This window comes from Felis catus, chromosome E3 (genome assembly GCF_018350175.1).
Source record: "Felis catus isolate Fca126 chromosome E3, F.catus_Fca126_mat1.0, whole genome shotgun sequence".
Classification (NCBI taxonomy): Eukaryota; Metazoa; Chordata; class Mammalia; order Carnivora; family Felidae; genus Felis; species Felis catus.
Genome location: NC_058383.1, coordinates 23,955,995 through 24,089,710, shown reverse-complemented (window position 1 = coordinate 24,089,710; position 133,716 = coordinate 23,955,995). Strand labels below are relative to the sequence as shown.

Here is a 133,716-nt window from a genome sequence, read left to right as displayed (position 1 = left end):
GCTGCGCGCTGCTTATTGAGCGCAGCCGGAGAGCCCTGGGAGCGAGGTGTCTTGGGTGAGTATCCCCATTGGCTGGGGCGCTGCTGTCCGGGAGTGTCCTGCGCCGCTCTGGGGTGGTGACGGTTGTGGGACGGAGGGAGGCGCGAGCCGCTCGCCAAGTTCCGTGGGTGAGGCAGCTGTGGTGCCAGCCGCCACGGAGACTCGGAGCCGTCCCGCGAGCGCCCGCAAGCTCCTTGCATGCAGCTCCTTCCCACCCGTCAAATCTGGTGCACACGGGGCCCCCGACCCCACCTTGCTGAAGGCCTGACGTCCAAAGTGATGGATAAAAGTGTGCCCTGGCTTTGTAAAGTTCTGGAAAACTTAGGTTGATTCCGGAAATTCTGAGAAAAATTTGAAATGACTTTCTTCTCTTTACCCAGTACAGGACTGAAGTCACTGTGAATCATCTAATTTGATTTCTACTTGAAAATGACCTGTGTATGTGTTGTTTCAGTGTTAAAATATAGTTTGTGTGTAATTTTATTTCAAACAGCTTATATTTAAAATGGAATTTTAGGGGCTCCTGGGTGGCGCAGTCGGTTAAGCGTCCGACTTCAGCCAGGTCACGATCTCGCGGTCTGTGAGTTCGAGCCCCGCGTCAGGCTCTGGGCTGATGGCTCAGAGCCTGGAGCCTGTTTCCGATTCTGTGTGTGTGTCTCTCTCTCTCGGCCCCTCCCCCGTTCATGCTCTGTCTCTCTCTGTCCCAAAAATAAATAAAAAACGTTGAAAAAAAATTTTTAAAAAATGGAATTTTAAAAAATGTTAATGGGGGGGAAGGGACAGAGAGAGAGAGGGAGACAGAATCCCACACAGGCTCCACACTCAGCATGGAGCCCATTGTGGGGCCCCATCCCATGACCTGGAGATCATGACCTGAGCTGAAATCAAGAGTGGGATGCTTAACTGACTGAGCCACTCAGCTGCCCCTAAAATGGAATTTTAAAATGGTTTAAGACTTTAAGGAATCTGGCAGCCTTTGGTTTTTTTAAATGCTTTTTGAAAACCAACAGTTTTAACAGAGGTCATAATTTTTGGTTTCGGAACATAAAATTTTAATAGTTTCGGAACTAATCATCTTCTTAAGTATCAAATAGAGAATAAAACATCTATTTGAGAGACCTTATTGTCTTCGTACTTATAGAACCTAGCATGTGTCTGGCACACTATAGACATTTGACAAATGTTTGCATTGAATGCAGAATGGAAGAATGCCATTTTTTAAATGGACAGACCTGTTACATGAAAGCATTTAAACCCATTATGCCCACTCTATTATCTTCACACATCTTTAGAACCTTTAGTTGACAGACTTGCCTAGAGCATTATCTTTTAATAAACCTAACCAAATCCCACCCCAGGAGCTTATCCTTCATGAGATCAGCAGTGGGATCTCAGAAACTGTATTAGCCAGGTGGTCTTTATGCACAGCCAAAATAAAGAATCCAGATCTCAAAGGATGTACCACCAGAATTGTACAACCAATCTTTAAGAACTAGGGTGGCAGTGAGGGTTTTGTGCACTAAAAGCATGGCCAGCCTTTCTCAAGGGCTCTCTGCATGTCAATTTAACGTTTTCTGCTACGTTAGTCTTTTCTCCCACAATGGGATGTTGCCGCTGCTGGCTTACAGACTTACCTCATTACATTTTATCATCAAAGAGAACTTTACCTCACTCAAATTAGAAAATGCCTTGAAGGATTCAAACTGATTTGCCAAGATCTTGTATGTCTATCATTTTGATGCACAAAAAAAAAAGATCTCAACTTCCATTTATTTTTTTTTTATGTTTCTTTATTTTGAGAGATGGGGTCAGGGGGTAAGGGAGCAGAAAGAGAGGGGGAGAGAGAGAAGCCCAAGCAGGTTCCATGCTGTCAGTTCAGAGCCCAACTTGGGGCTCAATCTGAGGAACCATGAGATCATGACCTGAACCAAAATCAAGAGTTGAGCACTTAACTGATTGAGCCACCCAGGTGCCCCTCAACTTCCATTTAGATCTCATGTCTAGGGGTGCCTGGGTGGCTGTCAGTTAAGCATCTGACTCTGGCTCAGGTCATGATTTCATGGTCCATGAGTTTGGGCCCCATGTCAGGCTCTGTGCTGGAGCTCAGAGCCTAGAGCCTGCTTCAGATTCTGTGTCTTCCTCTCTCTGCCCTACCCCCACTCGTGCTCTCTCTCTCTCTCTCTCTCAAAAATAAATAACATTAAAAAAATAGAAACAAAAAAGGATCCCATGTCTAGGGTGAGAAAAGATCAGTTCTCCAAGGGCTACCACATACAGTTTTATAAATTGTGGCATGGAGTGTCTTTTTTCTAATTTGCATATGTCATATAAGCCAGCAGAACCATAATTCCCTAATAATACTTGTTAATTTTGAGCACTTAAAATGTAAGTACTTTATTAAGTACTATCTGAGTTACAAACTCAACCAATAACAACTAGTTAAATAGGTATTGTTTTTATTCCCACTTTACAGATGAGAAAACAGAGGCAAAGATAGGTTAGGTAACTTATCCACAATAACACAGATTTTTTAAAATGGTATACTTGGATTTGAACTCAGCTTATCTGGCTTCAGAGCTAGTCTCTTAAATTCTTGTAGGGGTTAAGAACATACTGCCTCTCAAAAGAAAGGAACTGCTGTTCCCATAAGGCTGTGGTTCTCAACCAGGTCCGATTTTGTCCTGGAAGGATATTTGGCAATATCTAGAGACATTTTTGGTTGTCACAGCTGAGAATGTGGGTGCTAATGGCATCTGAAGAATAGAAGCCAGGGATGCTGCTGAACATTCTACAATATACATATAGCCCACCACTGAGAAATCCAGCCATTAGGCAAAAGGGCTTTGAGCTGACAGGTCAACTTTGTTGTTGTTGTTGTTGTTAACATTCCAGATGTTGCTCTTCATTATCTGGTGTATATTTTAATTTCCTGGGGAATGTTCCAAAGTTACACAAGCCTTCACTGAAATGGTTACCCTTTTTTTTCCACCCCAACATTTTTCAAATGCATGATACACTTCAGAATTGCACTACTAAAGTGATTCTCAGGAAGGTCAGATGATGTGCAAGGGTGGGGAGGACGTGGTATATTAAAATAGACATATTTTAATCTGTAGGAGAATTTCAAATTAAAACAAAAATAATTGGTTCTTCCAACCTCCCTCCTATTTAAAACCAGTATTCTGTTGACACAGTTTGTCCATTAGTTTTCTGGCTTCCGTCTGCCTTCCTCCCAAGTTGGTTAAATAAGCACAGGTGACTTACATCCACCCTATGGACAAACCAGATTGATCCTCTACCTACTGACTCTTTCCTTTAGAGACCCCACAGCAACTACGTAGACAGGTTAAAGGCATGTAAACACTGGCACTGTTTTGAGAAGATGCCCAGGATACTGCCCAAATTATAGTTCTTCAGTACTATAATTGGGTAGCTTTTTATTAGTCTCTAAGGTTATTTTTTGGTGTTTTTACTTTACTAGAGATTCATTTAAATTACAGACACCTTTAAAAAAGTTTTTAATGTTTATTTATTTTTGAGAGAGAGAGGCAGAGAGCGAGAGAGACACAGAATCCAAAGCAGGCTTCAGGCTCGGAGCTGTCTGCACAGAGCCTAACGCAAGGCTCAAATTTAGGGGACTTCAAGATCATGACCTGAGCCAACTGCATCACCCAGGTGCCCCTGGGCACCTTTTTTTTGAAACACAAATTTGGAAAGCTTAAGCCATTCATAAGTCAATTCAGTCAGGCCATTGTTATCCCAACCCTGACCTGAGATTTAACTCCCTCACCAGAAGAGAAACTTTGCTAGGGTTTTGTTTTGTTTTTGAGACTTTTTTTTGTAATGTTTATTTATTATTTTTTGAGAGAGCGAGAGAGAGCAGGGGAGCCATGCTGACAGCAGAGAGCCCCACTTGGGGCTTGAACTCACAAACCGTGAGATCATGACCTGAGCCAAAGTCAGACACTTAATCAACTGAGCCACCCAAACACCCCTTGATTTTTGTTTTTGTAGATAGGTAGTGGTGGAACATTAAAGAGTAGAGAGAAGGTAAAGCATGTCTGGATGAAGAGCCAAGAAGGGGAATGAAAAAATAGGATTTTACACAACTCACAGTACTCAGAGCCTTTCACTAAAAAATTAAAAGAAAAATACAAAATGGTGGTCTGTGGTATCAAAAAACAAAGCAAAAAAAAAACCCCCACGTTTGAAAAAGTTTCCCAGGGAAAAATGATGAATTTCAAGAATAAATATATTTTGGAAGACTGTACCTAGCCCAGCCTATTATGTAACCTTTGCTATAATTGTACATGTATTTTCACAATATTGTTATCATATATGAAGGTGAAGTTGTAGTAATGGAGAAGGTAGCATAAATACAAGAAACCATTTTTAAAGAAAGGAGTGGCAAAACTTGATGGCAGTCTATGGGGAGTAAATGATAGAAGAACAGCTACATGGATCTGAACTTGGGGAACCATTAAGAGAGTTAAGGAGGTTGGGAAGGTGAATTTGGAAAGATTTTGTCAGCAAAATCTTGTGCCTTAATGGCTTTCTCATGGCCCATGGTTTTGTTAGTAAGCCTCAAAATGTCACTCCAACTACACTGTTAAATGTCAGAACGAGAGCTAGAGAGACCAGGGCTATCCCAGGGAATCCAGGATACAGTGGTCACTGTAGCTATAAAAGGTTCTGCCCTTCCACCACCACCACCAATACTACATTGAATGGTAGGTATATGCAAATCTTTACCTTAGCCAACCCAACAAAATCTTATTGAGTAAGTACTCTCTTTGGACACTTCGCTGATTCTAGAGATACTGAGATTTAAAAAGAGAGAGAGAGATCCTCCTGCCTAGAGTTTAGTCTTTGAGAAAAAGTACAAATAGATATAAAAGATACAAAAGTTGCATATCTCATAGCAGAAAAAAAAAATGATGGTAGAGTGTGTGTTAGGAAGAAATTCATTCAGTCATTTTTTTCAAAATATTGAACACAAACTCTATGTGCCAGGCACTGCTAAACACTGAACACAGAGTAAAGAACTCCACAGAAGAGGTGTCCCTTCCTGGTTTATGTTTTAGTAACAAAGATAATAAACAAACAAGATACTTACAGATTGATAAATGCCATAAGGGAAATAAGATGGTAAGAGAGAGTAACTAAGCGTAGGCCAGTCTTGGAAATCTAACGTACCCAAGTTTGTAGAGGTAAATAGCTCCTACTCACTAGTTGATGTGATTAACTAGAGTTATAACTCAAGCCCATGGAATCACTGGAAATTTTGCAATTTCACTTTACTGCATACCCAGTTAATTTCCTGCAACATGTGGAAAGATGACATTTCTTCTGATGCTACCTTTCATGAGAATACATCAGACTTTGTTGTACAGGTTTTGTAAGAAAGGTACCCCAAAGTATGAATATAAAAATAGTATTTGGCTGTTTTTGTTTTGTTTTTTTAGGTTACTGTCCAAGGTTTATTGAAAGTATTACAGCACAGCAAAGATTCAAATGGCTCCACGTGGTGTTTTGAAATTCATGCCAACTGTAGGCTAGGTGACCTGCAGGTTGGACAGACTGCCAAAGTCCAAAAGTTTCAACATTTCCTTAGTGTCTGGATCTACTTCAATGATCTCCTGATCCAGAGGGCTGAGACCTCGGGTACATAACTATCCCTCCTTTCTCTCTCATCCTCCTGCAGCTTGATGGAGATGCCCCTCACCGGGCTTCTCTGGATCCGCTTCATCAGATGTGTAACATAGCCTGCAATCTTGTTACGGAGCTTCTTGATGGGAATAATGGCGATCTCCTCACACACGTGCTTCTTGGTGTGGAAATCATTGCCCAGGTGCATGTAGTACTTCTCGATGACCCGGGCCACCTTCTTCACGGTCTTGGTGCAGACGTGGCCCACGTTGGCGGGTATAGTAAAACAGCTGTGTTTTTTTTTTCTTTTTTAGGCAGGAGGGTTATTCATTCAATAAACTGTGTGTTAGATATTTTTCTACTCTTCGAGATGGGAAAGCTATTTTTTTAAGTTATATTCTTGTTACCTGTGTATGGAATAATACGTGTATGAAAGAGTGATATAAAAATAGGAGAATGGCATTTCTGATATTTGACCCCAGTGAACATGTTGTTAGGTTTTCTACATTTCTCCTCTTTAGTCTTTACCAGTGGTGAATTGCCCCTTTAAATAGAAGAATGGCAGTGGTGTGTGAGAAGATTACACTTCTTCTTTGGGAGAATTTTGCTTTAAAAGTAAATATATTCGGGGCACCTGGGTGGCGCAGTCGGTTAAGCGTCCGACTTCAGCCAGGTCACGATCTCGCGGTCTGTGAGTTTGAGCCCCGCGTCGGGCTCTGGGCTGACGGCTCAGAGCCTGGAGCCTGTTTCCGATTCTGTGTCTCCCTCTCTCTCTGCCCCTCCCCCGTTCATGCTCTGTCTCTCTCTGTCCCAAAAATAAAATAAAACAAACAAACAAAAAAAAAAAAACAAAAAAAAAAAAGTAAATATATTCAGGGGTGCCTGTCTGGCTCAATTAACATCCAACTCTTGCTTTCAGTCAGTTCAACATCCAACTCTTGATTTTGGCTCAGGTCATGATCTCACCGTTTGTGGGATCAAGTTCTGCTTAGGGCTCTGCACTGACAGCATGGAACCTGCTTGGAATTCTCTCTCTCTCTCTCTCTCTCTCTCTCTCTCTCTCTCTCTCTCTCTCTCTCTCTCAATAAATAAGTAAACTTAAAGAAAAATTGAGTATACTCATCTGAAAAAATAAGCGGCAGGGCGGGGAACCTAATACCTGATGAGGACCTATGTTATGGTAACTGATACTCTCTATTCCAGGATCATAGATTCAAAATGAGCATTTGGATCATCAAAAATCAATCACATACTAGAGTTAGGGAGTTATTAGTATTTTCCTTAAGAAGGTGGGTGATTGGCATATATATTTGTAAGTCCAGAAACCCACATTGGTTAAAGGTCAGAAAAGGAAGACCACCACTAATAAGAGGAAGTCAAGGCAAACATTCGATCAGATGTGACAGGTTTCAGGAAGACACAAATACTGAATAATGCAATATTCACATAGACACAAATACTGATAATGAAAACCAAAAAGAAGTCTGATGAGACAGGATCCAGCTTTCACAGAAATTGGACTAGTTGGGAAAAATGGGCTGGAGAATGGATACAACATACCAACCCCAAAAAGTTTGATAATTAAGTCTTTTGCCAAAGTAGTTTCTAAATACTTCCCCATTGGTCAGCAGAAAGCATGTTAGGGGGAATAGCTGATTGGAGTGTGGAGTGACTAAATAAGAAAGAGACAACTTTTGACTAGAAGATACTGATACTTTTTAGTACATGGAGCACTGGGTATTAAGGAGTGAGAGAGGAAGGAATAAAACCTTGATGTGACATTAAACACTATGTTCTTGTGTCTTTCGTTTTGTTTCAGAAGCAACAATGGATTCTTCTAATCATGGAATTCATACTCGAACAGCTGTTTACTGTCATTCTCTTGGTATTTTGAAATTCTTGTTCTATAAAGCATATAGATGTTCTCACAATTGCAAGTCAGTCCCTTCGGAGTCCACCTTCTTACTTCCTTAATACCAGTATCCAAAGAAACTGGGAATTGGTTTATATCCTTTCCAACAATGAAGTAGTAAAAAAATCTTACTAAAATGCCACAACAGATTTTATTAAATAGTATTAAAAGTAAGAAATTATTAACAGTTACATTCTATATGGCAATTAGTTTAAGTAATTTCCAGTGTAATTTACACTTGGCCCTCATAATTTTAAGCAACCCAAGAGGAAATTAGTTACCGCATGAGTAAAAAAATTATGAATTAGGATATGACCCATAAAATGAGGAATTTTAATTAAATTATTGGTACAGATCCTTACTTAGATTTTACATCTTCTTGTCTATGGTAGTGGGGCCAACAGGGGATGATGCTTAACTGTAGACTACAGTTGAAATTCTCCAAGTGAAAGTTGACTCTACAAGTGAGGAATTTTACAGAGAATCAGGAAACTGAAGTTTTGCCATCCTTGGCAGGCTTAACAAATTTGTCTGTTGTCTGATATGTCTCATTCCCTCAGATAGAGCATCAGATATTATTGCCTTTATGTTGAAAGCTTACTGCTTAGATTTTCTCCCTTCATAGTTCATGGCTTTACTTCAGAGGAAATTTTTTTTAATTTTTTTTTTCAACGTTTATTTATTTTTGGGACAGAGAGAGACAGAGCATGAATGGGGGACGGGCAGAGAGAGAGGGAGACACAGAATCTGAAACAGGCTCCAGGCTCTGAGCCATCAGCCCAGAGCCCGACGCGGGGCTCGAACTCACGGACCGCGAGATCGTGACCTGGCTGAAGTAGGACGCTTAACCGACTGTGCCACCCAGGCGCCCCAAGAGGAAATTTTTTTTAATACGTTAAATATTATAAGGATTTTGATTGTGTAATGGCCGCTGTTATATTTGACCAGGACTTTGAACATAGCAATGATTCGTTGCCACTTCAGGTGAGGGAACTTAATTTAAAATGTTCCCAAGGTTATAATAAGAATTTAATTATCAGATCTGGAATTGCTCATTGGAATTTAACTGCTTCATGAATCAACATACTTACTCTCACAGTATCTCTGCCAAGACCAGAATTGACAAGTTTGGTGTGATTTAGTTACGAGCCCACGTGATTTTTGGTAGGTTAGGTCAGAGAACCAATATTTTTTCTGAGGAGGGACTGCTTTGAATCTGCCTGAAATTTTGTGATTGCTAGGTTAAATGAGTGAACATGGCACCAAAGTTATAGCAGTGGGATCATCTGTGAATTTCATGAAACTCCAGACAAGTGGTTGGAAGATGTGACATTAACAGCTGTCTAGGTCAGCTATTGAAAAATGTTCAACGCTCCTGAGCAGTTACTGCCAACTTATTAAGGAGGATGAGTTTGGTACTTCATCTGCCTAAATGGAGGTCTAGCAGAAATAGCTACCTTCTCAAGATTCCAACGTCCTTATTCTTTTCTTCTCATAGTCTGGTTTACAATAATACATTCAGTGGCTTGAATTAATTTCATTCATTCCACATACTGGTTGAGTATCTGCTATGTTCCAGGAGACACAGTAGGTATTCAGGGATGAATGTCCTCATTCAGTGATGAACAAAACAAGCATATCTCACGGCTATCATTCTAGTGAAGACAGAAGTGGATACACAAGCTATTATTACTAGTACCTTCTAGTAACTAATACTAGCAATTGTGATTACTAATTATTCTGTGTTAATAGTTGAGATAAGTGCTATGAACAGGGAGAAACCATTGTGCTGTGAGGAAGACTATCAAAAAATGACTCTGGAAAAGTGACATTTAAACTGAGAGGTAAAAGGTAAGAAGATACCAGCCAGCTAGCAGAGGTCAGGCTCAGGAGTACCTTCCAGCTGGAGAGAATAACACTTGTTCAGCCCCCGAGGCTGGAAAGAAAGATTGGTGTGATTAGATCATCTGACATCTAGGGCTGAAGCAAAAGGAACATTGGAAAGGTGTGCAGAGGCATTTTAGGCCTTGATAAGAGTTTGGATTTTATTCCAAGTACAATCAAAAGTCATTAGAAGAGACTTACCAGAAGAGCATTTATTTTTTTAACACCAAGCATATAATACCTACAGCAAACATTTAATGGGAATTTGTTGTTAGTTGTGCCAAATTTAATTTGGTAGTCTCATGTTAGACTATCAGTTGGTCCTTACTAATATCTCAGAGGACGTTTAATACACTGGCAGGGATAAGAGCCACATTTTGCAGAATTAAATAATAGATAAGGATACAAATAAAAGAGTAAGTGTAGTCATTTTACTCAACTAGCTTTTAAAAAAAGGAATATGTCTTTTAAAAGCATTTTTATTGCTATCCTTATTCACTTTATATTTTCCTTTTTGTTTTAATTCACATTATATTTTGAAGTATGAACTACTTCCTCTAATGTAGTGCCCTGGGGTCACATACTTTCTGTTTGTGCTAGCCAATCTTACTTCATGTGTACTTAATGCTCTAGTCTGATTTTTTTCTTTGATGGTATAGATCCCTGGCTTTATTTTTTTTTCCAATATATGAAATTTATTGTCAAATTGGTTTCCATACAACACCCAGTGCTCATCCCAAAAGGTGCCCTCCTCAATACCCATCACCCACCCTACCCTCCCTCCCACCCCCCATCAACCCTCAGTTTGTTCTCAGTTTTTAACAGTCTCTTATACTTTGGCTCTCTCCCACTCTAACCTCTTTTTTTTTTTTTTCCTTCCCCTCCCCCATGGGTCTCTGTTAAGTTTCTCAGGATCCACATAACAGTGAAAACATATGGTATCTGTCTTTCTCTGTATGGCTTATTTCACTTAGCATCACACTCTCCAGTTGCTACAAAGGGCCATATTTCGTTCTTTCTCATAGATCCCTGGCTTTAAAGTGATGACAAAATATCCAGGTGGATTTAAGTGGCAAATATTAAAACTGTAAAGTTAAATTTCTCTTCTCTTGAACCTTCTAATTCTCTTGGTTATTTCTGTCTGTCCCACTAAAATATAAAGTCTTAATCATCTTTCCACACTTCACATTATATAGTATACTGCTTCAAGCATGGTTGGTATACCATTAATGGATATTTTTTAAGCAAAATTAATTTTTCTGCTACTGATACTTTTTCCAGGTTATTTTATGATGGCAAGATACACATATCATAAAATGTACTGTCTTAACCATTTTAAGTGTACAATTCAGTAGTATCAATACATTCATAATGTGTGTACAATTCATACACTTGTAATGTGTATCACACATAACTATCCATCTCCAAACTATTTTCAACTTAGAAAATATTTATTTCTGGGCATCTGGGTGGCTCAGTTGGTTGAGCATCCGACTTCGGCTCAGGTCATGGTCTCACAGTTCGTGAGTTTGAGCCCCACATCAGGCTCTATGCTGACAATGCAGAGCCTGCTTGGGATTCTCTCTCTCTCTCCCTCTCTTTCTGCCCCTCCCGACTCTCTCTCTTTCTCTCTCTCAAAATACATAAACTTTAAAAATGTTTAAAAATATATTAATTTCCAATAGTTAACATTTGCTTAATAATTTCAATACAATTATATTTCTTTAAGTTGTTCTCTAAATTCTAATTTCAACACCCACTTGGGAATCATTCTCAACCCCCTTTGGCTGCTCTTAACCACTCTTGCTCTGTATCAGAGTAATATTTCTCTTTGATTAGCTCTAAAATCTTCTGGCAAACGAATACCCCACCTGTGCCTTCACTCTTTCACACTTAGGGTCACTCTCTTAGGCTGTTTCTCCACTTAAAGGGATCAAGTGCTTTTGTTTAAATATTTTAAAAATGGGGCACCTGGGGAGCTCAGTCAGTTAAACGTCCAACTCTTGATTTTGGCTCAGGTCATGATCTCATGGTTCATGGTTCGTGAGTTTGAGCTCTGCATTAGGTTCTGCACTGAAATTGTGGAGCCTGCTTGGGATTCTCTTTCTCTCTCTCTCTCTCTCTCTCTCAAAAATAAATGTTAAAAGCAAATAAATATTTTAAAATACAACTAATCAAAAAATAATATTTAAATGAACATAAAGTGGTTTCTCACCTCATCCTTGTGAATCAAAAATATGAGTTCTGTGCATATTTTCAGTAAGAAGTTAATTCTGATTTTTTTCAAGGATTGTTCCTTCTAGAATGCAAGGATCCCAGGGTTTTTTTTTTTTAACTTAGCTTTGACGTGCATATGGTAAAAACACTGTGCTAGAAAAGAATTGTGTTATCTTATCCTCATTGTGGTAAAAGAAAAAACACGTAACATAAATATACCATCTTAACCATTCCTAAGTGTAGAATTCAGTAGTGTTAAGTGTATTCATATTGTTGTGCAACCAATCTGCAGCCACCCTGGTGGCTCGAGTCGGTTGAGGGTCTGACTTCGGCTCAGGTCATGATCTCAGGGTTCATGAGGTCAAGCCTGCATCGGGGTGTGTGCTGACAGCTCAGAGCCTGGAGCCTGCTTCACATTCTGTGTCTCCCTCTCTCTCTGCCCCTCCCCCGCTCACGTTGTCTCTCTCTCTCTCTCTCTCTCTCTCTCTCAAAAATAAATAAGCATTGAAAAAAGTTCTTAGGGGCGCCTGGGTGGCTCAGTCGGTTGAGCGTCTGACTTTGGCTCAGGTCATGATCTTGCGGTCCGTGAGTTCGAGCCCCGCGTCAGGCTCTGTGCTCAGAGCCTGGAGCCTGTTTCAGATTCTGTGTCTCCCTCTCTCTCTGACCCTCCCCTGTTCATGCTCTGTCTCCCTCTGTCTCAAAAATAAATAAATGTTAAAAAAAATTTTTTTTAAAAGAAAGAAAAAAGTTCTTAAAAAGTGTTCCTTGGACATTAAATAATCACTTTTAAAGAAGCTCCCTAATGAGTTATCTTCTAAAGCAAGGACAGCAGTGTACAAATAGCCCTTCAGATGTATGGGAGACTTAACAGGACAAACACATGTTTTGAGCTTAGATCATTGAGCAACATCTCTATAATTTTTATCCCAGCTCATACAACAGGGAGAAAAAAAAGAAACCTCTGACTTCTGAGGGACAAATACATCAGCAAAGTCTCTATCATGTGGGACAGCATTTGGAAGTTTACTACAAGATAAAAACAAGGACATTGCTGGCTGCAGAGAGCACCAGTTACTAAATTCATTAAAACAGCACATAATGGACCCCACTCCCAAAGATTCCAATTCAGTAAAACCGCACTGGGACCAGGCCTCTGTGCTTCTCAAAGCACCTGGGGTGATTATGATGCAGATGATACGAATCACATGTTGAGAAATATTCCATGGTATGCGTCAGGCTGTATCTAGGGATCTTATTAAACATGCAGGTGCCCTGGCATTCTCAAACCCAACGAATAAGCATCTAGAGGAATGGGACCAAGGCATCTTTTTAACAGGTTTTCTGGGAGATTGTGATGAACCATTGTCTTATTGTTAAGGTGACTATCTGCCCACTTTTTAGTTGTAATTCACATATCCTATAATTCACTTCTTTTAAGTGTACTAATTAATGATTCTTAGTCAATTCAGCCATCACTACAATCCAGTTTTAGAACACTTTGCTGTTCTCCTCACACTAATAAGATCTCACTGATAAGATCCCTGTTCCCACCCCCAGTCCTAGGCAACCCCTAGGACTTTCTGTCTCTATAGATTTCTCTTCTCTGGACATTTCATATAAATATCCTGTATGCCAGATTTATTTCATTTAGTATGGCTTTTTAAAATGTTTATCTATTTAATTTATTTAGAGAGAATGCACAAGCAGGGAAGGGGCAAAGAGAGAGGGACAGAAAGAATTCCAAGCAGGCTCCGCACTATCAGCATAGAGCTGGACACAGGGCTGGATCTCACAAACCGTGAGATCATGACCTGAGCTGAAATCAAGAGGCAGACGCTTAACCAACTGAGCCACCCAGACACCCCTCATTTAGTATGTTTTTGAGGTTTATACTAGTTTCTAATTGCTGCAAATTGCCACACACTTAGTGGCTTAAAACAGTGCAAATTATCTTAAAGTACTAGAGGCCAAAAGTCCAAAATGAGTCTTAGTGGGGCTAAAATCCAAGTATCAGCAAAGCTGTGTTCCTTCTGGACACTCTGGGGGTGAAACCATTCCTTGTGTGTCCAGCTTGTAGAGGCCACCTGCATTCCTTGGTTCTTAGCATCACTCTCACTCTGACCTTTGCTTCCATTGCCCTGTTATAAGTACCCATGTGATTGCATTGGGTCCACTATGATAAGCTCATCTCAAGATCCCTAAGTTAATCACATCTGTAAAATCACTTTTGCCATGTAATGTATTCAGATTCCAGAAACTAGTGTTCTACCTACACAAGGTTCATCCATGTTGTATACATGTAGTATCAGTATTTTGTTATTTTTTTTATTGCTCTAGTGTATGGATATACCCTGTATTTATTCATTCACCAGTTAAAGGATATTTGAGTTGTTTTCACTTTTTGGCTATTATGACTAATGCTGCTGTGGACATTCACACACAAGTCTGTCTGTGGACATGTTTTCATTTGTCTTCAGTGTATGTCTAAGAGTGAAATTGCTGGTCATATGGTCCCAGATTTATTTTGTCCTGGTTTACTTACTAATAGTTCTCCCTGGGGCAGCTGGGTGGCTCAGTCAGTAAGCGTCTGATTCTTGATTTGGGCACAGTTCATGATCTCAGTCCGTGGGTTCAAGCCCTGTGTCGGGCTCTGTACTGACAGTGCTGAGCCTGCTTGGGATTCTCTCTCTCCCAGTCTCTCTGCCCCTCCCCTGCTCACGTGCTCACTCTCTCTCTCAAAATTATATAAACATTTATAGTTCTCCCTTTTACTCTCAAAATTATCTCGGTTTGTGTAGTAACCCTAATTATAGTAGCTTATAGACCAGAATGTATTGCAATCAATGTAGTCCTGCCTCCTGGCCCAGAATGTTTTACAGGTGGAAAGAGTAACATTAATTATAAACTTGATATAGAAACATAGGTAGTAACTCTAGTTCTTACCTCAGAGCTTTCTAAATGTGAAGATATTTTGAAACTAAATGAAAATCAAACAAACACAAAAACCAGAAATGTTGAAGGATGGAGGGCAGGAAAGGAAGGGAAAGTAACCAGGGGTCTAAGTTTGGTACTTGAATCCCCAGACATCTGTGAAATCTCCACATCAAGAGATAGAAGGACAGCAATGGGTAGGGAAGAACAGATAAATACAATTAAACAAGGAGAATCTAACAATCTAGGAATTCAGGAAAAGCAAAAGGATTGTAATTTCTGAGTTTAAAATGACCTCAAGGGGCGTGTGGGTGGCTCAGTTGATTGAGCGTCCAACTCTTGATTTCAGCTCAGATCATGATCCCAGGTCATGGGATCAAGCCCCACGAGCCCCACAGTGGGCTGTGCTGAGCATGGAGCCTGCTTGAGATTCTCTCTTTCTCTCCCTCTGCCCTTCTCCACTGTTTGTGCCCTCTCTCTCTTTAAAGTAAAAAATAATAATAAATTTTTTAAGTGACAGCAAGTTTTCTCTCCTTGTGTTTTGTGTGTAAACAGTAAAAATTTAAAGGCATATACTCCTGGAGCACCTGGGTAAGTCAGTCAGTTAAGCAACTGACTTTGGCTCAGGTCATGATCTCACAGTGCATGGGTTCAAGCCCCGCAATGGGCTCTGTGCTGACAGCTCAGAGCCTGGAGCCTGCTTCAGATTCTGTGTCTCCCTCTCTCTCTGCCCCTCACCTGCTCACACTCTGTCTTTCTCTCTTTCAAAAATAAACAAACATTAAAGGCATGCACTCCTGCTATATGCTAATTACTACACAGGGGCAGAGAGGCTAAGCCAGCTGTTCCCAGACTTTATGACTAGGCACTAGATTCACCTGGGGGCTTTTCTTTAAAATGAAGATTCCTTGGGGCCCCTGGATGGCTCAGTCGTTTAAACGTCTGACTTCAGCTCAGGTCATGATCTCACACTTCGTGAGTTTGAGCCCCACATTGGGCTCTGTGCTGACAGCTCAGAGCCTGGAGCCAGCTTCAGATTCTGTGTCTCCCCCTCACTGCCCCTCCCCTGCTAATGCTCTGTCTCTCTCTGTCTCAAAAATTAAAAAAAACATTTTTAAAAAAATTTTAAATGAAAACTCCTAGATTCCAAACCCTGTAGAGTCTGATTCAGTCAGAGTGGTGGAGAACCCAGGAATCTGCATTTTAACTAGTACTCCACCTAATTCTGATATGTATTTGGCTCTGGGGCAAAAATGGGCAGGCTTCCAGGGGATTCACAAGTTAAGGCTTGCAATTTTAACACCTAAGAAGTCATTTTTATTCTTGGGAATTAGTAGCAGGTAACAACATATCTTTAGTGATGTCACCACTCAAATAAGACTTCCACTAAAGCCATACCGAAGAGATGACAAACACATTCTCCTTTCCCAAACTTACCAGTGTCAAGGCCTCCTTGCTAAAGTAGTTTTGGCTACCTGAGTCATAAAATAATTTCAGAGAAGATAGATCAGCCTACTTTGCTTGCAGAATTTCACGTTTTTTGATATCATGAGGTCGAAACTGGACATCATAAGAATACAGCACTGGCATCTAGGCTGACTCCAGAATATTCTTTCTCAGTAAGGTGTGAATCCTGAGGTTCCTTCCTTCCTTGTCTTTGCAATCTTATGACACAAGTGGTCTCCCTTGGATTCTCCCTTTCACATCTGACATCAACCAAGAAGGCGCGTAGCACTTACGTGGATCCCACATACAACTAAGAGAAATGTGAAAAGCAGAGTTTTTAAGACAAAAGGGCTGTATGTTTCTGTTTAATAAAATGCATGGATCCAAGAGAAAGTGGGAGAATTAAACATTACCTAGAGCAGCTTTGACTTCAGATCTTGACCACTAAAGTGAGGTGTCAAAAATAACCATGCCCTTGGCCCCTGCTCAGGGATGATATACAAATTAGTGAAGCATTCCATATTTAAAATTTTTTTACAGGGGCGCCTGGGTGGCGCAGTCGGTTAAGTGTCCGACTTCAGCCAGGTCACGATCTCACGGTCCGTGAGTTCGAGCCCCGCGTCGGGCTCTGGGCTGATGGCTCAGAGCCTGGAGCCTGTTTCCGATTCTGTGTCTCCCTCTCTCTCTGCCCCTCCCCCGTTCATGCTCTGTCTCTCTCTGTTCCAAAAATAAATAAAAACGTTGAAAAAAAATTAAAAAAAAAATAATAAAATTTTTTTACATAACCATCCCCCTCCCCAATTATGATTGGTAGCTACCTTAAACATTTATGAGTCATAGTTCTCTCCATTAAGGAGCTTAAAATCAAAGAAAGGTAAAATGTTGATTCTGGTTGAAACTGGGCAATAGGTAAATGGGAGTTCATTGTGCTATCCCTTTAACTTCTATTTGTCTGAAAATGCCAATAATGTTTTTTCTTTAATCTAGTTAAGGAAAATGAAACATGAATAAACAACCAATTATTAATACAAGGCAGTAAAGTTCCCAGAAGGGAGAATAAACTCCAGGCTATAGTGCTATTTGCTTGGGTAGGATTCTGAGAGGAACAGGGAAGGAAATGCCAACAATCAAAATTATGGATTAGGAGGAGCCATGATTAATGCCTCAGGCTCTAATATGGCAAGATGATGTTCCCAAGTACAAGATCAAACCACGTTCCTAGAGTCTATTTTGCCTCCCCATAGCCTCCTTCCTTATAATGTTCCTCCCCACCCGCCCAACTCCAGCTCAAGGCAGGAAGTTGGGCTCCACGGGTCAGATTTGACTCCATATTAAGAAAACTAACAAAGCTTTCCAGCAATGTACTCCTCTGGTTTTCCATCTTCTTATTCCTTTCCTCTCCCAGGGCTTGCAGTGTCTCCTATGCAGAAACAATTTCAAGGACCTCATTTTCTTCTGCAGTAAAATTCGAGAGTTGTGGCAGAAATCTGACATGAGCTGGTAAGGCAACCTGGAGAAATTTCAAGGTCTTCTGTCACCTACACCCTTGTTTTTATGCTAGTCTGGGCCATGGGCATTATAAAAGAGGAAAAGAGGTTTTAAAAATAGATTTAAAAAGTAATGAGTAAGGAGATGTAGGCAATCTGGAGCCTCATCTAGATAAAGAACACTCTTCTTCCCTCCCTTTTTTCTCCTTTATTTCTTATCCTCTTGGTCACCCGCTTTCTCTTTCTGTGTCTTCGATTCTCAACTCTTTTACTACTTCCCTCCATTTGGGGGGCTTACTCCTCCAAGCATTAATTATTCAAAAGGTATAGGGAGTGACAACGCAAAATGAGAATTGGAGCTCAAGGATCCAGCCTCCCCCAGCACTATAATTATGTAATTAGCTATACAACTGGTTGGGAGCTGAAGAAAAGCATGAGGTGGAAAATGTACACTACCTACCAAGACCACACATGTTAACAATGGCATCCCATCTCAGTTACACACACCCTTCCTCCCCTCATAAGCAACAGTCAATGAATTAGGTAGGACACTGATATGATGTGGAAGTGGTAGATCTGTCCACAAGATGGCAGTCCTACTTTGTAGTGTATAACAATAGGAAATTTGCGGTGGTACAAAACATGAATAAACTTAGAATTATATTATTTATGTAAGTGATATCATGAATTATATTTCAATTCCTACCACATATTAACAATTTTTTGTTTGGGTCACAGTTAAATTTTGAGGTGTGGGTGATATTTATTACAAGGGAACATTCTAAATAGGTGTGTGTATGCGTGTGTGTGTGTATCCCACCTAACCTGAACTGTTGAATGAAATTCCAATGACTGGACTCTCAGGGGTGCAGCTAATTTGGGGGGTAATGCTTAAAAAGCACTGGAAATAGAGGTTTATATTCCATGTTAATGAATTTGAACTTTATCTTGAAAAACATGGGGAATCATTGAAAAATTTTAAGCAGGTGGGTGACTTGATCAGAGCAATGTTTCCCCAATTTCACTCATTGGTATAGCACCTTCATGATTTTTGCCATAACTGTTACCAGTAGTTAATTTACTCAGTGTTGTTTAAACCTACTTTTACTCTCTTATAATGTATTTAAAGAGGAAACTCATTACTAGTATTGCTTGCCATAATCAATTTCCAAAATAAATGTACAACTGTTGAAATGGAACAATATTCATTTATAAACTTAAAATTATCTCATGCACCGCTATAGTGTTAAGTCTCCCACACTTTGGGTCACTCTCCTGTGTGGTATGGACTGAGTTAGGGGTGCCCCCTGAAAGCACAGAAATTGGGTTTGCATCAGATACTTTTTTTTTCCATGTCCCCAAGTAAATTTTATTGCCACTGCACATAGAAGAAATTAGAATGTTTGACATAAATATTCCAAAAATAATTTTCCACTTTTTGAAAAATTTCAAATGTAAAGAAAAGCTGAGGGAATAGTACAATAGATGCCCATTTACCCTTGACTTAGATTAATTTTTTGAAAGTTGAAAATTTTTATTTATAAAGAAAATGATTGTATGCTAATTTGAACAGCTACATTGTACAAAAAATGACTTGAAAATTCCCTTTTGATATCCTTAAAGAGCTGGATGCCAGTATATATGCTTTTCGCTCTCTTCGGACCTCTTAATGTTAAACTGGAGTTGAGCAGAAATATAACCTAGGTTCTCTCAAATCATTCTTGGGCTCCAGACAAGGAACTGGACCTCTGAACAAATAAACGGGTTACTAATAACTGTAACCAGGGAAAGACAAAGCTATGAGTGATGAAAGTTCCTTCCACATGGCATCCCTCCACTCCTGCATCAGATTCTTAATGACCAGGTGTCACCTGAAATCCTGTTAGACAGTTGTAGGCGTGAAGCCAGTTAGCTACAGACCAAAGAGTTAGACATAAGTTCGTCTATGCCTTGTAAATGTCTAAAGCACCACCAGCCCTTCTGAAATTTCAATGTGCAATTCTTGTAAAATGCAGATTCTGATTCAGTATGTAGATTCTGCATTTCTAACTCTAAATGGTGTTAATGTTGTTTTCCCCCAACCGTGCTACGATAGCACAGTACGAGACTGTAAGTTCCTGAAGGACAGGGGACCACGTCTCAATCTTTAGCACAGCCATGGAAGGTGACTTCATGAGTCATGAGTTAATACTCATTGAAGAGGGGTGAACTTTCTTCCCCTGGATAGTCACAGGACTCCTAGTATGCAGGTTTCAGCTCAGAAGTACCCCCAACACACAGACCTGATATTCAAAACATTTTAATTTTTCGCATACGAAAAGTGTAGTTAAATTTTTGTTTTCTACGTAGCCTCGGCCTAGAATATAAATTTCATGAAAGCAGAGACCTTAATTGTAAGGACTGCCTCGGTTTCAGGACTCAGCCCATTTGTATCCCCCGCCTGTTCTGGGAGTTAGAGCAGCAAGTTCATTGGACAAGACCTCTATTCTCAGAAAGCTAATGATCTAATGAGGACTTTCCCAAGCAAGAGACAGTCACGTCCGGACTCGAAGCCCGTCTCTGCAAAAAAGCAAATAGATAACGAAAGTCTCTCCGAAAGCGCCGGCCGAAAGAGAGCAGAAAAGTGCGGGAGCGCAAGAGCAAGGGTAAATCCAGTGACCGCGGGTGGGATCCCGGGAAAGGGGGCTCTCTCATTGGACAATCCGGATCGGGAGAATCCAAAGTGCGGGGGCGGGGGGTTGTAATGGGATGTCGTAGAAGTAGAGCAGGATTACAGAGTGGATATCCGGGCCAGGACCAGAACCCAAAAAGTGGTAACATAAGTAATCTTCTGATTATTTACTTACAAAATTATGCGTCTGCCTATCCTGCGTCTTAGAGTAATTGGACTGGCCCAACCTCCTCCGGGGAGCAGTAGAGTGCTGTCCGCATAGAGAGTCCTCTTACGTAGAAAGCGTGGGAAAAGAGTGTCGCGGGGGAAGCTGGGAAACTCCGTCGTCAGCCACCATCTTGCTTTCCTTTAACCGGCTGTGACCGTGGATTAGAGCAATCTTGAGCCATGAAGCTGCTAAGCAGAGCCGGGTCTTTTTCGGTGAGCACAGCCGGTGGGCTTGGGGAAAGGTTGGGGAGCAGTTTGTCAGCATGTCAGGTGATACGGGCCGGTGGTGCTTGGTTTGGAGTTTCGGGGCCTTGGGCTTCCGTCTGCCCTTCAGCCGAATTCTGCGGGCCAAGTGGGCTGCAAGCTGAGTGGGTCGCGCATTGGAGGCCCAGCTCGTGCTACGAGCAGAAGAGACCTACCGCCGGAAAACCTGAAAAGGAGAGGGAAAGAGCTTGAGAGTGGAGGTGAAGTGACTCGGTGGAGAGACCTCTGAAGGTCACTGCTGCACTTGGCGTACAGGAGGAGACAGCGAGTCCTAGGGGGCAAGGAAGCCGGCGAGTACCTAGCCCTCCACCCTTACCCTGTCAGCCCCGGCCCCTGCTTCTTAGTGTATCACGGAGCATCAGTTTCCCCAACGGTTAAGTTGAGCTTATGAGTAAAATGTTATGGAGAAAATAAGCAAATTTGCCGTACAGTGCTTATCACTGTGCCTGAAACTTATTACGGTGCCCCAGCAGTATAACGTATTTTTCTTGATGTTAGAGAATTCTAGGAGGGGCTCAGGGTCAGCCCTCGGGAGCCGCTTAAGACTTCTCATTCAACCCAGACAAAACAGCCGTCACTTGGGGAAGACTCCTCAAATGTCAGCGTGCTATCACTGTGGAGTGGAGGTTATCATCAGGGGAAGTGAGGAACACTTTTAAAAATCTCAGGGGCGCCTGGGTGGCTCAGTCGGTTAAGCCGCCGACTTCAGCTCAGGTCACGATCTCGCGGTCCGTGAGTTCGAGCCCCGCGTCGGGCTCTGGGCTGATGGCTCAGAGCCTGGAGCCTGCTTCCAATTCTGTGTCTCCCTCTCTCTCTGCCCCTCCCCCGTTCATGCTCTGTCTCAAAAATAAATAAACGTTAAAAAAAATTTAAAAAAAAGAAAAAGAAAAAAAAAATCTCAGGTGGGCGGGGCCCCTGGGTGGCTCAGTCGGGTAAGCACCGAGTTTGGCTCAGGTCATGATCTCTCGGTCCGTGAGTTGGAGCCCCGCGTAGGGCTCTGTGCTGACGGCTCAGAGCCTGGAGCCTGCTTCAGATTCTGTGTGTCTCCATCTCTCGGCCCCTCCCCTGCTAATGCTCTGTGTCTCTCGGTCTCTCAATAATAAATAAACGTTAAAAAAAAAAAAAAAAAACTCAGGCGGGCAAGGTTTGCTGCCAGGGAATACTTGGTAGTATCTGCATACATTTTTGGTTATAATACCCTTTGGGGGAACGTACCTGGCATCTAGAGGCCAGAAGTGCTGCTAAATTCCTACAGTGTGCAAACACATTCCCCCATAACAAAAAATTAGCCCAAGATGCCGGTAGAATCTGGTTACTAGATAACCTAGTAACCTGCTAGAGAGTGGTGAAGAAGAACAGGGAATGGAGTTTCCCTGTGCCTAATGTTTAAATAGATACACTGTGGATATATAAAGGGCTGCCATTTAGACTACAGTATCACCTAAATTACCCTTCCTAGCACACCTAGACAAACCAGTAATTAACAACTCTGAGAGCAGCCTAGTTAAACTAGCAAAACACCCCAAAATCTCCATTCCATCCATCCCCACTTTCCAGTAGATGAAAGTACTCAAAGGTAACAGAACTGGAGAGGACTAATGTAAACAAATTGTAGTAAACTTGAAAACAATTAATGTTCCCAATTATATCACTTACTTTACAGAAGAATAAGTTTATACATATTTGGGTATTAACGTAATCTAGTAATTGCATGACAATTACGAGGATAATTCTTTGCAACTGATTTGAATGGGACCAATTAAGGACGGTACATAATCAACAAAGCTGTTTCTTGAGGGAAAAGCACCTAAATCTCCCTTAACAGTGGAACTATAGATTATTCATACTTGAACAGCTATGAAAATCGAAAACCAAAATCACAAGTAGAATTAAACGTACCACACCCAGCAAACGAAATTGATAGTAAAACAAAGCTCATTGTAATTTATAATTAAAAAGTACTAATAACAAGTGAAAACTAGGAACCAACTCAGTACAGCACTGATGTTGAATATATAACAGCCCTTCAGGACATCATAGAGGAGGGGCATTGCAGCCTCTGATGGGAGTCCTCAGGAAACTCCAGCAGTATGTGCATTTGGTTTTGGGATAACATCTCTGCTGATAACCTCAGGAACCTAAGGATGAATATTATAGCAGTGTATATCATTTGACAAAAAACAAACAAACAAACAATAAAGTTATGCATTTTGGATCCGTTATCCAGCATTTAAGAGGACCCTTTTACCTTTCCAGTGGCTGCATATAATAAACTGACAATCTGCTGTAGCTGAAGCTATTGTTAATAGCAGGATGATCAAAATTTATATTAGGCGAAGAAATAAAACCCTTGGTTGTGTGGTCCTACTGTAGCACGCAAGACAGTAAAGATACTGTGGAAAATATTGGAGGCTTGGAGGAATTTTCCTTGGTATACTCTCTTTTTTAAAGGTTACTAAAATGATCATGGAGATGAAGTCACTTCCCTTGGGAAGTAGGCTAAAATGAGATTCTCTGAGCAGATAAGGAAAACAGTAATGCTGACATCAATAAAATGGATGTGGCAGTCCCACACCTTTTCAAAAAAATTCCAAAGCATTAGAACCAGGAAGAACCACCTGAAGCTTTAATAGGATGGTTATAAGAAAAAAGATGGCTAAAAGGGAAAAGAAAATACAGTAGTTCTTTACATTTTAAAAAATGAGCATTGGGGTGCCTGGGTAGCTCATTCAGTTAAGCATCCAACTTCGGCTCCGGTCATGATCTCACAGCTAGTGGGTTCGAGCCCCGCATCAGGCTCTGTGCTGACAGTGCAGAGCCTGGAGCCTGCTTTGGATTCTGTGTCTCCCTCTATCTCTGCCCCTCCCCTGCTTATGCTCTGTCGCTCTCAAAAATAAATAAATGTGAAAAAAATTATTAAAAAAAAATGAGCACGTAGGATTAGGTATTCCTTCAGGCTCTACACAAATAGAGATTTAAGAGACAGTAATACTAAGTTAATCAGCCAAATCTTCCCGTGAAGTTATTTTATCACTGGACACCTGTTCCTTGGGCACACCAGAATATAAGACATTGTTCTTGAAAGAAATCTGGGTAACCTGTCTTTTTTGTGTTTAGAGGTTTTATTCCCTGAAAGTTGCTCCCAAAGTGAAGACCACAGCTGCCCCTGCAGGAGTGCCTCCGCTTCCTCAGGACCTTGAGGTTAGTCCCACTGAGTTGCTCACTGAAACCCATACATGCCTTACTGTCTTTGGTAATATGAAAACATTGATCACATCTTACTTTATTTTAAATACAGTTTACCAAGTTACCAAATGGCTTAGTGATTGCTTCTCTGGAAAACTATGCTCCTGCATCAAGAATTGGTTTGTTCATTAAAGCAGGCAGTAGATATGAGGACTCCAACAACTTAGGAACCTCTCATTTGCTTCGTCTTGCATCCAGTTTGGTAAGCGTCTTTACTGCCTCACTTTGTTCAGAAATGCTATAGTATCATGGTCTTACAGAAAAGAAGTATAGTAGTAGCACCTGGGTGGCTCAGTTGATTAAGCATCCAACCCTTGATCTCAGCTCAGGTCTTCATCTCAGTTGTGAGTTCAAGCCCCACCTTGGGCTCTGTGCTAGGTGTGAAGCCTACTTAAAAAAATACATAAGTAAAACAAACAAAAAAGAAAAGAAACACTATAGCGTACTTTTGGCAAACTTTAAAAGGATCTGCTATTTAGGTAAAGTTCTTTTTGAGTCTAATGACAATCAGACATTAGATTGTGATACAGTGTGATGTTTGGCAGTAAAAAATTACTAAATACGGTTGTTGTTTCTTTTTCGAGACTACAAAAGGAGCTTCATCTTTCAAGATAACCCGTGGAATTGAAGCAGTTGGTGGTAAATTAAGGTATGTTAAAAATAAGTAATAAGAGGGGCGCCTGGTGGCTTGGTCGGTTAAGCGTCCGACTTCAGCTCAGGTCATGACTCACGGTCCATGAGTTTGAGCCCCACGTCAGGCTTTGTGCTGACAGCTCAGAGCCTGGAGCCTGTTTCAGATTCTGTGTCTCCCTCTCTCTCTGCCCCTCCCCTGTTCATGCTCTGTCTCTCTCTGTCTCAAAAATAAATAAATGTTAAAAAAAAAATTTTTTTTTTAAATAAGTAGTAAGAAATGATGAGACCACCAGAAAATACTCAACTGTAAGAGAACTTTTCTATCTTATCAAGGTGATTAAGGATTTGTGAAGACACAAGAAGGCTAATCAATTTGACAACATCAAAATGTAAAACATCTTTATGACTTAAAGTAAAAATTCAAGTAACTGGCAGTAAATATTTGCAACATAAACACGGAAATGATTATTTGGAAAAATAAAGAACTACAAATTAGGAGAGGACAAGCAAAATAGGAAATGGACGGACAAAGGATGGGAACAGTCTATTCCCAGAGTAGGAAGCCAGAAACACTGATCTTTACTTATAATCGACAGTGTCATGCCGTTACCTGTCAGATTTATAAAAGGTGTTGGCAGTGTTAAGAGGGAGAATCTCTTCTACAGTTAGTGGAATAAACTGATACAAGTACTTAGGAAAGAATCAACAAATATCTAGTAATACTGAAAATGAGATACCTTACAGTCTAAGTTTTTAATCCACATGCACAAAGACTGGAAACAATCTAAATGCCATCTTCAGGGAAATGGATAAATAAAGTATAGTCTAGTGATATGGGACTAGTATACAGCAGTTAAGGAATGAACTAGATTATTCTAGTTAAATGTTTTGTGGAGAAACAACAGATATTTAAGGTATCATTTTAAAAACAATACATAGTGCTTACCATTGTGTTTGTCTCTAGAGTGGGAAAGAGGGAGTGAAAGAGTTAGCCAGAGAAGGGTACAAAGAGATCTTCAACTTTAATTGCCATTTTTTTTTAGTTAGGGTAAAATATACATAAAATTTACTGCTTTAAGTGTACAGGTCTTTGGCATGAAGTGGCTTTAGGAAACCATCACTACTATACATCTCCAGGATGTTTTTTTTGTTCCCCAACTGAAACGCTCTAGCTATTAAACACTAACTCTCCTTCTGTCTTTGGCCACCCCTTACAGTGGCCATTCTATGTTGTATGGTTTAGAGTTCTCTAGGTTCCTCCTGAAAGCAGAATCATGATATTCTTTCTGATTTCTGATTTCACGTAGTTTAGTGTCTTCAAGGTGCATCCATGTGTAACATGTCAAGATTTCCTCCCTTTAAAGACTTTTTAAAATATTTCAAGCTTTAGTTGACGAATATGTGTGCTTTTACACTTCAGAATAAGTTTTCCAGAGGAATTTGTTGATTTAACAAAGATATAAGGAAGGCTTATTTTTCTGATTTAGATAATTCATTGTAATTTATTTCTGATTCAGTGTGACTTCAACCAGGGAAAACATGGCCTACACCGTGGAATGTCTGCGAGATGATGTGTAAGTATCTGCATGTGCTGAGGCCATCTGCTTTTAAAGAAATCCTAAGCTGCTCAGTTCTTGTCCTTTTTAATGTGGCGTTATGACCTCTGATTTTGGTCACGAACTATAGAACGCTATGCTTACCACAAGGCCTAAAACTTAATATAGAGAGCATTACATTTATGTAGAATGGACTTTGGTTTTAAATTTTTGACCTGAAACTCTTACCTTGATGTCTTCTATAGTGATATTCTAATGGAGTTCCTGCTCAATGTCACCACAGCCCCAGAATTTCGTCGTTGGGAAGTAGCTGACCTTCAGTCTCAGCTAAGGATTGACAAAGCTGTGGCTTTTCAGAATCCACAGGCTCGTAAGTATATTTTCAGATCACATTCAGTTGCTTCTAAGATACTGGGTTTTTGAGGAAAAAAATTGCTGTTGAAATTTTCTTCTGCTTGAGTTTATAAATAACTTTTCCAAAATTTGTCTAGTTTCTTAACTGTGTTCTTTTGTTTCTAAACATTTATGTTGTTGATTATTTTTCATCTTTGATGGTAGGTAAATTAATTATAGAATCCCTGTTTTAGTATTTAGAATCCAGTGTTTTTTCAGTAGTTTGCTTACACCAAACCGAGCAACAGTTCATAATTGGTGCTGCTATTATTGCTGAGGCAACTCACCTTTACTAGATGTTTCCAAAGGAAGCAACTTACTTTTTTTTTTTTTAGCTTTTTTGGTGTTCGTATTTTGTGTTTATATGATAACTGTCGACAAGTGTGACTAGCAAAACAAATACGTAAACAAGCAGCACCGACTCTTGGAAGTCACACAGGTTCGGCAGGAGCAGAAGCGTGCAGGTGGACCACTCGGGTCTAAGCAGGTGACCAGCTGCAGGGGCTCAGCATGGGATGCGCTTCACTCAGAACGCAGGCCTGTCAGTGTCTGGAACGTATGAGAGCTTGATTTATGTTAGCTAATATTATGTTAGTGATACTGTTTTACAAAGGAGTATGGTCTTCATTACTCTGGACCTCCACCAAAGAAATAGATGGCCTGTAAGTCATCTTTTCTACAATTCTCTATTTCTTCCCTGCTGTTAGCAGTGAGGTTCCAGCCTTCATCCTTTCTATCTGAACAGTTATTGCTGTCTCCTGGCTGGTGTCTGCCCCCAGGTCTACATCTTCGTCCATCTCCCACATTGCCATCAAGCGATCCTTCATGAAAACCGTTTAAAGGCTTCTCAGTCTCTGTTGCATAAAGTTCAAACTCTTCAACTTAGCATGTGTGATAACTTTCACCATCTGACCCCTGCCTACCTCCTTCGCTTTTTGTTCTATCTTCTTCCCCTCCCAACTGCATTTCCCCTTTTGAATCTGTTATCCTACTGGATGCTTTTGTCTGTTTTCTCTGCCTGAAATGCCACTCCCTAATCATTCTCCTGGGAAACACCTACTCCTTATGTAAGACTCATCCTGGATTTTACTTCTGGTGCTCCTTCCTGATTCCCACTGCCCTTCCCTTGTGCCCCTGCTGCTTTTTTCACATCCTGCTGACATCAGCTTCATCATGCTTTCACAGTTTTTCCTCTCAACATTTTGAGGGCAGGCATTGTGTCTTACTCATGTCTCTATTTCCAGCACCTAACACAGTGCCTGGCATAGAGAAATTGCCCAAATAATGAGCAAATGAAAGGGACATACCTCAAAGACACTGACTGAAGCAGGAAAGCAAGAACAGTGCCAATCACCAGTGAGGAGTGCAGTTTGACCTCCGAGAGCTAGTAAGATGACTTAACACTGGCACTTTCATACCTCTTTTTAACCTGACAACTCCTCATTACTTAGAGAGCCTCGGAGTAAAATTCAGGTAAATGACTTATCCAAGATCACATGGCATGTTGGTAGCAGAGCTATAACTCAGTTCAGACTTGCTGAAACCCAGACCATTATAGTTTCCAGACGATACCAGGTAGCTGAGAGAAGTGATCAGGTGGACCCCGTGATGTAGAAGCTGCTTTCACATAATTTCTTGCTTTTCTCAGCACATTCAACTGGCAGAATTTTAAAATTCAAGCCTTAATCTTAACACTTGAATGCCATAAGGTGACCAAAAGTGTAGTCTCATTGCTTTCCAGGTTCTGAAAATGTTGACTTTATTTGAATTGTATTTCCACAAGTGCTTCTTTACTTATTTTACAGGTGTCATTGAAAATTTGCATGCTGCAGCTTACCGAAATGCCTTGGCTAATTCCCTGTATTGCCCTGATTATAGGATTGGAAAAGTGACACCAGATGAGGTACTGATAAAACACATTACCTTTTACAGTGTGCTGCTTTTCACTGCCATTTCAGGTTTGTTAATTTTTCTTTTCATCTTCAAATTTAAAAAATTCACCTCCTGGCTTTTTTTTTTTTTTTCCATCAGCTTGGCTTTTTAACTAAAATTCTATCTGAACAATTTTTACAGCTTTTAACTTAAAGTTTTGAATCACAAAAGGAATATATGAATTTCAGAAAAATCCAGAACAAGTAAAAAAGAAAACATTTCACATACCTAAAGTCACTGAATGTTACTGCCTAGATATATTTTCCTCTAGACCTTTCTCTGTTTATATGTGTCTTTTTAAAGCAGTATTTAAATGTTAAATTTAGTAATCTTGTGACCAAAAGTCTTCTTTAACTCCTCTGAATAGGCAGATAGGAATGAACCCGTTATCACTTCCCATCCCTCGTTAGCCTGCTTACTAGCTCGTTCGCCTCCTCCAGCACACTGGCCTCACTTTGCTGGCAGTACAGACTTGCCACATGTCACAGCCGTATGTATAACCTAAAACTTCACTTCTAAAATGTGAAACTGAAACCTTGAGTATCAAACCTGCAAGTGTAGATATGCATATGTAATCTTAATTTCCTATTCCATCCCCCCCCAAAATTTTTTTTATCAAAAAATATTAAGAGAAAAATTTGCAAAAGAAAGAGAAGAATTGGGAACTATTAATACTCGCAAAGTATATATAACTTGGAAATTAAGGTTTTATTCTTTCATTTCTGGTTAGCCACTAGAGCAAACTGAATTGTATATTCTATCCCTTTACTCTTTTATTTCCTGGTTAGAAAACCGTCCGCGTATCAATCAACAGTTTAATGCCTCCCATTCATATGGCACTTTAAAAAAAAATTATAACTGATATGATCCAACTTAAATGCTAAGCATTTTTTGTAAGACTGGCCGTCAGTGAGTTTTGAAATTTTTCAGAAATCAATTTCACCCATGTGAAAATATATTATTAAGATAACCAAAAGAATATATAGAGCAAAACATCTACAAGAATGTCAACTGTAAGATTGCTTATAATTGTGAAAAATGAGACACAAGTTAAATACCCTACTTTCTGGGACTGAATAACTCACTTAGTTATCTGTAGAATGGACTTATTCAGTCATCCAAAAATATTGATACGGAAAAATTTCATAGCATATTATCAAGTGAAGAAAAGACAATTTACAAATAGGATATACCGTAGGGTCCCAATTTTAGAAAATAAAGTGTGTGTGTGTTGTGTGTGTGTGTGTGTGTGTGTGTGTGTGTGTGTGTGTGTGTGTCTGTCTGTCTGTCTCCTGGGCAAGATGTTAACCATGGTTATCTCAAAATTATTAGCATTTTTAATTGTGTCCTTAAAGGAAATCCTAAAAAAATTGGTGGTAGACTACCTTGAGCAATGGCAGCATTCAGTAGAAAAAATATATATATATAACTTTCCAGGGTGATTCCAGAGATTTAAGCACCATTGGCTTTAGGGCATAAATTGTGGTAACTTGATTCAGTCTCATTACCTTAGCCTAGTGATTTTTAATATGACCCATTCCCAGGGAACTTTTTTTAGCCAATTTCTTATACCCAGAATTTTTAATATCATAGATACACTCTGTGTTTATATATGTGTACATATATATATTTGTGTTCTATATATGAAAGGAGTAAAATGTTTTTCTTGCCCCCAGGAGCCAATTTTCAGTCCCTTGGGAGCAATAGTGGGCCTGTTGAGAGTATGTTTTAGCCCTACTTTTGTATGTTAGGTCTAAATAATATAAACCAGTGATTCGCAAATCTCACTGATCTCAGATCACCCGGGGATTCATTGGATGGGCAGATGGTTGGTTGGTTTTAAACCAAGGTTCTGATTCCACATTGAATCTAGTATATCAGTTTGTAGAGTGGGCCTAGGAATGGGGTGGGGGTCAGAGACAGTGACAGTGTTTGTTTTTGTTTCTTAAGCTCCAGCTAATTTTGTTATCCAGGTTGGAAACCCTGATATAGACTGTAATCTCCTGACAAGGAACCCTTCAAAGATGAGTGTGAAGGATATAGGAGGGATATGGTGATATAACTGTTAGCCCTACGGTAGAATGTTAGTGGTACCTTATTACTGTCTATAAAGAGACAAATCTGATGCACATCTGCTAAAATCATCTTATAATAAAAATCATAAACTTAGTCTCATTTTTTTTCAAGTTCAAGCCAGTGTGTGCTCTGATTTTTTCAGGCCTTTTTTAATTCCTTTTTTTCAGTACAGATTTATTGAGATATAATTCATGTACTGTATAGTTCACCTACTTAAAGTGCACAGTTCAGTGGTTTTCATTATGTTCATAGTTCTGTAACCATCATCACGTTAAGTTCTAGTTCTGAATTTCAGCAATAGTTTTAAAAATTAAATCCGTATTAAAAAAAAATTAAATCTGTATAATTCAGCACTAGGTATTCTAGTTCACTACAGCAGCCTTTAAGCCTGAGTTTTTATTTTCTCTTGCGCTGCAGTTTTAATTGTTAGTGTTTTGTATTTCTACCTATATAACCTCATAAATGTTTTTAACTTCCTCAGTTACATAACTATGTGCAGAACCATTTTACAAGTGCGAGAATGGCTTTGATCGGACTTGGTAAGTTGGGAATTGCTTGCAGGTCAGTTTGTTTCCTTGAGAACAGTAACTAATTGGGGCGCCTGGGTCGCTCAGTCGGTTGAGCGTCTGACTTCAGCTCAGGTCATGATCTCGTGGTTCGTGAGTTCCAGCCCTGCATCGGGCTTTGTGCTCATAGCTCGGACCCTGGAGCCTGCTTCAGATTCTGTGTCTCTCTTTCTATTTCTCCCCCACTCGCACTCTGTCTCTCTTTCTCAAAAATAAATAAATATTAAAACAAAAAATTTTTTTAAAAGAACAGTAACTAATTATGTGAGCACATGATTGAATGAAATTTGATAACTCAGTCCTCTGTTTATGTTTACAGTCCTCAGGCACTATGTGATGGGATTTTAATTCTCAGGTTGTTTTGTTTTAGAAAGCAGAATTCAACATTTATGTAAAAAAAAATTACTGTATTTGAAAAATCTTTGACAAAGGACAAATGTCTCTGAGCAAAGAGCTTTAAAAGTATTTTTGTTTTTGTTTTTAAACATGTATAATATAATTGAAAATAGGCAAAGGGCACGAACAAACAAGTCATAGGGAAAATGTTTGTATATATGTGTATATGGCCAATTATTGTAAAAAAAAATAGCCTCACTAGTAGTTAAAAGCTTCTAACCCGTGACATTGGCAAAAATTAAAGATTGACAACACCCAGTATTAACCAAGGTATGGAGAAATAGGCACTCTTAAAAATTGTTGGTGGAAGCATAAACTGGTCCATTTTTGGAGGTCTCTTTAAATATATTAAAATTCTAAATGTTGACAGCTTTAGACCCAACAATTTTATTTTTAAGCATTTATCATACAAAAACAGTTGGTCAAGTTTACAAAACAGTTGCACAAGGATATTATTTGCAGTATTGGGTTTTTTGTTCATTTGTTTTATAAATAACACTTTAATAGAGGTATCATTCACATACCATAAAATCCACCTTTTTAAAGCGTAGGATTCCATGGGGTTTATTATATTCAGAGAGTACTATGACTATTAACACTGCATAATTTCAGAACATTGTCATTATCCCCAAGAGAGGCTATATTTATTAGCAGTCACTCCCCTGTTCTACTTCCTCGCCTTTGACAACTGCTAATCTACTTCATGTCTCTGTAGAATTGACTTGTCTGGAAATTTCCTATAAATAAAATCTCATAATATGTAGCCTTTTGTAGCTGGCTTTTTTTCAGTTAACATAGTGTTCTCAAAGTCCATCCCTATTGTAATGTACCAATGTTCCATTCCCTCTTCTAGCTAAAAAATATTCTATTATCACTTTTTGTTCATCCATTCATCACTTGGACATTTGAATTGTTTTCACCTTTTGGCTATTGTAAATATAAATATTCATGTATAAGTTTTTGTTATATGCCTGTTTTTAATTCTTTGGGGTATATTATTAGAAGTAAAATTGCCAAGACATATGGTAAGTGTTTAACCGTCTGAGGAACTGCCAGACTGTTTTCTGTGGCAGTTGAACCATTTTAGTGTTTCCACCAACAAGTGCACAAGGGTTCCAATAACTACACTTTCTCACCAACACTTATTATTATCTGTCTTTTTGATTATGACCATCCTTGTGCGTGTGAAGTGGTGTCTCATTGTGGTTTTGGTTTGCATCTCCCTAATGACCAAGCACATTGAACATCTGTTTTTGTGCTTTTGGGCCATTTGTATATCTTCTTTGGGGAAATACATATTCAGGTCCTCTGCCCATTTTTTAGTTGGGCTGTTTGGTTTTTTTATCATTGAGTTGTAAGAGTCTTTGTATATTCTGGATACTAAATCCTTATCAGATATGTGATTTGCAAACATTCTTCCCCATTCTGTGGGTTCTTTTCACTCTCTTGAAAGTGTTCTTTGATGCACAATGCAATATTGTTTTTAAAAAGTTTTTTTTTTAATGTTTATTCATTTTTGAGAGAGGGAGAAAGTGAACAGGGGAGGAGCAGAGAGAGAGGGAGACAGAATCAGAAGCAGGATCCAGGCTCTGAGCTGTCAGCACAGAGCCCAACACAGGGCTCGAACTCACAAGCCAGGAGATCATGACCTGAGCTGAAGTTGGACGCCCAACCGACTGAGCCACACAGGCGCCCCTGCAATATTGTTTTAATAGCCAACTATTGGAAACAGTCCATCAAAAAGGGATTGATTAAATAAATGGTGGTACATCCATAAAATGGAATTCTTTATAACCATTAAATGTTTGCTGTAAACCACTCACTTAGATCTAAATTACAAAAGACAAGTTAGATATAATATAAATAGAGTAACACCATTTAAAAAAAAGGTAAATGATAATATTCATATACGTGTAGTAAAAAGTTCTAGATGAGTATATAGTAAAGTATAAGTGGCATCTCAGGGAGGGTAGCATTTTGGGAGCGTACTCTTGTTTTCTTTACTGTTTTTTCTATAAAAACTTGAATTGTACAATCATGTATTTAAAAGAGGTATTTTACAATTGTGTTTTAGAAATGATGGTTCTATCTTGGTTTTGTTTCTGTTGAAATAGGTGTGAGTCATCCTGTTCTAAAGCAAGTTGCTGAACAGTTTCTCAACATGAGGGGTGGGCTTGGTTTACCTAGTACAAAGGCCAGATATCGTGGAGGTAAGTAAGCATTTTGTTCTGTTAGGACTAATTTATCAGAAGGATGTTCCACATCAGAATAGCATATTGGTGTGGGATAGGCCTGATTACTTACCACCAAACAGACTCCGTGTGGCAGGAAGGGAATAGATTGGTTGGGAGTTGTGTATTAAACGTGTTGTGTATGTGTGCGTGCGCGCTGTGGGGAGAGCAGAATGACATGCTAAGAGCACCAGGCCACAGGAAAGTTTAATTTCAGTGAGTTAATACTGTGTTGTAGAGAATACAGAATAAAACCTGTGGGAAACAAGCCCCTTTCTTCATCACTCTCTCCTTACATGGCACCAGGTGAAATCCGAGAGCAGAACGGAGACAGCCTCGTCCATGCTGCCCTTGTAGCAGAAAGTGCTACAATAGGAAGTGCAGAAGCAAATGCATTTAGTGTTCTCCAGTATGTCCTTGGTGCTGGACCACACGTCAAGAGGGGCAGCAATGCTACCAGCTCTCTGTACCAGGCCGTTGCCAAGGGAGTTCACCAGCCATTTGATGTGAGTGAATAGTCAGTATCTCTCCTTTTGTTTTTAAAGGGTCAGTGTGTATGATGTAGTCCTGTTTATCTGCTCTTCAAATAAAATCTTTGTAAAGTTGAAGAGATAGCCAGGCTTGAGTTTAGTTCCTTAGAGGATCTAACTAAAAACTTACTGTCTTTTCAATTATATTCTAGTGTAGAAAGAAGTAAATGCTTAAAAAGTGAGAGATTCACACTTCAGTTCCCTTTATTTTTTTTTAATGTTTATTTTTTGAGAGAGAGAGAGAGAGAGAGAGAGAGAGAGAGAGAGCGCGCGAGCGCACAGGGGAGGGGCAGAGACAGAGGGAGACACAGAATCCGAAGCAGGCTGCAGGCTCTGAGCAGTCAGCACAGAGCCCGATGGGGGACTCAAACTCACAGACCATGAGTTCATGACCCGAGCTGAGTGAAGTCTGATGCTTAACCGACTGAGCCACCCTGGTGCCCCAGTTCTTTGAAGTTCTAGATATTAAACATTTTCCTAGATTCTAATTAGTCTTTTTTCTAGATTTTCTTCTGTCCCCTTGTGCTCTTATGACTACTTTGTGAATTCCACTGCACTTTCCAACCAAAGGTACAACATATACACTAAGAAACAGTTTATGGACCTACTGCTCCAGATTGAGATTAAGTTAAAATAGAAAAATTATGACATTTAATTTTAACGAAAAGCCACGTTCCTCTCAAACACACCTTTTAACAGTGAGGAAAGTGCTAAAGCTTTCAAAATAATACTTCAAATCAAGAGAATGTAAAATGTCAGCCAACAAACTGTTATGTAATGAGCACCCCTTGTTTGCCCAGTGCAATACCCCACATGACCTTCAACAAAAGCAGTAAATGTATTGAATTTTAGGACTAAATATTGGTCGTGATTTTACAACAGTATATGGCACAAGTAGATAATCTTTGGCCATATGACACTTAAGAGTGAAATTAAAATCAGTGGTGTCAACACGAAATGAACCAACCTTTTAGAGTCCAAAAGTAAGAAAGAGTTTTATTGGAGCTCCAAGTTAGGACAGCTGCCCAGGAAACATGCTCTTCACAGGGAAGAAAGTGCTCCAGAGAATGAACAGTTTTTACAGGGTTATATACTTTTTACGTCCTGTGAAAGCTCTAAAGATTATAGATTCTCATTCAGGCAGGAATCACAATTTTACTGTAAAGAAACGCAGGAATCTGAGCACTGATTGTTATCTCCTGGACAACATGGTTTTCCTTTAGGCTACTCATTCACAAAGCAGATATAAAGTGCGTGTGTGGTGGGCCATAAACCACGCTTTTGATTTGAACAAAGTTTATGATACGCAGTCCTGTTGACTCAGAAAGAAATCTAAAATGATTTCCCTGTATATCAGGCCTTCAGAGCGTTTTTCTCTCTTAAGTGATAGTTTTTAAACCTTTTTTTTTTTAATCCCATATAGTTCTCCAACTGCAATGCCCAACACAAAAATTTTCACTTTAAAAAAAATTTTTGAATGCCCACTTGATATTGAAAGCCTTGGAATCTTCTGTACAAAGCCTTTGGTGTTCCCTGGAGCACAGTTTGAAAACCATTATCTTAAATTAGTTCTAAATTAAATTATAGCTGCTACTTTTTAAATTTCTTCTACATGTCATCTCTCCTCATTCATGGTCTATTCTGGGTTTTTTTCTTCATACTTACTCTTCACCATTGAATGTTAATGATGCTTTTGGGTGGCTGGAGTTTAATTCTAATCCAGTGACATAATTTAACAGAAATTCCTACTTCAGCATTTGGCCAGAAATTTGGGGTATGAATAAGATAGTCTCAAATTGTAATTAAACTTCAGGTAATTAAAGAGCATTTCTTCTTGTGGTGCCTGGGTGACTTAGTACTTTGGTGTCCGACTCTTGATTTTGGCTCAGGTCATGATCTCACAGTTTGTGGGTTTGAACCCAGTGTTTGAGCCTGTGCCATTTGTGTGAAGCCTGCTTGGGATTTTCTCTGCCCACCTCTCTGTCTGCCTTTCCCCCACTTGCACCCATGCTCTCTCTCTCTCAAAAATAAACTTTAAATTAAAAAAAAAAAATCATCTCTTCTTATGCTTTATATTGGCCAAGTCAGTGGTTCTCAAATTTTAACATACATAAGAGTCATCTGGAATTATTTTTTAAATGTGGCTTTCCAGATTGCATCTACAGGGATCTGGGTGAGTGAATCTGTTGTAGAAACCTGAAAGTCTTTTTTTTTTTTTTAATATGAAATTTATTGTCAAATTGGCTTCCATATAACACCCAGTGCTCATCCCAACAGATGCCCTCCTTAATGCCCATCACCCACTTTTCCCTCCCTCCTACCCCCCATCAACCCTCAGTTTATTCTCAGTTTTTAAGAGTCTCTTATGGTTTGGCTCCCTCCCTAACTTTTTTTTTCCCCTTCCCCTCCCCCATGGTCTTCTGTTAAGTTTCTCAGGATCCACATAAGAGTGAAACCATATGGTATCTGTCTTTCTCTGTATGACTTATTTCGCTTAGCATAACACTGTCCAATTCCATCCACATTGCTACAAAAGGCCATATTTCATTCTTTCTCATTGCCAGGTAGTATTCCATTGTATTTATAAGCCACAACTTCTTTCTCCATTCATCAGTTGATGGACATTTAGGCTCTTTCCATAATTTGGCTATTGTTGAAAGTGCTGCTATAAACATTGGGGTACAAGTGCCCCTATGCATCAGCACTCCTGTATCCCTTGGGTAAATTCCTAGCAGTGCTATTGCTGGGTCATAGGGTAGATCTATTTTTAGGAACCTCCACACTATTTTCCAGAGCGGCTGCACTAGTTTGCATTCCCACCAACAGTGCAAGAGTGTTCCTGTTTCTCCACATCCTCACCAGCAACTATAGTCCCCTGATTTGTTCATTTTAGCCACTCTGACTGCATGAGGTGATATCTCAGTGTTGTTTTGATTTGTATTTCCCTGATGAGGAGCGACGTTGAGCATCTTTTCATGTGCCTGTTGGCCATCTGGAGGTCTTCTTTAGAGAAGTGTCTATTCATGTTTTCTGCCCATTTCTTCACTGGATTATTTGTTTTTCGGGTGTAGAGTTTGGTGAGTTCTTTACAGATTTTACTAGCCCTTTGTCCAGTATGTCATTTGCAAATATCTTTTCCCATTGTGTTGGTTGCCTATTAGTTTTGTTGATTGTTTCCTTTGCTGTGCAGAAGCTTTTTATCTTCATGAGGTCCCAATAGTTCATTTTTCCTTTTAATCCCTTGCCTTTGGGGATGTGTCAAGTAAGAAATTGCTGCAGCTGAGATCAGAAAGGTTTATTCCTGCTTTCTCGTCTAGGGTTTTGATGGTTTCCTGTCTCATATTCAGGTCCTTCATCCATTTTGAGTTTATTTTTGTGAATGGTGTAAGAAAGTGGTCTGGTTTCATTCTTCTGCATGTGGCTGTCCAATTCTCCCAGCACCATTTGTTAAAGAGACTGTCTTTTTTCCATTGGATATTCTTTCCTGCTTTGTCAAAGATGAGTTGGCCATACTTTTGTGGGTCCAATTCTGGAGTCTCTATTCCATTGGTCTGTGTGTCTGTTTTTGTGCCAATACCGTGCTGATTTGATGATTACAGCTTTATAGTGGAGGCTAAAGTCTGGGATTGTGATGCCTCCAGCTTTGGTCTTCTTCAATATTACTTTGGCTATTCGGGGTCTTTTGTGGTTCCTTACAAATTTTAGGATTGCTTGTTCTAGCTTCGAGAAGAATGCTGGTGCATTTTTTATTGGGATTGCATTGAATGTGTAGATTGCTTTGGGTAGTATTGACATTTTAACAATATTTATTCTTCCAAGCCATGAGCATGGAATGTTTTTCCATTTCTTTGTATCTTCTTCAGTTTCCTTCATAAGCTTTCTATATTTTTCAGCATACAGATCTTTTACATCTTTGGTTAGGTTTATTCCTAGGTATTTTATGCTGCTTGGTGCAATTGTGAATGGGATCAGTTTCTTTATTTGTCTTTCTGTTGCTCCATTATTAGTGTACAAGAATGCAACTGATTTCTTTACATTAATTTTGTACCCTGCGACTTTGCTGAATTCATGTGTCAGTTCTAGCAGAGTTTTGGTGGAGTCTATCGGGTTTTCCATGTATAATATCGTGTCATCTGCAAAAAGTGAAAGAAAGCTTGACTTCTTCATCTTTGCCAATTTTGATGCCTTTGATTTCCTTTTGTCATCTGATTGTTGATGCTAGAACTTCCAACACTATGTTAAACACCATGGTGAGAGTGGACATCCCTGTCGTGTTCCTCATCTCAGGGGGAAAGCTCTCAGTTTTTCCCCATTGAGGAAGATATTAGCTGTGGGCTTTTCATAAATGGTTTTTATGATCTTTAAGTATGTTCCTTCTATCCCAACTTTCTCAAGGGGTTTTATTAAGAACGGATGCTGAATTTTGTCAAATGCTTTTTCTGCATCGATTGACAGGATCATATGGTTCTTTTCTTTTATTAATGTGATGTATCACATTGATTTGCCAATGTTGAACCAGCCCTGCATCCCAGGAATGAATCCCAGTTGATCATGGTGAATAATTCTTTTTATAAGCTGTTGAATTCGATTTGCTAGTAGCTTATTGAGAATCTTTGCATCCATATTCATTAGGGATATTGGTCTATAGTTCTCTTTTTTTGCTGGGTCTCTGTCTGGTTTGGGAATCAAAGTACTGCTGGCTTCATAGAATGAGTCTGGAAGTTTTCCTTCCCTTTCTATTTTTTGGAACAGCTTGAGAAGGATAGGTATTATCTCTGCTTTAAATGTCTGGTAGAATTCCACAGGGAAGCCATCTGGTCCAGGACTCTTATTTGTTGGGAGATTTTTGATAACTGATTTAATTTTTTCGCTGGTTGTGGATCTGTTCAAGTTTTCTATTTCTTCCTGTTTGAGTTTTGGAAGTGTGTGGATGCTTAGGAATTTGTCCATTTCTTCCAGGTTGTCCAGTTTGTTGGCATATAATTTTTCCTAGTATTCCCTGATAATTGCTTGTATTTCTGAGGGATTGGTTGTAATAATTCCATTTTCATTCCTGATTTTATCTATTTGGGTCATCTCCCTTTTCTTTTTGAGAAGCCTGGCTAGAGGTTTATCAATTGTGTTTATTTTTTCAAAAAACCAACTCTTGGTTTCATTGATCTGCTCTACATTTTTTTTTAGATTCTGTATTATCTATTTCTGCTCTGATCTTTATTATTTCTCTTCTTGTGCTGGGATTGGGGTATCTTTGCTGTTCTGCTTCTATTTCCTTTAGGTGTGCTGTTAGATTTTGTATTTGGGATTTTTCTTGTTTCTTGAGATAGGCCTGGATTGCAATGTATTTTCCTCTCAGGACTGCCTTCGCTGCATCCCAAAGCGTTTGGATTGTTGTATTTTCATTTTCATTTGTTTCCATATATATATATATTTTTTTTTTTTTTTTTGGGGGGACAGAGAGAGACAGCATGAACGGGGGAGGGACAGAGAGAGAGGGAGACACAGAATCGGAAACAGGCTTCAGGCTCTGAGCCATCAGCCCAGAGCATGACGCGGGGCTCGAACCCACGGACCGTGAGATCGTGACCTGGCTGAAGTCGGACGCCTAACCGACTGCACCACCCAGGCGCCCCAGTTTCCATATATTTTTTAATGTCTTCTCTAATTGCCTGGTTGACCCATTGATTCTTTAGTAGGGTGTTCTTTAATCTCCATGCTTTTGGAAGTTTTCCAGACTTTTTCCTGTGGTTGACTTCAAGTTTCATAGCATTGTGGTCTGAAAGTGTGCATGGTATGATGTCAAGTCTTTTATACTTAAGGGCTGTTTTATGACCCAGTATGTGATCTGTCTTGGAGAGTGTTCCATGTGCACTCAAGAAGAAAGTATATTCTGTTGCTTTGGGATGCAGAGTTCTAAATATATCTGTCAAGTTCATCTGATCCAATGTATCATTTAGGGTCCTTGTTTCTTTATTGATCCTGTGTCTAGATGATCTATCCATTGTTGTAAGTGGGGTATTAAAGTCCCCTGCAATTACCACATTCTTATCAATAAGGTTGCTTATGTTTGTGATTAATTGTTTTATATATTTGGGGGCTTCCATATTCGGTGCATAGACATTTCTAATTGTTAGCTCTTCCTGATGGAAAGACCCAGTAATTATTATATAATGCCATTCTTCATCTCTTGTTACAGCCTTAAATTTAAAATCTAGTTTGTTTGATATAAGTATGTCTACTCCAGCTTTCTTTTGACTTCCAGTAGCATGACAGATAGTTCTCCATCCCCTCACTTTCAATCTGAAGGTGTCCTCAGGTCTAAAATGAGTCTCTTGTAGACAGCAAATAGATGGGTCTTGTTTTTTTATCCATTCTGATACCCTGTGTCTTTTGGTTGGCACATTTAGTACATTTACATTCAGTGTTATTATTGAAAGATATGGGTTTAGAGTCATTGTGATGTCTGTAGGTTTCATGCTTGTAGTGAGGTCTCTGGTACTTTGTGGTCCTTGCAACATTTCACTCACAGAATCCCCCTTAGGATCTCTTGTAGGGCTGGTTTAGTGGTGATGAATTCCTTCAGTTTTTGTTTGTTTGGGAAAACCTTTATCTCTCCTTCTATTCTGAATGACAGACTTGCTGGATAAAGGATTCTTGGCTGCATATTTTTTTTCTATTCATCACATTGAAGATTTCCTGCCTTTCCTTTCTGACCTGCTGAGTTTCAGTAGATAGGTCTGATACTACCCTTACGTGTCTGCCTTTGTAAGTTAGGGCTTTTGTATCCCTAGCTGCTTTCAGAATTCTCTATTTATCCTTGTATTTTGCCAGTTTCACTATGATATGTCATGCGGAAGATCAATTCAAGTTACGTCTGAAGGGAGTTCTCTGTGCCTCTTGGATTTCAATGTCTGTTTCCTTCCCCGGATCAGGGAAGTTCTCAGCTATGATTTGTTCAAGTTCACCTTCAGCCCCTTTCTCTTTTCTTCTTCTGGAATTCCTATGATACAGATAATTGTTCTGTTTAATTGCATCACTTAGTTCTCTAATTCTCCCCTCACAGTCCTGGATTTTTTTATCTCTTTTTCTCAGCTTCCTCTTTTTCCATAATTTTATCTTCTAATTCACCTATTCTCTCCTTTGCCTCCTCAGTCCGTGCTATGGCCGCCTCTGTTTTATTTTGCACCTCATATATAGCATTTTTTAGTTCCTCATAACTCTTTTTTTAGTCCCTTGGTCTCTGTAGCAATAGGTTCTCTGCTGTCCTGTATGCTTTTTTTTCAAGCACAGCGATTAATTTTATGACCATTATTCTAAATTCTTGTTCCGTTATATTGCTTAAATCGTTTTTGATCAATTCGTTAGCTGTCACTACTTCCTGGAGTTTCTTTTGAGGAGAATTCTTCTGTTTTGTCATTTTGGGTAGTCCCTGCGGTGGCTTCAAACTGCAGGGCACTTCCCCTGTGCCGTCCGGAGTAACTTGTGTTGGTGGCGGGGCCATAGTCAGACCAGATGTCTGCCCCCATTCCACCACTGGGGCCACAGTCAGATCAGCGTGTACCTTATCTTCCCCTCTTCCAGGGGCAGGCCTCTCTGTGGAGTGGTGTGGTCCCTGTCTGGGCTGCTTGCACACTGCCAGGCTTCTGGTGCTGCTTTGATGGGATCTGGCCAAGGATGTATTAGGGTGGATCCGCAAGGTGTACAGGGGCGGGAGGGGCAGGCTTAGCTCTGCCATCTGTGGCCCCCTGCCGGAGGGGCCCTGCAACACCAGGAGGGAGGCAGGCCCATCAGAGGGATGGATACACAGAAGCACAGCGTTGGGCATTTGCGCGGTGCAAGCAAGTTTGGTGATGGGAACTGGTTCCCTTTGGAATTTGGGCTGGGGGATGGGACAGGGAAATGGTGCTTGCCAGAGTCTTTGTTCCCCCACCAAGCTCTGTCCTTCCGGGGCTCAACAACTGTCCCTCCCAGTGTCTTCTCGCCATTCCCGTTCTCTGAGAGCAGAGCTGTTGACTTTTAACGTTCCAAATGTTAAGTCTCGCTGGCTGTCAGAACTCACGGAATCCAACCCCTCTGCTTTTGCAAGCCAGACTTCAGGGGCTCTGCCTTGCCCAATGGGCTGCCCCTCCACCGCCCCAGCTCCCTCCCACTAGTCCGTGTAGCACACACCGCCTCACCACCCTTCCTACCCTCTTCTGTGAGCCACTTGTCTACACTTAGCTCTGGAGAGTCCCTTCTGCTAGTCTTCCGGCGGTTTTCTGGGTTATTTAGGCAGATGTGGGTGGAATCTAAGCGATCAGCAGGACGAGGTGAGCCCAGTGTCCTCCTATGCCGCCGTCTTCCTCTATCCTCAAAGTCTGTATTTTTAATAACAGCTCAGGTGATCCTTACGTAATTTGTCTGCATAAACACTGGGAAACACTATACTAAGCACTCTTGTTCACCTTAAGGAGCTTACCCCTCTGCTCAGAGTGCAGATAGCAATACCCCTGTTATCTAGAGGCTCAACTTTTGGCTACCTTAGACAGCTAAATAACATCCACTAAGCAAACATTTTCCCCCAGTCCTTTGACTTTAGTCTGTAGGAGAAGTGTAAGTGAATTGATGAAAAAGAAGTCACAATAGCAGAAGGAAGAAAGCAAGTTTGTCTAATGCCAAGAGCCCACAGTCTGTACCCCTCAGCCATACCGCATCTGTAATAATAATGTTCACACATGAATGTTTAACCTTTAATCATCAAAAGAAGGTTAGAAAGTACCCAGCAAAAAGTAAAGGAATAATCCATTTTAGATTTAAGTGAAAAAAGTTAAAACCATTATAGTTTTGAAAGAAGTAACCTGTATACAAAACACTGTAGTCATTAACAACTGGTTACATGAAATATTAATATATTTTGCTTATACTGTGAAGGTCCAAGTTTTTGTCTATTTGGGAAATTTTGCCCTGATTATCTGGTAAAAGGACATACAGTAAAATTTCATTATATTTCAGGTTTCCGCTTTTAATGCCAGTTACTCGGATTCTGGACTCTTTGGGATTTATACCATTTCACAGGCTGCTGCAGCTGGAGATGTAAGTTGCAGACTCACTAACTCTCAAGTTTTTTTCTCCTCCATTAACATGTTTTTTAGTAAAAATAGTGAGTGAGTGAATGCCATGACTTATCAGAGCTCCATATAGTGTAGTACCATTGAAGTGTGTCTGCAGTGGAAGGAACTTAAAAATGTATACTCGTGCTAGCAGGAAAGAGGGAAGAAGTGCCTCTTTCTTGGCTCTGTTTGGACAAATGACATTGAGTTGTCTCTTGGACATCTGTATTGAGAACTCAGGTGAGGTCAAGGCCAAGATGTACATTTGGGAGTCCTCAGTATAGAGATTGTATTGAAGTGAGGGTTGTGTGTAAAAGACTGTAGGAAAAGAAAGCTGAAGCTCAAGTTCAGGGAAGTGCCACCAAGTAACTAAGGAAAATGGCCAAGAAAACAGGAAGAAAAAGAAGAGAACCTGGTATTTTTGGAGGCCAGAAAAGAGAGAATGATTAATATAATTTTGATCCACTGTGGGTTAACATCCATTTAGTTACCACAGGGAGCTCTAGTAGTTATAGCAAACTAGGACATCATTTGGCAATATTATCAGTTTTCACCAGTGTTGGAAGTGAGCTAAAATTTATAGTGTTAAAGAATAAAGGAGAATAAATGAGAGGCATAGGCAAGTGGAGCTCAGACTTGCAGGGAAGTAGGTTGTAGTTTTGGAAGAGTTTACACACTGAAAGTAAAGAAAGATTGGAGCATATATAGGAGATAGGAAATTATAAATGGATCGGATCTGAAAAAGCAGGAGCAGATGGGATGTAGAGTACAAGTGGACATTTTAGCCTTGGACACAAAGACTGATGTTGGGAGAAGAGGATATCAAGAAGATGCAGAAGTTCATTCCTGATGAGGTAGGAGGTGACATCATGTCTTACAAGAACGGAGAGGGCACCTGGGCACTCAGTCACTTAAGCGTCCAACTTTGGCTCAGGTCATGATCTCATGGCTCATGAGTCCGAGCCCCACGTCTCTCAGCACGCAGCCCACTTTGTTTAAAAAAAAAAAAAAAAAAAATTTTTTTTTAATGTTTGTTTATTTTTGAGAGAGCGCGAGAGCGCACACACAGGCAGGAGAGGGGCAGAGAGAGAGGGAGACACAGAATCTGAAGCAGGCTCCAGGCTCTGAGCTGTCAGGACAGAGCCTCATGCAGGGCTGAAACCCATGAACCATGAGATCATGACCTGAGCTGAAGTTGGCTGCTTAACTGACTGAGCCACCCAGACACCCCACACAGAGCCCACTTTGGATCCTCTGGCCCCTTTTCTGCTCGCTCTCAAAAATAAACCTACATTAAAAAAAAAATTTAAAAAGAATAAGGGAGGAGAGTTTAAAGAATGAGATTTGGGACAAATAAATGGCTAGATGCATGGAATGGGCCTCAGTGGTCATGTAGATGGCTCCTTGAGATAGGAGACCACAAATTCAAACTGTAGTCACGCATTTCCCTTATTACACATATGTTGCATATTACAGTTACTTCATAATCTTTCTTCAGTAGTATTCCTAATGGAGAAATGGAGGAGGCAGGTAGTAGGGGTGATCCAAGATTGGGAGCCTGCAAAGGAGGCAGGTTAGAAGTCTGGGCAGATGGCAAGAGAGTGGGGCACACTGGCAAGAGTAACTGTGACAGAGAAGTGAAGCAAAAGGACCTCATAGATTGAAAGTGGACAAATCAGGGAACTAAAGATCTTGATAAAGTGAAAGAAAGGGATAGTGTGATTAAAGGCTTAGGCCATGGGACTTGTAACTGGGGATTTCACAGAGCAAATTTAGGTCATGTCCAAATGCTGGGTGTGGCTGTAGAAATGGATAGCTAAAACACAGGGGAAATGAAGGTCCTAGTGTAGGTGATTAGGGATAGGTCAGTAACCCAGAATGGTGCCAAGGTCAGGATGGAGAAAATCATGGGCCAGGTTTATGAACTTACCCAACAAATATTTGCCGAACATGCACTCACATCACTGGAACTTGATTCCTTCTTGACTCCAGCATCCCAGGCATGGACAGGCTTTACAAATCAGCTGTACATGGATTACTACTTTCTTCTTAGTGAATAGTAAGGAATAGCAGTATTAATTGCATGACACTTTAATAAGAGTCTAGGGAAATTTGAAAGGTGTTTATTCTCTACAGGCAATTATAAATCTCTGTGTTTGCTTTTCCTGAACCACACTGGCATCCTCTGCACTCTGCCACTTTTTTAAGAAGTTTGGCTACTTGGCTATACTATAAATTGTACAAACAGCTGCTTTATGGAACACTAGAAGAATGAGGATCACATGGTGACAAGAATTCCAAATAGACACTGTGCTAGTTCCCTGGAACTAACGTTTCATCTTGTGTTTCTGCCTCAGTAGAGGAACATTTGACTGCTCAAGACACTTTGGCACTGATCAAAAATGACCAGCTTTTTCTTGTCTGTCCTAGGTTATCAAGGCTGCCTATAACCAAGTAAAAATGATTGCTCAAGGAAACCTTTCCAATACAGATGTCCTAGCTGCCAAGTAAGTTTCAATATTAAATGTGTGTTTTGTGTTTCAGTTATTTGAAAGTTGTATTTTTTTGAGTTATAACAATATTGTGACATGCACAAAAGAAATGAAAGGTAAAGTATTTAAAAGGAAAGGGAAACAACCCACATCTACCACCCAAAGATGTAATTATTAACGTTTTGCTTATTTTCTTGCCCATTTTTATACATTTTTAAACATAATTGTTATTATTGTATATATACTTATATAATAGCATGTTTATTGTAGAAATTTTAAAATAAAAACATTGAAAACAATCTCTCAATTCTTTACCAGTGATTCCTCCTTTTTTTTTTTTAATTTTTTTTAATGTTTATTTATTATTGAGAGAGAGAGACAGAGCATGAGCATGGCAGAGGCAGAGAGAGGAGGAGACACAGAATCCGAAGCAGGCTTCAGGCTCTGAGCTGTCAGCACAGAGCCCGACGCGGGGTTCTAGCTCACAAACTGCGAGATCGACTGAGCCGAAGTCGGACGCTTAACCCACTGAGCCACCCAGGCCCCCCCCCTCCTTTTCTTAACATTATAATGTTTCCATTCAGATTACTAAAAATGTGTTACAAACAGTATTAACTGGGGCATCAAAATATACTTGTTGGACATTTCCTACAGTTGGAAATTATAAACTATAAAAGATATCTTTGGGTTTGAAACATTTTTTTTTTTAATTTTTTTTTTTCAAAGTTTTTTATTTATTTTTGGGACAGAGAGAGACAGAGCATGAACGGGGGAGGGGCAGAGAGAGAGGGAGACACAGAATCAGAAGCAGGCTCCAGGCTCCGAGCCATCAGCCCAGAGCCTGACGCGGGGCTCGAACTCACGGACCACGAGATCGTGACCTGGCTGAGGTCAGACGCTCAACCGACTGCGCCACCCAGGCGCCCCAAAACATTTTTATTTCATATTACTTTCTTGGTATGGATTCCCAACTGGGTCGAGAGCTAAAAATACTGTAACCGAAGTCTGTGTTAAAGTACATGTGTGTTTAAGTATTTTTATTTGTATATTTCAAAGTCACAATGTAAAGAGGTCATACCCGTTTATAATCACACTATCAGTATATGAGAGTGCCTATTCTACCATAACCATTAGCAATTTCTTTTTTTTTTTTTTTTTTACCTCTTTACTGATTTGATAGACCAGAAAATACAATAGTGCCCCCTTATCCGTGGTTTAGCTTTCCAGTTACCTGCAGTCAGCCACCATCTAGAACCAGATAATCCCCCTCCTGACTTATTGTCAGAAAATCACAAGTAGTTGAACATTATGTCACAACACCTACGGCACTCACCTCACTTCATCCCATCACACAGGCATTTTGTCATCTCACATCATCACAAGGAGAAAGGAGAGTACAGGACAATAAAATATTTTTAAATGAGAGGGACAGACCATATTCACATAACTTTTATTATAGCATATTGTTATAATTGTTCTCTTTTATTAGTAGTTACTGTTAATCCTTCAGTGTGCCTGATTTATAAATTAAGGGGCACCTGAGTGGCTCATTTGGTTAAGTGTATGACTCTTGGTTTTGGCTTAGGTCATGATCTCACAGTTCATGAGTTCGAGCCTCACATCAGGCTCCACACTAATAGCACAGAGTCTACTTGGGATTGTCTTCTCTCTCTGCCCCTCCTCTACTCGCACTCTCTCAAAATAAACAAACTTTAAAAAAAACACCTTCTAAAAAAATAAAAAATATACGTGTGTAAGTATAAGAAAAGCATAGGATATGTAGGGTTTGGTACTGTGGTTTTAGGCATCCACTGGGGGTCTTGGAAGGTAATGCCCCACGGATAAAGGAGAATCTGATTAAAAGATGGAAATACCTGTCTCCTATTTGGTGATTTTTAAATTCCCATTGAAAGTGCCAGCAACACCCCTCAATATCTTCAGGGAGAGTCTCGAACAATCAGCTTGTGTTTTCATACAGCAGTTTAAAACATTTATTTGATTCCACCCATTTAGGACAGTTCAAAATGGGACTCGTAAAACTCAAACTGTCTTCATGGTCATTTAATATGACCCACCAAGGAAGTATGACAGGGCAAATTACAACCCAGGAGGGAACAACTTCTCGGTCATTTCTGTTCCCATTAGTAGTAGTATTTCTGTTACACTGACAACACTAAAAAATTGCATCTCTTGAATAAGTACAGTTTATTAAATATTACAAACATGGAACCAGGGATTGATTGATAGGATGCAATTCTACATGATTGTAGTAGAAACAAAACATGATGAGAATAAACTGAAACACTGGATTTACTGAAGAAAAATTGATTTCAAATCTAATTTATTTCAGAAAATGTATTTCCTTAAGTGCCCCACAGTTTTTATAAGGTACAGCAACATGTAGAAAATGGAATTTCAGTTTTTAATGTCAATGTGTTTGTTTTCTGCCATTTTGATACAGTTGATATTTTTCTTGTAAGGTTCTTAGTCTTTCTGTAGTGAAAGAGAGAAAGTAAGGCATTGCTGAAGGGACAAACTGATAATCTCTTGGTAAAGTTTATTGTAGCTAATTTTTTTTAAAGTTTTTATTTAAACTCCAGTTAACATGCAGTATAATGTTAGCTTCAGGAGTATAATTTAGTGATTCAACAGGTGCCCTCCTTAATCCCCATCAACTGTTTCACCCATCCCCCTGCCCACTTCCCCTTCAGTAACCATCAGTTTGTTAATTTTTTTTTATTTTTTCTAATCTTTGTTTATTTTTGAGAGACAGAGTGTGAGTGGGGGAGAGAGAGAGGGAGAGACAGACTCTGAAGCAGGCTCCAGGCTCTGAGCTGTCAGCACAGAGCCCGACGTGGAGCTCGAACCCATGAACCGTGAGATCATGACCTGAGCTGAATGTTGGACACTTACTTAACCAACTGAGCCATCCAGGCACCCCTGTTAAAATCTTTAATTAAGCTGACATTGTGGTAAAACTGCTGAATTAAATTGTAATTATGTTTAAATGGTAGTCGTGTACAGAGTGCCAAAGGAGGATAGTTTGAGAGTTAAATTAAGTGTCTTAATTGAACACCAGTTTCTTTGAGAGAATTATGAATTGGATTTTGTTTTATTTTGTATTGACACTTTGTGCCCATATTTAAGCTGCAAGGACTGTAGGACCTATAATGACCTTTCCCACCTGCCTTCTCAGTTATGCCCTACCCTCACTGAGACAAATCTCAGTGTAGAAATGGTCCTGGGGGGCGGGGGAAGATAGAGAATCAGCACACAGTATTCTGCTAAGTGAACAGTGTCTTAAGACCCCACATAGATATTCTCCCTTAATAGAAGTGCCTAAAATCATCACCAGAAAAGTATTAGGAGGCAAGAGTTACTTCACTAATCAAAACTTCACATTAAAATTAGTCTTGGGGCACCCGGGTGGCTCAGTCAGCTAAGTGTCTGACTTCAGCAAGTCATGATCTCGTGGTTGGTGAGTTTGAACCCTGCATTGAGCTCTGCACTGACCATGCAGAGCCTGCTTGGGATTCTGTCTCCCTCTCTCTCTGCTCCTCCCCCACTTGCACTCCTTTCTCTCTCAAAATAAACTTTTAAAAAATAAATAAAGTAGTCTTAATAAAGTAGTCTTAATGAGGGGTGCCTGGCTGGCTCACTCAGTAGAGCCTGCGACTCCAGATCTCAGGGTCATGAGTTTCAGCCCTACATTGGGCATGGAGTCTGCTTTAAGAAATAAAATAGTCTTGGGGCGCCTGGGTGGCGCAGTCGGTTAAGCGTCCGACTTCAGCCAGGTCACGATCTCACAGTCCGTGAGTTCGAGCCCCGCATCGGGCTCTGGGCTGATGGCTCAGAGCCTGGAGCCTGTTTCCGATTCTGTGTCTCCCTCTCTCTCTCTGCCCCTCCCCCGTTCATGCTCTGTCTCTCTCTGTCCCAAAAATAAATAAACGTTGAAAAAAAAAAAATTTAAGAAATAAAATAGTCTTAATGAGATACAAGCTCTAGTCTCAAATCAAAAGGCAGTCTGTTGGGTTTTCAGTATAATCTTATATTGGCAGCTTTCTAAATAGTAATGTAAATAATAACATAATTGATGAACTAAAGAAATAGAATGCATCTGTTTAGCACTGTAAGATTTCAAAGCTGTTAATTTGTGTACTTACCAAAACATGTTTGAGTTTGAGTTTAAAATTGTCTCGCTCTTATAAGACTGGCTTCTGCTTAGTTACATATTTTTTACTGGACAGGAACAAGCTGAAAGCTGGCTACCTAATGTCAGTGGAGTCTTCTGAGGAGTTCCTGGATGAAGTCGGGTCCCAGGCTCTGGTTGCTGGTTCATACACACCACCAGCCACAGTCCTTCAGCAGATTGACTCCGTAGCAGACACAGATGTTGTAAATGTAAGCAAATGAAAACTTATGGTTTAACATCAAACAATTTGACCTCGACCCAATTTCAGAAGGAATGCATAAGTTCCCTTGGGCTATATATGTCACTGTCCTGCTGTTTGGTGCCTGTCCACCTGGTGTGGAGGTAGGAGGGCTCATTACCATCACGTCTGTAAATGGCTCATCAACTTGGGGTGTATGTATCTTCCTCATTCAACTAAATTACCAATAGGTTAAACCATTTTAAATTCTTAGAGGTCAAGAAGAGTTGAATTATTGGTAATTTCATGTGATTCAACCTACTAATTGAGTTCGGTGTTTGTTCTCCTTCCAAGAAATAAACTGTCGTGCCAGTCCCGCACGATCCAGGATCTCAGGATTTTTGTTCATCTTCTCAGGAGACATTCTGCTATTGCTTTTTTTTTTTTTTTTTTCACATATATTATTGTGAGACTGAATTGTTTTAAGGGCCAGGACGGTATCTTATACCTTTTTGTACTCTCTACTATGCCTAACAAATATATGAACTACAGAACAAATCCACAATCAGTGGGTTTTCCCAGTTTTTTCCACATGAAAAATGTCGACTCCTCTTGCATTGTAGAGGTCTCCACCATCTTCTCCCCAACAGCTCCACCTTAATGTAGGGACAATGAGGATAGAAAAAAAAGAAACGGTATTTTAAGGTCGTAACTTTGACTTGATTTCACTTCGCCCCGAAGTTCATCATTCCATACCCTTCCAAATGGCTCTCCTTTACTATACTGTTGTTGTGGGAGTCCCAGCCCAGCTGCCTCTTCATGATCTCTCTGTGCCTGAAACAGCATGGGGGACTGCTACTCACGGTAGTACATCTGACCTCATCGGCCAGCCTTTTTGCTTCAAATAGTGGCATAAAGGAAACAGATAAAAGTTTGACTTTTATGTTGACAGTTGGTGTATTTTTATCGACTCAGACTATTTGCCATCGCAATACAGAAACAGTAAAGTACTGCCCTGCCTGAGGCCGACTCTGCCCTATTTTGCAATGTCAGTGAGGTTTTCCCTATCCCCCTTTTTACCAGCTACCCTCATGTCTGGAGCACCACACTTGCTCAGTCACGTGTAATGAGGGAACATTCAAAGGGACAGCGAGCGGAGCTTTGCTTCCTACATTCTCACAAATTAAAATAACATACCAGCCCTCTCCTGTAGTTAATCTCACAAGAGGCTAGTACAGAATTGCTGGCTCAGGATGCCCTGTCCATAAACTCTTGAAATAACAAAATAGATAAGTTTATCTACTGCATAATACATTTTCTTATTTCTGTTAATTTTTTTCTGTCATTTGTTTGTTTGTTTACTTCAAGGCTGCAAAGAAGTTTGTTTCTGGCCGGAAGTCAATGGCAGCAAGTGGAAATCTGGGGCACACACCTTTCGTTGATGAGTTGTAAATTCTGAAACAGGAAAGAGCTGAACATTTTCTCAGCCCAGAGCAGCAAACACGTGAAAGTCAAAAATCTCTAATAAAACATATATCTTTTTTTTTTCCCCAATAAGGTGAAATGTCTTAAAGCATAAATACATAAATTGTTCCCAGCTGACTTAAAGTCAATAAAACATTCTGTTGAAATGTTTTTCTCATGTCTTGGCCATCAGTTAATCAAGTATTATATGCTGAGGTCTTTGTTTTAGATGCTGCAAAGGAGAACAGGAATCTAAAAGTACAGAAGCTCAGAAACTAGTAAGATTATTATCGATGGCTTTAAAAATTTTTTTTTAGTGTTTATGTATTTTTGAGACAATGCAAGAGACCGAGTGCAAGCAGCGGAGGGGCAGACAGAGGGAGACACAGAATCTGAAGCGGGCTCCAGGCTCTGAGCTGTCAGCCCAGAGCCCGATGCGGGGCTTGAACTCACGAACCATGAGATCATGACCTGAGCTGAAGTCAGACGCCTAACCGGCTGAGCCACTCAGGCACTCCTTTTATCGATGGCTTTTAAAGATAAAACCAGTTTAAAAATCTGTCCTTTTGGGTCAAAACAATTAAATGGTCTGAGTTTTACCCCCTTTCTTTACTGCCTTTCTTGCAGTATAGTTATTTCTGAAAAATCTAAATTCCCTGTTAGTCATATCTTATATTCCCACTGCATCATTTTATGTCTGATTTACCTTCACTGTGTGACAGAGTTTTGTTTCTCATCTTTTCCCTCTTCCTCATCTGTTCCCATTCTGTTTCTTAGGGCTGAAGGCGGGGGGGGGGGGGGGGTGGAACTTTATGTGCACAACTAGCCAGAAAATATATCTCTTATTTATTTTAAGTAGGGCATTTGAAGTTTGCAAAACAAGAGAAGCTAACTGTCTAAATAAAAATGTGGCACTTACTTTAAAAATTGAAATTCTCTCTATGTTCATACATTCTGGTCCTGGGTTCCTCTGCCACATTTTGTAAAAGATGAGATGTTCTTCTCAGAAGGGAGTGTGTTAATGATGTTGCTATTTTGAGAATAAGGTGGTGAGACCTGTCTGACCCCAGGGAAGTCTTTGGATTATCACATTGAAGAATGTCTCTGACGGCATCAGAATGCACTTGTGAAAGAATGGGTAAGTCTGCACATATTCCTCCTGTAAGTATAGCAAACCTGTGCATAGCAATGCACAAAAATTAGATGCTCATGTGATCACCAGTTTGCAGACTGCTGCCTAAGCAACTTTTGATACAGGTTGACCCCTGCCCTTTTCAACTTGGGCAAAGTCTTCTAGCCAAAATGCATCTGAGGTAGAGGAGGCTGTGGATGAGGAAGAGCTTTGGTTGTCTCGCTTCACCATTGTCCAGTATGGAGAAGGGGGCCTCACTTCTCTCTTGGGATCTTTGTGAATCACCACATCAGCATTAATGCCTTTTCCTACACTAATAGTACGGTTCTTCTTTTTGTAGCCATGCCATTCTCTGGAGATAGACATTGGTCTCCTTGCAGAGTAATGCCCACTGGACCTTGAATATTTATAATACTTAAGTTTTTTAATTGAAACTACATCTTCACTGTCATCACTGCTTGCCAAAGGGTCTTTTGCCTGCTCAGTTTTCTTTGTTGTGCTGAAATGGAAAAAAAAAAAAAATAGTGAAACACATGTATTCTTCATGTCTGCATATTCACTGTCCCCTAACAAGATGTCTTGTAACCTGCTTTGGTTCATCAAAGAAAGGATATAATTTAGCTTTAGCACTTTCTGTGTTATTGAAGATTTTCTCTCCAAAACTGTCTTTAAATTTGTTTCCACTCCTAAATGTAAATCAGATTCTGCCTTAAGTTATTTCACATCACTTTCAAAAGTTTGAAAATAACTTAAGTCAGACTACTGACCAGAATATTAGCAGGTTTTAAGGTGTGGGTTAATTTCATTCCAGAATGACAGGTCAACCTGGCCATCTCCTCCACAGAACTCTTCTCATGGGTCACATGGGGTCAGTAATAACAGTGTCTTACCAATTTCCAAGGTATTCAGGAACTAGTGGACCTCTAAGTACACTAGTCATCGGGAAATTTTTGAGCCGCCTTTTTTTCTCCTGAGAACCATCATTTGCCTCTCTTTTGGGTTTACAAATGTGTATTTATACAACACCCTCTACATCCAGATGTGTCTCATTCACTATTCCACTTCTCTGTTGCTGTCCAAAAGCTTTTAAAGATTTTTTTTGTTACCTGCCCCAACTATTGGCTTTCTTGAGAGGTTGTATGGAGGTTTTTAGCAGAGGAAAGCAGCTACTCATATACCCTTGACTGAAGAACCAGTCGTCTTCAACTGAGCATGCGGCTTCAGAAGGGATGCATGTGGAGGGGTGAGGGAGGAAGGGGACACCTGGTGATCACTGGAGTGACAGATGTTGCAGCCAGATCACCCTCACATCCCCGACTATTAGCTTTCTTGGTTGTTGAAACTTGACCAATGCTTGCCTGCTATCATCTACAGTTCTCTTGAACTTTTCTAATGTCTGCATACCTGAGCCTGCCATTACTTTCCTGAACAAATGCTGTTACCTGCTCCCCCTCATCCTGGCGCTGTTGCCCAGCATATCCATTCTTAGATTTTAACATTCATTTAACAAAGATCTTTGTGATTATAGACCTTTGGTACATCTGTCCTACTAATAGGAAATATGAAGTTGTTTTCTTCGCCACCCCCCAATCTTTTAGACTTGGCTTGCATGATCACTAATAATATTCTTGCAGGTGTGACCGTTGTACTTGCTCCCAAAACTGCGAACAGCTTTTCCGAAAGTTTCTCTCTTATAATAAACAGTTAGTAACTGAGCCGCTAGTCTTATTGTGTGATTTTCCTTCATCCTTGATTTAGTGCTGTGCAAGGAGGTTCAGAAGACCTCAGGACTAGAACAGGTTGCCTTCAGACATGCCTAGGACTTCCTGAACAGCATGTGAATGAAAACAAAATCCAGGTTACTTTTTTTTTTTTTTTTCAGACTGCAAAGAATATCTTTTGTAACTCTGTATTAGGTAACTATAAAGGACAGGTAGTAGGGTCCGATTCTTATTAAACTGAAGTAGGATTATAAAGCCACAAACGAGCAGAAGTCAGAGTTAATTACAAACAGTTTTCTATCACTGGACCTGCCCAGAGCATTATGTGGAATATTCTCCAATGGGCACACAGTACCATTTACTCCTGAAAAAGATCATACCAGCTTTGTGTAAGATGCCTTTTCTTTCCCTTTGTGCTCCTTCTCTGTCCTTTCCACATAAATTACTAAAGTGCCTTAGATATAAGCACTTTGTTTCAAATTAAGAAAGGGATTTAGAAAGTGGTTGGTATTGTTCTTAAGTCCTGTGGGCTTTAGTCTCATACTTGAGTTGTGCTATTTCTGTGTTTCCTCCTTACTTTTGAATGGTCGGTCTGTCATTCTTAGATTTTAAAATTCTGTATCTCAAACTCTGAACAATTAAAATGTGAACAACATAGTCGTTCTATAAATAAGTAATTAAGAACTCAGCCTTGAGAGCTGCACTCCCCAGTACAGGGCCCACCCGCTAGGTATGGCAGCTAAATTTGAATTGATTAAACTTGAATAAAACCTAAAATTCTTCAGTTGCAAATCCTCACATTTGAGGCACTTAATAGCCACATGTAGCCCGTGGCTACCACATCAGAACAGATCAAGAACATTTACACGATTGCAGTAAGTTCTTGGATATTGTTGCTCTAGAGACAGATCTAGTCACACTTAGTCCTGTGACCACTGGCAAGTTTACACACACCTCTCTTGGCCTCAGTTTTCTTATGTAACCATGATAATAAAAAGAATTAACCTGAGGATTAAATGGCAAAATACTTGTAAAGCAGTGTCCACCACATAGTAAGCAATGAATAAGTGTTCACTGTTATCATTAATGATTTTTAACTGTCATGATTGGTTTGGTTATTGGAAAAACTTGTCCCTAATTTGTGTCTGATCTAAGGGGACAGCTGGTACCAGCTCTGGTCCACTGTCACCATGTGAGAACACAAGCCCATCTTCTAATTTTTTAGGAGAAACCAGAGATGCAGATAATTTTCATGGAATCTTAGATATGTAAATTTGGCAACTAATGCAAATATTTTTTATTTAAAAATTTTGAAATATACAGAACAATGAAAAAAAGAAACCTAGTTAAATGAAAAAACTTACAAACACTTTGCTAGCCCTTGGAAAAGCCCCTCCATATCCTTCCTTCTCTCTACAGTCACTGCTATTCCGGCTTTTTAAAATGCTGTGGGAGACTAGCAAAGCACATCTGTTGGCCATATCAGTCCCTTGGACCAAAAGTTGGAATATCTGAAGTAATGTCTATCCAGTGTGGACCATTTTTTAGTCCTTAGTAAAGTTCCTAGCCAGCTTTCCCTGAGCCCATCCCAATAACCAAAGATACACAGCTGTAACAACTAGTGCTCAGAAATCTGTCAAATTAATAAGCACCACTCTTGCATCAGAGCACTGAACTTGTCACTGAAGGAGAAGGATCTCATGTTCTACATGTCTTCATGTTCTACAGAACTTCCTCACATATCTGATCCTCAGAGGAGTCTCTGGTACTCCTGTGTTACAGATAAACAAGCTCTCAGAGATTAAGTGATTTGCCTGAGCTTCAAAGCTGGATTTTTAAAAAAAAATTTTTTTTTTAACGTTTATTTATTTTCGAGACAGAGACGAAGCATGAACAGGGGAGGGTCAGAGAGAGGGAAACACAGAATCTGAAACAGGCTCCAGGCTCTGAGCTGTCAGCACAGAGCCTGACGCGGGGCTTGAACTCACGGACCCACGAGATCATGACCTGAGCCGAAGTCGGCCGCTTAACCGACTGAGCCACCCAGGCGCCCCCAAAGCTGGATTTTAATTTTCATTCACTCTGAATAAATGAGCCCTCAGCCATGTGAAAGTCCTGTGGTAGATTTAGCCTAACAACGCAGACTTAGTCCTTGCCTTCAGTTTACGTTCTCCCAGGGCAACATAGTAAACAATAGATTGTACAGATTACTTCATTGAAATTAGGATAAATGCTGTGAAGGAGATACACATGTTTCTCTGAAAGCATATGACAGATGGACCAGACAGTGTTTTAACACTTCCTAACTTGAAGGCCCCTTGGAAAAATTTTGCACCATGAGCCTTCAACAGTGAGTAATGACAGAGTCCTAGGCATGTTGTACACAGAGAAGGGCAAGTGTAAAGTCCGAGGCAAAGAAACATAAGACAAAGAAGCTGAGAGGCAAAGTGGACTAGAGAGGGAAGAGGACAGCAGTATGTGGTGAGGCTGCGGGATACAGACCCCATGCGGGATACATGCAGTAGCATAGACCAGTGTAAGGGTTTGGGCATTTATCCTGAGAACAGGAGGTCTAAAAAGATTTTCAGCAGGGAACACGCCACATTCAGATTTGCACTGTAAAAGGATTGTTCTGTGTAGCAAATGAATAGGGGAAGAGAGTAGACGGTGGCTCTGACTGGGGTGATGATAGTGGCCAGAGAGAGAGAGATGGACAAATGTGAGAGAGAGTCGGAAGATAAAATGACAGGTTTTGTGATTATATGGGGTGGAAACAAGGGAGATGGAGAAATCTAGCATAGCCTCTAAATTTCTGACTTGTTCAACTAGGCAAATGCTCCCCCAGTAAGATAGGACCACCCCAAGGAGATAAGCAGTTAGCTGGCTCTTGATCTTTAGGCATAACGAGTGTGAGGGGTTTGTGATACATCCAAATGAAGCCACCAAGTGGGAGAGAGAAAGGGTTTAAATATATAAGTTTGAAGGTCGTACAATTTGAAAATCAGTCCTGTAGGGAGAGGGACGGAAACCACAGGCATCAGTGAGGGTGCCCAGGAAATTGAGAGAAGGAAGCCAAAGACTGAGCGCTGGGGAACTCCAAGGCTGAAGCCTGGGGAAGACGTTTCAACAGAAGAGGGGGTGGGAGTTGTACAGTGTCGAATGTTGCTCAGGAGCCACACACAGTGACGACTTGAGAAGAGTCTGCTGGAATCAACCTGAGGGCTGTGAGTGGCCCTGCAAAGAGGCCTCTTGGACAAGTGAAGACAGCAAAGCCTGGACTGAGATTGGGGGAGAGCGCCTGGGAAATCATCTCCTGGGGAAATGGCCACATCTGATACAGCTCGTCACGCACGTTTGGAGCCAAAGGGATAGGACTGTGGCCGGGGGCAGGGAGAGGGCAGCAGAGTCAAGGTGGGGTTTGTAAAGAGGCAGAGGCCCCAAAAGCCTTACATGTTATTGAGAAGGATCCACAGAAAAGCTGAATGTGCAGGAGACAAATGAGGGCGTGGGATCCACAGCACGTTTGAGGCTGACTCTGGACAAAGGGACACATTGCAGGTAGATTTGGAGGCCGAGCTCCCATTAGATGGTTCTCTCTCTCTCTCTCTTTTTCCCATTAGATGGTTCTCTCTCTCTCTCTCTCTCTCTCTCTCTCTCTCTCTCTCTCTCTCTCTCTCTCTTTTTTTTAGCTCCAGATTCAAGGCTCTTGCCTCTATCAATCTGCCTCACATCAGGTCCTGCAGATTGTACTTCTCCAAAAGGATTTAAAAACCCACTAAATTACTGCAGCAGTTTCACCAAGACCACATGCTTCACAGGCTCTGGGGAACAGTAGCACAACAAAGTTTTCCTAAAATGAACGACTTACCGTGTTACCGGGAATTTGGTCTCAGGGATTAAATCATATATTTCTTGCCATTCTTGGGGTATGTCAATAAAATCTCGGTAAATCTTGATTTGTAGCACTGTTCCTATGGTGATGTGTTGCAAAAGTTTTAAAAATTCTCGAAGAGTATATCCTAACACATTGGCATGGCCAACACTAATCAGAACATCACCTGAAGAAGGAAAGAAATTATCAGTAAAATTAAGATAATGGGTCATTGGGCTCATACCACTTCTGGCTGCACTGTGAGGTATTCCATTTTACAAGTTCAACCAGACTCCAGCCTTTATTTAATAAAAGTGACCAACTAGGTGACATGAGTGTCCTTCGCATAATGAATGCATGCAAGATGTTTCTTAATAGCGGTGTAGAAGATATTATATCATGTTTTTATGGTATTTCTTTAGTCCTTGGTGTGAAAGAGGCTAAAAATCGTTTATAATCTGAACCATCCTTTAGGATTCTAAAAATGTTTGTTTCGAGTAAAAGGAATAGTCATTATTATTAAAAAAAAAAAAAAAACCACTTACACTAAGTGAGTAAATGACCTACTTGCTATTGTACCTGCCTGGCAATTTCCAGTGCCCTCCACTCTATTAACATAAAGCCCTTCTGGGGCGCCTGGGTGGCTCAGTCGGTTAAGTGTCCAACTTCGGCTCAGGTCATGATCTTGCAGTTCGCGAGTTCAAGCCCCGCGTCAGGCTCTGTGCTGATGGCTCAGAGCCTGGAGCCTGTTTCAGATTCTGTGTCTCCCTCTCCCTCTGACCCTCCCCCGTTCATGCTCTGTCTCCCTCTGTCTCAAAAATAAATAAACGTTAAAAAAAAAATTAACATAAAGCCCTTCATTTTAATTTTCTGCCTTGTGCAGTATTAGTTGAGCAGGTAATTCTGCATGAAACAATGGACATTTAGCATGCTTTAAGCTTAAGATGTGTATATAGAGAGTATGTTGGATAAAGGGATTTGAAAGCTAGACTTCCTACTTTAGGGCATTGCTGGACAGGAAGGGAAGTGTGATGGTCAACCATAGAGCTTCTGATCTCCTGGCAAGTGGGAAGAAAACCACATCTTGACAGCAAGTCCCTGGACCCCCTAAGTGCATATCTTTGCCCACCTCCCTGCCGCCAGCACCTAGGGCATGGACATGTAAACTAGATCCAGCCACTGGGTCACTGAACCCGGGCAGGAGATGCAGCTGGGTGATGGAAGCACCCGGTTTCCAGGGGTAGTTCTATATGGCCCCGCGTTCTGTCATCATTTTCCAAGCCTGGTTCTCCAGCCTTTCTGGCAGTTCTGTCAGACTCAAGGTTCTAAGTTCAGTGCCTTCACAGGCACTGTTTTTGATTGCTTGCAGTGAAGAATCCTGACTACTGCAAGGATATTCAGCAAGAGAGGAAGGAATACAAAGAAATTACTTCTTAAGGGCTCACATTAGGTAAAATCTTAGTCTTCAGATCTTACTAGAACTAACAGCCTGCCAAATGGTAATGGAGACTTTATCACTAACACTGGATAAAGGGACTCCAATCAAGTCCCAAAGGATGTGTTCATTTCTCTGTGCGTGAGAAGCTAGGGACCCCTCAGTTACCTTCATTCCCAGACAGCAGAAGCCTAACCTCCAAGGAGGAGAGAGGATGCAGTACCTTCTGTGATACTACACCCCACTGTGCTGTAGTTGGGAATTAATGCTGATCTCAAAGGAAGGCTCCAAGGACAAACTTTCATGGTGCTAGATCCTATCAGAAACTTCAGTTTAAAAAGAACTTAAGCTTAAAAGTACTGAAGAAAATGAATACTTGGAAGGGTGAAGAAAAACCTGCTTTGGTCTTACTAAGTAGCTGATGATAAAACCAGCCTAGGATCTGCAGCTAACTTCAGAATGAAACAAGCTTCTCCCAGCCACCTGCAGAGTGTGCCATCTGAAACAGCTGTTCATCCTACAGAGGTTAATTACAATGGCAAAACAAAACCAAACACCTCACTGGATGAGTTTACGTGCCTGATGTTAAAAGGAACGTTTATAGCTGAAAGCTCTGGCTTGGCATTCTGCTTAATTACGTTGTTGAAAGATGTTTTTTATCAAGAGGGCAGAAAATAAACAGCTTAATTCCCTGACCATCCTGACTGTAAACCAAAGGTGTCATTGTATGAATGTGATTACTCTGGCAATAGATATTAACATTGCCCTTCATAAAGAAACATCAATCTGGTATTTATGAATACCAACCCCATTACACTTTTTTTTTTCTGTTTTAATGGGCTGTAGGAACCACATTATTATAAACCTTGTCTCGATTACCTATATTAAATCAACTTTGCAGCAGCCAAGCCACTACTGAAAAATAGATTTTTATTTATTTTTCTCCATCTCTCCCGACAAGGCTCTGAGTTCCACAAGCTCCAGGTGGCTAGAGACCACACCTGTTTGGCTTACCATTATGCCCTCATGCCTAGCAGGACACCTGCACACAGTAGGCATTCAGGAAACGCATATTGAATGAATGTGACCAGTATATGACTTGTATTTACCTTCAAAGCTATACTATTTCTTAAAACTCTAGATATCAGTCTATTTAAAGCCATATTGGCCAAAAGGAATTTAAATTTAGCCAGAATAAACAAACACTAAACTAAACTAGCAAATTCAATAGGAAATGAAACCCAATTTGAAACACCAGAAGAGAAAAATGTAAAACACGTGGATGAGAAATAATGGGGCTGGGAGGTAACAGGGTCGAAGAAATAGCAGGTCTGTGGGACTATCACCTCTGAAAATCTCATTCATTGTTAAAAGGACTGAATTCTGGTCTTTGAAACCAAGAGCCTGAAGAGAAGTGACTGACCCATCATGAAGAGATTTGGGACTCTGGACTCTCTCCGGTACTGAAATCCCACTTCCAGTCAAAAGTGTGGGCTCTCTAGACATGGGTTCAAGTCCCAGCTCTGCCCCCCCCACTTAGCTCCGTGTATTGGCCAAGTTACTACATCTCCAACCCTCTACATTGTGTTATCGACCTTCCAGGAGTTTGTAAAGACTAAATTAGATAATAGATGTGGAAACACCTTGCACAATGCCAGTAACAAACATTTATTATTCATTTACTAATGCACAGACATAATATGTGCCAGCATTAAAGGTAAATCCTGGATTTAAAAGATGAATTCAAGACTGCCTCTGACCTCCAGGAGCCCACTAACCATGGCCACAACATGAGGTTCTGTTTCCTGTGCATAAATGCACACTCCTGTCCCACTCCAGCGAATGTGTGCTCTGGTTATGAATCAGCTTCTGTTGCCTGACCCCAGAGAAACTGAGGAAAAGCTCATGGGAACCTGTGCTGGACTTCTTTTGGTCTGGAACTGTCTCCCTGGTGCTTTTCTTCCCCAGCACCAAGCACTGACATTTGGAGAGAATGTTCTGGATTATAAGGTAGGGGCAAACTTTCATAATGGCATCATTTATCTATTTTCTTCTTTAATCCCCTGCTTCTAACACAAGCTGCAGTTAGAATCACCTGAGGAGCTTTTAAATCATGAACTGCCCTGTCCCCAGCCCCCTATCAATTGAATCAGAACCTCTGGGGAGATGGGGCCTAGGCATCTCAGTTTTAAAAGCTCCCAAGGTGATTCTAGGAAGTAGCATTATAAATCAGTAATTTAATCCACTGGGGCTCCTGTACCACAATCATTTTTTATTTAAAGAAAACAGGAAAGAAAAGCCACAAGTCAGGAAACTCTCTAAGAACAGCCTAAGAGAAATGATTGCCAGTATTTCCATAGAACTGTCGTTTTCAAAGCACTTTCATAAAATTTATCTCTCCAAATCCTAGCAACCTCTGAGGAAGGTAGCTCTTATCCCAATTTAGAGATGAGGTGACTGAGGCCTAGAAGGTTAAATGACTGCCCAAGGTCACAGAACTAGAAAGTGACAGAGCCTGGGCCTGACTGAATTCAGGCCCAGCTAAAACCGGATGATTCTTGTTTCTCACCACCTTACCATCCCATTGTGCCTCCCTGACTCCTGAGCACAGCCCTAGAACTGGAGCAGACACTGGAAAACACATCTTGAACTGGATGGAAAATTCATTCTCCCAAAGACAAGAGAAGCAGGGCAGTGTTGATCAAAGGCCTTGGGCTCTGAAGTCTAACAGAGAGGGTTCAAATCCCTGATCCCTGGTGTGACAATGGGCAATTTACTAAATATCTGACTCCTTATCTATACGGTGGTTTAATGCAGAATCTACCTCAGGGATTGTCAGGAGGATGAAATGAGATCATGCTTCTAAACATTAACAATGATTAATACTGCCTACCTAGAAGAAGAAAAGTTTGTCCACAGAGAGGCATAAACTCTGGAATGACACCATCCCACTTGCCAGAGCGGGGTGAACCTAGATAAGGAACTCAATCTCTGTGCCTCAGTTTCCTCCCCTGTGATAGGGGGATGACAGTAGTTCCTACCTAGAGACTTACTGTAAGAATTCAGAGAAAAAATAAAACAGCGAGGGAGGGTTATTAAAGTGCTAGCAACTGGCTGGCCCACAAAAAGCTCTCAAACAATGTCATCATCATTATTATGGTTACACTAAAACCTATTAACCAGGGTCTCCCCGAAGGCAGATTGGGGGGGGGGGGCAGGGAACCACAGTCACCTGGCTGGAGTTTTCCATCCGTGGCTGCAGCCCCCGTCCTGATGAGGTGGGTGATCTGGAGGTAGGGCCCATTCTGGATGATGATCAGGCCTAGGCCCAGGTTGCCCACAGTGAGTTTGGTCTGCTGAGTTTTGCTCAAGTTGTGTATGGATGACTTGACATTGAAGCCAACGTTTTTGCCTAATATAAAGAGGGGGAGATTTTTTAGTCCTTCACCTGGACAGCAGCATGACAGTATCACTGGGGTTCTAAAGCCAGATCCCTGGGGCCGTTCCTCAACCTATTTATTTCTCAGTTTCCTCATCAGTAAAGTGAGGACAGTACGTGTCTAGCTTGGAGACTTGTTATGAGAATAAATGAGACAGAGGGCTTTGCTCAGTGCCTGGCACCTGCTGAGTGCTTAATTAATGTCAGTTATTATGTATTCACTTGACAAATGTTTCTTGATGCAGGCAGTGTGCTAAGAAATAGCAGTTTCTTGCCCTTATGGATCCTGCAGCTTAGTGGAAGAGACAGATACTAATCAGTCACATAAATAGATGTTGAATAACAAACTGTAACACATGCTATGAAGGAAAAATACAGAGAGCTCTGAGGAGGACTGCCAGGAGGCCAAGGTATCCTGCGGGGAAGGCAGTTCAGGCTTCATACAGGAGGCAAAATTTGAATCGAGGTCAAAAAGACCAACAGGAAATCTTGAGACAAAGGAGGGTGGAAGGGAGCAAACTGGATTGAGGCTGTGAGGAAGGAACAGAGATGCACTGGAGCACTCGTGAGGAGCAAAGTCACAGCCGACTGGCGCGGCCTCACAGGCTTACCTCACTGGAAAAGCTTAGGAGCAGTTTAAGCGGGACCCTGTAACATTTGTATTTTCTTACACAAAGCAAACAAATGAACCCGGCTGGCTGCTGTGCGGGGCACAGACTGCGGGATCCAGAGTGGATGTGGGAAATCAAAGTGTTACTGGAGTCACCCAAGCATGCCATGGCGAGGTCAGTGGAAATGGTAGCGAAAGATCATTTGGGAGGAAAATCCGGGAAAATGGGTGGTGGTGGAAGGGTGCCGAAGTATGTTTTCTCCAGAACTGATTCTCACAAGAAAAGTTTCAAAGACTATGGAGTGATTTAAAACAAGTTACTTTCCTAAGAGGAAGCTTCTCAGAAGACTCATTTTCAGTACACAGGAAGTTTCTGGGGACATTTGTTTTCAGCAGCTCTTCCTGAAGGACAAGTGACAGGCCTTTGCGAAATCCATGTGACTGTGGTGTTTTGGGGGGGGGCCCAAGAGGCCTGCTGAGGGAGGGGTCCCTCCTGTCCCCCCACCCCCAGGTTCATGACCCTTCCCTGTAAGCAAGTGTCCTTGCTGTCTCCAACCTCACCTTCCCCCAAGCCGCAGAGACTCTATAGAAAGTAAAGTAACCCAGTATAAAGAAGGTGCCACATTCGGAGATTTTTCAAGATTCTGGGAGCCATTTGGAGCAGGTCAGACCCTCCTTCAGCCTCTAGCTCCTGAGCATACAGAGAAGTGGCATCTCAGACAAGGTCTGAGTTCCAACCTCAGCTTGCTACTTCATTGTGCTTAGGATAAAATAATCTATAGGAGACCCAGTCTCAAAAGACAGCAGGGTTAAGGGAAAGAAGGCAGACTCAAAAGACTCCATACCACACGATTCCACTTTTATGACACTCTCCGTGGAAAGGGCAAAACTATAGAAACAGATCAGGAGTGGCAGGCACTGAAGTGCAGGCTGGTGGCAAAGAGGAGCAATTTGGAGTAATTTGGGGACGGGGGGGAGGGAGCGTGTGTGGGAGGGAAACTTCCACATCTTGATAGTGGTGGTGGTTATATGTGGGTATTCATTGGTCAAAACTCAGAGCTATACACTAAAAATGGGCGGGGGGGGATGGGGGAGGCTCTTACTGTATGTAAATTATAGTTTGGTAAACAAATGATGGCGAGGGGCTAACTCCCAGGCCAAGAGGGTGACGTTCCCATTTTACAGGGGAGGCAAAGTAATGAAGGCTTTGTCTCCAGGGCGTCTCCCTCTCCCCACTCCCCAGTTACCTTTTTTGCTTTTATGGGCGGCCTTCTCCATGGCCCCAGGAGGGCAGACCGCTCAGGAGGCGCCTCCTGGAGCCGAAGCTGGAGTGGGTCCAACTCCCAACTGTTTCGAACCCGCGAGGAGGGGGTGCACAGCAGGCTGGCCGCTGGCGACCGGGGGACCCCGGGCGGCAAGGAGATTTCCGGCGCTGCCCCTCGGGATGGCCGCCAGGGGGCAGACGTGGGGCATCCGTGGGGTCACAAGGCCTCAGCGGACTCGGAAAAAGGAGTGAGTGAAAGTTTTGGCGGAGAACAAACTCGTTCAGCAGCACAGTGTCTGGCTCACAGTGGGTTCATCATCCATTCTTGGAAAACAACCGAAGTGGGGAGGATGGAGGAAGCACAGAGGCGGGTGTGGCAAAGCTGTGAAATTGTGGGGCCCAGGCAGACCCTAACTAGAAGCCCATATAAGATCACACAATCCCCTGCTGCACTCCCAGTAATGATATTTTTTAATATTGCTGCATCAATAGTCCCAACTGTTTTGGAACTGCACTGTTTTCATCAATGTTTTGCATGAGAAGAGGGGCCAAGGGTGGCTCGGGGAAAAAAAAAAATGAGTCACGATTAGGAGAGAAATTAATTCTTCCTTCTTTTTTCCAAAATAATTCTTTCCTCCCACACACACATTCGCTCATAGGACAAATATTTACTGGAAGCCCGCTCTGTGGTTTGTGCTGATGCTGGGGACACAACAGTCGGCAAGACAAACAAGGGCCCTATCCTCTTGGACTTAGATTTAACGAGCAGATCAAGTGGATGATTTAAGAAAACTGTAAATTATCAAAAATATATTCTAGAAGAAACAGAAAGCAATGTGATGAGGTAGGTAGGTCCTGTCCTCATTCCCACTCCGATAAAACGGAGAAGCTATGCACCTTACATTCATGCCTTCAATAGTTATCAAGCACTTATTAGATGTCAGACACTGTGCAAAGATTTCCATGGTAAACCCAGTTTACCGGGCTGTTTCTGTGGCTCTACCCAGACAGTAAACCAGGGCAGATTTTCATTCAATAAATCCCACCTTGCAGAGGCTGGGACAAAGGGAAAGAACAGTCATCCATTTTCTTACTCTCAACCTCAAGGAGTCTCCAGCAGGTGGCTTCTTGTGATCGATCACCAGTTTCCTCCTCCAAACAGTCTGGCAAGGTGTCTATGCAGACACCAAATTAACTCTGTCATAAAATGCATCCTTTTCCTGTGTTTTCCTATTAGTAGGGGGACAGTGAGAGTTTGTGGAACTAAAGCATGTCAGCATCGGAGGTTCAGGGAGGGGAGCCTATCGGCGCCTGGCACGTAGGGTGTCCATCTGCCTTCCCTCCATCCCAGGCTGAAAACTCTCTTCAGGTCAGATGCCAAGATCACACCAATGGGTGGAACTGCAGGATACAAACGGTTGTGGATGCCATCCTGTGCTGCCCAGATCCCCCTTCGGGACTGAAGGATTTATTCCTGCTCCTCCACCCCACCCCTGCTTCCAGCTGAGCTCCCTGCCCAAGATTACACATTCCCAGGGCAGCTAACATCCAGTGACTGGTCACTGTGGGCTAAAAATCTGGCTCCCTCAGTCCAGCTCGAGCAAACCTGGAGGGCAATCCCAGCTCCAGACCTCCTGTGGGGTCTACTGAGGTCCTTCTGTGGCTGCACTGCCACCTGACTTCTCCCTTTGCCTAATGCTGCTTCCCCTTCCTCCCCTCATGGGCGTGGCTTCCAAGAGCACTCCCCAATAAACTCCTTGCAGCTCAAGAGTGTTTCCTGGAAAGCCCACCCAACCTGCAGCAGCTAGCACCAGGGATGGTCTGCAAGAGTAGATGCCAAGATGGAATTTCGGAGCTGGGTGACCCCGCTGTCCAGGTGATAATGAGAACCCCATACCCAGTAGAGGAGGTGTATACGTCACCTTGGGCACAAGGAAGCACTAAGATTGTTCCATTTTTCACCAGAGAAAATTGAAACAGTTTGTCACCCACATGATCCACCTGAGTATCTCTTAGTGCTCCCTTGCCCTATTTTGACAGTGAACAGACAAAAAAAGCAGCCACAGCCCGAGAAATACATGGCAACAAGTGGCTCAGACTCCTCAGGGATGGAGGTCCGAACCACCCCACCACATAAGCCACCTAGACCACCAGAGGTGCTAGCAAAAGGTGAGAGGAATCTAGGATGGGCAGGAGAGGAGGGAGGTGATGAGCATGTCGCTTATGCCTGGAGATGAGCTGCAGCAACACGGGGAGCTGGGGTTTGTCCTGCTAACCTTCCTTTCATAAGATTCCCACAGGAAAAGATGCTCACCGGGGTCCTGCTCTCAGAACTGAAAAGAAGCAGGTGGATCGGTGTGCAATGGGTGCACTGTGACAAATGTTGCCCTGTGCTACCCAGTCCTCCTGAAGACTGAAGGACTTAGTCCCCAGCTCCTGGGAAGGTTGTAGGTTCATGGATCTCAGCTGTCGGCTCTCTCAAGGAATTGTCTTTGGCTGAAGAGTAGCCATACCCAAGGTCATTCCTGAGGTAGCTCAACTCCAATGACTGGTCCATGTGGGGATATAAAGGCTTGGCCCCTTTTCCCCAACTCTGAGTGGCCACCCCAACTTCAGAGTTGCTCACGGGGTCTGCCAAAGCCTCCAATAACCGAATCATAGCCAAACTGCTCCCTCTGCCTTCCCTCCCCCCAAAGGAGCTGCTCCTTAGTGCACTCCCTAGTAAAGACCGCACGCTAATCCATAATCTCTGGTTGGAGTCAGCTCCAGTGGAACCCAATCCATGAGACAAAAGGAGATTTGAGCCCAAGGCACAAACTGTTAACCTCTGGATTTAGCTCTTTGGTTTTATCTAATCCCAGAACCCCCAGGTGCATGTATATGGTGCAGCCACCAAACTCTTGGCCTTCATGGTGAACTTGACCCCCTGGGGAAGCAGTGTGTTCTTTATCCTGTCAGGCCAAAGATACTCCTTAAAGAGAAGAGTGATTATATAGTCCCCTCCACAGCTTTCACCAAGGTCCCATCTGGATTCAGCCTCTGTTGGGCCAAAGCCTACCATCCATCATGATAAAGCACACTGTGTTCACAGCCCCTTAACAGCCGCAGAATGGCTATTTATGACTTAAGGCTGCCAGCATAGATCCCTTCCGGGGGCCTTCTGGGTCCCCAAGGATTTTCTGCCTTAAGGATCCCTGTGGCTCATCTCTCTGAATGAAATAGCCCCAGCTGCTTTGCTTAAGGGAGAGTGAGGAGATGGGGAGCTTCTCCCACTGAAGCAGAATGTCTGACTTTCCCAAGTTCAAGTCAGTAGAAGGGAGGGGACTAGAATATAGTTCTGTATCCTTTTTGCTCCACCACACCACCTCTCATGAACCCTAGAGTTTGCCTCTACTAAAATCTAGACTGGGGGTGGGAGTGGGGGCTCAGTCAGTTAAGCATCTGACTCTGGCTCAGGTCATGATCTCATGGTTTGTGAATTTGAGCCCTGCAATGGGCTCTCTGCTGTCAGCACAGAGCCCACTTCAGATCCTCAGCCTCCCTCTCTCTCTGCCCCTACCACACTCATGTATGCATGTGCTCTCTCTCTCTCTCTCCTAAAAACAAATAAAAACATTTAATAAAAAATAAAATAAAATGTAGACTGGGATATAGAGGAGAAGGGAACTGATCTGTCCTGTAGATCTCGGACAGATCCAGGACTCTGCAATACCAGGTATGTTGGAAGTAGAGAATGAGATATGGGACTAAAATCAGGATTAATGGAAAATATGTAATCAGAGTATTTAGTCCCTGCCCACCCCTCCCACCCCCACGCTGGGTGGTAAAGAAGCAATGGGAAGGTGACTTTCTGAAGTGACTTGTGGCCATTAATCTGGTGAAAATTTTCTCAATTTTTTTTTAACTCTAAATTGGTTTTTTTCCCTTAAATTTAAATATAGTTGACATATTAGTTTTGGGTGCACAATATAGCGATTTGATATTCATAGATGTCATGAAATGATCACCACAATAAGTCTAGTTCCCATTATACAGCTTGTTTTTATCCTTTTATCTTAGATCCAGAACCTTTTGTAGAGGGGCAGAGGTAGGAGGGACTGGGAAGTGCTGCCCAGGTAGAAGGGAATTTACACTCGTATTTTTTAAACGCAATGATCAAGTGATCACCATACCACTCACAGGCAAACTGTTCCAACAGTTCACCTCAGGATTCTCATCAATGCCTAGTAGTGAACATCAGCGGACATTATTTGAGAATTCAGAACTATAAAGCTGGGAGTTTCTTCTATGCCTGGGCAATAGAAACTCTGGACGAGAAGCCAAGAATATGACTCCATCAAACTTCTCCAGTACTTTAAAAAAAAAAAAAAGTGAAACCCTGCTGCAGTAATGTGATATGCATATCTGAGTCCCTGGAATATATCAATCAGCTTGTGCCTATTTCTGTGGCAGAGGAAAACTAAACGGTGTCATAATAATTAAAAAAAAAAAAATCCTTCCCCCCAGGAGACCAATGTTTGGAGAGGAAAGTCTATAGATTAGCAATTAAATCCCTCCTTACCCAATCTATGTGGTGACACTGATAACTCTGCAAGTTTCTGCAAAGCTGTTGGATTTGGTGGAATTTGAAACTTGCTGAGTTTTGGGAACATGTAGGCATTCCCAAAATAGAGACAGATGTCAACCTTCCAGGTCTTTCTTGAGATGACCTATGTGGCATTTAAGGAGAAGATGACTGTCCCATCTCTTATTTGCTGCGTGGGGGACTATCCAGGAAAGAAAGAGCTGGATCCAAAGTTAAGGTTAATGGTGACTTGGTCCAAGAGTCAGTCACAAAAGAAAAAGCAACCTCCACTAGATAGTAAAATTATAGACGGAGAAATCATCTGTATTGCCAACAAACTATGCCAATGTCTTGTTTGTTTTGTTTCTGTTTATCCTTCCAAACTAAGCTTCTCCTCAGGCCTCAACTCAGTAAATACTATCACCAAACACCTGGTTACTCAGGCCAAAACCTTAAGAGTCATTCCTGAGGCCTTTCTTTGTTTCAACTCCTCCCCCATGGTCGGTCGTTTTCCTTGCCTATAAAACACCCAAAGCCAGCCATTTTTTCCATCTTCACTATTCGCATCCTAGCTAAAGCTACATTTCTTTCTCTCCTGGAGTACTTTGCCTGTTAACTGGTATCCCTTTCATTCCTGTCCCCCCACCCCCTTCCCCAACTACACTATCTTTACAGATTAAATAAGACCTTGTCAGTCTCCTGCTGAAAACCTCCTGTGCCTTTCGCTTGCACTTAGAACAAAATCCAGACCCTTTACCATGGCTCCCCAAACCCTACATCTGGTCTCCGCCTACCTCTCTGTCTTTTCATACTACCGTCCAGCCAAACAGGCTATTCCACAGTTCCTTGAACAAGCCAACCTCTTCCTTGTCCCTTCCCCTAATCCTCTTTGCACTTGCTTCTCCCTCCGTCTGGAGTAGTCCTGCCCAAATCTTCACACGTTAGGCGTTTACGATAGTGGTGGTCTCAGTGAACCTTCCCTGACCATCCTAAGCATCACCAGAGCCCTCCTCCTCCCCCCACATCAGACCGACCCCCATTTAGTTCATAAAGCAACACCTGAAATGACCATTTTTAAAGATAAATTTTTAACATGTTTGCCTCTTCCCCACCAGGATGTAAGCTTCCGGAGATTGGGAACCTTGTCTCGCAAGTCCAGCCCAGTAACCCCACTAGGTGTCGACAGTTATTTCCTAAATGGGGCAGTCCTGGAGCTGAACGACGCGGAAGGGGCAATGTTAACACAAGGTGACAAGGGCTGTACGGGGCCCCGGGTCACTTGGCAGAGTCTCCCACCCATCAATCCAGTGTCCGTTTTGAAAGGCTAAAGACTGAGGGGCATTTTGTCACCAGTCATTAACAACGATAACATTATTATTGGCAAGAAAGCTCAAAGGCGGCGTGGCCTGCAGGTAGGCGCGGGGCAATGGGCCTGGGCCGGTGCCAGTCCGGCTCCAGGGCAGCGAGACAGTGAAGCCCATTAGAGGCCGGGGCAGCCGAGCCCGGGACGGTGGGGAGGGTCGGGGGCCGCGGGCCGGGGCTGCGAGGCGGGCGGCACAGCCGGGAGAACAGAGCAGGGACGCGACAGCCCGGGACCCGGTCTGGCCTCAACAGCGCCGAGGCTTCGCTTCCGGGTGAGGGGCGGGCGAGCCGAGCAGTTCCGGGGCGGGCGGCGGTTCCGGCTGTGCGGGCCGCGCCGCGGCTGCTGGTCCCGGGCGCGCGGAGGGCGCGAGTGGCGCGCGGGGGCCGAGGGGGCGCGAGGCGGCGGCGCGGGGACTCCGGGCCCCGGCGGCGGCCCATGGGGCGGGAGGCGTGAGGCCGCGGCCTGCCCGGGGCTCGGGGGGTGGGGGGAGCGGGGCGGGGAGATGGATAAACTGACCATCATCTCAGGATGTCTCTTTCTGGCCGCCGATATCTTCGCCATCGCCAGCATCGCCAACCCGGACTGGATCAACACCGGGGAGTCCGCGGGTGAGCGGCGGGCGCGCGGGGCCGGGCGGGGGATTGGCTGAGGGCTGAGGGAGGGGAGGGGAGACCCGGCCGGGGGGAAGACGGGGCCGGCGGCTGCGAGGAGGGGGGCGGCCTGAGGAGGGAGGGGGCGGAGAGGCGTCCGGGGTGGCGGGGCCGGGCGCCCCGGGGGCCGGAGGGGAGAGGAAATGGAGAGGAGGACGCGCGGGCGCGAGCGGGACCCCGGGGCTGAGGGGAGCGGCGCCCCGGGCTGAGCGAAAAGTGGCCGAAGGGCGAGGAGACCTGGGCTGGGCTGGCGGGTCCCGGACGGAGAAGGGGGGGTGGCGGGGAGACGGTCGCCGGACCTGAGGGACCGAGGAGGAACGAGCTTCGTCCTGGATTGGGGGCGGGGGTAGGGGAGTCCAGGTGGGAGACGGGAAGAAACCGCTCTGGAGAAAACTGAGGCGCCTGGGCAGGAATTAGAAACGAGGCGGGGAGCCGGGGCTGGGAGCGAGGTAGCCCGTGGGGCAGTGCGAGGACCACCAGAGAGCTGCGACGGGAGTCAGGTCCGGCCCCGGTCCCCCGAGGGAGGGAGCTGCGGCCGGGTGCCCGGTGGCCCGACCAGGCAGGGTTAATGCGCTGGAGGAGCTGGTGTGCTGCGTGCGGGTCCCCTCCCCGCGCCCTCGCCCATCCCCTGCCCGCTCGGCTGTGTTTAAGACGCATGTGGCTTCCGATTTTCCCTTTGAAGTCTGTGTGGTTATAATTTTGCTTTATTTTAGGCCCGGGAGCTGTAATAATACTAATAATAAACTTCATTTTATGGAGCATCTTTCATTCCAGCGCATCACAAAAACGCTTTAGAGATCTTAATAGTAGTTACAAAATTAAATAACACATTAGAGTTGCAGGCAGCCCGGCAGCAGCAGCGGTGCCCGCTGGAACACCACCGAGCTGGAGGCAGCAGAGACAAGGTGGTGCCCTCCGGAGAGAAGTAGGCATCTTTCTGAAGGGGATCCCGGGTGCGGGATTTTTCTCAGCTTGGGCCGTCATCGCACACACGTACCTGTACGCACTCACACTCACCCAGACCTGTGAGACCAGCCCTGTAATTAACGTAACAGCTGTCAGGAGAGCTGACTGGAATGAAGGAATGAGCCTGTTTTCTAACTGCTCGTTCAGTGCAGGTGAAGGGAATATAGGGGGGTTGGGACTGTCAGACTCCCTCCGTGAATAATTTGTTATAAAAATGTATCACTGTGCTGTCAAAGTTACTTCTTAAGTATTACTTACGGGTCTGTATTTATCCTGCAGTATATTTAGCTCTTAAAAAAAAAAGAAAGCTGTAGCTGGGACATTTGTTGCTCCCTCCTCCCTGCCTCCTCTCCTCCATCTAGATCTAGTAACACAAAATCATGCTGTCAGATTTACGGGTTATTAAAATAACACTAAAAAATTCTCCTTTTCTTGCCTCTACAGTTCTAGCAGAGCTCTTAATGGTAAAACATGCATGACGATTATGATGTGACTGAGCTGTTAGCTAATGCTACTGTGGTAAATTCACAATATATAAATGTATCAAAGCAGCACGTTCTACTCCTTATGTACAAGATGTTATACATCGATTATATCTCAGTTTTTTTAAACTTGTGAGGTGTGTAAGAAAGGATAGGATGGTTTGGAATTTGATGAAACTACATATGCTGTTTCTGAAAATGTTAGTGTCAGTTTGTACAGTTATATGTGTGACATCCACTTCATGACCTGTTTTTTTTTATCCTAATTATATGTGCAGTGACTCCGTTTATGAGGCTTTGGGGCTTTTTATACTTAGGGGCAAAGAGGTTTCACTGTTCTAGCAGAGAAGATGCTTTCTGCAACGTGCTTTTAGGTGAATCCCAATGTAAAAAATAGACTAAATGTCCGTGGGAAAGATACACAGTTGGCCATTGAACAACATGGGTTTGAGCTGCTCTGGTCCACTTATACGTGGACCTTTTTTTTTTTTTTTTTTTAAATAAATACAGTACTGTAAATATTTTGTCTTATGATTATCTTAACATTTTCTTTTCCCTAGCCTCCTTCATTCTAAGAATACAGTATATAATGCATATAACCTACAAAACATGTGTTGATCAGCTATTTATGCTATTGGCAAGGCTTCCAGTCGACAGGCTATTAGTAGTTAAGTTTTGGGGGAGTAAAAAATTATGCATGGATTTTCAACTGTGCAGGATGGGAATAACTCCTTCATAACAGTAGACAAAGTCTTCAGCTGTGAGTTGCTGCAGAGATGGGAGGGACAGAAGTCCGCTGATCGAAGGAAGTAGAAAATGTTTGAAATAGGTAAACAATTGCAGAGCAAGCATGCCAACCAGTGACATAGTAGGATTGTCTAGCATTGTGGAAGCCTCACTGAAGTCAGTGGTGAAGAACATACAGTGCGATCAGCCAGCTGCCTTGTTGACCTCTGGTAGTGCTCTGCTGCTTTGATACCAGTCAGTGGTGAAAACCAATAGAACGTTTCCTTCGTGATTGGAGTTTGCCAGTGAAATGCAACAAAATCACAAAGGAACAAAGGTGTTTAACTATTAGCCAAAATGTCCCTGTAATGCTGGTTCATGGATTCTCAGCTGGATAAAAAGTAAAAGTTAATAAAGGAAACGGTTGATGGTATATGGTCAGTGGCATCGCGAACCCAACAGAATTGAAGGACTGGCTGGGAGTGATTGATACGGCAAAGTGGAAGGGCAGGAAATTGTGGGCACGAGGTCCGGAGTGTCAGTGGGGATGTGTGGCTAAAACAGGTGGGAGAGGTGATCTTTCTCCTAATAGTTTCCCTTGCCATCTCACCCTTCAATTAAAAACTTTGTAGCTTGGAACAGGAGATAGTAGGAACGGTAGGAAATTTTTCCAAATCATATCTAACCCCTGTTTATCACCTTAAATATATCAGACAGTAAGCCCCCCAGAACTTAAATGTGATGTTCCTTTGTTGACTCTTGAGCTCTTGCGTTGTGGTAAGATACACTTGAAGTTGATAGAGAGTTTGTACACTCAATGTACACTTTTATTTGAGCAGACAGATCTACTCGAAATTTTTTTTTTTAATCTGGACAGAATTCCACCTTCCAAATCAATGAAACATTTACAGGAAGTTCGAATAAGATCGCAGAGGTGACAGGACCAGCTTTATTCTAAGATCTGTACAGAAGTGATAGCCTAGCAGCAAAAGGTTATTGTGTTGATTCCCTCAGTGCATTAAATACAGCATATTTTGACTGTGATGTTTTTACTGCAGTTTTTTAAGTGAACAAAATGTATTTTGAAAGTTGAATCGTAGAGCCGAAAGGTTCTGCAGATATAATTTGAAAACCACTGCCATGAACTAGTACAGAAAGTTTCAGGATTCAAATCCAAACTTCATCATTTACTAGCTGTTTGATTTGGGGCAAGTCACTTAGCCTCTCTTTATAGTTCTTCCTCTGTAAAATAGGGATATTAGTAGTACCTGCCTCATTGGATTATTATGATGATTGATTTAATCCATGTAAAACATTTAGAAAGTGCCTAACACACAATAAGTGCTCATTAAAGGCTAGACATTGTTGTATTGCTGTTCTCATTTATAATAACATGTTGATTTTTTGAAATTAAAGCTCAGAACTTGTTACTGTGAGAACCGACACATTTTCTTTATTGGGTGTTCTTGGGTATAAGGCAGTATCAAGAATAAAATGGCCAGGGGCACCTGGGTGGTTCAGTCGGTTAAGTGTCCGACTTCAGCTCATGTCATGATCTCACAGTTGGTGGGTTCAAGCCCCGCGTTGCGCTCTGTGCTGACAGCTCAGCGCCTGGAGCCTGCTTTGGATTCTGTGTCTCCCTCTCTCTCTGCCTGTCTGTCTGCCTCTCTCTCTCTCTCTCAAAAATAAACATTAAAAAAAAATTTTTTTTATAATAAATGTTAAAAAAAATATGGCCAGGCTTATCACAAGTGAAATTCGTCTTCTCTCTTGGCATTTCTGCATTACTCCTGTACTGTTCTTCTTCATTTAGTCTTTCATCACCATATTCTAGTTTCTCTACTCCTCAGTTTCTGCTTGAAGTACCACAGAAGGAAATGAAATAATCCAAAAACAATAAATAACTGGATAGGATAATTTCCTAAAATCTTGACTAATAAACTGTACTCTCATAAGTTTATGGGCCATGCTTCGTACTGGCAGAATTGTTTGTTTTTATTGTATTGGTGCAAATACAGAGAAAGTACATTCCTTCTTTTCTCGTCTGTATGTGGTAACATGTCCTGAGCTTGTTCTGCTATCCTGTAGGTTCTGCACAAACTTTTGAAGACCTAATGAAATAGGTATGAAGGAAGTACATGGGGGCAGGGGGGGGGGCACTTCAGTAAGGACCCTTAGTGTTTTCTGTTAATAAAAAATACTGAATGGCAGTTGAATATCATGGCAAAATTGCATAATTCTGCTGTGCCACGATCAAATTTCTTCTGGTTACTGGAACTCATAGCAGTATCTTTCATTTTATATAGTGCTTTATAGGTTTTGAAGCAACTTAACATCCATGACTTGGTTTGATTTCTTAGGCTTTTTATATTTAGCCAATGTAGAATAGCCATTTCTACATCTTTTCCCACATGTCAATGCTTTGCACATGAGATTTGAGTTTCAGTGTTGCATATTCCCTTCAAGAAAACCCCTGATTGAAGTATTACCTATATCTTACTTATGCATACCTTTTTTTACTTAACAAGATTAAAATTCTTTTTTTTTTTTTTATGTTATTCTTGAGAGTTAGCATGAGGAGAGGGGCAGAGAGAGAGAGGGAGACACAAAATCTGAAGCAGGCTCCAGGCTCTGAGCTGTCAGCACAGAGCCCAGCACAGGGCTCGAACTCACAAAATGCAAGATCATGACCTGAGCCGAAGTTGGATGTTCAACCGACTGAGCCACCCAGGTGCCCCAACAAGATTAAAATTCTAAAGTGGCTGAAGTTCTTGCCAGATTACAGAAGAGGGAGATTTGGATTTTAGTCTTAAAGTGATGTCCTTCGCTTTGTACAAGTCCCTTAACTTCACTGTCACTGTTTTCTCATCTCTAGAGAGACAAATTTTTGGGGAGGGGTGGGGGGAGTTTTATTATTGAGTTAATTCTAACAAGGTCAACAATTAAGCAAAGCTGCTTCTGATGAATAAAATGATTTCGGTGCTCCTGGGTGGCTCAGCTGGTTAAGCGTCTGATTCTTGATTTCGGCTCAGGTCATGATCCTACAGTTCACGGGTTGAAGCCCCACATAGGTCTCTGCACTGCCAGTGCTGAGCCTGCTTGGGATTCTCTCTCTCCCGTCTCTCTGCCCCTCCCCCTCTCATGTGTACGCGCACGCGCTCTTTCTCTCTCTCTCTCTCTCTCTCTCTCTCTCTCTCTCTCTCTCTCTCTCTTGCTCTCCCTCTCGCTCTCAAATAAACTGAAAAAGATGATCTAGAAAAAAATGATCTAGAGATTCCTTTTTTGAGGCATCATCCTTTACAGCAAAGATTGTAGTGACCGTTTAGGGTTATACCATCCTAAATCATCCTAGATGAATTTTCTTAGTGTTCTTAACGAAGATTTCCAAATGTTTTCCAAAAGTCTCTTCCAGTACATAGAGGAATTCCTCCTTTATGTCTAATCAAAATTTCCTTTTATACAGTTGGTTATCACATTCACTTTGTAGTCTGTCAGAGTGTATTTATTCCTAAGATTTTCATTCTTTTTAAAATTGTTTAGAGTGTGTAAGGAGTCACAATAACCGACACACTCTTTCCTGCTTGTTATTCTGAACTGAGGGAAAGAAAGAATAATTAGGACCCATGATATTATTTTATTGCTGCTAAAGAGAATATTGGAGAACATGGCTTTTATCTGCGGGCAAGCAACTTCCTCTTCTTACTGGATCTCACGATTGAACAAACTTAACCATCCAGTCCCAAACAGGACTGAGGCACCTGCCCTATAAGACTTCCAGCCTGAAAGAACAGAGGAAATGAGGGCTCCTTATGGGCGACTTGCTCCCAAGGACAAAAAGTGGGACCACATATACCCAATTTTTTCATAACTGCCAGTCGAAGTCATTCCTCTGACCTGGGAAGGAATAAGTGAGGGGACACAGATAAGCTAAGAACATTATTCTAATAGCCTCCCCCTCCCACACACCCCTATCCCTCATGGGGGGAGAAAACCACTTGACACCTAGGAGACGGCTGGCATTTTGTGAGGAAGAGATTTCTTTTCGCTCAAGTATAAAAACTGGCAGGTGCTTGGGGAAGTGAAAGACTTTGAAAGAGTATCATTTCCCATTCTGCTACCCACTACCCTCTCCACAGGAAATCCTGGAAACCTCAGATAAGGGACTGTGGTGCTTGACATCTCTCATGTTAGAGTTCAAGATCACAAGTAGATCCTGGCCTACAGATTGGGGTCGTTGGTTTAAAACATTAAAATTATAAGCTGCCCAAGCAGATATTTATTAAACACCATTTATTAAATAATAAAAAATTATTAAACAATAAGCCCTCTCCCCTGAATGGTAACAATTTAAGTGATTACAGAGGTACTTTTGCATGAAGGAGCTTTGTAACATCAGTTTGAACAAAGCAGTCTGTCTAGAACTTCATTTTGGCAATCGCTTTGGACCTGACATAGTGAAGGACAGAATTTGGTTCTACCTAAGAGGGCAAAAATCTTGAAATTATGTTCTCCTTTAATTTAAAAAGCACTAACAATTTTTTCAATGGTCTTTTGAGTCTTTTGCCAGTACACTGCTTTAAAAAAAATTTTTTTTATTTAATTTTTTTTTTTTTTTGAAAATTTTAGAACATTTTCAGTACCCCAGAGAGAAACTCCCATCCCTTAGCCATCACCCCCCAACATCCTGTTCTTAGGCGAGGGGACCAATCTACTTTCTGTCTCTAAGGATTTGCCTGTTCTGGACATTTCATGTAAGTGGAATCATACAACATGTGGTCTTTTATGACTGGCTTATTTCACTTAGTGTAATGTTTTCAAGGTTCATCCATATTATAGTAAATATTAGTACTTTAGTAATTAGTCTTTTCATTGTCAGATATATTTATCCATTATCTATTCATCAGTTAAATATTTGGGCCAGTAAATTTCTTTTACTTCAAACAATAATACCTCAAAATGGTAAAGTGGTACAAACATTTCTTTGGCTTTTTATTTTATTTTTAAAGTTTACTTATTTTGAGAAAGAGAGAGTGCATGCATGTGAACAAGGAAAGAGCAGAGAGAGACAGAGATTGGGAGGAAGAGAATCACAAGCAGGCTGTGCACTGTCAGCGCAGAGCCTGACACAGGGCTCGACTTCACAAACTGTGAGATCATGACCTGAGCTGAAATCAAGAGTGGAACACTTAAGCACCTGAGCCACCCAGGCATCCCTATTTGGTTTTTTAAAAAGTGACATTATTGGGGCACCTGGGTGGCTCAGTCGGCTGAGCATCTGACTTGGTCTCAGGTCATGATCTCGCAGTTCATGAGTTCAAGCCCTGCATCAGGCTCATTGCTGTCAGCACAGAGCCTGCTTCAGATCTTCTGTCCTGCCCCTGCCCCTCCCCTGCTTGTGCTCACTCTGTCTCAAAAATAAATGAACATTTTTAAGAAGCGACATTAAGTCGTGGTTCAGTCAGTTAAGCATCCAACTTCAGCTCAGGTCATGATCTCACAGTTCATGTGTTCAAGCCCCATATGGGGCTCTGTGCTAACAGCTCAGAGCCTGGACCCCTCTTCGGATTCTGTGTCTGTCTGTCTGTCTGTCTCTCTCTCTCTCTGCCCCTCCCCCACTTGTGTTCCATCTCTCAAAAATAATAACCATTAAAATTCTTTAAGTGACATTATCAGTATAAATAATACTTAGCAAATAATAACTTTGAATAAAAATTCTGAGACCAGTCTTTTTTATAGTGTTCACAGGATGTACTTGAAGCTTGAAATCACTTATGTTGCTGTAAATTTTACAGTGTAGGCCAGTTTTCCAATAGAAGATTAAATTTCCTGAACAAAGCATTTATTTCGTTTACAACCTTGGTTCCAGAAGTCCTCTCTTTTTACCATTACCAACAGGGATATAGGCCCTTTGGGATGAAGGATATAGGCCAGTAGGCCTAAAAGTTGTGGAGAAGGGAAGTTTGGGACCAAGAACATGGACAGAAGCCATAAGTAAATGGAGATCACTAAAAGGAAGGAAATTGTGATAAAGAAATTACAGAGTGATGATGCTGTTGCCTTTATTAGACTGACCAGACTTCTTAAATTCTGTCATTTGGCTGCTAGAGCCAAGGCTTTCAGAGCTGGCACAGTGTAGTCAGTATAGCAATCCTCCACTGTTCAGCAGAGTCTGACCTGGAACAGGGGTTGTTTAACCCCTTTCTTGACAAATACTAGGTTTATACTGGAGTTGCAACACAATAAACTTAAAATGGTCCTGTGGGATTTAGAGTCAGCCATATCTACATTTGATTCTTGGATTCCCTTTTTATGAGTTTTATGATCTGGGGCATGTAATTTGATTTCTCAGCTATAAAATAGGGACTGTATATTTATTTCAAATGAAGGTTGTGAGGAAATATAATATGGCATATAAGGAATCAGCACATGGTCTAGTACATAGCAAAATGCTCAAGTATTAATCATAATTATTATATAAAAAGTCATAACATTTGAATTTTTTTTTAATTTTTTTTTCAACATTTATTTATTTTTTGGGACAGAGAGAGACAGAGCATGAACGGGGGAGGGGCAGAGAGAGAGGGAGACACAGAATCGGAAACAGGCTCCAGGCTCCGAGCCATCAGCCCAGAGCTTGACGCGGGGCTCGAACTCACAGACCGCGAGATCGTGACCTGGCTGAAGTCGGACGCTTAACCGACTGCGCCACCCAGGCGCCCCAACATTTGAATTTTTTAACATTTCCCTTTTTATTACCTATCTTATTTACTTAGAGCTTGCCTTGTTCTAAACAGAAACTTAAGGCAACATGGTGTGTCTGAATTTGAATATAACTGAAACCCAGCCGAACCCAATCTAGGAAGAGAGACTCTGAAGTCCATGGTAGTGGTAATGTAAGCCACACATATAAGTACAAAAAGCAAGGCCTGCATTGGGTTCATAGGTTTCTGGAACAGACTGAAGAAGAAAACAGATTTCTAAATGAAAGGCAGCCTAGCATAGTAGAAAGGGCACACAGATTTTGGGGTCAAACCAAAACTGACATAGTCAAATCCCAGTCCTGCTATTTACTAGCTATGTAATTTTAGACAAGTTGTAGTTGAGAGTTTTTTATTAATAAAAATTATATCATTTATCATTCAGATTTGATTAATGCTTTTTTTCATCCCTTCGAATTGCTGTGCACATTCAGACTCCAACTTTATGTTCTTCTGTAGGTTAAAGGGTAACAACTGCAGTGTACTGTGAAAATCATTTAGTTCAGAAGTTGTTTTCTTAACTTTTTTTTTTAATGTTTTGTTTTATTTTTGAGAGAGAGAGAGAGACAGAGTGAGCGGCGGTTGGGCAGAGAGAGAGACACACAGAATCTGAAGCAGGCTCCAGGCTCCAGACTGCCAGCACAGAGCCTAATGTGGGGCTCGAACCCACGAACCGTGAGATCATGACCTGAGCCAAAGTCGGATGCCACCCAGGTGCCCTCGGAAGTTATTTTTAAAGGAATATATCTAAGACCTAGTGGTCTGTAAACTTTACAGTTGAGTATAGAGTCAGTTAGCTTCACCTGAAAGGCTAGAAATATGTTTGAAATATATGAGATAGTTGTTTCTTTATAGAAACCTGACAAGTAGTATAACTGAGGTTTTAGGTTTTGTTTATAGAATAAAATTTCTTCTAGTTATTAGTTTCTGTAATGCAACTGTAAGTTTTTGTGTTTTTTCCATACTGCATTTTTTTTTTTTTTAATTTGAGAGCATGCACAAGCTGGGGAGAGGGGCCGAGGGAGCAAGAGAATCTTATGCAGGCTCCACACTCAGTGCAGAACCTGATGTGGGGCTCCATCCTACGACCCTGGGGTTATGACGCAAGCCAAAATCAGAGAGTGGGTCGCTCAACTGACTGAGCCACCCAGGCGCCCCCATACTTCATTTTAATGTGTATGTAAGCAGTGGACCATATTACATAATCTTATAGGGGAAATTTAGTCACATAATGAAATATTGCTGTTTATGAAATTGTTATTGTTGAATTGTAAATAAGAGCTTAATCATGCAACTTGAATGGATAATGATTTACATAGTGAGTTTATTTTATACACCCTACATAACCCAGGAGATTAGGTTGTACAGTGATAGCGGTGACAATATATAGGTATAAATTTCATAGTTACAGCCTTACCTGTCTATGATGATTTATGCAAACATGACATTCATATCTTTTTGATTGTCAGAATGTTTTATTTTCAAGCTCTGGAGCTACACAATTTTTCCCGAGTTTTCTTTAGTTCTTTGGCCAACTAGCAGCTGGCTGCTAAAAAGTTGATTACATGCAACACCTGATCCAGTTGATAACAACTGATTGGATATCGTGGCTGCATTGTTTCATTCTTTGTTGGCTACAGACTGATGAAAAAGTAATATTTAGGAAAGCTATTGCATTTCAACAAGAGAGGTTAAATAAGAGCCATGAAGGAACCTAAGGATCTTTGAATATCAGGTGCCTAAAAATAAGTATCTGGATCAAAGTCACTCTTCAAAAACACACGTATGCGAACATTACTATGTATTCTCTCATTAGCTGTAAATTACAGGGAGGAGAATCCTTACCAGATATGGCATGAGCAAGCAAAATGTGATGTTCCTTTGAGATTTATTGCTTTAGAGTTGACAAAATAGAGAAGCATATGGATTTGGGTGTTACGATCAATGATACATGTATTTATGAGTGTATACCAAAATCGTGTAATTTACTTATATGACGTTACAGTGTATGATTCCAGTTTTAAAGCAAAGAGACATTTGTTTGAACTGTATTTTTTTTCTTAATTGGGAGGAAAAGGCTGCACTTTTTTTGTGTGTCTCTTTATACTAGCTTTGCTATAAATAAAAGGTCACATTTGGCATTTTGACACTTGGCTGTTGTATATATTGAGCAAAAAGGCAGCTGTTGACTTTTAATATAGATCTGTTCAACTAGGGACTATATACTATCATTAGAGATTAAACAGGGGTAAAGATAAATGCAGTTGGTTGGGTCAAGTAAGAAAATGGGAGAGCAAAATTTCACTAGGTCTCCCCTTTAGTGGTGTATTCACATTAAGTTATTCCCCCAGGAACATCATTGGGTCTACTTTCAGCTGTAATAAAATAGGTTTTTTTCAAAAACAGACCGTCTTCAGATTAGTTTTGCTGACCAGCCCACTAACTTAAAAGGCAAAGATTTCTAAGGCTATTTCATTTATGACTATTTCATTTTAAAAGTACCATTCATTTTAATAAAATAAATCTTTAATTTACTCTAAGTAGTCCTTAGTCTTCCCATAAATATTTCTTATACCACTGGACTTTATTCCAGACAGTCTCGCAACAAATGCTTATTGAAGTGTGTATGGTCTGTAAGGAACTGTACTAAATATTCTGAGAGATTGCATTTAAGTAAATGAAAAAATATTTTATTCTCAAGAAACCTGTGCTGTCTTTGGAGAAATAAATTTATATACATAAGAAATAAGTGTCAAATATATGATGTAGCTACTTTCCAGGTGGTCGAGGAGGAGATGGCATTTGAGCTTCATAGATGATACACTTAATGAATATTTAAATAATTATGAAAACTTGGGCAGTGCTTGTCCTTGAGGGTGAAATAGCATGAGTAAAGGCAGGGAAATTTTTGTTCTAGTCCATTTCTATACATTGCTGCTAAATTCATCTTCCTAAAGGATAAATGTAAGAAGAATCACAAATACTTACATAGCATTTACTTTATGACAGATACTTTTCTAGGCACTTTATATGTATTTACTAATTGAGTCCTCACAACATCCTTATATAGATGCTGTTATTAGCCCCACAGAGATACAGAAAAGTCATGTAACTTGCCCAGGGTCACAAAACTGATAGGTGGAAGAGCTGAGATTTGAACCCAGGAAGTCTAGCTGCAGAACCCTGGCTATTAACCACTTCATGTGCTCGTACCAGAAAACTTTCAGTGACTTTTCATCTTCCACAGCACAAAGGCATTCAAGTATCTTCACAATATGACTGTAGTTTATGTTTCCAACCTTAGATCATACTTTTTTTTTTCCTGCACGGATCTACATTCTAGCTCCTCTGTATTACTTTCTATTTCCTAAATATAATCTGTATTCTCATCTCTAAATCTTTGCTTGTGTTATCTATTCTCAGCCTGAAAGTTCCCTACTAACAGAGTATGATTTATTCATCTCTGTACCTTAAGTAGCAATCAGTCCAAGCTTGCATGTGGCAAGAAAGAGGAGGTGTTACAGTTGACACTAAGATTTTGAACCTAGAGTAGGGACTAGAATTGGGAATTTTGGAGAGTGCGCTGATTTATGGGTAAAGGTGATGAGTTTGGTTTAGACATGTTATGTTTGAAGTGAGAGTAGAATATCCAAGCACAAAGGGACTAGAACTCAAGAGAAAGTAATATTTGGCATTCCTAATCTTACCTCATTTTTACAAGTATGATACTTACATTGTTACATAGATCACATTATTGTATAGTAGCTGAATATCCTCAGAATGCAGGCTTGTTTTTTTCTTTTTTTTTTCTTTTTCTTTTTACCATTTATCAGTTGGTTTTCATTTTGGAAGGCCCAGCTACCATATAGTCATTCCCAACTTTGACAAAAAATATTATAAGATGAAAGTTAATTTAATTTTTAGGTTGACTGGGTGGTTCCCTGGATCTATACAGGAGTTAGATTCCTAGGTTAGCCCATAAGACCATATTGTACCTAAAATATTTACTTCTGCAACCACAACAAAATTGTATAAAGTTGCATTGTGAATAGCATTTTTAAAGACATAAAAAGGGCTAAGAAAAGGAAGTTTATTTCTCTGATCCTTTAATTTGCCAGTTTGACTTTAAAGCTTATGACATTCCTATAGTCAGTGGTATTGTCATAGCGTTGTGTGATGACAGATGGTAGCTGCACTTGTGGTGAGCACAGCATACTATATAGGCTTGCTGAATCAGTGTTGTGCACCTGAAACTACTGTAACATTTTGTGCCAACTGTACTTCAGTTAAAAACAAAAAAAAGCTTATGACATTTCCTTCTATGTGATGTGGGTGTTTCACGGAGATTCTTTTTACATGTGTCAACAATATTTTATGTCATTTTTTGACTACCAGAGGAAGACGAGAGAATTTGCAGGAAATGTATGTTTAAGGGATTCCCTCAGGTGCAATAACCTGAGATAGAGTTAAATCAGTGGAGATAAGGAAGGTGTGTATGAGTACATGAAAGTACATGTGATACGTGGGGTGTGTTATGGTGGTGAGTGGACATGGGGGAGATGAGTTTGTAACGGGTAAGTGATCTCTGCCATGGGGAAACAAGGTGCTACAGAAGAGATTGGATCCCGTGTTCCTCTTTCAAGCCCGTGGAAGGGGCTGTTAGTCTGGCCTAGTGTGATTACCGGTTGTTTAGGGGGACCTATAATAGATAAAGGAGAAAAACAATATTTATATGCCATTTAGGGTATCAGATGGTACAAAATAAGTCTTTTTTTTTTTTAAACTTTATTTATTTTGAGAGAGAGAGTGCAAGCACGGGAGGGGCAGAGAGAGAGAGAGAGAGAGGGAGAGAAAGAATCCCAAGCAGGCCCCACACTGTCAGTGTAGAGCCCGACTCAGGGCTCAAACTCACGAACTGTGAGATCATGACCTGAGCCGAAATCAAGAGTCAGATGCTTAACCTACTGAGCCACCCAAGTGCCCCAAAATAAGTATTTAAAAAAATTTTTTTTAATGTTTATTATTTTTGAGAGAGAGAAAGAGACAGCAAGCAGGAGAGGGGCATGGGGGGGGGGGCGGGGGGAGACACAGAATCGTAAACAGGCTCCAGGCTCTGAGCATCAGCACAGAGCCCGACACAGGGCTTGAACTTGGGAACAGTTCATGACCTGAGCTGAAGTCGGCCACTTAACCGTCTGAGCGCCCGTCTGAGCCCCAGGCGTCCCTCCAAAATAAGTGCTTTTAACTTGAGTACCTCTGTTGAAACTTGGCTTCTAATTTAGGATTTGCTGTAGATATTTTATTTGTGCTTGAAAAGTTATCTAATGTGGGGTGCCGGGGTGGCTCAGTGGGCTGAGCATCCACCTCTTGATTTTGGCTCAGGTCTTGATCCCACGGTCATGGGAATCAAGCCCCATGTCAGGCTCCACACTTAGTGTGGAGCCTGCTTAAGATTCTCTGCCTCTGTCTCTCTCTCTGTCTCTTTCTGTGCTCCTCTCCACTGCTCGTGCTCTGTCTCTCTCTAAAATAAAAAATGTATTGGGGTGCCTGGGTGGCTCAGTTGGTTGTTGTGTCTGACTTCGGCTCAGGTCATGAACTCACAGTTCACGAGTTCAAGCCCCAGGTCGGGATCTGTGCTGACACCTCAGAGCCTGGAGCCTGCTTCGAATTCTGTCTCCCTCTCTCTTTGCCCCTCCCCACTCATACTTGCGCTCTTTCTCTCTCTCTCTCAAAAACATTTTAAACATTTAAAAAAAGTTTTTAAATACTGTGTGTGTGTGTATTTTTGTTTGTTTGGATTTTTTTTGTTTTTTTTTTTAAAGAAAAGAAAAATTACCTAAATGCTTATTCTTTGGGGCACCTGGGTGACTCAGTCGATTAAGTGTCCAACTTCAGCTCAGGTCATAACTCGCCCTTCATGGGTTCAAGCCCCACATCGGGCTCTGTGCTGACAGCTCAGAGCCTAAAGCCTACTTCAGATTCTGTGTCCGACTCTCTCTCTGCTCCTCCCCAACTCCTGCTCTGTGACTCTCTTTCAAAATTAAATAAACATTTAAACAAACAAATAAATAAATAAAATGCTTATTCTTTATTTTCACCAATTGAAAACTAGTTTGTGTTCCCCCTTCATCCTCATGAATCCTATCTCTTGATTTAAAATAAATCTGGGTATGTATGATACATTCTTAGAAGATTATTTTACTGGGGCACCTGTAAGTGGTTCAGTCAGTTAAGTGTCCGACTTTGACTCAGGTCATGATCTCATAGTTTGTAGGTTCGGGCCCCACGTCAGGCTCTGTGCTGACAGCTCAGAGCCTGGAGCCTGCTTTGGATTCTGTGTCTCCCTCTCTCTCTCTGCCCCTCCTCCCCTTGCACTCTGTCTCTCAAAAATGAATAAACATTTTTTTTAAAGTTATTTTATGAAGAAAATCATAGTGAAAATAGAGTGGGGATTGAGGAGCGCCTGGGTGACTCAGTCAGTTGAGCATCTGACTCTTGATTTGGGCTCTTTTGGCTGGTCATGATCTCAGTTCATGGGAACCAGCCCTGCTTGGGATTCTCTCCTCCTCTCTCTGCCCCTCTCCTGCTCACGTGGGCACTTTCACTTGTGCTCTCTCTTGCTCTCTCAAAATAAATAAACATTAAAATTGCTTTTTAAATGTTTATTTTTGAGAAAGAGAGAGACAGAGTGCTAGCAGGGGAGGGGCAGAGAGAGGGGGAGACATAGAATCTGAATGAAGCAGGCTCCAGGCTCTCAGCTGTCAGCACAGAGCCCGACGCGGGGCTCAAAACTCACCGACCATGAGATCATAACCTGAGCTGAAGTCAGTCGCCTGACTGAGCCACTCAGGTGGCCCAAAATAAATAAACATTAAAAAAAAAAAAAAAAAGGAATAGGGATTGAAGTCAGAACTCAGTTCAAGGTCTGGCTCTGCCATTTACCAGCTGTGTGGCTTTGGACACACTGGCCTCTTTTTTTTTTTTTTTTTTTTCTGTTATTACTTGGCCTCTTTAAGCTTTAGTTGCCTCATCTATAAATGGGCATAATACCTCTTACTTTGCAAGGTGGCTGTAAGAATTAAAGTTAATATAGTTGAAACATCTACCACAGCAGAGGCATTTATAGTAGCTATTGTTATTGTTAAGCAACTAAATGGATTAATTTTTTATTACATTGGATACATAGAATATAATGCAGTTCATTATTTACCTATCATATAGTCACCAAAAGTAGTCTCATTTTTTTCAAAATTTAGGATATATGACTGTGTTAGACCTGGTTCCCAATTTGTTTTTAACATACACACTGTACCGTGCTCCTGATACTTATTTGGATTGCTACCTTCTTCCACTAAGAGAAAAGAGTACCAGGCAACCTATCCAAATGTGTATATGAAAGTGCTGTTCTACATACCAAAGGTAACATGTTTTTGGAGATTTCCCAGTAATGATGACAGATTATACTAAGCCATTAACATTCCGCCAACCTTTTACTCTAGCTAACATTTGCTAGGCGGGTTATGGATTGTAGTCTGGGTCCTAGAGTAGATTTCTCCCCACTGGCTAAGTATATAAAGCATGACCCTGACCTCATTAGTTGAAGTCAGCAACCAAGTTTAGATAAAAAGTTCTAAAAGTAAAGCATGATTGATGTCACGGGTAGCCTATAAGGTCATTTGTTAAAGTTCTATTCATTTGCTTATTATGAAATATAATATATATATATAACATAAACTATATTTTATTATCCTGAAGATAAAATAATTACTTTCAGAGTTTAATTTAAAATTTAAAAAATCATTCATGAATCACTTAAAAACCATAGCAATAAATCATATTTTAAACAGATGTATACAGTCATATATCAGCATTTTAGATAACCTGTAGGACTCCCGCTCTAAGATTTAGTGGGTTAGGATCAGAAGACAAACTCTTGTATGTTGAAGTGTCCCTGATCTAGGAATAGCTCCTGGCTTTAGAGGACTATTGCCTGTATCTACCTACGTACCACCCAATAGGTAACTATCATCCAGTAACCATTTAGAATCCCACAATAGCTAGTAAGATGTCTGCTCTAAATAGACCACCCTCAGGGCTTCTGGGTGGCTCGGGTCATGATCTCTCTGTTCCTGGAATCTAGCCCCTCAACGGGCTCTGCACTGATAGTACAGAGCCTACTTGGGATTCTCTCTCTCCCTCTCTCTCTGTCCCTTCTCCACTCACTCTCTACCTCTCTCTCAAAATAAATAAATAAACTTTAAAAAAAAAAAATAAATGGGGGCACCTGGGTGGCTCAGTCAGTTAAGCATCCAACTTCAGCTCAGGTCGTGATCTTGCAGTTCATGAGTTTGAGCCCTGTATGGGGCTTTGTGCTGACAGCTCAGAGCCTGGAGCCTGCTTCAGAGTCTGTGTCTCCATCTCTCTTTGCCCCTTACCCCCCTGGCACTCTCTCTCTCTCTCCCAAAAACAAACATTAAAAATTTTTAAATAAACCACCCTCTATTTAAGATGTGATTATCCTTTATTGTGAATATCTTTATGGTTATTAGGGAGGTTGGATACATTATGGGGTTTCCTATTGTGCTATATTTTTTTTTTATTTTGCTTTTTGCCTCTATAAGGTTTTGACCAGTGCTTTTGTTCTCTGTATTAGCCTAGAGTCAACTAAAGTGTTGTATCCCTTATATATTCCCTCCTGTTGCCCTCTGCCCTCCCTCTTCAGGAGCTTGTTGTGGCAAATCCCCAACTTGACCATTCAAGCAGTCCATACCCAGATGAAAAAGTCTGGGGTGCAGATGTCATCAGCTCTTCCAGATGGTCAGGGAACTGGTGCAGTTCCCACTGACTTTTCTTAATATCCCACTTACATACCACACAGCCCAATTACTGTGCTCAGCTCCTATTTCTCTGAGCATATGGTTTTCTTGAATTTTTTTAGGAGCACTTTTTAGAGGGCTATCTTTTGACTATATTGTTATAGGCTATAGAGGCATTTACTCCTTTTCTGTGAACCTGTTTTTTTATACATCCCAGAAATTCTTTTTTTTTAATGTTTATTTTTGAGAGAGAGAGTGTGTGCACCAGTGGGGAGGGGCAGACAGAGAGCAGGACAGAGGATCTGAAGTGTGCTGTGCCTGACAGCAGAGAGTCCTGCACGGGGCTCAAACCTCAAACCCACAAACGGTGAGATCACAGCTGGAGCCGAAGTCAGACGCTTAACTGAGCCACCCAGTTGCCCCAATTCCAGAAATTCTTTAGTAATTCTGCTTCGTTGTTGATATATTTGTCATTTTTCCCATGCTGTTAGATAATTTTTAAAATATATATAGTACCTTGTCTTTTCAGTGGGATTTGGAGGAGAAAGGAGAGTAAATTGACTCATTTTACCTCTCAACAGTGTTTAATAAGTGTTCATTGAATGAGAGAAACCACTGGATGGCTAGTGCAGTTGAATTGGTCTAAATGTTTATAAATATTTATAAGAGCTTTAGTCCATTATCTTTTAAATTTTTATTAGTAATGGGAAAATTATACAGTAATTTTTCTAAGGTCACATATTTTATGTAAGCCGCAAAAGGTTAAAATTCTGTAGTCCCTGTATGGTAGAAACATAGGTGTGATCAGTTAGAATGCAGGAGGCATCATAGTTAAGTGGCTAACAGCACAGACTCTGGAGTCCGGGTTCACGTTCTATTTATGCCACTTCCTAGCAGCATGATCTTGGTAACATGCTTCAGAAGTCTGTTTGAAGATTCAGAGGTCTGTTGAAGATTAAAGTAATCATGTACATAAAACACTTAAAGTGCTTGGCACATAAAAAAAAAAAGTTGAAAAAAAATAAAGTGCTTGGCACATAGTAATGTAAGCATCAACTAAAATTAGTGGGACTTTTTTAAAAAATTTATTTATATATTTTGAGAGAAAGAATGCGAGCTGGGAAGGGGCAGAGAGAGAGAAACAGAGGGAATCCCAAGTAGGCTCCATGCTGTCAGCACAGAACCTGATGCAGGGCTCGATCCCACAAACTGATATCATGACCTGAGCCAAAATCAAAAGTTGGATGCTTAATCCACTGAGCCACCCAGGCGCCCTAACGGAACTAACTTTTGAAGAGTCTTCACTGTAATCATTGCAGTAGCCATAGGCAGCTATCTTAAACTTGATTATAAATGCTATGTTGTTTTAGCTTGTAGATGTAAATGTTACCATACTGCAGTGTACAGTCTAGCCCATGGACAAATGGCCAAAATTTCTACCTCAGATAATGAATAGTACCGCTACTGTAATGAAGTGGGAAGAGTACTCTGTTTGAACCATGCTTATGTTTTACGTATTCAAAAAATTAAGAATGATGGAAAGAAAACAAATCCTAATATCAAATACAGATTGAAACCAATGAGCCCTGCTATATCAAATTAATAATGTAACTCACCCACGTAGAAAGAAATAACCTTTGAACTTAGAATTCTGACTGTGCTCCCTTAATGGGATATAGCCTAAGGACAAAAAGAACAAAGAAATGCTGAATTTAGTATTCCCATGTTACTGATGAAGAAGCATATTCAAAGAGGGAAATGATTTGCCTGGCATCGTCTAATTAGGTGGTAGAGCTGGATTCAAAAGCCTGTGCTCTATTCATTATAACACACTGCTTTTTTTATGTTTATAATTTGCTGTTCAAATGAGTTCCTGTGCTCCCATCCTGCTTTCATCAGTACCTACCTTCCTTTCTTTTATTGGCTTCATCTGTAATTATTAGTCAGAACCACATTTTGAAGAGTTCCCTAGCCTCTTGAATCTCCTTTCTTTCAAGAATTTTGTTCCATGAGAGGTGCCCAGGTGGCTCAGTTGAGTGTCCCACATCTTGGTCTCAGCTGAAGTCATGATCTCACAGTTCCTGAGTTTGAGCCCCACTGTCAGTGCAGAGCCTGCTTGGGATTCTCTCTCCCTCTCTCTCTCTCTCTCTCCCCCTCCCTCTCTCTCTCTCTCCCTCCCTCTCTCTTTCTCTCCCTCCCTCCCTCTCTCTCTCCCTCCCTCCCTCCCTCTCCCCCCCCCCCGCTCTCCCTCCTTCCCTCCCCCTCCCCCATTCACACTATCTCTCAAAATAAACAAATAAATTTTAAAAAAACCATTCTATGCAATCATGCCTACCTTTCTGAAATCTGCCTTCCTAAATTAAAGGGTATGTGATATTCCCACCCTTTGTTTATGAATTCTAAGATGACATAATGGATTTCCCTTTTGATTCTCATTCCTCTTCACCAGTAACTAGTTTCTTGAATTATAGTAGTGTCAAAGTCATGATTCTTTACAAATACTGTCTGTATTGATAACCATGCCTGGAAGTTGTACGTGAGAGAGCTGTACTCCTAAAAACATTAATCTGTTTGTAATTTAAGATATCACATGGTGATTTGGTGGTGAAACATGTAATAGGAGAGTGGTAAAGAATGCCATTGTTGGACCCGCATTGTTTACATGAGAGATAGTAGAACAAGTATTATGGTTTTGTAATGATCCATTCATTAAGAAAGGCAAATACAAATAGCAATGAAACAAGGACATCATAACTGGCTGTTAAATGAACTCTCTGTCCTTTGAAAAGGGCATGATTAAGGGGGAAAATATGTAGATGTCTTGAGTACACAAGCTGCTATTTGAGATTTTGCTGAGTAGAAATGATGGGAGGAATCAAACTGTACAAAGATTTAGCTGAATCTCCCTTAAAGTACTTTGTATAGTAAATCTCCAAACTTATTTTTTAAATTGCAGCATTTGGAGAACCTCTTCTTGAATTAGCAAAATCAAAATGGAATTATCTTTTTAATTATTTTTTTAAGTACTTATTTTTGTGAAAGAGTGAGCATAAGCAGCAAGGGGCACAGAGAGGGGGACAGAGGATCCGAAGCAGGCCCACACTGTTGTTGGCAGAGAGCCTGATGTGGGGCTCGAACTCACAAACCATGAGATTATGACCTGAGCTGAAGTCAGGTGCTTAACCAACTGAGCCACCCAGGTGACCCTGGAATTCTCTTTTTTAAATCGCTCCTGAACTCTCTTTAGTGTGTGACTTTAAAAATGTAATTTTATATAATACACCAGTGAAATTGTCCAGAAGATCAAGGACCAGAATTTTAATATAACTTTTTTTAAAAGTATGGTTGACAGATTAATTTGAAAACATGCTTTTTAAGCAGAATTAAGAATGTAAAATAGTGTTACAGTCTTTTATTAGATTAACTGAGTTTCTTAACACCTGGAGCAAATTATTGTAGTATTTTCTGTCCAAAATAGCTATTTGTGAGGAAATGTGCCACTTTGTGTCAACGTTTTTGAGACTTCTCCATTGATGTTTCTAAGGTTTTATTTCTCTGGACAAACACTTAAGAAAAATCAAACTGTTCTACAGAAATATTCCTAAGTGGTAAACTTTGAGCACAGCTGTCGAATCAGAGCTGGTTCGTGTTCCAACTGCAGCTTTTTCTAGCTGGCTCCTAGTCATTAAACCTGTTACTCAGTTTCCTCATTGGATTGTCTTGACAAATAAATGAGCATATGTAAAGCGCTTAAGACCGTGATGGATACTAAGTGAGCACAACTATTATTTATCTTATCACCTCCAGAATTATGAGTGATGGGGAAAGAAAATTTATTATAAGCGCCTTTCATTTTAATGTCAAGGTTTTGAAGTAGAATTTAAGATAAAACTAGATTTTTCTGGACCCAAACACTTGAGATTCTGTTTGGGAAGTGAGAAAGAAAGCTGCCAAATACCTACTCTGCAGTGGCGAGAAGGTTGCATTTCTAATTTGTTTCCTGCCCCTAGCCCTTGCCTTAAGTTCCTCTGCCTGAGTATGAAAACTTCTGTATTTGGAGATTCTTGCCAGACTCAAACAACAGTGAACTATCTCCAGGAGTTTTATTACAGCTAGTTGACTATAGCCCTTTGGAAGAGCATCTGGATGCAGTTTCAATCTTTAAGGTCTATGATTTTTTAGGTCATTAAGTACCTATAGTTCTAAATTACTGGTTTCATTTCTTTTCCTATGTTGTGCCTGTCCATTTTAAGAGCTGTATGTCTTTCATCCAGAAAGTATAAAGTATGTAGTTGACATCAATAAAAAAATCATCATCATCAGTTAAACTACTGCAGTTTTCCTTACTTTCAAGTTCACAGAATATAATTATTCTACCAAACATATCCATGCATGTACATATATACCCATACATACAAGTGAAATTTTCCTTTATGTGACTACTCAGTTGTATAAAGTAATAGGAGTTACGATATTTGTTTGATTATAATCATTTCAGCAATATCATGGATAGGCTGCTGGACCCTGGAATTAAAAGAGAGGATTGTAACATCAGAAGCACATTAATTAGTGCTCTCTGAATATTTTAAGTATGTTTTAAACTTATTTCTAAAATAGCCGTTTCTTGGGGCGCCTGGGTGGCGCAGTCGGTTGAGCGTCCGACTTCAGCCAGGTCACGATCTCGCAGTCCGTGAGTTCGAGCCCCACGTCGGGCTCTGGGCTGATGGCTCAGAGCCTGGAGCCTGTTTCCGATTCTGTGTCTCCCTCTCTTGTTGCCCCTCCCCTGCTCATACTAAAATAGCCATTTCTTTTCTTAATTTACCTTTTACTATATTTAACCTCTTTCTTTTAGGAATTATGTATAATCTACTGAGTCATATTTCCTTTAGTTTTCTCTTTCTAAAAATGTATTTTCCTAAAGGTGATGTAAATTACATATTTCATGTTCTACATTTACACTCCACTTAGCATTCCCTCACTGCTCTATATGTGAATGAGTGCATATGATCAGAGCATTGTTTCCTTTACCATTTCTGCAGTGTTCATGTTTTTAAGTCCTAAAAGGCAGAGTGTTTAATGTATATTCCTAGCATTTTAAATTCGAAAGTACATTTCAAGTTCGAAAGTACTCTTTCTCTAAGCTGTTAGATAGTATGATTCATAACATGAAACAGGTTTGCCTCTTGTTCTTTCTTAATTGAGTTGACATTTATAGTCTTCTGGACTTATCTTTCTAGGGAGAAAATCTAACATACTCTAATGTCATATACATTATCATAGATCTTATTATGGTTTGAGAAAATTCTCTTTTATTCATTCTCCTTTCCTTTTTAAAGCTCCTTTCATTGTGTCACTAAAATGTGGTTTGGCAATCAGTTGACTTGGAACTTCAGACGGTTACATTTTCTGAACAGAAAATGCTGTTGCGTTCTTAACGGCTTTTCAGCAGCTATTTGGATCTCTTGCAGAAATTTTTTTTTAAGTTTGTTTATTTATTTTGAGAGAGAGCTTGCATGCAGGGTAGGGACAGATAGAGAGAAAATCCCAAGCAGGCTCTGCACTGGGTGCAGAGCCGGATGCGGGGCTCAAACTCATGAATCGTGAGATCATGACCTTGAGGCAAGACCAAGAGTCAAGAAGCTTCACTGACTCAGCCACCCAGGCACCCCTCTTGTAGAAATTGCTTAAAAAAGGAAAAATTTCTAAATTACTGGATTGTTGAACAACTTCAGACAAAAATTAATGATAGTCTAAAAACACTTTTCTTTGATTCCTCTCCCTATAAAGCTATGTTTCTTCACCCTACCCCCAGATTCTGAAAAGTTTTTAGCAAAATTGTTTATGAAGTTCATTTGTAAGTCAGAAGTAATCTAAACAAGGGGCATTACCATGTTATTTCCTACTCTTGATAGAATTTATACTATGCATTCTACCTTCATCTTGATTCAGAACTGATAAGAATACACTGAGCCTTAGTACTCTCTTGGGTCTTATTTTCCAGACTTGCCTGTAGAAATGTTTTCACTGGGATTCAGAACCTGTAATGCATTGCTGCAGGAAAGGTTTCAAATACAAAGTATTTGAAAAATCAAAACTATATTTTATGGTTAAGCACAAAGCTTAACCAGATAAGACAGGTCACTATTTTTCTATTTGAAACCTGTTTAGAGTGCCTGAACATTAAGTGCTTCATGCTTATTTCTAGGCAAATTATGCACCAATGCTTTTCTCTTTACAATTAATATTTCCAGTAGTTTAGGGCTTTTTTTCTTAAGTATTCTTTTGAGCTACAGATGATCACAGAAGTGATTCTGACTTAAAGTTAGTTTAGCCCACCCTTTGAAAAGCGTTTATCTTGGGGCGCCTGGGTGGCTCGCTCAGTTAAGTGTCAGACTCTTGGTTTCAGCTCAGGTTATGATCTAACAGTTGTGAGTTCGAGCCCCACATTGAGCTCCACGCTGATAGCACGGAGCCTGCCTGGAATTCTCTCTCCCTCTCTCTCTGCCTGTCTTCTGCTCTCTAGCTCAAAATAAATAAACTTAAAAAAAGAAAAGCATTTATCTTTTACCTACTCTGAGGCAAGATGCCATAAACAAAACCTCGTTTTAGTCAGAGCTACAGATAATTAAACAGTTCATTGGAATTCAGTAAGAAGAACCCTAAAATAGTAATAAGCACATGTTGCTGTGTGAGCACAGGTGGAATGCCTTTAATTCAGGCTTGGAAGGTTAGAAAGGACCACAGGGAGGAATGACATCTAAGCTGAGATCTAAAGAACAAATAGGGGTGTGCCTGTGTGGCTCAGTTGGCTAAGTCCGACTTCAGCTCAGGTCATGATCTCACAGTTTGTGAGTTTGAGCCCTGCCTCAGGCTCTGCACGGACAGTTCAGAGCCTGGAGCCTGCTTTGGATTCTCTGTCTCTGTCTCTCTCTCTTTCTGTGTCCCTCCCCAACTTGTGTTCTCTTTCTCTCTCAAAAGTAAGTAAATAAACATAAAAAAAAATTTTTTTTTAATTAATAAAAATAAAGAACAAATAGGAATTGGCCAAAGAAGGGAAGGTTGTAAAAATGGTTCAGGTAGAAGGAAAAGCAAGTTTAAAGCTTCAGATATGAGAGAGAGAGAGAGAGAGAGAGAGAGAGAGAGAGAGAGAGAGAGAGAAAGAAGAGAAAAGAAAAAAGAAAGTTATGTATAGGTTCGGAACCTGAAACCGGATAGTGCCTGATCACAGTAGTTTGAAGGTAAGAGTGGCATTAGATGCCTCTGGATGGGGAAACAAACAGACTAGATCATGAAGAGCTTATTTTTCCATCTCCTCCCCCCAAAAAAACAGCCCACCCCTGTTTTTTAACAGATTTATTGCTATATAATTCACATGCTATACAGTTTATCCCTAAAGTGTACAATTCACTTGCTTATAGTGTATTCCTAATGTTGTTCAACAGCCATCACCATGGTCAATTTTAGAACATTTTCATCACTTCAGAAAGTAACCCTGTACCCCTTAGCTATCACCCCCGAACTGCCCAGCAGTAAGGAACTAATAATCTACTTTCTCTGTATACTTATCTATTCTACAGGTTTCATATAAATGGAATCATATAATATGTAGTCTTTTGTGACTGGCCTCTTTCACTTAGCTTAATGTTTTCAAGGTTCATGCTATAGCAACATATCAATACTTCATTTATTTTTACTGATAAATAATAATCCATTGTGTAGATAAACTTTATTTTGTTCATCAATTAATGGACATTTGGGTTGTTTCTACCTTTTGTAACTCATGAATAATACTGTGAACATTCATGTACACATTTTTGTGTGGACATATGTTTTCATTTCTCTTGCATTTCTAGGAGTGAAATTGCTGGATCATATCTTCAACTTTTTGTGGAATTGCCAGCCTGTCTTCTAACGTGGTTGCACCATTTTACATTCCCACCAGCAGTGTATGAGGATTCCAGTTTATCTGCATCCCCACCAACACTCATTATATCTGTTTTTCATAATAGCCATCCTAATGGATATGAAGTCATTTCTCATTGTGGCTTTGGTTTACATTTCCCTGATGACTAATAATGTTGAGTATCTTTCCTATGTTTTTGGCCATTTTGATATCTTCTTTGGAGAAATGTCTGGCTGATCCTCTGCCCATTTTTAAATTGAATTATTTGTCTTTCTATTATTAAGTTGTAAGAGAAATCATTTTCAGACATGATTTGCAAATATTTTCTCCCATACAGTCTTTTCACTTTCTTTATGGTATCATTTGATGTACAAAATTTTAAAAATCTGATGTCCAATTTATTATTTCCTTTTTTGTTGTGCTTTTGGTATTGTATCTAGGAAATGATTCCCTAATCCAATGCAATGAAGATTTTCTCAGAAATTTTCTTCTAGGAGTTTTAGCTCTTCATTTAAATCTCTTGCCTATTTTGAGGTAATTTTTGTATATGGTATGAAATAAAGGTCCGAATTCATTATTTTACATGTGAATATCCAGTTGTCCCACCACTACTTGTTGAAAAGACTCATCTTTCCCCATTAAATAGTCTTGACACCCTGGCTGAAAATCAATTGACCATAAATGTGAGGGTTTATTTTTGGATTCTCAATTCTGTTCCCTTGATCTATCTATATGTCTGTGGGAGGGAAAGCATTCTATACTTTTGTGATTAGGTCTCAGTCCTTTAGTGAACCTGTGCCCCTGTGCTGTGACCTTCACAAGTGTTTCTCAGCACCCCTCCTCCCCGCTGTTGGTTGAGACATGAAGGCTAAGGCTGGAATTGGCTATTTCTCTTTCTCCAGCTCTATTAGGCTCTGGTAAAACCCCAGTCAGGCTCTGGTGAAATAGTTTCTTTTCAGACCAAGCCTCATTGAGAACAGGATGCTCTTGGCTTATTTCAAAATAACTGTTTTCCCATTTTTCCTGCCAGAAGCACGAGGAAATTTTTCTCCTATCTTCACTGTGAGTGCCTGCTAGGGTTTCTATATGTAAAATTCACAAAAGTGTGGGAGGTCCCCTAAGACTGCTCCTCCCCTCCTTGGAATTTTTAACTCTCAAACTTGACCACGCTGAGCCTTGAAGAACTCATCTGTTTACAGTTTAGGTTTTCCCACCCTGGTACTTGTTCCTCCCATGGAGGTTTCTTGGTTTCTGCCCCAATAAGTTGTGGTTCTCTCTATTTGCCCATTTGTCCCTCCAACTTTGGAGACAGTGGTTTGCCCTGTGTCCTCAGCTCTTTGATGGATCTAGGAAGAGTTGTTGATATTCAGTTCAGCATTTTTCTTGTTTTGTGGGCAAGAATAACAACTTCTTAGCTCCTTACATTGCTGGATCAGAAACTAGAAGTTCCCACTTATTTTGTTAGATTTATGCTTGGATATTTTATTCTTTTTGCTATGATTGTAAATGTATTACCATCTTAGTTTTCAGACTGTTCATCACTAGTGTGTAGAAATATGCTTAATTTTATATATTGATATCCTGCAACCTTTTAAAGGTCATTTATTCTAGTAGTGTTTTAGTGGGTTTATTTTTCCTGCCTAATTGCCTTGGTAGAACTTTTGGAACAGTGTTGAATACAAATGACAAAAGCAGACATCCTTTTCTTATTCCTGATCTTAGCAGGGGCGAAGCATTGTCCATTTTTCTCCATTAAGTATGGTGGCTGTGAAGTTTTTGCATATATTATTTATCCAGTTGAGGAAGGTCACTTCCATTCCTAGTCACAATGGTAACATTTTTGCCAAACTGTAGTATAATGTCACAACTAGAGTATTAACATTGACTGCAGATCTTAGATTTCCCTGTTTTTACTTGTACTCACTTGTATTTATGTGTTAATAACTTCTATGCATTTTTATCACCTGTGTAGTTTTGTTTGTTCACTGCCACAGTCAGGTTCACACACCCAAATTGTGCATGTCAATAGTTCATTTCTTTTTATTGCTGAGTAATATTCTGTGCTATAAATATACCAGAATATTTTTAACCATTCATCTGCTGAAGTACATCTGGGCTGATTCCAGTTTTTGGCTGTTTCAGATAAGCTGCTGTGAACATCCATGTGCAGGTTTCTGTATGAACCTAAATTTTCATTTCTCTGGGATAAATACCCAAGGTGTAATTGCTGGGTCATATAGTAGTTGCTTGTTAAGTGTTTTAAGAAACAGCCAAAATGGGGCCACCTGGGTAGCTCCATCCATTAAGCGTCCGACTCCTGATTTTGGCTCAGGTCACGATCTCATGGTTCGTGGGTTTGAGCCCTGTGTTGGGCTCCTCACTGACAGTGTGGAACCTGCTTGGGATTCTCTCTCCCACTCTCTCTGTGCCTCCCCAACTCTTCCGTGCTGTCTCTCTCAAAATAAATAAATAAACTTAAAAAAATGCCAAAGTATTTTTTAACCTTTTAAGATATAGTAAGAATTTGAACTTGATTGTCAAACCAGAGAATACATTTAATGAGTAGGTAAGTGTATGGATATGAAACTCATAAATCAGACATGGACTGAAGCTGCAGAGTAGTTAGCAGTGTATGATTGATTGTAGAAGCTGCGGGTGGGGGTGATGCTTCCTAACAGGAGCACAAGGAGTGGAGAATAGAACCTTGGACATAACCCTGAAGATCAACATTTTCAGGAGACTAAGGAAGAGCCTGACTTGAGGAAAGCCAAATGAAAAACTTGACATTGTAGAAGCTGTGGGGAGAAGAAGAAAGATGTAATCAGTGGTGTTACCAAAGAACAAGTAATATGAAATTGAAAAATACTTTGGTTTTAAAGAGTTTGTTAATAACCCTGGTGAGAGAAGTTTTAGTGAAGTGATATGATAGGAGCCTTATTCACAGTGGCTTGAGAAGTGACTAGTAGTTGAAATAAGATAGCAATGGAGGTGGAAGATTGCCTGTGAAAGGGAGAGGGAGGTTAATTAACTAGAGAAGAATGTGGGATCCAGGGTGGGTCATTTTTAGATAAAAAACAAAGATTTCTAGGTCATAATGAGGGCCTAGTTGGGCCTTTAGGGCATTTTTTTTTTTTTTTTTTTTTTTTTTTAACAATCCCAGTCTTATGGTTCTATATTTTTTTCCAGCAGAGTTCACCAGCCTGGGTGGAGATGTGGGAAGAGGGGAACCATTGTGTTGATCTAGGGTTCAAATTTGTCCAGATGACATAGAAGGAGCCATCAAATGAACTAAGCTGAGTGGTCTAATATATAGACTTTGAAGTCGAACAGGTCTGTTTTCATCCTATCTTGAGCCCTTAGTAACTTGGGCAGATCACTTGAACCATCTCTAAGCTTCAGCTCTCTGATAATAATCATACGTAATCACATCAGTGACCTAATCATAACCATACCTGGTTCTTTCAGTGAAGAGGATTAAATGAGACAGATAAGTCCCTTAAAATATAGTTTGGTGCATAATAAATGTTAATAAATAGCAGCTTTTATTATTACTTGTGGCCCAGTCCTGTCACAGGTTAGCTGAATGACCTTCAAGCAAGTTTCTTTCCTTTTTATATGTAAAAAAAAAAAATTATAATACTTATTGGGAGTGTCAGTTGGTTATCTTTTGAAGGTAAAAAATACTAAGCATTCTGCCTGGCACATCCTTTTTACCACTTATGTTAGTTGAAGCAGAATCTGTAGGAGATTTTTAGAAAATTAAATTGGAAAGTTAGGTGGAAATTTTGACCTTTGCCTTATAATTAGTAGATAGCTTTAAAAGTTCCTGAGGACAGAGGGATAACGTAAAAGTGGTGTTTTGGGAATATTAATTTATCAGTAGTACGATAGGATTTATGGTCTCAGCTAGTTACCACCTCTTTAGAGAGGCCTACCCTAACCACCGTGAGAATCTAGGATAGTGCTTCCCCAACACCTTACCCTGTATCTTTTTCCTCATGACGTTTGTGACTATCTTCAATTACCTTATTAATTTACTTTTTTTCCCCTTTCTCCTACTACTAAAATATATGTTCTATGTGAAAAAGGATGTTTCTTACTGCTGTATTTCAGTACCCAGAACAGTGGCTTAGCACACAAAAAGCATTCGTTCAGTAAATTCATGTAGAGCAAATGAATAAAATATAAGGAGGGACTGGAAGGAGAGCAACTACTGAAGAAATTATAACAATAATTTCGATATTAGAATATGAAAATCTGGACAGGGGTGATAACAAATGAAGGAAGGAACAAATAAAAAAATATATGTGATTTGTCTTACACAGTAGAAGGGACAAAAGGAGGCAAGCAACTAGATTCCAAGATTTCCAAACTGGGTGATTGAAGCAGTATCATTGAAAGTTTTTCATCTCCTTTTATAAAAACCTTTTATACCCGTTACTCAGAACAGTACCTAGCATATAGTGATGAGCAGTAAATCAAATATTTACTCATTTATTCCTTCAAAAATGAATGAGAGAAAATAGAGGAAATCAGAAGGTTACATCTTAGAGGCACCTGGGTGGCTCAGTAAGTTAAGTGTCCCACTCTTGATTTCGACTCAGTTCATAATCTCACGGTTTGTGGGTTCAGGCCCTGCTGTCTGTGCTGACAGCTCGGAGCCTGGAGCCTGCTTCGGAATCTGTGTCTCCCTCCCTCTCTCTCTGCCCCTCATCCGCTCACGCTCTGTCTCCCTTTCTCTCAAAAATAAATAAACATTAAAAAAAATTTTTTTAGTTTTCTTTTTTTTTTAGGTGTGGCTATGTCAATTATATCTCAATAAAATTGAAAAAATATTTTAAAATAAACAGGAAAAGATGGTACAGGGAAGTTTTGGATGATGCACTGAGCTTCGAGGAAGGCAAATGAGGTAGCTTCATTTGCATGACCTTGATTTTTTCCTGTAAGTGGGATGAAAGGTTATCTACTCACGGCAGGCATTAAATTAGAATTTGAGGAGTGTGGTAAGGTCGGAAACAGCCGTCGTAGGGGATGCAGCGGAGTGGACAAAGCAGGAACAGGAGCAGTACTGAGCACTGTCTGGCTGCTGTCAAGCTAGGTGGCATGACTGGTGGATCCAGTCAGCAGTTACCTGACATTTTTCAAATTGAGAAATCGTCCTGAAAATATGTTTCTTCTCTTGGGTATTTCTCATGATGCCATTATCTGCAAATTTATGCCTTTTTTGATGCTTTTAGCCTCACTTCATGAAATAATGAACTTCCTATGTTTACTATACAAGGTATAAAGTATCTAAAATTTACCTGACTTACAACTTAAAAGTTGTTAGAACAATAACTAATTTATTAAGCACATCTGTGTGCCAGGCATTGTTGTAACCTTCTTGCAAGAATAAATTCATTTAATAACTTCCCCAGATCCTGTGAGGTAGGAAGAAAGTGAGTCACAGAGATCAGTAACTTGCATGAGGTTACAGAGGTATGAGTAGCACAGCCCCAGGCCGACTTGTTCTGTATCTTACTATACTCCTAACCACTGGTCTGTGCCACTTTTCACAGCCCTTGTGTTAAGGATAGCTTTTCAAACAGCTTGGCAAGTTGTTTTGCATTATCTTGATGAGCTTATGTTTAATAGTAATACTTAGTTATAACTAAGCGAAGGGAAAGAACCCGCTCTTCTCTGTAGTCTCTTATGTACAATCGAGATTCTGACATGTTTCATAGTTAATTCAGAGTGTTAAGTTTGAGTATTTTAGAAAAATGAATATGTTTTCTGTTGTCACCTTACCAGAGTGAAAAAGGCATAAGAAGGGCAGTCCTTACAAATAAAATGTGTTGAGTTCTCTAATGTTGGCTGTGGGCCTTGGTGCATAGTAAAAATATTTGGAAACTGATAAAAATGATTAGTCACTGGATCCTGAAAATGTGTCTGCTTTTTACATTTCTTAAAAAGATTTCCTAAGTTAAAAGGGTGGCAGTAAATATAAAGACTTTAATTAGTGCTTAAAACTTTTTTTTGCAATAGGTATATTTCAAGTACTCAATACTAGTGGCTGTCATATTAGTGCAGGTCCAAGCTGCCCAAAGGATCATTTATTCATGGAGTAAAATTTTAAGTGTTCTTGGGTGAACCTGGGTGTCAGTAGTAACTCATTCTGATTTATTTAATTCCTTTGGGGGCCCTTGTGAAGAAAAGTTGAGTTAAGTTGAAACAGCTGCATCATCACCATGAAAGGCAGCTGAGGGATGTGGGATTAGAATACACGAGAGAGCTAAAAGGACACTTTAACCCCTATTGATGACTTTATTGCTCTATTTTTAAAGAACTCTGGCTGACATAAATCTTAAGACATATTTTCTTGTGGTAGTTATGTTCTATAAAAGTCAGAGTGAAGGCTGGGTAAGTAAATACTGGGTCATTGCCCCCAGAGGAAATACAGGGTTAGGTTCCTAGGAGTCTCTGGTCACATTTTGTCAACCAGTCACTACGTTACCTTCTTTTATGTGTGTTTCTATTTAAAGACACCTTATTTACTATATATTGTTGATTCAATGTTAATGAATTCTTGCCCTTAGGAACACTAGACAGCATGTCAGCCATATACCTGGGTCATTTTAAACAGCTAAGTCACCAAGAAAAAGCACAAGAATACAAAAATGTGGCATTAAGAGGGCACAGAAAGGATCCTTTTTTACTGTATGAGAGCTGAAATAAGGCAGAAAATTACCTAGTTTGACTTCAGATAGAACTGTGTGTTGGGTGTCAAAATTTTTGCCATTCTGCACATGCATATTATGTCCATGAATGACCACAAAAGTGCCACAGATATTTATTTAGGGTTTACAAATAAATTTTACTGAGTGGGCATCTTTGAAGTATGGAATCTGCAAATAATGTGAGGATTGAGTGTCTGTGAATGCATTCTAAACTTTAAAACAAAAAGTAAAGATCTAGGACTTTCTTGCCCGTCTTTACCATTTCCACCCCCACTTCTTTCCAGAAGTAACCAGTTTCCTATGCATTTACATATATGTGCACCTACAGAATTAATATGTATTTTTTAATAAATGGATCTCATGTTACATACTGTTCTATAGTTTGATTTTTTTTTTCTTCAGGATGTCTTGGAGATCTTTCCCCATCAGTAAACACAGAAATTATCTCATTCTTCTTTAACATTCTATGATGTGTATGTACCATAATTTATTTAAACATTCCTCCATTCATAAGTATATATATTTTTTACTATTATAAATAATGTGCAATGAACGTCTTTGCACCTGTTTCTTTGTCCATACATGCAGGGTTTTCTCTGGATTATATATGTGAAAATGAAATTGCTGAGCAGAAGGGTATATACACTTTAAATTTTGTTAGAAAGGCAGTTGTGTCCGTTGGATCCTCTGGGAAGTTGACATGGAGATGGAGTTAGAACTGCAAACAGTGCTCGAGGATTAGTGCTTGTCAAGAACAAGGGGGCGGAAGCTAAAGGACAGGGAAGTGGTCAGGTCCCAACACAGATCTGAGTCTCTGCCAACTCACTGGGGCCCTCAAGTAACATTGCCTCTTAGAGGAGTAGTATCCTGATGGGAAGAATTAGCTAGGCCCTAGAACTCCCTCATGCACAGTTATTAACTAGGCATTCCTGGGAAGAAAGTGGCCTGATCTTGAAAACTGAGGTGACTAAAAGCACTAACAGCTGGAGGCTAAGTGCACCCTTTGGAGCTAAACTGCAGGGTGTCTGCAAGGGAGATCTTAGCAGTTTACCAACATGGCCTCCACTGCAGTATGGTATAGTATAGCCTAGTGGATAGTAGCAGTGGCTAGAGCCAAACTCCCTAGCTTCAGCATCTTTGTGTAAGTTGTTACTCGACATCAGCTTCTTCATTTACAATATGGAGAAATAATAGTAGCTACGTCACAGTTATTGTAAAGAGATGAAACGAACTAGCATATCTTAAGCCCTTAGAATAGTACTTGGGACCTGTTTGTACTCTATAAGCATTAACGGGTGTTGCTACTGCTATTATTATTATTATTATTATTATTATTATTATTATTATTCCAAATTGCTTTCCCTAGAGGCTACACCAGTTTTTTCCCACCATCCCAACATTGTATGACATGGTATTCATTTCTCCATACCTTTTCCAGTACTGGATGGTATAAGTCTTTCTAATTGTTGCCAATTTGATGAGCAAAAAATGGTATTTTGTCTTCATTTGCATTTCTTTATTATAAGATTGAACATCTTTTCGTATTATTGGTCACTTATATTTCATCTTCTGTTTGTATACATGAAGTTTTTAATTTTTTCTTATTGATTTCTAGTACCTATTCAAATATTCCAGATATTAAACTGTTAAATAGTTGTAAATATTTTCTCCCAATCTCACATTATTTTTCAAGTTTATTTTCCAGTATTGTTTATTGTTTCTTTTGTCATAAAGGAAAAAGTTTAGAATTTTGTATATCAATTTATGGGTTTAGAGTTTGGGGTTCTTACTTTGAAAGGACTTTCCTACTCCAAATGTAGTTTTTGTTTTTGTTTTCTATATTTTGCTTTGTGAAGCATCTTGAATTTATTTTTACCCATACTTTAAAATAATTAGCTTTATTTTCTTCCCAGCTATAGCCAGTTGCTCCAGTACTATTCATTGACTAGCACATTTTTTTGTCCTGATGCTTTGAAATGGCACTTTGACCATATTCTAAATTCTTATATGTATTAGATGGGAAGATACAGACATTTTTAAAGGTTTCAGTATATGTTGCCAGATTCCCCTGAGAAATACATTTAGAATTTTGTCTTATTGGAGAATGCTTTACTGCACTCCCTCAACCTATTTTTTTGTTTAGTTTTTGTATTTTTAGTTTTTGCCAAGTTAGTAGTCAAAAATAAAAATATTTTGATCTGCATTTCTTTGATTACTAGAAAGAGTGAACATTAAAATATTTAGGGGCGCCTGGGTGGCTCAGTCGGTTGAGCGTCCGACTTCAGCTCAGGTCACAATCTAGCAGTCTGTGAGTTCGAGCCCCGCATCAGGCTCTGGGCTGATGGCTCAGAGCCTGGAGCCTGCTTCCGATTCTGTGTCTCCCTGTCTCTCTGCCCCTCCCCCGTTCATGCTCTGTCTCTCTCTGTCCCAAAAATAAATAAACGTTAAAAAAAAAAATTTTTTTTTTAATACTTTCAGTGTTCTGTATACAATCTTCTATGAATTGTTTGCTCATCTTCTTGTCCATTTTTCAATTTTGGTGTTTGGTTTCATGTTGATTTGTAAGGCCTCATTATATAGAATATTAGTCTTTCATATGTATTGTACAAAGGCTGTTGTTTACCTTTATTTTTTTTTTCAACGTTTATTTTTTATTTTTGGGACAGAGAGAGACAGAGCATGAATGGGGGAGGGGCAGAGAGAGAGGGAGACACAGAATCGGAAACAGGCTCCAGGCTCTGAGCCATCAGCCCAGAGCCTGACGTGGGGCTCGAACTCACAGACTGCGAGATCGTGACCTGGCTGAAGTCGGACGCTTAACCGACTGCGCCACCCAGGCGCCCCATGTTGTTTACCTTTAAAATACAGTCATGGTCATTTTATTAGTAGAGTCTGACTTTGCATATATAGATAGAAAGGTTTTCTCTATTTCTAAGACCAGACAGTCAACACGCATATTTTTTTTCTTTTTTTTTTTACTTCAGTGATTTTAATTTTTATATTCATCTGCCATCTTATTTTGGTGCATTAATTCATTTCTTCTTTTTTTTTTTAATTTTTTAAATGTTTTATTTATTTTTGAGACAGAGCATGAGCAGGGGAGGGGAAGAGAGAGAGGCAGACACAGAATCCAAAGCAGGCTCCAAGCTCTGAGCTGTCAGCACAGAGCCTGACATGGGGCTTGAACTCACAAACCGTGAGATCATGACCTGAGCCACCCAGGCTCCCCATTTCTTCTTTTCTAAATGGTAAATTGACTGTCCAAAACAGTTTACTAAATAATCCATTCTTTCCATTGATTTTTTTTTCTTTAAGTTTTATTTAATTGTTTTGAGAGAGAGAAGGAGGGAGAGAAAAGACACACAGGGAAGGGGCAGAGAGGTAGAGAGTCCCTCCGACTGAGCCAGCCAGGTGTCCCCTTTCCATTGATTTCTAGTGCCATCTTATATATAGTTGGTCTGTTGAGGTGTGTTTGATTCTGTTTCATTGATTGATATTTCTGTTTTGTGGCTAGAGAGTTCACCTTGGAAAGCACTCTGTGGAAGTATTTTTTTCAAACACTGACTTTCATTTTGGAAGCAAAAAGGAAAACCCCTCTTAAGCTAGTGTAAGTGATATTAATTGCATTGGGTTTTGCTTTGGTGCCTTCTGTCAACATTCTGCCTTGTGGTCTGTAAACAACATACTTCATTTGTTCTCTAGGACATAAGATAATGGTTGCCCTTAAGCTGTTACAAAGCTAGAAATAGGACTGTTCAAAAGAAGTATCAGCACCAGATACTTGGTTATTTAAAATATTAAGCCCAAAAGAAAATAGTTGCAGTGTTTAAGAAACATCATTCTTGCCAAATGTAATTGGATGTTCCTCTATAAGTCTGATCATCTCTATGATTAGAAGCAAGTATTGAAAACAAACCTATCTCTAGGGGCACCTGAGTTAGCTCAGCCAGTTAAGCACCTGACTCTTGATTTCTGCTCAGGTCATGATCTCACAGTCCTGAGATTGAGCACCACGTCAGGCTCCATGCTGAGAGATTCTCTCTCCCTTCTCCCTCTGCCCCTATCTCCCTCCAGCCCTCTTTCTTTCTGTCTAAAGAGAGAGAGAGATGTCTATCTCTAGAGCAGGAGATTTCAAAATATCTAGGATCTCGTAGCTCAAATCATAGACAAATGACTAATTTCTTTAATATTTAAAGAACTCTTACACATCAGTTGGGAAAAATCAACAACTCAGTTTTAAAAAGCAAAAGATATGACCAGCTAATTTCAGTAACATTTCTACAAATGCCCCTTAAAGTTGTTCCACCTCTCACAGAGAACAGAAATTAAAACTATCGTGAGATACCATTATTCATCTCTCATATTGGCAGAGATCAAAAAGTTTGGTAAATATTGTATTGATGAGGATGTGATGAAATAGGAATTAATTGTTGGTTGAGGGTAAGTTAATATAAAACTTCCATAGAGGAAAATTTGGCAATATCTATCGTTTTATATGCACATACTGCTTAACCCAGAAATTTTATTTCTAGGAATTTATTCTACAGATATAGTTTCATGTGTCAAATGAATTTTGTGGCAAATATGTAAGGCTGTTCATTGCATTATGTTTTTTTCTGTTTGAAACTGAAAAAAACTGGGGTCGCCTGGCTGGCTCAGTCAGTGGAGCATGTGACTTTTGATCTTGGGCCCCTGTTGGGTATAAAGATTACTTAAAAATAAGGTCTTTTAAAAAGAGAAAAAAGAAATAGAAAAATATTGGAGAAAAAAAGATTGGAAATAATCTAATAAGGAGAAATACTAGAAAGTCCCATCAATAGAAAACTATATAAATGCAATATGGTATATCTGTATGCTAGCATACTATGAAGCCATTTTAAGAGTGAGGCAGCTCTATGTATTCTAATGTATAAACTTCTCCATAACACATTATGAAGTGAAACAGCAAGATACAGGCACTGTCAGATGTTGGTAAGGATATAGAGTAACTGGAACACACATCCTGCTGGTAGGTAGATTTGGCCCAACCTCTTTTGAAAACAATTTGGTGTCTCGTCTAGTAAATCTAAAGATAACTGTGTTTTATACCCTAGTAGTTTTTTCTTGTTAATATATTCTAATTTTTTCCTTTTTTTTTTTTTAATTTTTTAAATGTTTATTTATTTTTGAGAGACAGAGAGCACGAACAGGAGAGGAGCAGAGAGAGAGGGAGACACAGAATCCGAAGCAGGCTCCAGGCTCTGAGCTGTCAGCACAGAGCCCCACTTGGGGCTCCAACTCACAAACCGTCAGATCATGACCTGAGCCGAAGCCAGACACTCAACTGACTGAGCCACCCAGGCACCCCTCTTGTTAATATATTCTAGAGGAACTCTTGCTGTTTGCCCAAGAGACATAGTACCATTTATAATCATGAATACAGGGACTTCTGGGTAGCTCGGTCGGTTGGGCATCCAACTTCAGCTCAGGTTATGACCTCACGATTTGTGAGTTCAAGCCCTACATTGGGCTCACTGCTGTTGGCACAGAGCCAGCTTCGGATCCTCTGTTCCCCTCTCTCTGCCCCTCCCTCATTCACACTCTCTCATATAATCATGAACACAGAGCAAAGCAATGGCCCACTAGAAACTGGAGTAGAATAAAATTTAGAATAGTATGCAGCCGTGCAAAGGAATGAATTACAGCCACGCAACAATCTGAATGAATCTTAGTTGTGTTGAGTAAGAAAAGCAAGTCATGTAAGTGTACATATAAGAAGATTCTGTTTATATGAAGCTCAGAGACACAAAACTAAATATGTTTAGGGAAAAAAATTGCAAAACTACAAGCAAGGAAATTAATAAACACAAAATCAAGGAAAGTGATTACCTCAGGGGAGAGGAAAGAAATTAGGGAGCGCAACATAGGGGATTGAAAAAGTGATAATTGGTTTTTTGTTTGTTTCCTTAAAACTAGCATGTGTATATGGGTGCATGAGTGTTTGTGGATTTTTTTAGCCTTGTGTGTATTTCATAAATGTTCTTTATGTTTACTAAGTATTTAATAATAATTTTTAGAAAGCAAGTTGTAGAACGGTATGTATGTTACCATGACCACATGGGCATTTTTAAGATAAAGAATGTGTGCGCGCATGCACACACACACATATTTAATTATGTGTTATTCTTATAAAGGTACACAAGAAAGTGTTAACCATGTTTGTTGCTTCAAGGGAAAGGAACTGGGTGGTTAGAGGCCAGTCACTAAAGAGAAATTTACTTACTGCTCTACATTATACCTTTTGTACATTTGTAGCAAAGGTATGTAGTACATATTCAAAGTTTAGTTTAAATACAGGAAAAGGAAAAGAAAGTCATTTATCATTGGTGAGATGACTGGAGAAAGTCCAGTATCATTTCTGCCAATTGTTCCTTAAAGGTTAAATTCCATGGAATATTATATATTCATCACAGATAAATGATATTCTACTCTTAACCCAGATCTAAAGCCTCACTCTCCTTCGTTCTCTTTGTATTGGTCAGTGGTGAATCTCGGAAGATGTCCTCAAGTTTTCTTAATCTCTTACTGAAACAGTGTCCTTTGTTAATTTTCTTTGTATCTCAACTCTTAGTAAGCAATATTTGCATTTATGTTAGAGCAATGCTATGCAATTGAATACATATATATCTCACCAAAACATTTATTTAGGCATGTGATAAGAAGCAAAACTCAATCTTTGTTCCTCTACCTTGAGTATTTAGAAGAATCTACCAGTTGAACACTTTTCTTTTTTCTAAAGACTATTCACAAATATTTTTCCACATTTTTAGGGGAATAATTTGGGTCTTAGTACATAATTAAAATTCTTTTTTTTTTTTAATTTTTTAAGTTTATTTTATTTTGAGAGAGACAGAGACAGCATGAGTGGGAGGCATAATAATGAGAGAAAGAGGCAGAGAATCCCAAGCAGGCTCCATACCATCAGCACAGAGACTGATGTGGGGCTCAAACCCACAAACTGTGAAATCATGACCAGAGCCAAAACCAAGAGTCAGGCATTTAACCAACTGAGCCACCCAAGCACCCCCATAACTAAAATTCTTTAAATATGTCAAAGGCATTTGTCTTTGGTAAATGCTAAATCCATTCTTTCTTAAAGATGTTTTTTCTTTTTTTAATTTTTTCTACATATTTATTCATTTTTGAGAGAGAGAGAGAGAGATAGAGCATGAGCAGGGGAGGGGCACATTGAAAGGGAGACACAGAATTTGAAGCAGGCTGCAGGCTCCCAGCTCTGAGATGTCAGCACAGAGCCCAATTGGAGGGCTCAGACCCACGAACAGTGAGATCATGACCTGAGCCAAAGTCAGAAGCCCAACCCATTGAGCCACCCAGGCGCCCCTGTTTTTTCTCTTAGGTTCATTATCTCTAGTATAAGTAATTAAAGGTCTGTAAATGTAACCTGTATGTAGCTGAGTCTTATATTCACTTCCTACTACAAGATTCCAGGCTTCTGGGGGCGCCTGGGTGGCGCAGTCGGTTAAGCGTCCGACTTCAGCCAGGTCACGATCTCGCGGTCCATGAGTTCGAGCCCCGCGTCGGGCTCTGGGCTGATGGCTCAGAGCCTGGAGCCTGTTTCCGATTCTGTGTCTCCCTCTCTCTCTGCCCCTCCCCCGTTCATGCTCTGTCTCTCTCTGTCCCAAAAATAAATAAACGTTGAAAAAAAAAATTAAAAAAATAAAAAAATAAAAAGATTCCAGGCTTCTGAAAACTCTTACCTTCTCCCAATTATTTCTCCAGGAGAACAAGTCTGGTTGGCCTCTGTGCAAAATCTTACTTTAGTGAAGTACCATTGGGTATATCCAGGCATTGATGGTATTTATACTGGGTAGCATGGCATCTATCCGTCACCTTAGCACCACTGCTTTTGCTGGATACTGCTGCATCCACTAGGCACCACTGTTTCCTGTCTGTTAAATGTTGATAGACTGGTATCCTCCAAATGACAGGGTATTGAAATTAGGTACAGTGTGTTCTCCTGAAATGGGAGATATACTTCCATTTTATGTTACATCTTGACCAGAGCCATCGCAGATAGATTGCCACTTCCTCCAGTATCCTACAGACTTTTAATGGAACTCGCTCCCTTTTATCCCTCCCAACCCCCACGACAACCTTTGCATCCTTCTTGGGCTCAGATATAAATCCACTGGAGACAAGTACAGTTGACACCATACAGTATTCAGAATCACTCCTTGTCCAAAGATTAGTTGGCTGTATATGCATGGATTTATTTCTGGGCTCTCTATTCTGCTCCATTATTATTCCCTGTGTCTGTTTTTATGTGAGTACTATACTGTTGATAACTATAGCTTTGCAGCATCGTTTGAAATCAGGAAGTGTGATGTGCTCCAGCTTTGTCCTTTCTCAAGATTGCTTTGGCCATTTAGAGTCTTTTGTGGTTTCATATGAATTTTAGGATTTTTTTTCCTATTTCTATAAAAATGCCATTAGAATTTTGGTAGGGATTACATTGAATCTGTAGATCAATCTAGGTAATAGGGACATTTTAACAATATTTTCTCCCTAATAATCAGGGAAATCAAAACCACAGTGAGATATCACCTCAACGTATTAGGATAGCTATTATCAAAGACAAGATAACAAATGTTGGTGATGATGTGGAGAAAAAGGAACCCTTGTACATACTTGGTGGGAGTGTAAATTGCCATAGCCACTGTGGAAGACAGTATGGAGGTTCTTCAGAAAAGTAAAAGAGCTACCATATATGATCAAGCAATTTCACTTCTGAGTATGTATCTGAAGGAAACAAAATCATTTGAAGAAATGATTTGATATTTGAAGAAATACCTGCATTCCCATGTTTATTGTAACATTATTTACATAGCCAGAATATGAAAACAGTCTAAGAGTCCATCAGCAGATAAATGGACACAGAAATGTGGTATGTGTATAATGGAACATTATTCACCCATGAAAAAAAAAAGAAGGAAGGGTACCTGGGTGGCTCAGCCGGTTAAGCACCTGACTCTTGATTTCGTCTCAGGCCATGATCTCACAGTTCATGGGATTGAGCCCAACTGCGGGCTCTGCACTGACTGCATGGAACCTGGTTGGGATATTCTCGCTCTCCCTCAAAAATAAATAAACATTAAAAAAAAAAAAGGAAATTCTGGCATCTGTGACAAAATGGATAAAGCTGGAGGGCATTATACTAAGTGAAGTAAGTCAGACAGAGAAAGACAAATACTTTATGGTATCACTTGTATAAGAAATCTTAAAAAAAAAAAAAAAAAAGTTGCCCTTCTAGAAACAGAGTAGAATGGTGGTTGCCAGGGAGTAGGGGGAATGAGGAGAAGCTGATTAGAAGTTACAGATTTTCAGTTATCAGATGAGTAAGTTCCTAGGATCTAATGTACAGCATGGTGACTCTGTAATACTGTATTGTGTACTTGAAATTTGCTCAGAGAGTAGATCTTCAGCATTCTCACCAGAAAAAATTTGTGAGACATAGGCTTATATGTGATAATTGAATGTGTGAACCTACTTGAGATTGCCTAGAAAGAATGTGGAGACGTAAAAGGTGACTTGGGAATAAACTCGAAGAACTCCTTGATAATGTTTTGTATATTTTGTTGTTGTTGGCAAGATTTGGTTTTATAAGAATTGTACTTTGTAGTAATCTTGGTTTTATCAACTGAGGCTTACTGATGTGATATAGTAACCCTTTCCAGATCTGTTTGTCATCCCTTTATTATTCTTTGTATATTACCAGCTATTTACTTAGTGAATAGATTTTGCAATGAGTTGATCTTCGAAACGTAATGCAATTGATATTTTCTAAGCATCCAGGTTAGGCAGTGAGTTTTGTTTAAATAAGGAATGAAGAGCTACTCTTACAGTGTATATTTGTCCTTGAAAGTGGTTGAGGTAGTAATGTCCTTTTTAGCTATCTATCCAGACATGATAAGGAAAATTGAGTACGCCTAAGCAGTGAGTTTATTTATCTCATCTACTAAATGAGAGTTTATTATTCTGATGTCTTACCTGATATAGTCTGATTGCCTAAATCTCAGTTTTGGATTGGAACTGTAGGGTACGCTCTCTCTTCTGCTAAGTAGTCATAGAAGGCAGGATAAGAGATTTGTAAGTTGGGCTCTGTAAAATTTAAAACATATGTCCTTCGAAAACCACTGTTAAGAAACTTTAAAGGCAAAAACAGAGAAAGAAATGAGAGAGAGAAAGAAAAGAAAAACTTTAAAGGCAAGGGGCACCTGACTGGATCAGTCGGTAGAGCTTGTAACTGTTGATCTCAGGGGGGTGAGTTTGAGCCCCAAGTTGGACATAGAGTTTACTTAAAAAAACTTCAGGGGCACCTGGGTGATTCAGTTGGTTAAGCATCCAACTCTTGATCTCAGGTCAGCTTAGGTCTTGATCTCTGGGTTGTGAAATAGTGAATTCCTCCTTCCTTTAGCCTTTTGTTTTATTCGGGCCCTGAACGGATTGGATAATGCACACCATCACACATATCTACACAAAGACCTGTATGCAAATATTTGTAGTTTGTAGCAGCTTTATTCATAATAGCAAACAGTTTATGATTCTATTTATATGCAATTCTGCAAGAGGCAAAACTGTAGTAATAGAAAGCAGAACTATCTTGGGAGCTTAGGGGAGGGGATCGGCTGCAAAGGATTATGAGGGAGGTTGTGTGTGTGTGTGTGTGTGTGTGTGTGTGTGTGTGTGTGCGCGTGCGTGTGCGCGTGCACGCGCACAGAGGCGTAAAGGTTTATTTATTTTTTTTAATATATGAAATTTATTGTCAAATTGGTTTCCATACAACACCCAGTGCTCATCCCAAAATATGAGGGAGTTTTTTGTGGTGATCTTCTACGTCATAACTGAGATGGCTGTGCACAGTTGCCGAAACTCACTGAATTGTACACATAAAAGTGGCGGATTTTATTGTATCTGAAGTTTACCTCAATAAACCTCAATTTAAACAATTGTGAAGAGTTATCAGGAACCCCTTAAGAAATAATTCATTTGTAAATTCAGGCATAGATCTAAAAAAGTGAAGTTTCTTGCTCAAAATTCCATGAATAGTGTGTCTGTGGTTAGAGTACATATCTTCAGATTCCTAATCTCTCTAGGCTGCACAATTCTCTTGGCATTAGATCACATCCTGCTATCTATTGTTATAAAGGTAAAACTCAGGTTTTTCCTTCCTGTGTAGGCAAAAACCCAGTTTTTCCCTACCATGTTTTTCTTTCCTGTGAGTCTCCTTTACTACTCACACAGCACACTTCACCTCGGACACTTCTGGTCACCAAATGTGTGGAGGTTCCCCCACACACAAAACACACAACTAGTTCTCTGTGACACCAGCTGGATGTCCTACAATTGTACTCAGTTCTGACACTATCCAAAGACAGTGTTGGACCCCACAGGTTAAGGGCTCACTCCCGCAAGACTGCCCCTCCCAACCTGCCTCCCAGACACGCACTTCAAATGCCAGTTGCCAACTCGGCTATCACCTGTGCTTCTCACCTGTGCTTGGCTATAAATTGGAGGTTCCAATGACCCCCTCCTTGGGTTCAGTTAGTTTGCTAGAGCGGCTCACAGAACTTAGGGAAACACTTTCACTTACCAGTTTATGGTAAAAAGATATGATAAAGGATATAGATGAACATAAGATGGAAGAGACGCATAGGGCAAGGAATGTGGGAAGGGCTGCGGAGCTTCCATGATCTCTCTGGGAATGCTCGTCTCCCAGTACCGACTCGGAAGCTCTCCATACCCTGTACCTCTGAGATTTTATGGAGGCTTCATCTTGTAGACATGATTGATCACTAACTCCATGTTCATCTCTTTTCTCAGGAGAATGGGGGGCGGGACTGAAATTTACAAGCTTCTAGTCACTGCTTTGTGTTTCCCTTGACCAGGCCTCTTCCAGGAGTGCACCCCGCTCCCCCCCTCCCCAGTTGCCTCATTAGAAAAAAGACACTCCCATCACCCAGGAAATTACAAAGGTTTCAGGAGACCTGTGTCAGGAACAAAGGCCAATATAAAAATGGGAGATGGTCCTAGTGTTCTTATCACTTTGGAAATTATAAGGATTTTAGGGGCTCAGAGGTAGAGACCAATATATATATATGTTCAATGACCTCATAATTGTGCTTTTTCATTTTCTTTAAGTGTTCGTCTTAACTCTCTGTATATATTATAACCTCTGGAAATACAAGGTTCATATCTGTGTTTCTCTTCATACTTCCCACATTGTATTGCACAGAGCATGTGCTCACTATTTGCTGAATTAATGAAAGCTTGGCCTAGTGCACCATGCCTCCCAGACTTGGACAGAAAAGTCAGGAATATCTCATGGCGTAGTTCCAGGCCTCACAAATTCAGCTGAGACTTTCTCTAATGTATGGTTTCCGTAGACCACCATGTCTTTGCTTAGGAGTTCACAGCTACCACAAATGTAAGCTAATTAATGGGGGATGGATGTTTTATTTATGTATTTCTGTGAAAGCTTAGGTAGTGAAACTGAGGGAGATACTACTTTACATTTTCAATCTGAAGCCAAATATAACTACAGTAAGAACACAAACTCCTCTTAAAGATTAAATAGAAGAGCAGCCATCAGAATTGGAACTTTTGTCTTTTTCTAAAGCTCTCCTCTCCATCCTCTTTTATAATTGAGGGACCATGCTAACAGCACAGAATAAACACAGAAAAATCATCTCTGTGTTAAACTCACTTTCTTTGCATTTTCAGGACTCTAAACTTTTTCAGCTGTGATTTGTTTTTAATAATTATGTAGATCAATAGATCTACATAAATTGGACACTTATTTATGATGTCTTCATCTTACACCCAAGAAAGCAAGGAACTGAAAGGTACTGTGAGAGAACAATAAATTTAGAAGGAATGTGGAATACCACAGATTGTTTCATTTCTTAAAGTATATACTTATAGTGAAATAGCAATATATCAATAATATTTAACATTTACCAACTTCTTACTCTGTATCAGGCATTTGTTCTGAGTGCTTTACACATATTCCCCCTTGTAAGCAATACAGCACTATGAAGTCATTTTGTTGTTTTCCTCGTTAATAGTTGAGGAAACTGAGGCACACAGAGATTAGATAACTTGGCTAAAATCTCATGACCAGTAAGGGATGGGCCTGGAATCTCAATCCAGAGCCTGAATTCCAATCACTGTGATGTGACGTCTCCTAGTTAGGTCAGTGGACAATATGATTAAATAGTTTAGAACTTGATTTAATATCAGAATTATTTTACTTATGTAAATTGAGGGAGTATAATTTATTAAATAAATGATGTTGAATTATTTAATATTGAGATATCAACTAGTTGGAAAAAGAAGTTATTTTGACAGACCTGGAAGTCATACAATGGAACCTTTGCTATACCCTCAACAAAGTTATTTATTTATTGTGACACACCCTACAAATTCCTTTCTAAGAAGATGGTGGTGCACATTTTCTGTATTATGCAAATAAATAAGACAGATATCAGTGATATCAGTGTTATTGTAATATTTGAGAGTAGAATTTAACCAAAAAGTTTGGGTCACCTGGGTGGCTCAATTGATTGAGCATCCGACTTCGGCTCAGTCATAATCTCACGGTTCATGGGTTCAAGCCCCATGTCCGGCTGTCACATGGAACCTGTATCAGATTCTGTCTCCCTCTCTGTCTACCCCTCCCCCGCTTGCACACGCTCACACGCGCTCTCTCTCTCTCTCTCTCTCTCTCTCTCTCTCTCTCTCACACACACACACACACACACACACACACACACACACACACACACAAATTAAACATTAAAAAAACTTTTTTAAATAACCAAAACTTTCCTTGGCGATAGGATAAGGGCCTAAAGCAGGGAATCTTTTTGTTGAGACAAAGAAATTGGGATATATCTTTAAGGATGAGCTGGGACTGGCATATTCCTTGAACATTTATGAGAAATGTGGGTGTGGGAGTTACTCCTATGAACCGACAAAAATATCGTCTCCCACTTTGTATTGACCTCCTGTGAAGGTTCCTCTTAGACTCACTGTCATCGTGCTTACAAAGTTGTAATTAAGTCTGCTCTGATATAAATCTAAAGGTTTCTGATGGTATTTTTAGGAATACTATTCATTCTTTTCTTAGTGAATAGTGTTCAGGAAGTCAGCATCACATGGTAGGAATAGTTGAGGAGTGGTTAAAAACCTGAGTTTCAAGGGCACCTGGGTGGCTCAGTCGGTTGAGCGTCCGACTTTGGCTCAGGTCATGATCTTGCAGTTTGTGAGTTCGAGCCCCACGTCGGGCTCTGGGCTGACAGCTTGGAGCCTGGAGCCTGGTTCTGATTCTGTCTCCCTCTCTCTCTGCCCCTCTCCCGCTCATGCTCTCTCTCTCTGTCAAAAATAAATATTTAAAAAAAAAAAAACAAAAACCTGAGTTTCAGTTTTGGCACTGCTAGTCACTTTGTGTCCCTTGGACTTATCACTTCATTCCTCTGGGCCTCCGTATCCATCAAACTCTAACTTCGGGAGATTAGGATTCATGATCTCTGAGAGTCCTTCTAGTTCTAAATTCCCTAATTTTATGGCTCTTTTTGGCCAGGAATCTTGCATGATTGAGAGCCATTCTTGTCTGCTGTATTGCTTGTTTACTTCTTGATCATTGTCCACAGACTAACCTTTCTGTGATTGAAGGCTGTAGAGTTTTTAACATTCAGCCCTTTGATTAAAATACTTTTGTAAATATGGGGTGCCCGGGTGGAGTTATATATCCAACTTCGGCTTAGGTCATGATCTCACGGTTCGTAGGTTGGAACCCTGCCTCGGGCTTTCTGCTACCAGCGCAGAGCCCTCTTGGATCCTCTCTCTCCCTCTAAATAAATAAATAAATAAATAAATAAATAAATAAATAAATAAATAAATAAATAAATAAATAAATAAATAAATAAATAAATAAATAAATAAATAAATAAATAAATAAATAAATAAATAAATAAATAAATAAATAAATAAATAAATAAATAAATAAATAAATAAATAAATAAATAAATAAATAAATAAATAAACAAACAAACAAACAAACAAACAAACTTTTGTAAATAATTCTGCAGCAGTTTTCTGCCCACAAAAACTATTTGGCCTACCAAATTTGATTGTATTCCCTTTACCAGTATAATCTCCCTTAAAGCAGTTCATTTCTACATGTAAAACATGGAGACTATTCATTAAGTTGAAATGAATGTTAAACTTGTTTTGGGTTTGTTCTGCCACATCAGTCAGGAAGGAAACAATATGATCTGTTGCATTCCTCCATGGTAGTTTGTCATGATAGTCCAGTTGAAATGGAAGAGAAAATGTAAATGCGGTTATTTAAATCCCATTTTAGTTCTCTACCTGATTTACTTTCATTTCTTTGGCATTCTCTAATTTCTTTTAGATCCAGAGCATGTGCTTAAAATCATAAGTGATTGAAAGGTTTCACAGTGTGCAGTATATGTGCAGTTAGTACATTTATTTACATTTAATATGTAACACTCTACACATTTTAGAATTTTAAAATATAAAATGAATGCATATTTTTTAAAGGACAGAATTGTATCAATGTACACTCAGATAAGACAGTGAAAAGTATGACGGTTCTCAACCCTACTCCACCCTCTAATCCTACTCAGAGTAGGCCACTCTTAGCCATGTGACAGATACCGGTCCACGTGTTTTTTATACATTGTATAGACAATTTAAACATTGTGGTGGGCTTTTCTTTAATGACTTCTTCATATTATGTCAAGAGCTTCAGTGATTGGGATTGTAATAGGACAGATTCTGGTACCATATTGTACTTGTCAGTAAGGCAGATTTTAAAATAGAGTTTAACTGCTAGTTTATGTTTAATGTATTTATAGGATTAGACTCAAGGCCGAGTTTATGGAGCAAGAGCTGATAGAATAAGTTACAATGAGAGAATGGCATAGGGTATGATATAGTTGATCTAAAAAAATGTTTTAATGTTTGTTTTTGGGAGACAGAGTACAAGCAGAGAGAGAGGGAGACATAGAATCTGAAGCAGGCTCCAGTCTCTGGGCTGTCAGCACAGAGCCCAATGCAGGGCTCAAACCCACGAAGCACGGGATCGTGACCTGGGCCGAAGTTGGATGCTTAACCGAATGAGCCACCCCAGTGCCCCGATTTAGTCGATTTCAAAATGAGATATGACCTCTGAACCACAGTCCTACTTACAAACAGCTGGTAACATATATATTTAAGTAGAGATAGAACAGCCAGTGGAGTTTAAGAGAAAAGAAAGTCAAACTAAAAAGGAAGATTAATGACTTTTTTATTTATTTGCTACCCAACACAACATATTGTAATTTCATTCTGTTAGCAACACTTTCTCAATCCCAATGTTCCCAGCTTGCTACTCCTATAAAATCTGCCGCCAGAGTTTTTATTCAGCAGGTCTGAACTTGCCTTGTGCTTAATCTTCAACCTGAATGATATACTAAAGCAGTTGGGCAGGAGAGTGTTGTCCTGAGTACTTTTTATGACTAGCAGCCATAGCAACCATCAGATGTCAGCCCTTTTATTTTGGAATATGAGTTTCATGAGTGTACTCTTGTGTTAAATTATTGTGTCTACTGCCCTGTGTGTGTATGTTTTAACTAAAACAAAAATATCTAATTTACTTCCCTGAAAAACAATCGCTATTCAGTGCTTACAGTTCCAGTTGTTTTACAAGTATTATTTCATCATCTTATTTATTTCTGACAGAAATCTAAATGTTAAGTCATATTAATTTGCTGCTGAAACAAGCTTAGGAAAGTTAAGGGATTTACCCAAGTTTGTCAAAGCAGAGATTCAGATTGTGACCTGTGGCTTTAACTTCTGTGATAGTGGAGTAGGGACTTCAGAAAATCTGCTCCTCGATAAATGCAGTGAAAACACTGGCAAAAATTCTCAGGTCAACTTTTTCACAACTCTAGAATTTAACTATAGGCTTACAACAATCCAAGGAGCATTGATTTAAGAGAATCCCCTGAATCTTGGTAAGAAGAGCAAGTTTTGTGGCAGTTTAAATTGTGCTAATCACACCCCCCTCTCCCTGCTATGCAGTACCCTGGGAAGTCAATAGCCATGCAAGTTTGGTAGCCTGTAAACCAGCCGCTCAGCAACCACTTGAAATGGCCAGAGGGTCTGGTGCTCCTTAAAGCCCCATCCTCAGAAATTGATACTATGTAATGCCAGCTCTAGGAGAATCTCCTCAGGGCTTGCCTTTATTTGACCAGATTCAGCGCTCACTGCCCTACCCTCAGGGCACTTCTTGAAAACAATCAACAGCAGTTGTTTAAAGTTGCAGGTAGCTGAGGTGATATTATCTTTGACACTAACTAAAGGCTAATGAACAACATGAAGGAAAAACCAGGGAACAGGATGTCCAGAGAAGTCTTTGAGAAACTCCTAGGAATCTGGACTATATACATATTTAGAGCTTCTCACATACACAGGAAAGACCTATGAAGACCTTAATTAATCTCTTGCCTCTAGCTAATCTTGAGGCTCCATGCTAGCATGAAAGGAATACTAAGGCAGAGTTGTAAATTGCCTGTTGGAGCTTTGAAAATGTTCCACAACAGACACAGTAGAGGCTGAAAGATACATTGATTTGAGGCATTTAAAGAAATCTAATTCCAACCATTAGTTGACTACTAAGCTAATGGAAAAGACTTCAGAGGCCACACACAACAATGAACCCAAACTTTACAGAACGATTCCAGGAAAGTTGGTAAACAAATACTACCAACAGCAAACCCTAGGGGAGGGAGGATTTGATTTCTATAGTTGTCATATTGTAATATTTTTAATTTTCAGTTTTCAACTAAAAATTACAAGACACACAAACAGGGAGGTATGGCCTATACACAAGAAAAATAAAAGCAAAGAATGGACCCTGTCCCTGAGGAAGCTCACTAGACAAAAAGTTTAAATCAGCTGTTTTAAGTATATTCCAAAAAATAAAGGAACCCATGTATAAAGACTTAAAGTAAGAAAACAATGTCTCGGGGCGCCTGGGTGGCTCAGTCAGTTGAGCGTCTGACTTTGGCTCAGGTCATGATCTCACAGTTCATGAGTTCGAGCCCCATATCGGGCTCTGTGCTAACAGCTCAGGGCCTGGAGCCTGCTTCATACATATTATGTGTCTCCCTCTCTCTGCTCCTCCCCTGCTCACACTCTGTCTCTCTCTCTCAAAAATAAATAAAGATTTTTTGGGGGGCGCCTGGGTGGCGCAGTCGGTTAAGCCTCCGACTTCAGCCAGGTCACGATCTCGCGGTCCGTGAGTTCGAGCCCCGCGTCAGGCTCTGGGCTGATGACTCGGAGCCTGGAGCCTGTTTCCGATTCTGTGTCTCCCTCTCTCTCTGCCCCTCCCCCGTTCATGCTCTGTCTCTCTCTGTCCCAAAAATAAATAAAAACGTTGAAAAAAAAATTTAAAAAAAAAAATAAAGATTTTTAAAAAACTAAAAAAAAAAAGTCTCATAGAGAATATCTAACAAAAAGATGGAAATTATAAAAAGAAAATAGAAATTCTGGAGTTGAAAAGTACAATAACTGACATGAAAAACTGGCAAATTTGCATCAGTAAATTTGAAGATGAGTCAATTGAAATGATTTAATCCAAGAAGCAAAAGGAAAAAATAATAAAAAATGAACTGAGCAATTGAGAGACTAATGGGACATTATCAGGTCTTCCAGCATACACGTAATGGGAGTCCCAGAAGGAGAAGGAAGGAGGAGGCGGAAAGAATATGTGAAGAAATAATGGCTGACATCTCTCTAAATTTGATGAAAAATTTAAATCTGCACGTTGAAGAATCTCAGCGAATTCCAAGTAGGATAGACTCTAAGTAATCCAAACCCTGACACATCATAGTCAAAACCCAAAGACATCATGAAAACAGCAGGGGAAAAGTGAATCTTCATATACAAGGGATCCTCAATACTATTAACACCTGACTTCTCTCCGAAACCATGTCATCTCACTGCTCTCTGTGGCCAGGTTGGCAAGCATTTACTGGACATGATTAGCTCTGACAGACTCTGTTGGGTTTGTGTGCCTCTCTGCTTTTCAAGGCCTGTGTGTCCGGTTTTCTGTGACACAGCTTTTCCTTGTAGGGATGACATGCTTTATAATGACCCTCTTTGTGACAACAGACATGCTCAGACTGGGTGTGCTAAATCATTTCAACAGTGTCTGGATCTATAGATATCGGAGAGTCAAAAGCCTCTTGAGTTAAGATACCCCACGCAGCAGGGTAAAACTCATTATGACTTCCTTTTGCATGTAGTGATACACAGGTGAGCTACTGAACTGCATGTGAGATGCTGTAGTTCCTATGTGGTTTCCTTTTTCCTATTGTGTGCAAGTCTTTTATTTGGCTGGGTTGGTTACCTAGGAAACAGCTGCAGGGTAAAGATGGATTGGCTGTTTGGGAAATAGAATCACAGGCCCCTTAAAGAAGCAAAGGACCTATTGGATAAAACAAAAATTAGTGAATGGCTGAGCTTGTGGTTAATTATTAATTAGTGTGCCTTAGGAAGTCACATTGAGCAAGACAAGGTCTACAGAAGAACCTATTTAATCCTGCATGATTTTAACTTTAGCTTGTTTTTAATTCTTTCAAGCTCACCAAATGCTTATTAAGTCCTGCTTTGTGCCCACTGCTACAGGCCATTCCGGGGGGTTTCCAATGAAGTAGAAGGTTCAGTTCTCTCCTGAAAGGCCCATTTTCTGTTTGAGGTAAAAAAGAAGCTACCTTAAAATCAAGTGCGTGATTGTGTGACACAGACTAAATGTGCCCAGAGAATTTGGAGGATGTAAAAGGTCTTGGCTAGTCAACATGAGAGATGGATTTGAAGCTACAAACAGGAGATAATTCTTTGAGGTAAAAGATGAAATTAAAGACCTGGTGTGAGTTTGGGCACAACAGTACCTGAATTTACAAGATGTAATAGCAGCAGCACAGTTAACCTTTGCAGATCCCTCTCCCCAGACAGCTTATGGAAAATATGTGACTATGATAGAAGTTATGTTGACCTAGAGTCTTACTCAAGAGAAAGAATTATAGCAGCAGTGTCGACTCTTTGTACTAGCCCTCCTATAATTTATTTAAGGAAAGTCTATTTTCACTAAAAGTGTGACAGAGTATTGGTTTTTAGAATCTCTGACCATACAGCAGTGCTGGGCACATAGACATTCAATAAAATTTTTGTGAATTGATGTACTTACATACAGCATATCTCAGCTAGCTTTAGCATTCTTTTCTTCCAGAATGTAGCTGCTGAGTATTTGGTCTTGATGTGTGGTAGTAAGGACCTTTGTAAATATAGGAGTATAACTCTGCTTTTAAAACTGAACATGTGTCAGATTATTTCCATTTGGTTTGTAGCAGGGACAGCTCTCATTTTCATTGTCTTACTTGTTCTGTTTGTAGTCATTTGATGTGGTATGCCAGTCAGTAGAAGAAGCAAGAGCAGACCCCCTCAGAAAGCTTAACAATCTACAGGCACAGGAAGTTACATTGAATTTGAGCCCTAACGCTCTTTGCCATATCTATAAACGGGAGGTAAGAGGTAGCATAAGAATACTCAGAAATATTTTGAAGGAAAGACAGTTTAGTTACTGGACCTACAATTTTAAATATTTGTCAGCAACAACTAATTATCAAATGTAAATCTAAGTTCATTAGTTATATAGTGTTACCAATAAAACTTTGTATTTTAAATGAAGTTGTGAAGAAAGTTACTGCTGTAATCAGAATCCACAGTATTGGATTTTGTCAGAGGATTTTTCATTGCCTGTTGTGTATTCTTAGAGCAATTACAGTTTTATAAATGGGGTAGTGACTATAAAGGGTAATTTGTTAGAAGTCTTTTGCTGAATGATCAAGAGTAGTTTCCTGTTCATTCTTGAGCATTCTGTGAATCCCTTCTTTATTTCCAAAATTATAATAAAATGCTTTATCATAAGACGAGCTCTATCCCCCAAGTTTTCTTTTCAACGAAACTTTACGGTTTCAATTTAAAAACAATTACGCAACTTCCTGGTACCTACTCACCCTATGCTCTCCCTTTTTCTGGTTCAAGCAGTTTCAAGGTTAGCAATTAAGTGTCAAATACTTTTAACTGTTTTGCTTCTCTTAGACCTACTAAGTCATTGAGCTCCAAGCAGCACCTAGGAAGGATAGTGTGTGGAATTATTATAAAGGTTTGCTCACTTTCTATTCCCCTCCCAACCCCCATATGTCTCCATTCTGCCGGAGACAATCCCAAATTAATAATGCTGTTTACCTATGTGGAGATCACAAGATGGGCCTAATTATTGGATGATTTGACAGAAAAGGGTACAGCTTCTTTGAGTGCTCTTCTTCCACTCTACCAAAAGAGTTATAGTCAGAATTAGCATTGAGGGTACGGGGGACTACAACTCAGTTTTCAGAAAACTGATTTTTCTCTTCATTTTCTTTGAACACTTTGGTTTATTTCTAAAAATATATCAATGGCAAAACACAGGTTGCAGGGGCGCCGGGTGGCTCAGTCAGTTGAGTGTCTGACTCTTGATTTCGTCTCCAGTTGGCTCAGGTTGTGACCCGGGGTCGTGGGATTGAGCCCCGAGTCAGACTCCACACTGAGCATGCAGCCTGCTTAATAGCCTGCCTCTCTCTCTCTCCCTCTGTCCTTCTCTCTCTCTCCCTCTCTCCCTCTCTCCCTCTCTCCCTCTCTCCCTCTTTCTCTCTCTCTCTCCCTCTCCTCCCCTCCCTCCCTCCCCGCCTCCCTCCCTCCCCATCTCCCCCTTGCCCCCCCTCCAGCAGCCCCATCCACCTACATGTGCATCTATATCCTCATGTCCAGCTCTGGTCTACCTTTCCCACTAAGGCAGCTTCCCATAATGTCTCTAGGAATTTTACTGACTGTCCTCAAAAAAGGCACTTGTTTGTGGCAAGTGCTGTGATTTTGAGGTTAATGTGTTTTTGGTGGTGGTGGTGTTAATGTTTTTGCTCAAATTGAGAAAGTAATTAAGACCAAAAAAAGATGCAGAAATCTATTATGTTTTCAGTAGTTACAGGAATTTCTTTTCTTGTGTTTTAGACAACAGTTTTCCCATTTGTAGATGCTCTTAAAGGGAGAAACAAGCAGTTTTCACTCAAAAGTACCATTTTAATTGTTCTTAATGAGGAAGAGAATAAAATAAATACTTTTGCCTTCCATATCTAGGTTTCTATAAATCAGTTCACCCTAAATTTGATAGAGGGGTTCCTTGGGTTTGACATAAGAACATGTTTATGTAAAAATAGCACCTGATGTTTTAGAAAAATCGCTTTCATGTTATTTAAATGAGAGAGGGGGCCTTTGAAAAGTTTCCACTAATGCCTTTGCTCCTCTGCTGAAGCATGCTGGTAATGGTTTAGCAATCTGAACAATTGTACGTTGTACAAATTGTTGAACTTACCAAATGGGGGAGGACCTACCAGTTTTCCCAACTTTTTCTTGAACTTAATGGAAAGGTATTTATATTATAATATTCATAGGCTTTTTAACTTTAATAAAATATATTCTAATATTTAATCCATTATTTAATTTTATCTCTATATTATGATTAGATATTTCAAGTTTGCCTTCATTTTCCTGAAAAGTGTTTTTCTCCTCATCCAAAATCAGATAATGTACATTGGGTCTTGGATCTGAGAATAGAAAGGTTCCACTTCTTTCTGCTAGTATGTAAGTTCCACAAGAGCAGGAACCTCATCTGTCTTGTTTGTTATTTCTCTAGAGCCCAGAACATTGCCTGACACAAGTACTCCGAAAAGTACTTGTTCAATGAGTGACTGAAAGAACTGCCTCTTGTGGTTTTGTGATTTTTTTTTTTTTTAAGTTCATTTTGTATGTTAAGTATGACTACGTTGTGAATTGCAGAATGCTGAATAATAAGACTCGGTGAAATAAATGCCTGAGCGATCCACACAGAAATAAGATGACTCAGGGGGTGTTGGTGGGGAATATTCCCTGGAATGACAAACCCACTCAAGTGTTCCCACCTTTTTGCATCTCCCCAGGAGCACTCACTGTGGGCCTTGTGCGACAGTGTCAGACAATCCATGGACGAGACCGGACGTGCATCCCACCTCGGCTTCCCCCAGAGTGGGTCACCACACTGTTTTTTATCATCATGGGAATCATTTCATTGACTGTCACATGTGGTTTGCTGGTGGCTTCCCACTGGCGAAGAGAAGCTACAAAATATGCTCGATGGATAGCCTTCACTGGAAGTAAGTAACCTGTGCTCACCAAATTTGTCTAGAAGGCGCGCACTCTGGTAGTTTAATGAAGATAATCCAGAATCAGTAATAAGGACTCCGTAATCATCAAAGAGCACCCCCACTCTGGCCATCATATAGACTCTGCGCAGCCCTGTCAGTTCTTCAGGATTCTCACCACAAGACCAAGACGTCCGAAACCTTAATTGCTTTGTATAAAATGCTATCTTAATGAATTTTATTTTTGCTCACATTGTAACATAAGTGTTCCAGGTCTGTGGCTCAGAGCTACCCCTAACCCAAGTCTTTTACTCTTCTTAAAGGTATTGGCATCCTCTACCAAATAAAGATAAATCTAGAAGAGAATATACAGAAGTATAAATTAGATTAAGGTGGTGATTTACTTTTCAGTATCATTAATTTGAGTTTCTGCTATGAGTTGTTGTGGGACCATTGAAAAATCAGCACATATGGTTGTTTGATAATTACTCATCGACATTTCTTACTCCATTAAGCTATGCCCCATGGTATGATATATATTATACATTCTCTTGTACTTTGCAAGATTGGTTTAATTTCCCAACACATCACTGGCTTTTCCCAAATTAAAAGCAGCAAAAATGCACAAAGGAAAGATATCTCTGTAATTTTGCCTTCTTGTTTCTTTCTCTGTAAAGTAATTTTGCTCCCCTTCCCCCAGAGGGAGAGGACATTTGTCAATGTCTGGAAACATTTTTGATTGTCACAGTGAAGGGGATCCTACTGATATCTTGATAAGAGGCCAGGGATAGGGTAAAACATCCTACAAATGTGAGGGACACTCCCCACAACAAAGACTTATCTGGCCCAAAATGGCAATGGAAATGTATTCATATTGTAATATTCTTAGGCTTTCTAACTTTAATAAAAGTTAAAGTTATATAAAGAACAGGATAACTAACGGTACTTATGCCAAATACCATGGGGTTTGACATCTAATTCAATGCCTTATAATTATCTCAGGTTTGCATAAGCTTTAAAAAATGAATATTATAATACAGCTTACTTTCACTTGATATTTTCATGTAGAACTTGTATGGTAGGAGTAAAACACAATCCCATGTCTCCCCATTAGTGTTAGATTAGAACTCATTTTATCCTTAAAGACCCTAAGATAGGAACATTAGTTCATGAGTCTCCATTTCTCCCCATCTCTCTGTGAAATGCTTTAATGTGTATGTTTCTGGCTCTGTTTTATTTTTGTCTACATATCTGCCTTAGTTTTAAAACTTAGATCAAGTTGCCTTTGACTAAAAAAGTCTTCATTTTTGTTAAGAAAAGTGAAACAAGTTGAAGACCTGTTTGAGGTCAAACAGACCTCCTGAGACCATTCTTTTCTGTATAGTAGGGTCCACAGGCAGTTGTAGAGACAGTGCTGCTAAATTAAAGGGTATTGATGAAGAATTTAAAGAGAATTGTTACTCACAGATACAATTACTTATCAGGTAGAATTCATTCTTTAAGAAGTAAAATAAAATCAAAGAAGGAGTATTTAGTTTATGGATTTTTAACTTTTAAAAAGAATATGTGTATATGGTACATAATTCAAAGCCTAAGAAAGGGTCACTAGGTGAAAAGTAAGTCTTACTTGTGGCTCCATCACCTAGCTACTCAATATCTCTTTGCTGGAAGCAACCATTGTTACCAGTTTCTGGGATTGCCTACCAGAGGTGCCCTGTGGATAGAAATGTGTATGTGTGAATGTTCTATAAATAATATTCTGTTTATACTGTTCTGTACCTTGGTTTTTCAGCTCAACAATATCTCCTAGTTAACGTCATCTAAGCCAGCACAGAGCTGCATTACTCTTGTGTGCTTCCTTCAATAGTTTGTTTTTGTTAACAGAGCTAGTCTGCTGGGGTGGCAGTCTTCAGAGAGATTGAGCTCCCCCTGGTGTTTCCACTCAGCCTTTGAAAATGTACTTTATCTCTATTTTATATATTTCTATTCCACTTAAATTACAGTTTTGGTCAGAATGTCAGGGTAACATTTTCTGATAGGTTTACACAGTGGGGAACTATCAGAGGAGAGCCGCATGTGATGCAGCTTGCCTCTGAGAGCAAGGGTAACAAAGGTGTGTTTTTTTTCTTCAAGTCTGACCCCTTATCCTTTCCTCTGCCACTGTAATTTACATTCTCATCTCCCAATACACCCAATATCTAGTTCTCACCACCAAGAAATCTGTGCCATGGAAGATTTGAAGCTATTGTCTTTACAGGCTTATTTAGAACCCAAAATTTAATTGTCAAAAGTTGATAGGTATTATCAGCATTAATAATTTTTTTTTAATTTTTTTTTAACATTTTTATTTATTTTTGAGACAGAGAGAGAGCATGAATGGGGAGGGGCAGAGAGAGGGAGACACAGAATCGGAAGCAGGCTCCAGGCTCTGAGCCATCAGCCCAGAGCCCGATGTGGGGCTTGAACTCATGGACCATGAGATTGTGACCTGAGCCGAAGTCGGACGCTCAACCGACTGAGCCACCCAGGCGCCCCATTAATAATTGTTTTTAAGTTTATTTATTTTGGGGGAGAGATTGAGAGAGAGAGGCAAAGATGGAGGGAGAATCCCAAGCAGGCCCCATGCTGTCAACTCAAAGCCTGACGCAGGGCCTGAACTCATGAAACTGAGATCGTGACCTGAGCCAAAATCAAGAGCCAAACACTTAATCAACTGAGCCACCCAGGCACCCCTACATTAATAATATTTTAAGATCTAAAGTAACTTCACAGGTCCCAATAGCTTAAAAGAAAACTCATCCTGGAGCACCTGGGTGGCTCAGTCAGTTGAGCATCCGACTTTGGCTCAGGTCATGATCTCACAGTTCGTGGGTTCAAGCCCCACATCGGGCTCTGTGCTGACAGCTCACAGCCTGGAGCCTGCTTCGAATTCTGTGTCTCCCTCTCTCTCTGCCCCTCCCCTGCTCATGTTCTGTCTCTCTCTCAAATATAAATAAATGTTAAAAGTTAAAAGAAAAAGAAAAGAAAACTCATCCACTTACATTAAATCTTCCCAGAAGTATAGAGAACCTAATTCTTTGGATTAAAAACCAAGATTAGATCGAATAGGAGTTTATTGCTTCCTTAACATCTCATTAAGCTTTTTGTAACTAACTTGGAAAATATTTAACTATTGTAAAATATTAAACTCTACTTTAAATATAGTCATTAAATGATTACTCCATTGTAAAAGATAGATTTTATTTTATAGTAGAAAATAGAAAAGGATAAGAATGAAGTTGGCACATTAACAGAATGAACAATTGTAATATCTGTGTATCTCTAAAGCACTTCTAAATTATTTGTTTCTTGAGATTAGATTAGTCAACATTAAGAAACAAGTTGTTTTTAAAACAATAACTTTATCCCATTGTTATCTATTAGTTTGTGTATACACATGTAGATTGTGATTTCATTTTACTTACCAAACCATATTAAGGCAGAAGAATCATTAGAAATTGGTGACAGATGACACTGATAACTGGGCATTGACAGTACTAAGAGTCTTTCCTGCTGACTATACAACAGAACGGCCAGAAAACCTAATACGTGACTCTTTCACTTGTCCTGTAGTAGGCATCTGAAAGAATACAAATTCACTTATGTAACATTATTTGGTGTGGTTCGTTGGCCCAAAAAGAAATAGTCTCTATGTCTGTCTATATAATATAAAATAATCCACCTAAGTGGTGCAAAGCAAACAGAATGCTGAGGTGTTCCTTAAACTAGTGTATTAATTAAGAAAATGTTCCTTCTTAATACCTTGGATATTACCCTAGAGGTATTTCTTCCAGGAAAAGATTCCTAATTGGTTTTTTAAGGACTCACCTATTAAATTTGTTGATTGCTTAACACACAAATAATTTAGGACAAGTGTTAGCTAGTATGTTTATCCAGGACTCTGTATTCCTGATACAGAAAAAAGTTATGTTTAACTTGGAAAAAGTTTCTCATTTGGTTAATGATGGAGAGCTTCAAACCCTTTACATGCAGTGAGTATAGTAACCTATGTTCACATTACACTAAAAAAAATGTTTCTGCCTCCAAAGAAATTTGAATGACTATGAATATTTGACTAATGTGCTTTCACAAAGCATAAAATATTTCCTTGAAAAAGCTAGCCTATCAATAGGTAATTTGTGTTCGCTAAGAAGAGTGTTTCTTTGGTAGCCCAGGGGAGCAAGCTGTTTGCTGAAACAGAGGGCTGTGGAACTCTACCCAGATACTGGGTTTTCTGATACCTTTCTAGAAACATTTTAGCAACTAATATACAGTATTTCATTGTGTTTGTATACAAAACTCAAAAGAGTGTCCTCCTGTCCCATTTTAACCCCTGTGTACTCAGAAACCTGAGAGAGATTTTATTTTTTTCTAATATTGTCCATAATGAGAGATAATGAGAGAGTTTGCTAATCATCTCAGAAGGCTGAGATTCTTTCCACTAGATGATTTTAAATCATTAAGATAAATGGTACTATATTTGTGTGTACCTTTTCTCCATTTCTAATACCGAGAGGAGCTGAGAATTAACAGGATAATAACTATGATGATCATCATATGCAACATTTATTCATCACATACTGTCAACCTGGCACCATGCCAGGGACTTGACATTGTTTTGTTTATCCTTCTGGTATTTACCCCATTTTTAAAAGGAAACCAGAAGCCTAAGATTGCTAAGCTATAAATAGTGGAGCCAGAACATAGCCCCTATCTGATTCTAGTCAGAGCCCTTAATCACTACATTAAACGGTCAAGTATAGTTTATGCAAACACCTGAAACTAATGTAACACTGTATGTTAAATATACTGAAATTAAGATTTTTTTAAAGTAAAGTTAAAAAAAGAATAGTCTACGTAAGCACTTAGTAGGTTTGGAGGCCTTTCTTAATGCTGATATTCAAAATCATCCTAACACTTACATAAAAGGCTTTTACTGTATTTAATTGTTAGGCTTTGTGGATATTATGTGATATATAGCATATGTAAATCTTTTGACAAGTGCGCCGTGTTTTAACAGGTTTGACCACGTTATCAACCCATAACCCTTCTTCTTTTAAACTTCCTTTGTGCCAAATTTTCATTGTTTTCTTCATCACCAAACCATGTTACTAATGTTGTGTTTTGGTTTGTTTTACAGTGATCCTTTTCTGTATGGCTGCCCTAATATTTCCAATAGGATTTTACATCAATGAAGTCGGAGGTCAACCTTATAAATTACCCAACAACACAGTAGTTGGGTCATCATACGTACTTTTTGTCTTATCAATTTTCTTTACTATAGTAGGACTTCTATTTGCTGGCAAAGTTTGTTTACCAGGCTGATGAATGTCTAATTTGCTCAACTCTTTTATTATTTTTAATTTTATTTTATTTTTTTATTTTTGGAGGGGAGAGGACAAAGGCAAGGCATCTGAGCAGTCCTCTCATAGGAAGATGCTTAGATGAAACTGATGCCGAAAAGGAAAAAAAAAATGCTTTGATTTGTTCTCACTATGCACTTTGGATTTAAAAACAAAACAAACAAACAAACAAACAAATAAGGAGAGCCTTTTCCATAACCAAATACAGACAATATTGACTAAATCTCCTGAGCATATTCAGGCAGTCAGGTCTGCACTGTGATAGCAACCTAGTGAAGGAGAATGCTTTATAATGAAAAGCATGTGGCCCTTTGTGACTCTGTTGTTCCGTTTTTAATGTCTAACGATTAATTGAGGAAAAAAAACAAACTCTAAGTATTTATGAATCATGGTGGACCAGAGGCTTGCAAGAGAAGTTCACGTGGGGCTGGCCTCACCTCCTAAGAAATTAGTATTCACAGCTTCCTTGTAATGGTATGAGCCTTTGGTGCCAGAATGATTTGCTGTTGCATTACTACACCAAGAAGCCAATAGATCAAAACTTGTTTGCTAAAATGTATGTAAAATTCCTGAAATTCCCTATTCTCTGTGTACAAAACAAAACAAAACAAAAAAAATCAAACACTAAGAAACATGTTGGGGGTGGGTGGGTGGGGGAAATATTCCTTATATTTATATAAATATATATATAATATATATATTTTGCTGATGCAGTATACAGTGTGTATATATGTGTGTGTGTGTGTGTATGTGTGTGTAAATTTATATACACACACATGCAAACCGTTCCTGGAAGAGAACTCTGAATGCTTTGCTAGCAAAACACTGTGGTGTGCAAACCTAGAACTCAATAGAAAAAAAAGCCATTTATCTGAAGG

At 40.2% G+C, this 133,716-nt stretch overlaps 4 protein-coding genes across 5 annotated transcripts; 2 read left to right on the top strand and 2 right to left on the bottom strand.

The window, feature by feature from the left end:
* Positions 1-5,505: 5,505 nt before the first annotated feature.
* LOC101092477 (40S ribosomal protein S17-like) lies at positions 5,506-8,230 on the bottom strand. The gene is made up of 2 exons (XM_045048288.1): positions 8,202-8,230; positions 5,506-5,978 (listed from the first exon to the last, which is right to left on the bottom strand). Exons 1-2 carry the CDS (start codon positions 8,228-8,230, stop codon positions 5,663-5,665), a joined length of 345 nt encoding a protein of 114 aa, XP_044904223.1. The 3' UTR covers positions 5,506-5,662.
* Positions 8,231-20,498: 12,268 nt separating this feature from the next.
* On the top strand, positions 20,499-51,849 carry UQCRC2 (ubiquinol-cytochrome c reductase core protein 2). Its single transcript, XM_003998776.5, has 14 exons — positions 20,499-20,656; positions 23,825-23,908; positions 24,006-24,155; positions 24,538-24,602; positions 26,104-26,160; positions 26,388-26,512; positions 28,341-28,438; positions 31,025-31,082; positions 33,620-33,715; positions 34,043-34,242; positions 43,255-43,335; positions 45,783-45,859; positions 50,092-50,245; positions 51,583-51,849. Exons 1-14 carry the CDS (start codon positions 20,624-20,626, stop codon positions 51,664-51,666), a joined length of 1,362 nt encoding a protein of 453 aa, XP_003998825.1. The 5' UTR covers positions 20,499-20,623; the 3' UTR covers positions 51,667-51,849.
* On the bottom strand, positions 48,169-65,290 carry PDZD9 (PDZ domain containing 9). 2 transcript variants are annotated; one of them, XR_006591099.1, is made up of 6 exons: positions 65,134-65,290; positions 63,070-63,249; positions 58,400-58,589; positions 52,598-53,309; positions 50,008-50,870; positions 48,169-48,337 (listed from the first exon to the last, which is right to left on the bottom strand). XR_006591099.1 is itself a non-coding variant. In XM_045047759.1 (4 exons), the coding sequence occupies exons 1-4, from the start codon at positions 65,162-65,164 to the stop codon at positions 52,916-52,918; spliced, it is 795 nt and encodes a 264-aa protein (XP_044903694.1). In that variant the 5' UTR covers positions 65,165-65,290; the 3' UTR covers positions 52,502-52,915. The 2 variants fall into 2 exon arrangements, 1 of the variants encoding a protein (XP_044903694.1); XM_045047759.1 differs by lacking the exons at positions 48,169-48,337; positions 50,008-50,870 and having other exon boundaries at positions 52,502-53,309.
* A 6,272-nt stretch (positions 65,291-71,562) lies between these two features.
* Positions 71,563-133,208, top strand: MOSMO (modulator of smoothened). Its single transcript, XM_023246882.2, has 3 exons — positions 71,563-71,685; positions 127,236-127,448; positions 132,616-133,208. The coding sequence occupies exons 1-3, from the start codon at positions 71,580-71,582 to the stop codon at positions 132,798-132,800; spliced, it is 504 nt and encodes a 167-aa protein (XP_023102650.1). The 5' UTR covers positions 71,563-71,579; the 3' UTR covers positions 132,801-133,208.
* The last annotated feature ends 508 nt before the right edge of the window (positions 133,209-133,716 follow it).

Coding starts and splice junctions, on each gene's coding strand:
- LOC101092477 (XM_045048288.1), bottom strand. CDS start 8,230: ATGAACTATGAAGGGAGAAAATCTAAGCA. Junction 5,979..8,201: donor GAAGGGAGAAAATCTAAGCA/GTAAGCTTTCAA, acceptor AAAAAAACACAG/CTGTTTTACTATACCCGCCA.
- UQCRC2 (XM_003998776.5), top strand. CDS start 20,624: ATGAAGCTGCTAAGCAGAGCCGGGTCTTTTTCG. Junction 20,657..23,824: donor GCAGAGCCGGGTCTTTTTCG/GTGAGCACAGCC, acceptor TTTTGTGTTTAG/AGGTTTTATTCCCTGAAAGT. Junction 34,243..43,254: donor GAGTTCACCAGCCATTTGAT/GTGAGTGAATAG, acceptor ATTATATTTCAG/GTTTCCGCTTTTAATGCCAG.
- PDZD9 (XM_045047759.1), bottom strand. CDS start 65,164: ATGGAGAAGGCCGCCCATAAAAGCAAAAAAG. Junction 58,590..63,069: donor GGATGGAAAACTCCAGCCAG/GTGACTGTGGTT, acceptor TTCCTTCTTCAG/GTGATGTTCTGATTAGTGTT. Junction 53,310..58,399: donor ACCAAATTCCCGGTAACACG/GTAAGTCGTTCA, acceptor TTTCCATTTCAG/CACAACAAAGAAAACTGAGC.
- MOSMO (XM_023246882.2), top strand. CDS start 71,580: ATGGATAAACTGACCATCATCTCAGGATGTCTCTTTCTGGCCGCCGAT. Junction 71,686..127,235: donor CAACACCGGGGAGTCCGCGG/GTGAGCGGCGGG, acceptor GCATCTCCCCAG/GAGCACTCACTGTGGGCCTT. Junction 127,449..132,615: donor ATGGATAGCCTTCACTGGAA/GTAAGTAACCTG, acceptor TTTGTTTTACAG/TGATCCTTTTCTGTATGGCT.